At 41.1% G+C, this 144,179-nt stretch overlaps 3 protein-coding genes across 5 annotated transcripts in view; 2 read left to right on the top strand and 1 right to left on the bottom strand.

Moving 5' to 3' along the window:
- Positions 1 to 1,949, bottom strand: part of NMBR (neuromedin B receptor) — a 26,184-nt gene extending 24,235 nt beyond the window's left edge. The window contains exon 1 of the mRNA XM_029058165.1: positions 1,131 to 1,949. Within this exon, the coding sequence (XP_028913998.1) occupies positions 1,131 to 1,534 (404 nt within the window). The 5' untranslated portion in view covers positions 1,535 to 1,949. The remainder of the gene's footprint in view (positions 1 to 1,130) is intronic.
- A 34,802-nt stretch (positions 1,950 to 36,751) lies between these two features.
- Positions 36,752 to 38,797, top strand: GJE1 (gap junction protein epsilon 1). Its single transcript, XM_029052303.1, is given in 4 exon segments — positions 36,752 to 36,790; positions 37,589 to 37,771; positions 38,409 to 38,646; positions 38,649 to 38,797. Coding segments are annotated over 4 exon segments (609 nt in total).
- An 8,573-nt stretch (positions 38,798 to 47,370) lies between these two features.
- Positions 47,371 to 140,128, top strand: VTA1 (vesicle trafficking 1). 3 transcript variants are annotated; one of them, XM_029054737.2, is made up of 8 exons: positions 47,371 to 47,512; positions 82,708 to 82,802; positions 87,768 to 87,895; positions 88,541 to 88,616; positions 99,635 to 99,746; positions 116,610 to 116,777; positions 125,953 to 126,033; positions 137,820 to 140,128. In XM_029054737.2, exons 1-8 carry the CDS (start codon positions 47,395 to 47,397, stop codon positions 137,963 to 137,965), a joined length of 924 nt encoding a protein of 307 aa, XP_028910570.1. In that variant the 5' UTR covers positions 47,371 to 47,394; the 3' UTR covers positions 137,966 to 140,128. The 3 variants fall into 3 exon arrangements, with proteins under 3 accessions (XP_028910570.1, XP_028910578.1, XP_028910566.1); XM_029054745.2 differs by lacking the exon at positions 47,371 to 47,512 and adding an exon at positions 54,735 to 54,754; XM_029054733.2 differs by lacking the exon at positions 47,371 to 47,512 and adding an exon at positions 81,668 to 81,803.
- The last annotated feature ends 4,051 nt before the right edge of the window (positions 140,129 to 144,179 follow it).

Here is a 144,179-nt window from a genome sequence, read left to right as displayed (position 1 = left end):
TCCTTGTCTCTACTTCTCTCTTCCTCTGTGGCTCTCCCTGTCTCTACTTGTCTCTTTGTGGCTCTCTCTGTCTCTGCTCTCTTCCTCTGTCTCTACTTCTCTCTTTCTCTGTGGCTTTTTGTCTCTACTCTCTTCCTCTGTCTCTACTTCTCTCTTTCTCTGTGGCTTTCTCTGTCTCTACTTTTCTTTTCCTCTGTCTCTACTTCTCTTTTTCTCTGTGGCTTTCTCTGTCCCTACTTCTCTTTTTCTCTGTCTCTGCTTTTCTCTTCCTCTGTGGCTCTCCCTATCTCTACTTCTCTCTTCCTCTGTCTCTACTTCTCTCTTCCTCTATGTCTCTCTCTTCTTCTCTCTTCCTCTATGGCTCTCTCTGTCTCTACTTCTCTCTTCCTTTGTCTATATTTCTCTCTTGGCTCTCTCTGTCTCTACTCTATTTCTCTCTTGGCTCTCTCTACTCTCTTCCTCTTGGCTCTCTCTGTCTCTACTCTCTTCTTCTGAGGCTCTCTGTCTACTTTTCTTTTCCTCTGTGGCTGTCTGTCTCGAATTCCTTCTCCCTCTGTAGCGCTCTCTTTTTCTCTAATTCTCACTCTTCTCTCTCTCTCCCTCTGTTTCTCTCTGACTGGCACTCCTTCCCTCTCTCTACATCTCTCCTGCCTAGCCCCTAACTTTCTTTTTTAAAATCTCTGACTCCGCCAATCTTTTCCTATCTCAATCTATGTCTCTCTGTGTCTCCCCTCTCGCATTCCCTCGTGTCCTCTTCCCTCCCTGCCTCTTCCTCGCCCCCTCTCCCAGGCTCACCTGCCTGCACCCTCTTCTCCTCCCCTAGTGTCTCTGGCTCAGCTGCCTGCACCCTCCTCTCCTCCCCTAGTGTCTCTGGCTCAGCTGCCTGCACCCTCCTCTCCTCCCCTAGTGTCTCTGGCTCAGCTGCCTGCACCCTCCGCTCCTCCCCTAGTGTCTCTGGCTCACCTGCCTGCACCCTCCTCTCCTCCTCTAGTGTCTCTGGCTCAGCTGCCTGCACCCTCCGCTGCTCCCCTAGTGTCTCTGGCTCACCTGCTTGTATCCTCCTCTCCTCTCTCAGTGCCTCTGGCTCACCTGCCCGCACCCTCCCCTCCTCCCCCAGTGTCCCGGCTCACCTGTCCGCACTCAGGGCAGTGAGGGTGAAGACCGACACCCCCACGGAGGTGAGCTGGATGGCCGGAATCAGCTTGCAGCCCACTTTCCCGAACATCCACTCGTCGAAAAAGTAGCGAGAGGCGTCCACGGGCACGCAGGTGACCAGCAGCAGCAGGTCCCCGGCGGCCAGGCTGGAGATGAAGATGTTGGGCACGCTCCTCATGGCGCTGTTGGTGACGAAGATCTTCACCAGGGTGATGTTGCCCAGCAGCCCCACCGTGATGATGAGCAGGTAGAGGGATGGGATCACGCAGCGGATGACCAGCACCGCCGTGCCCCGCTCGGGCTCGGGCATCCCGGGGCCAGAGACGCTCTGGTTCCCGTCCAGCTGCGGGGACGGTCCCGAGGGTCGCTGCTTCTCCATGGGGGTCCTCCTTGGGAAAAAGAAAAAACCTTTCCAGCAGCTGGGAAGGGAGGCCAGAGACCCTGTGGCAACTTTCCCCTGCTCTTCCGTGCCCCGTTGCCTGGGGAGGGACGCAGCGCCTTGCGCAAGGTTCAGAAGAGCGGGCGCTTTGGGCACGTGGGTGCCAGTCCTGGAAGGCCGGGCTTATTGCCGTCCCAGCTTGGACCACTCGGGAGAGGATGCTCGGAGAGGCTTTATCCCGGGAAAAGCAGCCTCTGCGCAGGGCGCATCGCGGAGCTATCCAACGTGCGGCTGCTGAAAAACACCTTCTGCCAACTCTCTCTTTCCCCCTTGCCCGGGCTAACGGGGGCCACTTCTCCTATCCGCCCCCGGGACATCCCTATATGCGTTCTTCCCGACCCGCCTCCGCGGGGAGGAGCTGGCCAACTCCCTAGGGCGCAGCTGAAACGTCAGTCTCCACCAACCCTGGCATCTAAGAGGGCAAGGCCCTCCTCTGATAATGATAATAATGATGGCATTTGTTAAGCCCTTACTATGTGCCAAGCACTTGTTCTAAGCGCTGGAGAGGATAGAAGGTGATCAGGGTGTCCCAGGTGGGGCTCACAGTCTTCATCCCCAATTTCCAGATGAGGTCACTGAGGCCCAGAGAAGTGAAGTGACTGGCCGAAAGTCACACAGCTGGCAAGCGGCGGGGCCGGGATTAGAACCCATGATTTCTGACTCCCAGGCCCACGCTCTTTTCACTGAGGCACGCTGCTTCTCTAGGATCTCTCCTCCCCCCATCCCACCCTCAGGTTGCCCCCAACTCTACCCAGCCCTGATGCCAACACTCACTTGGAATCCTATGGCTAGACTGGAAGCCCCTTGTGGGCCGGGAGTGTCCCTCTTTATTGTTATGTTGGACGTTCCGAGGCCTCAGGATTGAATGAAAAATAATAATGATGGTATTTGTTAAGCGTTTTACTATGTGTTTAGAACAGTGCTTGGCACATAGTAAACACTTAACAAATACCAACATTATTATTATTATTACTATTATTAAACGTTTACTATGTGCCAATGCAGTGCTCTGCACACAGAAATGTCAATCAATGAGTTTGAATGAATAATAATAAGGATGGTATTTAAGAGTTTTACTATGTGTTTAAAGTAGTACTCTGTACACAGTAAGCGCTTAACGAATACCAACTTTGCACATAGTGAGCGCTCAATAAGTGGACTTGAATGAATAATAATAATTATGGTATTTGTTAAGCGTTTTACTATATGTTTAGAACAGTGCTTGGCACATAGTAAGCACTTAACAAATACCAACATTATTATTATTATTATTAAGCGTTTACTATGTGCCAATGCAGTGCTCTGCAGACTGTAAGACCTCAATAAATGCAATTGAATGAATAATAATAATTATGGTATTTGTTAAGCATCTTCTATGTGCCAGGGCAGTGCTCTGCACACAGTAAGCGCTAAATAAATTTAAGTGAATGAATAATAATAATTATGGTATTTGTTAAGCGTTTACTATGTGCCAGGGTAGTGTTCTGCACACAGTAAGCGCACAATAATAACGATGGCATTTGTTAAGCGCTTACTACGTGCAAAGCACTATTCTAAGCGCTGGAGGATACAAGGTGAGCAGGTGCCCCACGTGGGGCTCACAGTCTTCATCCCCATTTTAAAGATGGGGTAACTGAGGCCCAGTGAAGTGACTATCCCAAAGTCACAAAGCTGACAAGTGGCTGAGTGGGGATTTGAACCCATAACCTCTGATTTCCAAGCCCGTGCTCTTTCCACTGAGCCATGCTGTTTCTCATAAATGCGATTGAATGAATAATGTTAATTATGGTATTTGTTAAGCGTTTTACTGTGTGTTTAGAACAGTGCTTGGCACAAAGTAAGTGCTTAACAAATACCAACATTACATTGATTATTATTAAGCATTTACTTTGTGCCAGTGAAGTGCTCTGCAGACAGTAAGTGCTCAATATATGCGATTGAATGAATGATAATAACTATGGTATTTGTTAAGCATTTACTATGTTCTGGGACAGTGCTCTGCAGACAGTAAACTCTTAATAAATGCGATTGAATGCTATTTGTTGTCCGATTTACTGTGTGCCTATGCTCTGCACACAGTAAGTCCTCAATAAATACAACTGAATGAATAATAATAATTATGGTGTTAAGCGTTTACTATGTGCCAGTGCATTGCTCCACACACAGTAAGCGCTCAGTAGATACGACTGAATGAATGAATCCCTGTTCTAAGCGCTGGGGTAGATAGAAGATAATCAGGTTGTCCCACGTGGGACTCAGAGTCTTAATCCCCATTTTACAGAGGAAATAACTGAGGTGCAGAAAAGTTAAGTAGCTTGGTAATCAGGTTGTCCCACGTGGGACTCACAGTCTTAATCCCCATTTTACAGAGGAAGTAACTGAGGTGCAGAAAAGTTAAGTAGCTTGGTAATCAGGTTGTCCCACGTGGGGCTCACAGTCTCCATCCCTATTTTACAGATGAGGGAACTGAGACACAGAGAAGTTAACTGACTTGCCCAAGGTCACACAGCTGACAAGTGGCAGAGCAGGGATTAGAACCCACGACCTCTGACTCCCAATCCAGGGCTCTTTCCACTGAGCCATGCTGCTTCTTAATGATGATAATAATGATAGTATTTGTTGAGCATCTGCTATGTTCCTGGCACTGTACTAAGCACTGGGATGGATACAAGCACATCGGGTTGAACACAGTCCCTGTCCCACGTTAGGCTCACAGTCTCATTCCTCATTTTATAGATAAGATAATTGAGGTGCAGAGAAGTGAAGTGACTTGCCCAAGGCCACACAGCAGACAGGTGGTGGAGCCAGGGGTAGAACTCATGGCCTTCTAACTCCCAGGCCCGTGCTCTACTATGTGCCAAGCACTCTGCTAAGTGCTGGAGTAGATACAAGAAAACCAGTCCAGAACTGTCCTTTCAGCAGATCCTGCTCATCTGGCCAGAGGAGCCAGATCTATTAGCAGAGCCATTAAAAGTGTTGAAAAATCCTTTTGATGGATGGAAACTGCCCGGTTCCCAACCACAGAGACTTTTGCCTTTTAATTGTCTCCCTGTTAGCTTTGATTTGACTTAAAACCATTTTATGTTTCCGCTGAAATCGGGCTGAGTGATAATAGTGAAAGCTGATTACATTAAATCGGTCAGGCTCTAATGAGGAAACCAATACAGATGTGTCTTTAAAGAATGCAAATGCCAAACAAGACAATGAGGGCTCTCAACGTTGAAGATAGTGCATTCATCTCTGAGTTTCTTGTTCATGACCAAAATTAGGTTGCTTTAGATCTTAACCATTAATTCCAAACACGCATACATGTTTTCATAGTTTGAATAAGAGCAACAGCTGGAGTGTTTAGAAGATAGATGCAATGTTCCTGATTCAAGTGGAATTTGTGTAAGAAATCAGAATTTATTAAATAATTTATCACATTTTCCTCTTGGGAAATCCCGTTTTATTCTGTAGGCATCACTGACGCAAGCTCGATGCATGAACATCTTTGAAAAAGAAAAGAATTATCAGTTCAAAAGAACCATCAGAGGATGTGTCCCTAAGCACAGAACTAATCTTTTCTGCAACTTAATTTCATTTTTTATGGCAATGGAAGGAAGAACACGTTTCAAATTTCAATGGTATAATCCCAAATACTGGAAAAAGGATCACTGAATATACTGAATATAAAATAAACAGTTAAACAAATTACACCTATTTGGGATGGTAATGGTGAAGTCTCCCTGTCTGAAAAAATTGATTATAGCTCTTAGTGGTTTGCACAAAGCCACTTTCATGTTTTCCTTCCTGCCTGTCTTGTGCCCATTAGTCAGTCAATGGTATTTATTGAGCTCTTACTGGGTGCAGAGCACTGTACAAAAGTGCTTAGAAGTGACTAATATAACAGACACATGCCCTGCTCACAACAAGCTTACAGCCTAGAGGAGAAAGAATGTGAAATAACATTACAAATAGAAGTGTAAGATATATAGATATATATATATATATATATATATATGTGTGTGTTTGTGTGTGTGTGTCATTCACTTTCACTGTCCTTGAAAGCCCTCCTGCTGGCTCAGGAGATAAAACACAGTTCTGTGAATCGGGAGACCTGGGTTCGAGTTCCACAGCTCTAAGAAGGGGAAGGACTGCTGCAGGGGCTATCCCGTCATAGTAAAGATTTCTGAATGTATAGCCATAAGGTAGGAAGATGCAGCAAGGATCCTGAAAAATAGCTTATTTTTGAAGGATGTGAAGACCGTACCTGCTACCAATTTGGCAATGGCTTCATCTAAGGCTACAACACAAGGCCTCCCTGCAGTTTGACCAACAGCGGCTAGACATCTACAACACCATCTGCTTCTTCAGAGAAGTGGCTTGTCTCTGGCTGTAGTGAGGAGATTGAGGGGGCTATTTCGGAGTTTGGGTGGGGTCCATGCTTATTGCTCCAGCTCTTCGATCCATATGCCAGTGTTCTAGCCTAAGATCCTCCCTCTACTCTCTGTGCTCCTTGTGGGCAGGGATTGTCTACCAACTTTATTGTATTACTCTTCCAAGATCGCTGCTCTGAACACAGTAAGTGCTCAATAAAAGACAATGATTCATTCATATTTATTGAGCATTTACTATGTACAGAGCACTGAGTCCAGGCTGCAGTTCCTGTCCCTATCCCCAGATCATTACCTGGCTCACTTCTTTTGTGGTTTTTGCTAAGTGTTAGGTATGTGCCAGACACCTGCAATAAGCACGGAGGTAGATACAGGTTGGACATGGGGCTCACAGTCTTAATCCTCATTTTTACAGATGAGATAGCAAGCACAGAGAAATTAAGTGACTTGCCCCAGGTTACACAGCAGACAAATGGCAGGGTCAGGATTAAGCGCCAGGTCCTTCTGATTACCAGGCCTGTGCTCTATCCTCTAGGCCACACTGCTTCCACCTTGTTTTCACTGCCAGCAGCTGCAGCCCCCTACCCTTTTTTTTATTATTATTCAGGGCCACCCCCACCTAGTCTGAGACCCTGGACTATATGCCTGAAGGTAACTCATGTATTCATTCATTCATTCAATAGCATTTATTGAGCGCTTACTATATGCAGAGCACTGTACTAAATGCTTGGAATGTACAATTCAGCAACAGATAGAGACAATCCCTGCCCAGTGATGGGCTCACAGTCTAAACGGGGGAGACAGACAGGAAAGCAAAACAGAACAAAACAAAATGAGACAACATCATCAAGATAAATAGAATCAAGGAGATATACACCTCATTAACAAAATAAATAGGGTAATAAATAATATATTCAAATGAGCACAGTGCTGAGGGGAGGGAAAGGGGGAAGAGCAGAGGGTGGGTGGAAGGGAAGGGAAGGAGGAGCAGATGAAAAGGGCGCCTCAGTCTGGGAAGACCTCCTGGAGGAGATGAGCTCTCAGTAGGGCTTTGAAGTTGGGAAGAGAGTTAGTGTGGCAATGTGTTAACATGTACTTTTTGGGGTAGGCACACTGAGACAGCAGGTTGTTTAAGGGTACCAAGATGAATGCACACCTCCAGGTCTGGCTAAGCAGCCCTTGTTTCTTATTTCAAAGACTGAAGAAAGGAATAAATTGTACATTCCAAGTGCTTAGCACAGTGATCTGCACATAGTAAGCGCTTAATAAATACTATTGAATGAATGAATGAATGAATCGTCGTCCGTAGGCAAGAAGGGATTAGAGATTAATATAACAATAGAGAATAACATAATAACATAATAATAACAATTAGAGAATAATATAACAGGTGAGAGGAGGAAGAGGGAAGGAGTTTGTCTGAATTTTCCCTGGTAAATATATATGTATATATTTATATATGTATATATTTATTTATATTATATTTAAATATATAAATACATTTTTATATATTTATTTATATATTTTTTCATCCCTGAGAGCAAGAAGCAGCATGGCTCAGTGGAAAGAGCCTGGGCTTAGGAGTCAGAGGTCATGGGTTCAAATCCCGGCTCTGCCACTTGTCAGCTGTGTGACTGTGGGCAAGTCACTTCACTTCTCTGTGCTTCAGTTACCTCATCTGTAAAATGGGGATTTACTGTGAGCCTCACATGGGACAACCTGATTACCCTGTATCTCCCCTAGCACTCAGAACAGTGCTCTGCACATAGTAAGCGCTTAAGAAATACCAACATTATTAATATCTAGAAACAGTGTGGTCTACTGCAAAGAGCACAGGCCTCGGAGTCAGAGGACCTGAATTCTTATCCAAGCTCTTCCATATACCTGCTGCATGACCTTGGTCAAGTCACTTAGCCTCTCTGGGCTACTGTTCCCTCATCTGGAAAATGGGGATTCAATACCTTTTCTCCCTCCTATTTAGGTTGTGAGCCCCATGTGGGACCTGATGAGCTCGTGTCCACCCCTGTGCTTAGTACAGTGCTTGGCACACAGTAAGTCCTTACCAAATGCCACAATTATTATATCTTATTTTTTCCTACACCAAAGATAGAGTACTTTGGATTCAGCGGAGACTATTATGCTTATGAAACTTCAGTGGTCTCACTGGTATTATAAAAATGCACTCAGTCCTGCTAGAACGTATGTTTTAACTGTATGCTTTGGATAATTAGATTATGTTCTCCCAGCAATTAATGTCTGCCTAGGTACAATGCTATGTCACTTTGAAAGAATTGGCTGAGCCCATTCAGGGTGAGTCCTATAAATGTGAGCTTTCCTTATGTCAGAATTTGCAAAATGCAATGCTTGCGTTACAGGAGAACTGGGTGTTTGGCCACACTGTCAAGGAATCTTCTCTTCCAGTCTCTAACCCAAGGATTTTTGAGCTGAATAGAGGAGTGACATATTTCCCAGTAATGGCAAACAATAATTCCAGTCCCTTCCAAAGAACATTCATTCCAAAAAAGCCTTTGGGAAAACAATTGTAATCCTAATGAAACCCTCAGTAAATCCTTCCTATTGCTTCCCATTTTTCGTGTGACACACAATAGCATCACTTTCTGCAGGTGGAACTTTAGGATGTTTTGTAATCTTTCAGGAGCATGACATAATGCAAGAAGAAAAATAAACTATGTAAATTCCTCAACATATATAACTATAAATGTTTCTTTGTCAAAGTTTGAATGTAATTAGTTGAAAATCAGTACACATTTACATTCAAATCCAGCAAAGCAAATTATCGCAAGTCTACCATTCCAGGGTTTGAGAGAAATTAGTCCAGCAATAACAAAAATCATTTCGAGGACAAACACTTTCTGTTTTAAAGTGAAATTACCAACTTTAACATGAATTCTGTCTTCCTTCAGGCTGCAGTTGCTCTCTATGAGGATGAAGAGCTTCAAGTGCCTGTACAGATTCTTGCCTGCCAAGATGCATAAAGCTAGCTCTACACCCTGCAACATATCTAAAACCGCCTTTCCCTATTCCCACTACTTTCTTGCCCTCCAAACTTACCCCACGTCTTGCTGCTTACCCACTCCTCTCCATTCTATTTTTATTTTTCTAACTTAATTTTTACAATATCTTCAATATCACTGGAATTCACTCGGACTTGCTGCCCCTGCCATTTTTCTCCCTGCCTATGTCCCTGGTGGCACTCCACCTTCTGCATCTGCAGGGCCAGGAGGTTGGTGATGAACTGGAGTGGGATGGGAGGAGAACAGAGGACAGTAGCAGAAAAGTGTATGGGGGAAAGAGATAGGGGCTGCTCAGAACAACTTCTCTACCTCTTCTCCTCCTCTGCCTCCACTTCCTTTGCCTCCTGCACTCTCCACAACCTACTCTAGTCTAGTCCTAGCTTGCAACCCCAGAAAGTGGGGAATGCCAGTCAAATAAGTGACCAGGGTGACAGAGGATCAGCAAGATCTTTGTGGGAATTCATTCATTCATTCATTCAATCATACTTATTGAGCATTTCCTGTGTGCAGAGTACTGCACTAAGCACTTGGGAGAATATGATACAGCAATAAGCAGACACATTCCCCACCTACAATGAGATTACATTTTAGTGGAACTCAGAAACATGGAGCTGTTAAAGTACAAAGCATACATGAATAGTAATATAGAATAGTTGGGGTGAGGGTTGGGGAGAGAGGGAAACAAATTTAGGATGTGGGGAGGGGTCGGGAAAACTAACTTCTGGGAACTGGGACTAGATTCCAGCTATCCCAAGGCTGGGATTGGGGTATAGGAACAGAAGAGAGGAGAGTTTCCATCCCTGGTGAATTCCCAAAAGTGGAAAACCAAGAGAAAATCACTTACAAAGGAATTGATTACTTCTGGCATGACTTGGGATACCTAGAATCTAATTTTAGGTCCTTGGCTAATCCAGAAGTAGAATGACCAGCTTTGACATTTATCAGAAATTGGGGAAAATGTACTGCTGAAAATCATTTCCATTCTTTTGACTCCTGTCTCTCAACTTGTCTAACACTAACTTCAGGTTTCCAAGGTATTAAGAAAATCTAAAGTGACATCCTCTGCTAACTCAGCTGCATTTGATCTCCTCTAGGTTCACTCAATAAATAAGCAACACAGAAGCCAACCACCACCATAGCAACGGCAAATCACATAATCTCCATCTGGTGAAAGAGAGTTTCTTTGAACATCCACAACTAACTTCTTGCTTATCGTTCTCTCTCAGTGGCTGTGGGTTCTATTTTTACATCTTTAGAATCCACCCCTCCCTCTCCATCCAAACCACAGCAACACTGACTCAAGCACTTATCATATCCTACCTTGACTACTGCTCTCCCTCCTCCTGTAAGTCCCCTCTTCAGTCCATTCATCTGCCTAGGTTATTTTTCTGAAAAACTGTTCAGTCAATATCTCCCCATTCCTCAAAAACCTCAAATGGCTGCCCATCCACCTCCACATCAAACAGAGACTCCTTAACATGGACCTTAAGGCACTCCACCAGCTGTCTACCTTACCTCTCTGATCTCTACAATTCAACCTACACACTTTGGCCTCACCTAAGCCCTTGTATAGATACCCTTAAGTATTTAATATTCACGCCTCCCCAAACCCTCAACATTTATGTACATATCTTTATTGACAAATTGTACCTTGCAAGCACTTAGTACAGTGTTCTGCACACAGTAAGCGCTCAATAAGTACCATTGAACGAATGAACTCCCATTTCCTCGATCTGCAGTGTATTTTAATGTCTGTCTCCCCTTCCAGACTGTAAATGTTCCTGTGAGCAGGGAGTGTGTCTACCAATTCTATTGTACTGTACTCTCCTAAGCACTTAATACTGTGTTCTGAACAAACTAAGTATTCAATAAGTATCACTGATTTTAGAGAAAGGAAATGGTAGCTACTGATTCCCTGGCAGAACCCTGGGAGTGCATGACCTCTGTCCACCAAATGGCCCAATAGGTTGGCCACCTATCATTATTACAGTGAACACAAGGCAACATCATGCACACCTAAGAGAAGCAGCATGGCCTAGTGCAATATGCCCTTGCTTGTTGTGTGACCATAGGCAAGTTACTAAACTTCTCTCTGCCTCAGTTTCCTCATAGTTAAAATGGGGTTGAAATACCTGTTCTCTTTCCTACTTTGACTCTAAGCCTGTGGATTTTCTTGTATCTACCCAGTGCCTATTACATTGTTTGGCAAATAATGAGTGCTTAACAAATACCACAGTTTTTTAATGGTATTTGCTAAGAACTTTCTATGTGTCTAAGCACTGTAGTAGGTACAAGTTAATTAAGTTGAACAGAGTTCCTGTCCCACATAGGGCCCACAGACTAAGTAGGAGCCAGAATAGCTATTTAATTCTCAATGTCCAGTTGAGGCAACCAAGGCACAGAGAAGTTAAGTGACTTGCCCAAAGTCACACTGCAAACAATTGGCAGAGCCAAGATTGTAGCGCATGTCTTTCTGACTCCCAGGCCCATTCTTTTCCTACTAAACCACACTGCTTTCAGTTTATATTTTCCACCCACTGATACAGTGCCACAGAACCATGCCAATGTGTTTTATGACATCCAACTCTTTTATATTATACTTTTCCAAGAACTTAGTAAAGTGTTCTGCACACAGTGAGTGCTCAATAAATATGACTGATAAATGGAGCCTGATCTTCTCCTCTTCAACAGAGTGAAGCTGGCTCATTTTTACTAACACCATTCATGGTTTCTAAAGTACTCTTCATAAAATGGAAATTAAATTCCCTTCAAGTTCCCTATCAAATATCTATTATCCCTTAAAGACAATGCACAACCTACTGAGAAAATATAATCCTAGTTCATTAAAATTCAAGGAATTACGAGTAAATTATTTTCAAATAGTTCTACTTATGCTGTCTGCACCCAGGACACTAAAATGACTCATGACAGTATTAAAGAGCTTCTGAATGTTTATTTGCCACATCTGTCTCCCAATTTCCAGCCATAGTGCCATATTACCTGAGTTTTTGCTCTTATCATTAACATTTTTTGATTGTCCCTTTTCAGCTAACCAAATAGCAGCTTTTTGGTTACTTTTCTCATCAGTATCCTCCCATATTCCATAGGGTGAAGCTGGGTCAAGGCAAGCATAGTTTCAATGCTAGGAGATTGACTTTGTTCCAAGATTTTGCTTTTCAGGATATTTTCCTGCAATTTTATGTTAAATATGGTCCATAAGTGACACTGATGGAAGTTTTCGGAGTTGTGTGGCACATCTGTGGAAGTTCAGCACTCACAACTTCGAGAAAAGCTCAAAATTGAATAGGAGTTCCGTAGGTCTTCAGTTTGGCCTGAGGTCTAATAAAGTCTGGTTGGTATTCTCCAAAAGGGCATCCTATCATTCTTGATTCTATTTTCCACTTCATTGTATAGCAGTACTTCATAAGATATTGTGCTGCAATGCAGCTTCGGTGGTAGAATTCCATGGCAGCATTTAATTTTTCATAATCACAAAATAACTAATGTTAATACATTTTACCATTATATTTAAGAGCCATAAAACATAAAGAAGCATCATAATAAAATAAGCAAGACACCATCCCAGTCCCACAAGGAGCTCACTATTTAAATGGGGGAATACAGCTACATAAAACAATAAGAATAAATTATGAACAATAAACTACCTAGTAATAAATTACATATTACATATCATCTCTCTACACTCACTGCCTCCCAGATTACACCTTTTGCTTTTCCCAAACTCCCTTTCTAGCCATATCTCATTCTCAACTCTTCCTCCTTGCAACTTTTACTCACACTCTTCCCTTCCTGGAACTACCTCTCTTTTCCAACTAGTCATATGACATCTCTCCCCATATTCAAAGTCCTCTTGAAATTCTATTTCCCCAGTTAATACCCACCTTTTTTTAATGGTGTTTAAGTGCTTACTTTGTGCCAATCACTGTTCTAAGTAATAAGCAGCAGCAGCATGGCCTAGTGGAAAAATCACAAGCTTGTCCCTCTGAGGACGTGGGTTCTAAGCCCACTCTGCCACTTGTCTGCTGTGTAACCTTGGGCAAGTCACTTCACTTCTCTGTGCCTCAGTTACCTCATCTATAAAATGGGGATTAAGACTGTGAGCCCTAAATGGGACAGGGACTGTGTTTGACCAGATTACTTTGTATCTACCCCTGTGTTTAGTACAATGCCTGGCACACAGTAAATGCTTAACAAATACAATAGTTATTGCTATTATAGTTATTATAAGCACTGGAAAAATACAGCTAATCCGGTTGGACATTGTCCCTGTCCCACATGAGACTCACAGTCTAAGTGCTGAATCCCATTTTATAGTTGAGGAAAAAGAGGCACAGGGAAGTTAAATGACTTGCTCAAGATCACACAGAGGGTAAGGAGCAGAGATAGGCTTATAACCCAGGTCCTCTGATTCTCAGGCCCTTGCTCTTTGCACTAGGCTGCACTGCTTCCACAAGTCATGGTTCCAATTTCTCAAGTCATGTTAATAATTGATCAAGACAGTAGTAGATTAAGCAATCTAAAGAACATGAAAATAAGTCATTAAAACGTTATTTAGTTATGGTATGTTTTGTTTACTTACTATATGTTCAGCACAGTGCTCAATGCTGGGATCCATAAAAATATAACAGATTAGAGAGCATCTGTTCTGCACAGGGCTCACAGGCTTGGTGGGAATAGAGAGATAAGCACAGTTATAACGATGGATCGTATACAACAAGCAACTGAGTCAACAAACCAAGAAAACAAATGGCAAGACAAGTTATAGAAAGGTTCTTGGAAAGGGAAGTTCTTAGGCTCCCAATTGCTCCAAGTAAACAAGTTATTTACAGAGCACAGAGGTCTCCCCAGTGGTCAAAAGATAGAAAAGGCAGAATTCCAGGATATGGTGTCCAGCAGGTCTGGTGAGGCCCCTCAGGTGTGGGTGAAATTAGAGGTGGATGTCCTTAGGCTCCTCAATACCCTAGGAAACAGTCCCCAATTAGGAATGGCCACAGTCTTCCCAGAGTCCTAGAGGTTCAGGAGGCCTGCCCAGGATTGGGGAGTGGAGAGCAATAGAACAGTAGCCTAGTCCACGTATTTGGTGTTCTCAGGTTCATTGGAACTCAAGGTTATGTGGGTCTCATTTTGGACCCACCCCTGATTTTTGAAGGGGTGGGACTTCTCAGGTTCATTGGAACTCAAGGTTATGTAGGTCTCATTTCGGACCCACCCCTGACTTTTGAAGGGGTGGGACTTCAACCCCATGGCGTTGGGTGGAAGGGGAGGAGAGTTGTGGAGAGGAGAGTTGGCTGAAAGGTTTCCCTGGTGCAAGTTGGTCACAGTGTCTGTGTTATCTTTGGACTTGTCCCTCCATAGTGTCTGGATGACTGCAAACTAGTTCACAGTTATTGGCATGTCTTATTGGGTGCATGCCGGGGGTATCTGCCTTTAAGGATATTTTAGCTTCATACAGTAATTCCTAAATTTGATGATGCCTCTCACCTTCAAATTGGAAGAGCCTCCTGGAGGGTCAAAAGTGTATTTTACTGCTAGCAACCAGGTCCCTTGCTGCATTCTTTGGCAAGATGGGCCTATTCTATAGCTCTGCTTTTACCCCATTAGTGATGGAGAACAGATCACACAGGACACCCCCAATTCTGACATGACCAGGAATTTTCTAGGCAACTAGATTTATTGTGCAGTTGCCATTTCTGCTTCTACTAGTGCCCTTGTTTCTTTTAGAGCAAGCAGATACATAACAAATTGTTGAAAACTAAATTCCCAAAGGCATTTTGCCTCTAAATCAATTACTTAATGATCACATGTGAACAATACAATTATGGACAAAACAAACATAAACACTTATTCTTAACCCTAACATCATGACCTAACACTAAACCTGATCCTGACTCTAACTCTAACCTGATAACAGGTTTATTCTACTTCCTAAAAAAGTTGATGATTGGTATTTGTTGATGACTAAACTTTAGACATTTAATTGCCCCTTAAGAAGCTCCATTTCATTTAATACATCTCCCTGAATTTCCTCTATATCCAAAGATAATTCATTCATTAACCCCAGAATAAATCTTGACCAAAGTCACCAATTTACTTTGTTACCTTGAGGAGAACTTTCATAGAATTTCTAATTGACAAAAGGAAGAATTCTGGTCTTTCTAATCATCTTATTTTCTTTCATTCTGATATGTTCATTTCATTTCCAAAGTACATCGCTATGATTTGGAGGTGCAGCAAATAAAAAAGCAGAGAAAAATAAAAAACTTCAAAAGGTTTCCTAAAGCCCTTTTTTCCAAGATGAACAAAAGATCACTGGATAACCAGCTCAGTGCAATTAAAAATGTAGAGGCCATTTATTTTAATGTATAACTATCCAGAATCTTATTTCAATGGTGAGCCTCATGCTTAACCAAAGAAACACTAGAATTTGCTCCTCTGTGTTGTTTCTCTGCAGCAGGAAACTGGCAGAGCATCACCCGACGATGAATGTCTTTCAGAAGAAGAAAATGCAACAAGTTTTCAAATCCAGTGAATGAGACAAAGTTATGATCATTTGGGGACAAACTGGGTTCATTTTTCAGAATTTTTCAGTCATGATTCAACAAAGAGACACGCAAGTTTGAAATTCACTATACAGTAGGGATGGAATAAATCTCAGAAATCATTTAATGTGACTGCAGCACACCCCACAAGGGGGACAGCAAGCTCACCCAGTCATTAAGCTGACATCCTTATTACAGAGCTGTATAATAAATCTGCCTGCACAAAGGATTTGACAATTTAGCTTCCAATGGCTTTCAAGCGCCACCTACAGAGGATTGGTCACATTTCTCAGTAAAAGACCGAACAGGTTTTCCAAGCATTTAAGAGATCGGAGAATCACAACAGAATAGCTCAGTGTGTCACATTTTTGTGCAGATGGATTTATTGGTCCTATATAATTTTTTACTTAGATAAATTATGTAGTCAAATAATGTCATCCAACCAGTTTCAGTCAGGTTAAACTACTTAATTCCAAAAATCCTCTCAGAAATTCTAAAATTGCCTTACTCTAAGACTAGGATTGGTGATTAATGAGGAGCAGCATGGCTAATGGAAAGAACGTGGGCCTGGGAGTCAGAAGACCTGGATTCTAACGCTGGCTTTGGCAGTTGCTTGCTGTGCCACCTTGGGCAAGTCACCATGCTTCTTTGTGCCTTGGTTTCCTCATCTGGAAATGGGGATTCAATGCCTTTTCTCCCTCCTACCTAGAACTTGAGCCTCATTTGTGACAAGGACTGTGTCCTACTCAACTTGTCTCTACCCCAGTGCTTAGAACAGTGCTTAACACATAGTATAAGCTTAAGCGATATTAACAGTATTTCTAAACTTTATTAGAAAAAAGTTATCTTATTGGAACAACAGATTTGGATATTAATAAAAATCTGTTGATGTAGGAAGATTAATTTTCTCTGGAATCTCTTCTAACCTCTAACTAAATTATAATTTAGCATCACAAAAATTACGCCACTTCCTTTCTGAAAAGCATATTCATAAAAAATTTCACAAAAGGATCCCTTTCCTCAAACTGGATTTAAAAGCATATTTTTTTTCATTATTTACACGTGAAAGTTTCAGAAATTCTTAGAAACACATAAATCAGTGGTATGGATTGAATGCTTACTGTCTGCAGAAAACTGTACTTAGAGTTTGGGAGACACATTCCCTGGCCTCAGGGAGTTTACAATCTAGTGCGGAAACTATACAGAAATGTACCATCATGAATTGTGACTGGAAACTTCATTTAACCAGCCCCCTGTTTGCCTTAATGAAAAGTAATTATAGCTTTTAACAAGCGCAGCAGCATTTTTTGGATTGAACCACAAAGAAGCTGCTCATTAAGTCATTAGCAGCCCCACCTTGGCCTTCAGACACTCCAGGTCGTTTGGTTAAGTGACGAGTTCTCCATTTCTGATCCCCTAGGCTGGTGTACAACCAGTTGAATGGGGACAAAATTGTGTTTATTGTTATGTGTATATTATTATATGTATATTTATATATATTAATCACCCTTTTTATTACATAACTCTGGAATTGGAGATTTCCATAATCTCCCAAAGGCATAGTAATGGTATTTGTTGAGCAACTACCAAGCGCAGTGCACTGTACAAGATGCTTGGTAAACACAACAGAAGCACAAGGTCTGCTTCCCTAAGGAGATTATTCTCTCATGAGGGAGACAAACAGAAATATTCACAGACAGTAACAAATTTCAGGATTTTATTATTTTAGCACACTTTATGCCACCCAGAGCTCTCTCCTTCTGTAACTTAAGCCCATTTCTTCCTGTTCTCCTCTGTGGGACATAAAGAACTGGTTAGCATCCTGTTCATATAAAGACCCTTCATATACCTGAAGACAGTTATTAACAAGTCACTCAACCTTCCCTTCCCTAGTCTGAAAACCCCCAATTCCTTTAATCTTACCTTATAAGAACTACAGTCAATATTCCTACAACACAGGGAGGGGTTTTGGCATGATCCTGCATTAAGGAAAAATCATCTTTAGTATTCACCCCATGTCTTGTGTTGAACAGATGGCCGCAATCATTTCTTCTGACATAGTGTCGTTCTGTACCCAGGCAGATGCGCACTGTCAGAAAAACGTTCCTTAATTCTATCTAAAGCACATCATGAAAACACTTCTGGCAAAGCAAGCTGCCTAGCCTCACCCCATTAATCTTAATTAAAATTAATTTAATTTATAATTTATTTATCTGTGAACCCCTTCAAAACCTTTTAAAATGTAATGAACAAAATTGGACACAATAATCTCAAGAATCTGACCTATGGAAAGAATATTGGAAGGATTATTTCCTGACTCTTGTCCCTTTAGATTCATTCCATTAATTGCTTTTTGCTCTTTTTCACAGGCTTCTGCTCTGCCTCCCACACCCCAAATGCCACTTATAATCCCCTGAGTTGAGTTTAATGCCAAGGTTATACGCTTGTGAGATGGGGAGAATGCTGGTGCTGTCTATAGTGATGGGAAAGTCATGGGGAGAGCAGGTTCTGGATAGGAAGATGAGGAGTTCTATTTTGAGTGAGAACAATATAACAGAATTGGGTTGGGGGAGGGAATGTGTCTGTTTATTGTTGTACTGTATGCTCTCAAGCACTTAGTACAATGTTCTGCACACAGTAAATGTTCAATAAATATGAATGAATGAGCAAATGAATTGGTAAATGTCCCCTGACCACAAGAAGCTTACAGCCTAGAGGGAGAGATAGACATTCTTGTAAATAATGTATAATATATAATTTAAGGACATGTATATAAATGCTGTGGGGTTGAGGATAGGGTGAGTATCAGATATCCAAGAGTCATAGATCCAAATGCATAAATGACACAGAAGGGATAGGGAGCTAGAGAAAAAAAGACTTAATTGGGGATGGCCTCTTGGAGGGGATGTGATTTAAATAAGGCTTAGAAGGTGGGAAGAGTTATCATCTGGTAAATATGGAATGTGAGGGAGTTCCAGACCAGAGGTAGGAGATGGGCAAGAGGTTGGTGGTGAGATAGATGAGATCAAAGTACAGTGAATAAAATGGCACAAGAAGAGGTGTACAGCCTGAGCTGTAATAGGAAATAAAAGAGATAAAGTAGGAGGGAAACAGCATAGCCCAATGGATAGAACATGGACCTGGGAGTCAGAAGGACCTGGGTTCTAATCCCAGCTCTGCCACTTGTCTGCTCTATGACCTTGGGTACGTTACTCAACTTCTCTATACCTCAGTTACCTCATTTGTAAAAAGAAGATTAAGACTGTGAGCTCTATGTGGGACAGGGTCTATGTCCAACCTGATTATCTTCTATCTACCCCCACTGCTTAGTACAGCACCTGGAACATAGAAAGCACTTAAATACCATAAATAAAGGAGGGAGCAAGCTGATTAAATGCTTTAAAGCCAATGGTAAGGACTTTCTGTTTGATGCAAAGGTGGGTAGGCAACTAATGGAAGTTCTTGATGAGTGGGGAAACATGGACTGAACATTTTTTAGAAAAAGATCTGAACAACACAGCAGAGTTTGGACTGGACTGGGGAGAGACAGGAGGAAGGGAGTTCAGTGTGAGGAGGCTGGTTGCAGTTGTTAAGGAGGGATATGCTGTTGTAAAGGTAAAACCCAAAGGATTTGGAGACATTGAATATATGGATTGAATGAGAGAAATGAGTCAATGATAGTGCCAAGTTTATGGACTTATGAGATAGGAAGGAGAACGGTACTGTCAACAGTGATGAGAAAGGCAAGGGAAGAAGATAGTCTGGGAGCGGATATGAGAAGATTGTCTTGGGCATGTTCAGTTTGAAGTGTCTTGAAGAGATGTCTTGAAGGGAGATGTCTGAAGACTGCGAGGTCAGGGCTGGAGAGGTAGATTTGTGAGTCATCCATATAGCAGTGGTATTTGTAGCCGTGGGAGTGAATGAATTCTACAAGGGAGTGAGTGTAGATGGAGAGAGAAGGGGACCCAGAACTGAGCCTTGAGGAACTCCCACTTAGAGGATGGGAGGCAGAGCCTGCCAAAGAGGAGAAGGAGTAGTCAGAGAGATAGGAGTGAATGAATTCTACAAGGAAGTGAGTATAGATGGAGAGAGAAGGGGACCCAGAACTGCGCTTTGAGGAACTCCCACTTAGAGGATGGGAGGCAGAGCCTGCCAAAGAGAAGGAGAAGGAGTAGTCAGAGAGATAGGAGAACCAGGAAAGGACACTTTTGATGAAGTCTTGTTTGCAAAATGTTTCAATATTGAAGGCAGCTGAGATAGAGAGGAAGGTTAGGATGGAGTAGATGATATCAGATTTGATTTAAAAAATGGTCATTGGTGACAAAGAGAATGGTTTCCATGGAGGGAAGCAGGGGGAAACAAGACTGGATTGTACTCTCCCAAAAACTTAGTACAGTGCTCTGCGCACAGTAAGTGCTCAATAAATATAAATGAATGAATGAATTAGAAGTGGTTGGAGGTCAAGAAGTGAATTGGAGGCCAAGTGGAAGCAGTTGGGAGAAAACTCACTCAATGGTATAAGGGAGCTGGAGCAAAAACTAGAGAATGTTGTGGGGTCCAAATAGACTTTTTTTTCCAGAATAGGAGATATATGAGCATGTTTGAAAGCAATGGGGAAGAGGCTTTTGAAAAGCAAATGGTTGAAGATAGCATTCAGGGAGGGAAAAAGGAAAGGGGGGAAGTGTTTTGATAAGGTGCAAAGGGATGGAGTCAGAGGTGCAGGTTGAGAGGGTAGATTTTGAGAGGAGGTGGGAGAGCTCTTGAGATACAGCTGAGAAAGATAGGAGAATCAGAAAGGAGGCAGGGGAGATTTTAGGGAGATCACAGCTAATTATGTTAATTTCAATCAATAAAGTGCATGGCCTAGTCATTAAGGCAAAGAGATGGGCAAGGGGACAGGTGATTTGAGGACGGAGTTAATGGGTGGAATAGCTGGTACAGGCAAGGGATTCAAGGAGTCAATAAGCATGGCTTTGATCCCTATTCTGAAACAGCCATTCAATTTTATTTTTGCAAATATTGTGGTAGCAAGTAAAAATAATTCATATTAATTGAATTTTTGTCATAATCATGTTAAATTGATATTCCAAGTCTATTTATATTAACTAATAGGGGATATCAATGATGGGACTACATGGCTTCCAGTTCCTATTCCAAACTATTCTGCATACACTCTCATTTAACCAGTGAATCTGCTATGCCAGAAAACTCTCTGATTATTTTTAGTTTATGTGACTCACTAGAACATCGGATCATTATACATATCAAATTTAGTAATTTCACATATTGTGCCATATTTTTGAAACTGTATTTGTAATTCAAGTGCTTCATTTACATGAAAAATGTAATGATTCCTTATTAAAACAATGCTTATTGGATAGTAAGTATAAAGTGAATCTTGTAAGGATGTTTATTAAATGGACTTCTACTAACTGAGAATGAAGGGCATGTTTAATTGAGGTTGAGCCTGTTATGATTTTAAATGTTATTCATTTATAGAAAAAACATAAAATTAAAAAAAAAAATTGTTTGCTCCAAATGGGTTTTTCTATTTTCTTTTGTAATATGTATTTCAAAGAGAATAAATAATAAAAGCACTAATAACAGAAAATTGATATAACATGCTGGGTTAATTCAGTAGTCTAGTATTTATGTGCATGTAAGTCCAATTCCATAAGTAACTTTGAACAGGAGGGAGTTTGTGTATTTTGATAATGCTTCTTAAATTTGGTAATAAGAAAGATGCAATAATTCAGAAGCTATAATTCAGAGGTAAATATGTACTGATTGATATGCATTCTGTGAAATAACACTCATTTCCCCCATTAAACTATCTTTTAAACTAAACTATATTTTACAGGTTTTCATCTAACCACCTAGAGATACAAGTGATTCTACTTGACGCTTACCCAAACCATAGAAATTATTAAGGGAGAAACAAGAATAAAGGTGGAATAGAAGAATGAGAGGATAATAGCCCTCTAGACTATAAGATCCTTTGGGAGGGAACATGTCTACCAACTCTGTTGATTTGTACTCTCCAAAGTGCTTAGCAAAGTGTTCTGCACACATTAATCAATCAATAAATTCCATTTACTGATTGATAGTAATGTAGCAAGATGTTGTTAAATGACCTAAATTTCATTTATGCTCAATCTTTGATCTTGCAAACATTCTTTCCTTACAGGTTTTTACTCTTTGAAAGTTATTAGATTGTAGCTTCTTGAGGGCAGGGAGCATGTTTACAGTTCTATTGTATTATACCCTCCCAAATGCTTAGTATAGTACTATGCATACAGTTAAGTGTTAAATAAATATCTCTGGTTGTTTGATAAATAAAGAGCACAGGCCTTGGAGTCAGAGGACCTGGGTTCTAATCCTGTTTCTGCCACTTGTCTGCTTTGTGTCCTTGGGAAAATCACTGAACTCTTTGCCTCAGTTTCCTCATCTGTAAAATGGGGATTAAGATTCTGAGTTAATCTGTGTCCAACCTGATTATATCTATTGTGCTCTCCCAAGAGCTTAGTACAGTGTTCAGCACATAGTAAGTGCTCAATAAATACAATTGATTCATAGATCTACCCCACTGATTAGTACAGCACCTGGCACATAGTGAAAGCTTAATACTACAATTATCATTATTATTACTGACTGATTGAGAGCCATATGAATGTCAGGTATATTTCTATAGATACAAAGTTTTAAGAATTTAATATAAAAGTTATGGAACACAACAAAAATAACAATAGTGTGTTTGAAAATAATGGAGTATAAATAATGAAAAAATAATCTATTTCAAGATTATCACTACTATAATTAACAGTAGTATTTGTTAAGCACTTAATACATGACGGACACTGTGGTAGATATAAGATAATCAGTTTCTCCATGGGGCTCACAGTCTAAATAGAAGGGAAAATAGATATTGAATCCCCATTTTGCAGATGAGGGAACTGAGGCACAGATAAGTGAAGTGATTTGCTCAAGGATAAATGGCAGAGCTGGTATTAGAACCCAGGTCCTCTGACTCCCAGGCTATGTTCTTTCCTAGTTTATAAAAGATGTAATTCCAGAATTATGTATTTCATATATATATGAAAAGGAAGCAAAGATGCAGTACTTCAACCCCATAGCAGGTACGTACCATCTTTACATTGGCAGAGATTGTCTCTATCTGTTGCCAAACTGTACATTCCAAGCGCTTAGTACAGTGCTCTGCACATAGTAAGTGCTCATTAAATACTATTGAATGAATGAATTAGGTAAAAATTACTTATTATTCATATTAATGTCCATCTTCGCCTCTAGACTGTAAACCAATATTGGCAGGGAACATGTCTGCTAATTGTTGTATTATACTCTCCCAAGCACTTAATACAGTGCTATGCAAATAGTAAGTGCTCAATAAATATCAGTGATTGAGAAAAAAATTCAGCAAGCACTTCAAGGCAAGGGGGTAAATTGAGTAATTCAAGGTGAGAAGAATAGAATTGTAACACTTCATCACTGCTTCATCTTTTTATTCCCCAATGCTATAGGCAGAATATAACTGGGAAGTTGTCATAAGATACTCAACAGTCTCAAAGGCAGGAAAGATAGGATTCTTCCTTTCTCCACTCCTGCACTTCCAAGACATTTGAAAATAGATATTATTTGTTATTTACTTGATTCATTGCCAAGAGGAGCTGTTGATGCATCCGGTTGACTCCTTTACCCTCTGGGTTCACCTTACACTGCCCTCCCTTGCTTTTCCACCAATATTCCCCATCACCCTGCCACTCTCATTATCTCATGTTAGCTGGCAGTGTGCTTTAAAATCCTTTCTCAATTTATTTCTCATCTTCCCATTTCATAAATACCCCAACTCTCAACTGCTACAGTAATGCTTTTGAGGCTCCAAAGCACTTAGATACTCACAATTCCCTACCTCAGTATGTATATTTATGTACATAACTTACATTTCTTTTTACTTAACTCATGTAAATGTCAGCTTTTTCTTTTTCATCTTACTTGTATTTTATTTTAGTCTGTCTCCAGTGCTTGATTGTAAACTGGGAATCAGGAGGTCATATCTAATAATTTTATTGTTGAAAATGATATTTGTTAAATGCTTACTATGTGCCAAGCCCTGTTCTAAACACTGGACTAGATGCAAGCTTATCAGGTTGGAAACAGTCCTTGTCCCACATGGAGCTCACAATCTAAATAGGAGGGAGAACAGGTTTTGAATTCCCATTTTATAGATAAGGAAAATGAGGCACAGAGAATTTAAATGACTTGCCCAAGGTTACTAGCAAGCAATTAACAAACCTGGGATTAGAAACGAGGTCCTCTGACTCCCAGGCTCCTGTTCTTTCCACTTGGCCATGCTGCTTCTCTGTTGTACTCTCACAAGTGCTAAATACAATGTTCCGCAAACAGTAGTCACTCAGTAAATCCTATTTAATCTCCCCTCTCATTTTCAAAAAAAACATATGTTCTCACACTTTTTTCCCTTCCTAACCACAAGCTTCAGCTGCTTAATTTCCAATGGCTCTTTCCCTACTTCATTTAAAAATGTTTGAATCTTTTCCATTTAAAAATCCTGCAGCTTCCAGGTGTCATTTCTTATTTCTGCTCCTATTCCTGTTCAGCTATTCATATGGGCCACATGCACCCACTACCTTCATTTCCTCTCTGTCAACTCTCTTCTCAACTCTCTAAATAGCAATTAATCAATAACATTTATTGAGTCCTTTCTGTGTACAAATCACTGTAATAAGTAGTTGGGAGAGCACAGTATAATAGGGTTGATATTGTCCTGTCCTAAAGGAAGTACAATCTAGTAATATTTATGTAGATAGACATGAAAATAAATTACAAATTGGAAAAAGGGTAGAGGATAAGAATAAACATTGTAGATCTGGAGGGTTGGGTAAGTATTAAAATGCTTAAAGGGTACAGACCCAAGGGCATAGTAGGGGTGAATAGGTAGTAGGGGTGAATAGGTGGGGGTAAAAAGAGGGTAGTCAAAGAAGACCTGACAAACTTAACCAACTAGACTAACAACTAACTTCTCTTGACTAGTCATAAGAGTCAGAAGGACCGGGATTTTAATCCTAGCTCTACCACCTGTCCACTGTGTGAATATGAGCAAATCACTTTAATTTCTCTCTACCTCAGTTACCTCATCTACAAAATGGGAATTTAGACTAAGAGACCCATGTGGGATAGGGACTTTGTCCAACCTGATTAGCTTGTATGTTCTCTAACTCTTAGAACAGTTCTGGCCCATAGTCAGTGCATAACAAATACTATTTAAAAAAGACTTCTCGTAGGAAATATGACTTCAGTAAGGCTTTGAAGGTTAGGGACATTGTTGGTCTGTGGAATATAAAGGGAAAAGGAGTTCCAGGCCAGAGAGAGGACCCAAGCAAAGGTTTGGCCACAAGAGAGAGCACAGAGAGCAAATTGATTGCTAGAGGATCCAGGTTTGTGGGCTGAGTTGGAGTAGGTGATTGGCAAGGTAAGGTAGGAGAGGGGAGAATTGAGTGCCTTGAAGACAATAGTAAGAAGTTCCTGTTTAGTGCAGAGATGGATGAGCAGCCATTGGAAGTTTCTGAAGAGTGGGGAGGAATGTGCAAAATGGTTTATTAGAAAAATTATCCAGGCAGCAGAGTTAAGTGTAGACTGGAGTGGGGAGAGACTGGAGGCAGGGAGGTCAGTTTGGAGGTTGAGTAGTTAAGGTGGGATATGATAAATGCTTGGATAAGTGTGATACCAGTTTGGATGGAGAGGAAGAGGAGGATTCTAGAGATGGGGGGAAGGTAAAACCAAAAGCATTTGGTGGCAGACTGAATATGTGGGTTGAAAAAGCAGACTGAATATGTGGGTTGAATGAGGAGAATAATCAAGGATTATGCTAAAGGTTTAGAGCTTGTGAAATAGGGAAGATGGTGTTGCTTTCTACAATTACAGGAAAGTCAGGGGAGGTCAGATGAGGAGTTCTGTTTCGGACATGTTAAGTCTGAAGGTGCAGAGAGGTAGAGTTAGAAGTGGAGGAAGAGACTGAGAAGGAGCAGCCAGAGAGATAAGAAAGAGGAGAACCAGGGGAGGATAGTATCAGTGAAGCCAAGATTATATATCATTTCCAGGAGAGGGAGGTGATCCACAGTCTCGAAGATAGCTGAGAAGCCTAGGAGGATTAGGATGGAATAGAATATTGGATTTGGGAAGAACGAAGTCATTGGCGAGTTTAGAGAGGGCAGTTTCCATGGAATGAAAGGGGCAAAAACCAGATTACAAGAAGTCAAAGGGAGAATTGGAAGAGAGAAAACGGAGCTGGAAGGTGTAAACAACTCTCTCAAGGTATTTGGATAAGAGTGACAAGTGGGAGATGGGGCCATAACTTGGAGGTGCTCAGTGGATCAGGAAGAGGTTTTTTTGTTTGTTTGTTTTTTGATAAAGGATACATGAGCAGGTTTGAAAGCAGTGGGGAAGGAGCCATTGGAGAGTGAGCAATTAAAAAAAGGTGCCATGGAGAGGAGCAGGCAAATATTTTTATGAAGCACAGAGGAGGCCTCTACCCTCTTCGTTCCACCAGCTCTCCTCAAACTCTGAAATCTAACTTTCAACCCCTTCATTGCACTGAGATTGCTCTCTCCAAAATCACCACTGACCTTCTCTAATCGTTAAATCTAATAGCCAAATCTAAGGCAAATCCTCCTCAATTTCTCTGCTGCTTTTGACTCAGTGTACCACTCTCTCCTTTTCAAATCACTATCAGGATTCAGCTGTGCTACCACAGTACTATACCGGTTCGTTCATTCAATAGTATTTATTGAGCACTTACTATGTGCAGAGCACTGAACTAAGCACTTGGAATGTACAATTCCTCTCTGATAGCTCCTTCTCCGTTTAATTTACTGGCTTCTTTACTCTCATCTTCTTAGTCTGGGCATCTTCCCAGTAAGGTTCTGTTCTGGGTCCTCTACTCTTCTTGCTTAAGTGACTCCCCTTCTTGGAGCTAGCTCATCTGCTCACAAGGCTTCAGCTACCACCTCTAAGTAGTTGACTCACCAATCTATCTCTCTAGCCCTGACCCTTATCTCAGTCAGTCAAATTTATTGAGTGCTTACTGTGTGCATAGCATTACACTAAGGGCTTGGGAAAATGTGGTATAGCAGACACATTCCCTGCCCACAATGAGTTTACAGTCTAGAGGGGGAGGCAGACAGGAAGCAGTGTGGCTTAGTGGGTATAGCATGGGCCTGAGAGTCAGAAGGAACTGGGTTCTAATGATGACTCTGCCACATGTCTGCTGCGTGACCTTGACCGAGTCACTTAAATTACCTGGGCCTCAATTACCTCATCTGTAAAATGTGAATTAAGAGTGGGAGTCCCATGTGGGACAGGGACAGTCTCCAACCTGATTAAACTTGTATCTACCACAGCGCTTAGAACAGTGCTTGCCATATTAAGCTCTCCCATTTGTCAGCTGTGTGACTGTGGACAAGTCATTTCACTTCTCTGTGCCTCAGTTACCTCATCTGTAAAATGGGGATTAACTGTGAGCCTCACGTGGGACACCCTGATTCCTGTATCTACCCTAGCGCTTAGAACAGTGCTCTGCACATAGTAAGTGCTTAACAAATACCAACATTATTATTGTAAGCGCTTAAGAAGTACCATCATTATTATTAACATAAATAAATTATGGATATGAACATAAGTGCTGTGGGGTTGGGGACCAGTAAGGGAGACACAGAAGGGAGTGGGACTAGAAAGGCTGTCAGGGAAGTATTTTTGGAGAAGATGGGCCTTCAATAGGCTATGAAGGTAGGGAAAGTAACTGTCAGGTATGAAGAGGAAGGGCATTCCTGAACAGAGGTAGGATGTGGGCGAGAGGTCAGCAAAGAGATAGACAATATCAAGGTACAGTGAGTAGGTTGGCTTGGAGATGCAAAGTGAGGGGGATGAGTTGTAGAAGGAGAGTGGCGAGATGAGGTAGGAAGAGGCAGAAGCAGCATGGCTCAGTGGAAAGAGCGCGGGCTTGGGAGTCAGAGGTCATAGGTTTGAATCCCCGCTCTGTCACTTGTCAGCTGTGTGACTGTGGGTGTCACTTCACTTCTCTGTGCTTCAGTTACCTCATCTGTAAAATGGGGATTAACTGTGAGCCTCACATGGGACAACCGGATTACCCTGTATCTCCCCCAGTGCTTAGAACAGTGCTCTGCACATAGTAAGTGCTTAACAAATACCAACGAGTACTTTAAAGCCAATAATAAGGATATTCTGTTTGATGCAGGGGTGGATGGGCAACCACTGGAGGCTCTTGAAGAGTGGAGAAACATGGACTGAACTTTTTTGTAGAAAAATGATCCAGGCAGCAGAGTGCAGTATAGACTGGAGTGGAGAGAGACAGGAGGCAGGGTGGTCAGCAAGGAGGGATAGGACAAGTGCTTGGATTAACATGGTAGCATTTTGGATGAAGAGGAAAAGGGCAGATTTTACTGCTCTTGTAAAGTTTGAACTGACAGGATTTAATGATAGATTGAATATTCTCCACCCAAACTGCTATGACTCTGGTACAAACTCTGGTCTTGCCCCATCCAGATTGGTGCATTAGCCTCTTTATTGATCTCTCATCTTCCAACCTCTTCCCATATGTAATTTATACTACATGATGCTGCTCAGAGCTCTTCATTTTCCTACCCAAACCCTATCCTCTCCCTGACTCTGTTATCACTGTAGACAGCACCACCATCCTCCCCATCTCACAAAACTGTAACCTTGAAATTATCCTCAATTCAGCTCTCTCATTCAACGAACATATTCCATCTGTCACCATCTCCTGTAGGTTCAACCTTCTCAACAGCAATCGATCAGTGGTATTTACTTAATAATTGCTAGGTGCAGAGCACTGTACTTTGCGTTTGGGAGAGAACAAGCACTGATTCTGATACAACAGAATCAGAGAATTTGTTCCTAGCCCATAACAGTCTAGTTTACAGACTGCATCGTTAAAATCTGCCCTTTCCTCTCCATTCACTTATCCTAACCTACCTTGACTACTGCATCAGCCTCCTCTCTGACTTCCCTGCCTCCTGTCTCTCTCCACTCCAGTCCATACTTCACTCTGCTGCTTGGACCATTTTTCTCAAAAGCCATTAAGCCCATGTTTCCCCACTCTTCAAGCCTCTCCAGTGGTTCTTTAACATTGGCTTTAAAGCATTCAATCATGAGAAGCAGCATGGCTTAATGGAAAGAGCATGGATGTGGGAGTCAGAAAGCGTGGGTTCTAACCCCGGCCCTCCACGCATCAGCTGTGTGAGTTTGGGCAAGTCACTTCACTTCTCTGGGCCTCAGTTACCTCGACTGTAAAATGGGGATCAAGACTGTGAGCCCCATGTGGTACAACCTGATTACCTTGTATCTACCCCAGTGCTTAGAACAGTGCTTGGCACATAGTAAGCATTTAACAAATACCATAATTATGTATTATAATTATTATTATTACCTTGTCATCTATCTTACCTAGCTGATTTCCTACAACTCAGTCCACACATTTCACTCATCTAATGCCAACTACCTCAATCTCCTTGCCCATGTCCTGCCTCTAGTCTGGAACTTCCTCCCACTTCATCTCTGACAGACCAACACTTTCCCCATTTTTAAAGCCTTATTAAAATCTTATCTCCTCCAAGAGGGACTTCCCCACCTAAGTCCTGATTTCCCCTACTCCTTCTACCTTCTATGTCATCCTTGCACTTGGATTTCTACCCTTATTCCCTCCACCCTCAGGTCCACAGCACTTACGTACATAACCATAATTTATTTGAATCTCTGTCTCCCTCCTAGACAGTTAGTTTATAGACTAAATTGTCTACCAATTCTATTATATTGTACTCTTCCAAGTAGTCAGTAAAGTGATCTGTGCATGAGAAGCACATCTGTAATTTAATTTATTTGTATTGATGCCTATCTCCCCCACTCTAGACTGTAAGCCCGTTGTGGGCAGGGAATGTGACTGTTTATTGCTGTATTGTACTCTCCCAAGCATTTAGTACAGTGCTCTGCACACAGTAAGCCCTAATAAATGAATGACTGACTGAATGAATGAATAAGTGCTCAATAAATGTGATCGATTGAGTCCTTGGATCATCATGCTACAGCATCACTTGGCCCACACCCCTCCTCTTCTCAGAACCCTTCATTGGCTCCCTCCATCTCTTCACTTCAAACCAAAATTCCTCACAGTTTTAAGACTCTCCAGCACCTGGCTCCACCTTACTTAACTATTTTCTTTTCCCACAGTTTCACAAGTCACTATCTTTGTTCCTAACAAGCCAATCACCTTGCTGTACCTCTCTCTCAAGTCTCCTATTTCCATTCCTTCCTCAAGGTCTTCCCCCAGTTTTGAACTCCCTCCCGTCACCTGACAGTCCACCTCTCTTTCAGCATTCAAGTCCTTCCAAAATTCCATTTCCTCCTTTCCCTGATTATTTTCCCCTCTGAACCATCTCAGCCCTTCAGCCAACTCTGACACTCACATGTGTGTCTGCTCAATTCATTTATTTTGACCGATAACTAAATATTTTTTATATTTATCTCTCCATTAGAGTGTAAACTCCTTGATAGCGGGGGTTGTATCTCTTCATTATCTGGTACTTCCCACGTGCATTGAACCACTGCACTCCACCTTGGGCACTAAATAAATGTTACCTTTCTAGTGCTACCACTGAACCTGTTTTCTTCTTGCTCAAAACCCTCCAGCTCACCAACTCTAATGGGTTGTACTATTTTATCTTAATCTCTCTTCATCTCTTGGACACTGTTGACCAGTGAGTGTGAGCCACCCCCCTCAATCCCTTTCTCCCCCACCCTTTGATCACACACACACCTTTGATCATCAAAGAAGACTGCTAACCATCCCAGGGTCCACTTGGCAAGCCAGGGACCAAAGAACTGACTAAAGGGGGGTGTGGGAGGCCCCCTTACCCCGGCCCAAGGGCGACCTGGGATTACCCTGGAGGGAAGAGAAGCTGAGCTTCCAGCAATTCCCACTCAGCCCGGAGGCCTAGGGTCACACTTGTGGGAAGGGATTCCCTCTGCAAGCGGGTGCCTGAGGATTGAGCAAAGGAGAGGTTCATCCCTCTAGTCTCACCCACCAAAGATCTGAAACTACCCAGAGGGATTCATTCAATAGTATTTATTGAGCACTCACTGTGTGCAGAGCACTGTACTAAGTGCTTGGAATGTACAATTTGGCAACAGAGACAATCCCTGCCCAACAATGGGGTAAGAGTGGGATATAATAGGTGCTTGGATCAGCATTGTATTAGTTTGGATGGAGAGGAAAATGAGGAATTTAATGATGTTTTGAAGGTATAAAGGTCTGGTGGCAAATGGAATATGTGGGTTGAATGAGAAATGAGTTGAGGATAATGCTAAGGTTATGGGTTTATAAGTTAGAGAGGATGGTGATGCTGTCTAAGTGAAAGATAGGGGAAGGACAGGGCTTGGGTAGTAAGATGAGAAAATCTGTTTTGAACCTGTTAAATTTGAGGTGTCAGGAACAGGAGGACATTCAAGTAGAGATGTCCTAAAGGCAGAAAGAAATGTCAAATTGCAGAGAAGAGGAGAGGTGAGGACTGGAGTGGTAGATTTGGAAATCATCCCCATCAATAGTTGATAGTTGATAGTTGAAACCATGGAAGTGAATGATTTCTCCAAAGGAGTGAGAATAGATGAGGAATAATTGTGTTTATACACCTTAGTATTTATGCATGCTATTGACTTTGATTAATTCATACATTTATTCATCTATTTATCCTTTCATACTTTTGCCATCAACAAAAGGTTATACAGCAGACACACCACAAGGTCACACAGGAGACAAGGGGTAGAGCCAGGGTTAGAATAGAAAGAGACAGAAAGACCTGGGTTCTAATCCTAGCTCCACCACATGTCTGGAGTGTGACCTTGAGCAAGTCACTTCACTTCTCTGTGCCTCAGTTACCTCAACTGTAAAATGGGGATTAAGATTTTGAGCCCTATGCAGAACATGGTCTGCGTCCAAGCTGATCAGTGTGTATCTACCCCAGCGCTTAGTACAGTGCCTGGCACATAGTAAACACCTAAAAAGTACCATTAAATTAAAAAAAAACCCAAAAGCTAATAACAACAAAACACCTGCAGCACTAGCTGGTGATTTATTTCAGGCCTCCCCATTAGACTGAACCCAGAGTCCATGTCCTGGTCTCTTTTTCAACTTACTTGCCTAAGTACCATACCATACAGTGCTGAACACAGTAGGTGTTTAATGAATAATTCTCCTTATTGGCTGAATTTTTCAAAGAATATCAGCTTGTGAGGAAATGCCCTTTGTACATTTTTGGAAAAATGTTTGCAGAACATTGCAGATTACATGATGCATTCTGAAAGCTCATTCTTGTCCAGGCCAAAGCCTTCACTGCAGGAAGGGCAGAGGACAATTTCTTTTCATTTCCTGTGGGTAAGAAATCTCATGAGAGAAGAGTAAGCCCTGCTAATACCGAATGAATAGTCGTACCATCATCAAACCTGCCACTATTAGTTTATAGGCCAGGTGGTTGAAGATATTGGATTTGTGATACAGGTTTTTCTGTGAAGAATGACTCAGGGGTCTGTGCAGTTTTAATCATAAATCTGTGTTATTGCTGAAGCTTCATTCCAGCATCTGGTCTCCTCCCTGCCCGAGCTGGAAGTACAGTTGGAATTCTTGTAGATATGGCTTGATACGCCTCTGTAAAGGTTTCTTTAATAAGCTACTGCCATGAAAATTCCAGAGGTTGTAAGTCATTCTAGGTCTTCAAGACCTTGAAACGAAGAGAACCTTAGCAAGCTAGTGATTTTCTCCATGCTTATGGAGATATTTGTGTAAATTATGAATCCAGCTAGCTCTCCAGACTGCCATATCTCAAAGACATTTATTCAATAGGATCTTAAAATGCAGGCAGGTGGCAAAAAACCCATTGTCTCCTGACTCCCAGTCCTAAGCTCTTTCCAATGTGCCATGCACTTACTATAAATCAACTAAAAGAAAACAGAGGCCACCCAGGTTCCTGCATTGCTCTATTGTACTCTCCTAAGCACTCATTATAGTTCTCTGCGCGCAGTAAGTGCTCAATAAATATGACTGACTGATTGTGATTGATCGACTCAATCAATCAGTGGTATTTATCGAGTGATTACTCTGTGCAGACCACTGTACTAAGCACCAAGCACCTCATTCATTCATTCAATCGTACTTATTGAGCACTTACTGTGTGCAGAGCACTGTACTAAGAGCTGGGAATGTTCAATTTAGCGACAGATAGAGACAATCCCTGCCCAACCATGGTCTCACAGTCTAAAAGGGGGAGATAGACAACAAAACAAAACTTGGGAGAGTACAATATAACAAAGCCAATAGACACATTGATTTGACAGCATAAGGCAAAAAATAAACACATTCCCTGCATATGTTAACAGGAATCAAATATACCATGGCAAATTTAAGGTTTAAGAAACCAAGAAAAATGCCTGATTATGGTCTTTTGTCATTTAATTACTGCATTTAAATCCACACAGAAGTAATGAGAATCCTGGAGCTTAGGTTGGCTTGGTAAAGAGCCTTTTAAAGTTCTGAATCTGCATCCAGTGGGCATGGGACCCTTTGAGACAGATCTTTGGGGCTGCAAGCGTGTTCACTGGTGAAAAGGAACCCAAAGGTCTTGCTGAGGAGAGGGAGAGGAGAGCGAGGGAGAGAAGGGAGAGGGAGAGAAGGGAGGAGGAGAGGAGGAAGAGAGAGGGAGAGAAGGGGAAAGGAGAGGAGGGAGAGGGAGAAGGAGAGAGAGGGAGAAGAGGAGGGAAAGGGGGAGAGGGAGACAGAGGAAGAGGGAGACTGTGAGCCCATTGTTGGGCAGGGATTGTCTCTGTTGCTGAATTGTACACTCCAAAGCGCTTAGTACAGTGCTCTGCACACAGTAAGTGCTCAATAAATACGATTGAATGAATGAGGGGAGAGAGGGAGAGGAGGGAGAGAAAGAAGAGGGAGGAGAGAGAGGGAAAGGAGGGAGAAGGAGAGAAAGGAGAGGGAGGAGAGAGAAGGAAAGGAGGGAGAGAGAGTGGAGGGAGATGGAGAGAAAGGAGAGGGAGGACAGAGAGGGAAAGGAGGGAGAGAAAGGAGAGGGAGGAGAGAGAAGGAAAGGAGGGAGAGGGAGAGAAAGGAGAGGGAGGAGAGAGAAGGAAAGGAGGGAGAGGGAGGGAGTGGAGGGAGATGGAGAGAAAGGAAAGGGAGGAGAGAGGGGTAAAGGAGAGAGAGGGAGGAGAGAGAGGGAAAGGAGGGAGAGGGAGAGGAGGGAGAGGGAGAGAAAGGAGAGGGAAAGGAGGGAGAGGGAGACGGAAAGGAGGGAGAGGGAGGAAGAGAGGGAAAGGAGGGAGAGGAGGGAGAGAGAGAGAGGAGAGGGAAAGGAGGGAGAGGGAGGAGAGAGAGGGAAAGGAGGGAGAGGGAGAGGAGGGAGAGAAAGGAGAGGGAGGAGAGAGAGGGAAAGGAGGGAGAGGGAGAAGGAGAGAAAGGAGAGGGAGGAGAGAGAGAGGGAAAGAAGGGAGAGGGAGAAGGAGAGAAAGGAGAGGGAGGAGAGAGAGGGAAAGGAAGGAGAGGAAGAGAGGGAGAGGAGGGAGAGGGAGAGGGCAGTTCTCCAGGAGACAGGCGTGGGAATGGGATAATGGGGAGGGGAGCGGGACAGAGGCCATGTATTGAGGCGGGAGCTGGGAAGGAAGGGCCGGGGGGTGACGGTGGCAGGCAGAGCAGTTGCAGGAGGAGCAGAGTGAGCCCACCTCGCCCCTTCCTCCTCTTGGCCCCTCTCCCTGCCCGGCCAGGGTGGTGGGCCCCAGTGGGGCTGCAGGCCCCCTCCTCGCCAGGGGATGATAATGGAGGGTAGTGGGGGGCTGAAGGGGGCTAGTGGAAGGGCTCTTTGGCTAGCCCGGTACAGAGCCATGGGGCGCAGGGCTCAGGGTGCAGCGCCTGACCAGGAGGCAAGGCAGAAGGGAGGAATAATAGCAATAATAATAATAATGGTAACTGTTAAGCACTTACTAGGTGCCAAGCACCGTTCTAAGCGCTGGGGGAGATACAATGTAATCAGGTTGTCCCACGTGGGGCTCACAGTCTTTATCCCCATTTTTTTCAGATGAGGGAACTGAGGCCCAGAGAAGTGAAGTGACTTGCCCAAGGTCACACAGCAGATAAGTGGCAGAGTTGGGATTAGAACCCACGACCTCTGACTCCCAAGCCTGCGGCCTTTCCATCACGCCATGCTGCTTCTCTAACGGTAATAATAATAATGATGGTATTTGTTGAGCGTTTGCGTGGCTCAGTGGAAAGAGCCCGGGCTGGGGAGTCAGTGGTCGTGGGTTCAAATCCAGCCTCTGCCGCTTGTCAGCTGCGTGACTTTAGGTAAGTCACTTCACTGGGTCTCAGTTCCCTCATCTGGAAAATGGGGATGAAGACCGTGAACCCCACTGGGACAACCTGATCACCTTGTATCCGCCCCAGCACTTAGGACAGTGCTTCCCACATAGTAAACATTTAACAAATGCCATCATTAATAATATCGTTTAGACTGTGAGCCCGTTACTGGGCAGGGGTTGTCTCTGTTGCCAAATTGTACATTCCAAGTGCTTAGTACAGTGCTCTGCACATAGTAAGCGCTCAATAAATACTATTGAATGAATGAATGAATATGCCAAGCACTGTTCTAAGTGCTGGGGGAGATACAAGTTGATCAGGTTGTCCCACTTGGGGCTCATAGTCTTAACCCCCATTTTATAGATGAGATTACTGAGGCACAGAGAAATGAAGTGACTTGCCCAAGGTCACACAGCTGACAACTACCTTCATCATCATTATTATTATTATTATTATTACAAGCAAATTGGGGTGGACACAGTCCCCGTCCCACGTGGGGACCTCAGTCTTAATTCTCACTTTAAAGAGGAGGGAACTGAGGCCCAGAGAAGTCAAGTGACTTGTCCAAGGTCACACAGTAGACTTGTGGTGGAGCCGGGATTCTGATCCAAAGCGAGACGCAGAGCAAGGGCTGGGCCGGTCTCTGAAGACCATGTTGTTTCATTCATTAATGAATTGTTCAGTTGGGCAGGAATTGTCTCTATCCATTGCTGAATTGTACATTCCAAGCGCTTAGTACAGTGCTCTGCACGTAGTAAGCACTCAATAAATATAAATGAATGAATGAATTTATTGAGCACTTACTGTGTGCAATGGAAGATATCTTGTATCTGCTTGTATCCACTCCAGTGCTTAGTACAGTGCCTGATACATAGTAAACGCTTAACAAATACCATTATTATTATTATTATAAGCAAATTGGGGTGCACAGGGTCCCCATCCCACTTGGGGCTCTCAGTCTTGATCCTCACTTTACAGATGAGGGAACTGAGGCCCCTTCTAGACTGTGAGCCCATTGTTAGGTAGGGATTGTCTCTTGCCTAACTGTACTTTCCAAGTGCTCAGTACAGTGCTCTGCATACAATAAGTGCTCAGTAAATACGATTGAATCAATCAATGAAATGACTTGTCCAAGGTCACACAGCAGACTAGTGGCGGAGCCGGGATTCCTGTCCAGAGAGAGACGCAGAGCAAGGGCTGGGCCGGTCTCTGAAGACCCTGTGGTTTCATTCATTGATGAATCATTCAATCTTATTTATTGAGCGCTCACTGTGAGCAGAGGATGATTGCTTGTATCGCTTGTATCATTCTGCTCGTATCCACTCCAGCATTTAGTACAGTGCCTGGCACATAATAAGCGCTTAACAATCGTACTTATTGAGCGGTTACTGTGTGCAAAGGATGATGGCAGGTCCTCTACCATGCCAGGCCCATGGTGGCCTCCAGGGTGAGGTGGAAGAGGGGACAGCCATCATGCTGACTGGGCGCATTTAGGGGCTTATGAGGCAGGCCACGTGCCCTGGCTTTTTGTGGTGGCTTTTTTTTTTTTGTCCTGAGACAGGAAAGTTGATAGACAGACAGATGAATGTGCAGTGACAACTGTTTTCTGCTGCAAGGGTCAGGAGAGAACAACAGTTTGAGTCAGAAAGCCAGCAAATTGGCAAGGAAGGGTGGGTACTGATGCACAGTGGTTCTAGGATAGCACCTCCCAAGATATGTCTCTAAATTACATCAAGAATTTCTATGAAGGATGTGTGAGTATTTGAGGGATTGTCTCTATTTGTTGCCAAATTGTACTTTCCAAGCGCTTAGTACAGTGCTCTGCACACAGTAAGCGCTCAATAAATACGATTGAATGAAATAATGGAATACGATGGGTGGGCCGATCTGCAAATTTTACCGTATACACGAGTGAAGCTTTTTCATCTCCTGTGGAGAATCAGTTATCTTAGAGATCCCCAAATCGTCCCATTTATTAACCTATGTGCCTAAGTGTTTTTTAATTGAACACGGAGATAAAATGGATACATGAAGCTATTTTGTTTTCTCGTAGCATTAGAAACTGTTCCAATTCCATGACTTAAAAATAGAAGCAGTGGATTTCATTTGTTAATAAAATAATTTAAAGCATAATGTACTCTCATGAAATGAAGATGGAATGGCTGTGTTTGGAGAATTTAGAAGTTTGTTCTTGCTGATTTGGAAATGGAAATGGGAAATACTGGAGGTTTTTTTTAGGCTTTAGTTTGAAAAACAAAAAGTACAAATTGGACCTCCAATTTCATCTCCTGGGATCCCAGAGCTCATATCACAATAAAATAAAACCCAGGGAATGTCAATAATTTAAAATTTTTAAGTTATTTAAAACTGTGACTTTTTAAAAAAATTATCCTCTCTTCATATTACACTTTTTAAAGAGGGAAAGGGGTACTAAAAAAATATTTGAGTGGTAAACATTAAATATTTTGGTATGGCAACAATATTCTGCATAATAAATGTTTTTCTACTTTACATGTTGTCTGTCAAATTAAATCTTCCTGGAACTATCATAGCTCAGGCCACCTACAGTGATCGGTCAATTCCATACACTTTCCTTTGGATCAGTTCGAATGTTCTTCCTTGGGGTACTAGGCTTTGCGGTCTATGGGAATGAAGCCTTGCATTTCAGCTGTGACCCTGACAAGAGGGAAATCAATCTCTTCTGTTACAACCAGTTCAGGCCAATAACTCCTCAGGTAAATCTTTTTTTTTCCTTTTAAACCACAATGGGGCCAAGAAAGAACCAGGCTGTTGAAGCAGTTATGCATGTGATTTAAAATAAAGAAAATGCTCTTCTGAATTATCTAGATATTACTTAGCTTTTTAAAATATTTGGAGTTTAAGCAATTTTATCTAGTCTCCCTATAATTGTCTAAGGCAATCCTAATCTGGGCAAAGAGAAGAAAGTTGAAGCAATTTCTTGAAAAAGGATTGTGTAAATTATTTTATATTATAAATTTAGGACAAAGTTACATGCCAGTATAGTGTGTGTTTCTTTGAAAGACTGCCTGTTTCATGTCTTTTAAAATTAACTGAGGACTACAAATTAAAGTAAGCTCTTAACAAACACCATTATCATTATTAAATTTGATTGATTTGATTGCTTCTATCACAACAAATCTTTGAGTTGCTTTATGACATTTACTTAAAAGGCAGATCCAAATAACTCCTACTAACAACTAGGGATAGACGAAGATAGGAGTGGAATGACAAGAGAATGTTAAAAAAGTTAGTCAATGTAAAAAAATATTACCCTCTCCAGGGGAACTATGTTGAACAATATCAATGTCATTATGGGTGAGTTTAGACTGAGACTTGTTTCTGACATTTTAGGTATTCTGGGCTTTACAGCTAGTGATAGTTCCTGGAGCTGTGTTCTATCTTTATGCTGCATGTAAAAACATCGATCAAGAAAACATCCTTCAAAGGCCCATCTGCACGGTCTTTTATATCCTTTCTGTTCTGTTTAGGATTATCCTTGAGGTGGTAGCATTTTGGCTTCAAAGCCATCTCTTTGGTTTTCAAGTAATACCCCTTTATCAGTGTGACACTGGGTCACTTGACAAAAATTTAAGCTCACTAGATGTGTGGTACCAGAACACTTTGAAAAGACCATCTTCCTTATTGCCATGTACACTTTTACTGTGATTACTGTGTTACTGTGTGTGGCAGAGGTCTTTGAGATCTTATGTAGAAGGTTAGGCTTCTTAAGCAGACCATGAGAGAAAGTTCATTGATTATCACTACACTACGTCTCTCATTTCCTTTTGATTGTTAAAGGGAAATCACATTTTGAAAGAAAAATATACTTGGGTCCATAACTTTCTGGAGATACTTATCCTATGTGAATATCTTATGTCTTTCTAATGCCAATAATTTGTGATGTAGCAATTCCCCTGAATGAAAAGATAATGGACTGTCCAAGCTAGGATCTCATGTGAAATATGGACAAAATCCTGTTGTGGACCTCCTTGGGAAATGTATTTATTTTCATACCATACTGGACTGTGGGCTGATGAGGAAAGTGCTAACCATAGTTTTCCTTCCATTTAATCTTCATATTTTTTTCCCAGCCCAAGTGGCCTCCACAGCAGCTTCTCCAGTAAACAGTGTTTTGTGTGACTGAATCCACAATTTGCTATAAACAACCAGTTGTATTTATTGGGGTGCCTACTGAATGTTAAGTAGTTGGGAGAGTTCAACAGTAGCAAAATTCAAGGTTCCCCACCTTCAAGGAGCTTGCAATTTACAAGTATTGAAAGCAAGAAAAAGTAATAGTACTATTTACTGAGTACCCATTTGATGCAGTTCAAGTTCTAGGTACTTGGGAAGTACAGAATAACAAAGTGACACATTCCCTACCCCCAAAGAGCCTATACTCTACTGGGGAGCGAAACATGCAAATATTTACAAGAGTGATGAATTACATAAGTCCTCAAGTACATATAAAAGTACAAAATATGTAAGTAAGGAAAAATATGGATTTAGCAAGAAGTAGTGCAACTTTTTCAGGGTGAAATAGCTGAATAAGTAATTGAATGTGCGAACAAATGAATAAAAAAGTACAAACGTAAGTGTGCTAAGGAGAGAAACAAAATAAGAGTGGGGGTTGGATTGACATGATTGGTGTGTTGTGAATTAATCGGGGAAAACTTCTTGGAGAAGGTGGAATTTTAGAAACATGGAGAGAACAATGGTCTGTGGATTTGGAGAGGGAGGGAGTTCTAGCCTGGGAGAAAACATGAGAGTTCAGAAGCAGAAGAGTCAAGCATGAGGTTCACCGAGGGTGGGAACAACAAAGTTCCATCTGGGGTGGGGTATAGCGTATGAAGAGAACAGATATTTTGATGGAGAAAACTAATGGAGAGCCTTATGCTAGAGGAGATTGAAGATGGGCACCACTGAATTATTTTAAGGAGTGGAGAAATGTTTGCAATCAGTGCTTCATGAAGATGAGTCTTGCAGCAGCATGAAGGATGAACTGAAACATAGACAAGCAGGAGGTAGGGAGACCACTGAGGAGGCTGGAATACCTTTTTTTTTAATGGTATATTTTAGGCACTTACTATGTGACAGGCACTGTACTAAGTTTTGGGATCGATAGAAACTAATCAGGTTGGACATAGTCCATTGATTTATGCGTGCTCACAGTCTTAATCCTCATTTTGCAGATGAGGTGACTGAGGAATAGAGAAATTAAGTGACTTGCCCAAGGTCACACAGCAGACAGGAGCTGGGACTAGAATCCAGGTCCTCTAACTCCCAGGCCCATGTTCTTTCCACTAGGCCACACTGTTTCTGTCTAGTATCTAGTACCCATTAACTAGTATTTGTTAGCTAGGAAGTTATGGCATCTTTAAAAGCAAAGGAACTGTCTTCATAAACTAAGCCCTCTTCTTAGGTTTAAATCATGAATCATTAATTTTAATTTGTTTTGTCTGAATGTACAGCACAATTACATGTCTGTGTTAGAACTGGAGAGCCCTTATCTGCTCTATGGAAAGTTGAAATGGGGTAATAGAGAAGAGGGAAGAAATATTTTAAAGACATAATGAAACAAAATTGATTTGATGTAGCTGCAGAAGCTAGATCAGCCTGACCACACAATCGGAACTCACAGAGTCAGGATAACAGTCTAGAATCAGAAGCTTTGGGAGGATCACGACACCAAATGAGATAAACAGAAATGCTGTTGGGCACCGATGGTAACAAATGCTACAGTGCAACATTCACCCAGCATTTTGTGTTGAATGTCTAAAGTGTGCACAGCTTTGGACTCAGTTCTTAAAAGAGTTCAGTGAAAGTGAAAGACACAGTCTCTGGCCTTTAGAAATTTATAATCTAGTGAGGAAGATAGGAAAACACAGAATATATGCCTTCAGTTGGGAGCAGGAGGAAGCATATAGATATAGCCTGCAGGCAAAAGCATTAAAAATGAAGGCATGAATAAACAAACAACAACAAAATACACGGATAAATAAATAAATAAATAAATAAATAAATAAATAAATAAATAAATATGCAAGTCAGAACAAGCAGGTTGTGGGATGGGGCTCTCTCTCCTGGTGGGAGGTTGGAGAGAAGGGATCCTGTTTTCCATCTCCTCCACGTCACCTACCTCGGCACAGCCACTGGGAACTGTAACACTCCAGTGAAGTGAGAAATCAGTGCCACATGCTCTCCCTTCAGGCAGGGGCAGCTACAATGACCAATTTAAAGACTTAAAAATTGAAACATGAATCAGATTCAAATTTTCAAAATTAAACACTTTTCCTTTCTGCAGTGTGAAACCTAAGATAAATTGTGTTTTACCCATCCCCTTCAAACTGTGTTCAAGTTACCATACCAACATATTTGAATGGGAAGCTTCTGATAAACATTTTGTGACATTATGACTTTTCCCAAAGATGCTAATATTTCTCAGTGTTTTCAGTAAAGTGGTTTTGGGTAGCAAAACAATTAGATCATTTGCCTGGAATTTTCAACACAAGTTGGAAAACTCTCTTGATTCAGTGGCTGCTTAATAGCGTACGCATTTGTTAGTATCCACTTGAGCATTTTTTGTTATGCTCTTCAAATATCCATCCAACCATCTACTTACTTAGGAATGTGCCTTTCCAATTAAATTACTCATCTCAGGTATGATTTCAGTTTTATGTTCAAAAATAGATCTTGTTTCAGTGATTGTCGTGAAGAGCAATTTGAATGTTCACATTAAATACAGCCCTGCTTAACTTTTGCTGGGTCACGTTGGATAGAAGAACTCTGTTTCCTGTATGGAAAAATGACAATAAAGAATTTTAATTTGGTGAGTTTTCCCATTTTGTGATTTTCCAGTCACATAAGAGTTATCTACTCTTGCTACCAAATCACCAATGATCTTCCTTTGCTTTTCTGCTCAAATCATCCCTTTGTTCAAACTGCTATGATCGACTTCATACAACTAAATAGTTTATGGTTAAAGATCTTGCATTTCACTGTCGCCCATCCTTCTTCTACCTGTCTCCATACAGAGTAAGCTACCACCCAGGGGTAATGATTAATTATTATATTTTATGTAATGTATAGCAGATTGATGCCCTGGTTCCGGAGAGCATCCTCTACAAGAAAGCATATCAATCAATCAACTAATGGTATATTTTTGAGTGCTTACTTTATGCCCAGACACTCTACTAAGCACTTGGGACCTGTACGATACAACCGGCCTGTTAGGCATGTTTCCTGTCCACCAGGAGTTTATAATCTAGACGGGGAGACAGACGGTAAAATAAATTATGGATGTGAACATAAGCACTAAGGGGCTAAAGGCAGGGTGAATACCAAGCATGTATTTCCATTTCCAGTTTCCTCACATAAATAATGGCACTTTAATGTTGGTATTTGTTAAGTGCTTACTATGTGCAGAGCACTGTTCTAAGTGCTGGGGTAGTTACAGGGTAATCAGGCTGTACCACGTGAGGCTCACAGTTAATCCCCATTTTACAGATGAGGGAACTGAGGCACAGAGAAGTGAAGTGACTTGCCCACAGTCACACAGCTGCCAAGTGGCAGACCAGGGATTCGAACCCATGACCTCTGACTCCCAAGCCCGGGCTCTTTCTAGTGAGCCATGCTGCTTCTCTTTGAATTTTATATTTAGATTGGCTTATTCATAATAATATTGGCATGAATAATAATACTGCTTACTGTATGCCATGGACGGTACCAAATGCTGGTGTAGATTTAAAAAAAAATCAGATTAGACACAGTCCCTGTCTCACAGAGGGTTCACAATCTAAGTAGGAAGGAGTAGGATTTAATTCTCATTTTGTAAAAAAAGGTAACAGAGGCACAGAGTAGTTAAGTACTTTGTACAAGGTCACACAGCAGACAAGTGGCGGAGCCAGGATTAGAACCCGGGTCCTCTTGATTCCCAGGCCCTTGTTCTTCTCATGATGGCACACTGCTTCCTAGATATGAGGGCTGAATTCATTCGGTAGTATTTATTGAGCGCTTACTATGTGCAGAGCACTGGACTAAGCACTTGGAATGGACATTTCGGCAACAGATAGAGACAATCCCTGCCCAGTCACGGGCTTACAGCCTAATAGAAGGGGGAAGATGGACAGAATGAGTGGTGTCTCCTCCTGATATTCCAAATGTCCCCTACCTTTATTGGTTGTGATGTGCCACTTTTCTCCACTCAGATTTCTGATTATCTTCACACACAAATGAAAAATTCAAATTTGTTTACGCTACCTCAAAGAGTGTGCTGCCTAGTAAAATAATACTTTGCATATTTTAGTTTTCATAAATACTCATTCATGCCTATTATCATCAGTAGTAGTAACTAATAAGATTATGACTGATTTTTCTTGCCAATGCTTATCTCGCATCCATAAATCAAAATGATTCATATATATTTTTCAGACTAAATTCACATGAATTTAATAGTTTGATATGTTTAAAAATCAATTAATATGTGATTAAATAAAGTTTGAGGTGTTCAGTCAGAATGTTCCTAATTAAGATTTGCCTGAAATTGTGTGCCATTTCCTGCTAAACAATCCTAATTATTTTAATTCATTATAAATTACAAATTAGGCTCAAATTATGACTTTACAGATGCTACTAAATCAATCAGTTAATTTGGTTTCTTTTTATGTGGCTATTTTTGGAATGTTCAAGACTTTTTACAGTTAATAGCTGGTTTGGCTGCCCCAGACCCACGACGCAGTGTAGGGGAGGGAATCTGGTGAAATACCAATAAACTGTACTGATGGGAGTTCTGGGTTTTATTCCCGGCTCTCAAGGGCCTATTCAGTTGAGGCTGTCCCTAGCTCTGGGCTCACCTTCCAAATTACCTCTCTCTGCTTCTAGGAAAGCATACTGGGATAATAATTGTGGCATTTGGTAAGCGCTTACTATGTGCTAGGCACTGTACTAAGCGCTAGGGTAGATCCAAGCAAATCGGGTTGGACACAGTCACCTCCCATTAGTATAGTGGTCTGCACATAGTAAGTGCTCAATAAATACTACTGAATGAATGTGGGCCTCACGGTCTCAATCCCCATTTTACAGATGAGGGAACTGAGGCACAGAGATGTGAAGTGACTTGCCCAGGGTCACACAGCAGACAAGTGGCGGAGTCGGGATAAGAACCCATGACCTTCTCTGACTCCCGGGCCTGTGCTCCATCAACTACGCCGTGCAGCGTCTCTAAGCTTCTAAGCTTCTTTACTAGGCTACATACGACTCAGTAAAGTGACCTTGTTTTAATGGTACTTGTTAAGTGCTTACGCTGTGCCAGGCACTCTTCTAAACACTGAGGTAGATACCAGAAAATAATAATGTGGGTATTTGTTAAGCGCTTACTATGTGCAGAGCACTGTTCTAAGCGCCGGGGGAGATACAGGGTAATCAGGTTGTCCCACGTGGGGCTCACAGTCTTAATCCCCATTTTACAGATGAGGTCACTGAGGCACAGAGAAGTGAAGTGACTTGCCCACAGTCACACAGCTGACAAGTGGCTGAGGCGGGATACAAACCCATGACCTCGGACTCCCAAGCCCGGGCTCTTTCCACTAAGCCATGCTGCTTCAGGTTGGACATCATGCCCTGTCAGCAGATTGACTTCCACAGCCTTAGGCACCTCCAGAGTTAGAGCTTCGGCCTCTTTACAGTTGAGCCCCTTGAAGCTTGCCCAGTCCAAGCAGCGTGGCTCAGCAGAAAGAGCCCGGGCTTGGGAGTCAGAGGTCATGGGTTCTAATCGCGGCTCTGCCACTTGTCAGCTGTGTGACTGTGGGCAAATCACTTCACTTCTCTGGACCTCAGTTACCTCATCTGTAAAATGGGGATTAGGACTGTGAGCCCCATATGGGACAAGCTGATTACCTTGGATCCCCCCAGCGCTTAGAACAGTGCTTGGCACATAGTAACTGCTTAACAAATGCCATTATTATTAAATTCAGAGAAGCAGCATGGCTCAGTGGAAACAGCACGGGCTTGGGAGTCAGAGGTCATGGGGTTGAATTCTGGATCTGCCACTTGTCAGCTGTGTGACTGTGGGCAAGTCACTTCACTTCTCTGGGCCTCACTTACCTCATCTGTAAAATGGGGATTAAGACTGTGAGCCTCACGTGGGACAACCTGATTACCCAGCGTGGCTCAGTGGCAAGAGCCCGGGCTTGGGAGTCAGAGGTCATGAGTTCGAATCCTGCCTCCGCCGCTTGCCAGCTGTGTGACTTTGGGCAAGTCACTTAACTTCTCTGTGCCTCTGTTACCTCATCTGTAAAAAATGGGGATTAAAACTGTGAGCCACCAAATACCACCATTATTACCCCTGTATCTACCCCAGCACTTAGAACAATGGTCTGCACATAATCAGTGCTTAACAAATACCAACATTATTATTATTATTATTATTTATTCTACTTATCTTGATGGTGGTGTCTTGTTTTGTCTTGTTCTATTTTGCTCTGCTGTTTGCCTACCCCGTTTAGACTGTGAGCCTGTCATTGGACAGGGATTGTCTCTATCTGTTGCCCAATTGTTCATTCCAAGCGCTTAGTACAGTGCTCTGCACAGAGTAAGCACTCAATAAATGCTATTGAATGAATGAATGAATCCTTTCTGGATGGGCAGGGATTGCCTCTGTTGCCGAATTGTCCATTCCAAGAGCTTAGCACAGTGCTCTGCACAGAGTAAGTGTTCAATAAATACTATTGAATGAATGTCGTCCGCTCAACTGTTTATATTTACATTACCCTATTCATTTTGTTAATGAGATGTACATCACCTTGATTCTATTTATTTGCTATTGTTTTAATGAGATGTTCATCCCTCCGATTCTATTTATTGCTATTGTTTTTGTCTGCCTGTCTCCCCCGATTAGACTGTAAGCCCATCAAAGGGCAGGGACTGTCTCTATCTGTTACTGATTTGTCCATTCCAAGTGCTTAGTACAGTGCTCTGCACATAGTAAGCGCTCAAAGAATACTACTGAATGAATGAATGAATCTTTTCTGGCTGGGCAGAGTTTGTCTCTGGTGCTGAATTGGACATTCCAAGCACTTAGCACAGTGCTCTGCACAGAGTAAGTGCTCAATAAATACTGTTGATTGAATGAATGAATGAATGAATGAATGAATGAATCCCTTCTGGATGGGCAGGGATTGTCTCTGGTGCCGAATTGGACATTCCAGCGCTTAGCACAGTGCTCTGCACATAGTAAGTGCTCAATAAATACTATTGAATGAATGAATGAATGAATATATGAATCCTTTCTGGATGGGCAGGCTTTGTCTCTGGTGCTGAATTGGACATACCAAGCACTTAGCACAGTGCTCTGCACAGAGTAAGTGCTCAATAAATACTGTTGATTGATGGAATGAATGAATGAATGAATGAATGAATGAATGAATGAATGAATGAATGAATCCCTTCTGGATAGGCATGGATTGTCTCTGGTGCCGAATTAGACATTCCAGCGCTTAGCACAGTGCTCTGCACATAGTAAGCGCTCAATAAATATTATTGAATGAATGAATTAATGAATTAATTAATTAATTAATCCTTTCTGGATGGGCAGGGATGGTCTCTACCTGTGGCCCAATTGTCCATTCCAAACGCTTAGCCCAGTGCTCTGCACATAGTAAGCGCTCAATAAATATCATTGAATGAATGAATGAATCAATTAATTAATCCTTTCTGGATGGGCAGGGATGGTCTCTACCTGTGGCCCAATTGTCCATTCCAAACGCTTAGCCCAGTGCTCTACACATAGTAAGCGCTCAATAAATATCATTGAATGAATGAATGAATGAATGAATCAATCAATTAATTAATCCTTTGTGGATGGGCAGGGATGGTCTCTACCTGTGGCCCAACTGTCCATTCCAAGCGCTTAGCCCAGTGCTCTGCACATAGTAAGCGCCGTTGAATGCATGAATGGATGAATGAATGAGCGAATGCCTGAATGAATGATTCTGAATAAAGAGGCTCCCCGAGGAGGCTCGGGGGAAGTCTCTTCCCGCCCGTGCGCCCTAGGGGGCGCTGTGGGCACTAGGCGCGTTCTCGTTGCGTGCGCACGCGCGCGCTCCAGAGCCAACGCACGCACGCGCTCTCCCCCCCCCCCCGAGTGGCGCTGACGTCATCCCGCCCGGGCGCGCGCCCTGGCCCGGTCTCGAGGGGCCGGGGGCCCGGCGGGGGCGCGCCCGCTCTCGCGCTCTCTCGCGCGCGCACTCTCAATCTCCCGCGCGTGCGCCCGGCCGCGCGCGGCGCTGCTTCCGGCGGAAGCGGAAGTGTGGCGGCGGGCGAGGCGGCGGCGGCGGCGGCGGCCATGGCGGCCCCGTCGCTGTCCCCGCTCCCTCCGCTGCCCCCGCAGTTCAAGAGCCTCCAGCACCACCTGAGGACGGGCCAGGAGCACGACAAGCGGGAGCCCGTGGTGGCCTATTACTGTGAGTCCCGCCCGTCCGCCCGCCAACACCCTCCTTTCACCGCGCGGGACCGGCCCCTCCCCCTCCCCCTCCCCCCCTCCCCCCCCCCCCCCCCCACCCCGCCGCGGGCACGCACGCACTCAGTCCTAGTCATTCAGCCGATCGTATTCATCGAGTGCTTTATTCATTCACTCGATTGTATTTATTGAGCGCTTCATTCATTCATTCGATGGTATTCAGCGAGCACTTCATTCATTCATTCGATTGTGTTCATTGAGGGCTTCATTCCTTCATTGTATTCGTTGAGCGCTTCATTCATTCATTCGATTGTATTTATTGAGCGCTTCATTCCTTCATTGTATTCGTTGAGCGCTTCATTCATTCATTCGATTGTATTTATTGAGCGCTTGATTCCTTCACTGTATTCGTTGAGCGCTTCATTCATTCATTCGATTGTATTCGTTGAGCGCTTCATTCATTCATTCGATTGTGTTCATTGAGGGCTTCATTCATTCATTCTATTGTGTTCATTGAGCTCTTCATTCATTCATTTGATTGTCTTCATTGAGCACTTCATTCATTCGATTGTATTCAGTGAGCGCTTCATTCATTCATTCGATTGTATTCAGTAGTGCTTCATTCATTCATTCAGTTGTATTCAGTGAGCGCTTCATTAGTTCATTCGATTGTATTCAGTGAGCGCTTCATTCATTCATTCGATTGTATTCAGTGAGCGCTTCATTCATTCATTCGATTGTATTCAGTGAGCGCTTCATTCATTCATTCGATTGCATTCAGTGAGCGCTTCATTCATTCATTCGATTGTATTCAGTGAGCGCTTCATTCATTCAGCTGTATTCATTGAGCGCTTCATTCATTCATTCATTGTATTTATTGAGCCCTTCATTAATTCACTCTACTGTTCATTGAGCCTGTCATTCATTCATTCCTTCAATTGTATTTGTTGAGCGCTTTATTCATTCATTCAATTGTATTCAGTGAGCGCTTCATTCATTCATTCATTCGATTGTATTCATTGAGTACTTCATTAATTCAGTTGTATTCAATGAGCACTTCATTCATTCAATTGTGTTTATTGGGCACTTCATTCAGTTGTATTCATTGAGCACTCCATTCATTCATTCATTGTATTTGTTGAGCACTTCATTCATTCATTGTATTTATTGAGCCCTTCATTCATTCATTCTATTGTGTTCATTGTGTCTGTCATTCATTCATTCCTTCAATTGTATTTGTTGAGCACTTTATTCATTTATTCGGTTGTATTCAATGAACACTTCGTTCATTCATTCAGTTGTATTTATTGAGCGCTTCATTCAAGTGTATTCAGTGAGTGCTTCATTCGTTCATTCAATTGTATTTATTGAGTGCTTCATTCATTTATTCAATTGTATCCATTGAGTGCTTCATTCATTCATTTGTAGTCAATGAGCACTTCAATTATTGAACACTTCATTCAGCCGTATTCATTCAATTATTGAGCGCTTCATTCATTCAGTCAGTCATGCGTGGCTCACTGGAAAGAGCACGGGCTTTGGAGTCAGAGGTCATGGGTTCGAACCCCAGCTCTGCCACTTGTCAGCTGTGTGACTTTGGGCAAGTCACTTAACTTCTCGGTTCCTCAGTTACCTCATCTGTAAAATGGGGATTAAGACTGTGAGCCCCATGTGGGACAACCTGATTCCCCTGTGTCTACCCCAGCGCTTAGAACAGTGCAAACAAATACAGAACAAATACCAACATTATTATTATTATTGAGTGATTCATTCATTCAGTCATTCATTGAGTGCGTCATTCATTCACTCGTATTGATTGAGCACTTACCGTGTGCAGAGCACTGGGCTAAACGCTTGGAAAGGACACTAGATTCAGTGGCATTGATTGAGCACTTCATTCAGTCATTCAATCATATTCATTGAGTGTGTAATAATGTTGGTATTTGTTAAGCGCTTACTATGTGCCGAGCACTGTTCTAAGCGCTGGGGGAGATACAGGGTCATCGGGTCGTCCCACGTGAGGCTCACAGTTAATCCCCATTTTACAGATGAGGGAACTGAGGCACAGAGAAGTGAAGTGACTCGCCCACAGTCACACAGCTGACAAGTGGCAGAGCCTGGAGTCGAACTCATGACCTCTGACTCCGAAGCCCAGGCTGTACTGTGTGCAGAACGCTGGACTAAGCATTTGGAAAGTACAATTCATTCAGTGGTCTTCATTGAGCACTTCTTTCATTCAATCATATTGACTGACCACTTACTATGTGCAGAACGCTGGGCTAACGCTTAGAAAGGACAATTCATTCAGTGGTATTGGTTGAGCGCTTCAATCATTCTGTTGTATTGATTTAGCGCCTACTATGTGCAGAGCGCTGGGCTAAGCGCATGGGAAGGACAGTTTATTCAGTGGCATTGATTGAGCGCTTACTGTGTGCAGAATGCTGGGCTAAGCGCTTGAGAGAGTACATTCAGTCGAATTCATTGAGTGCTTCATTCATTCAGTTGTATTGATTGAGCCCTTACCATGTGCTGAACGCTGGACCAAGTGCTTGGAAAGGGCAGTTCATGCAGTGGTATTGGTTGAGCGCTTACTGTGTGCAGAGCACTGGACTAAGCGTGCTTGAGCGCTTACTATGTGCAGAGCACTGGACTAAGCACTTGGAAAGTACAATTCAACAACAGATAGAGACAATCCCTGCCCAACGGTGTTTGTTAAGCCCTTAGTATGTGCCAAGCACTGTTCTAAGCACTGGGGGAGATACAAAGTCATCAGGTTGATCCACATGGGGCTCACAGTCTTAATCCCCATTTTACAGGTGAGGGAACTGAGGCACAGAGAAGTGAAGTGACTTGCCCAAGATTGCACAGCAGACAAGTTCGTTAATTCATTCAGTCGTATTGATTGAGCGCTTACTGTGTGCAGAGCACTGGACTAAGCGCTTGCAGTGAATTCGGCAACAGAGATAATCCCTGCCCAGCGGTATTTGTTAAGCCAAGTGCCAAGCACTGTTCTAAGCGCCGGGGTAAATACAAGGTAATCAGATCGTCCCACTTGGGGTTCACAGTCTTAATCCCCATTTTACAGGTGAGGGAACTGAGACACAGAGAAGTGAAGTGGCTTGCCCAAGATCACCCCACAGACAAGTTCATGCATTCATTGTCATATTTATAGAGTGCTTACTGTGTGCAGAGCAATGTACAGAGAGGTTTTGGCTCTTAAAAGCAAATAATCAAATAATGTTATAATTTATAATGCTCATCAGGGGTCAGAGAACAATAAGGAAATCAGAAAATTACTACGCTTGGGATGTACAATTCAGCAATAAAGAGAGACAATCCCTGCCCACAGCGGGCTCACATCAGTCAGTCGGATTTATCGAGCGCTTACTGTGTGCAGAGCAATGTACTGAGTGCTTGGGAAAGCACAAAACAGCAATAAAGAGTGACTATTCCTGTCCACAGCAAGCTCACAGTCTAGAGCAATGTTATCTTTCCCCCATTCGTTCAGTCGTATTTGTTGAGCGCTTACTATGTGCGGAGCTCTGTACTAAGAGCTTGGAAAGAACAATTCAGCAACAGAGACAGTCTGTGCCCACAATGGGCTCACAGTCTAGAAGAGAGGAGGCAGATATCAAAACAAAAAGGCATCAGTTGCATCAATGTAAATAAATAGAATTATAAATATATATATAGACCCATCAGAACAAGTAAATAAGCGGTAACATAAATAGAATTATGGATACGTACTTATATATACACAAGTGCTGTGTGGCGGGGAGGGGGATAGAGCAAAGGGAGAGAGTTGGGGCAATGTGCAGATGTGCTCTGCACGTATTAAGGGCTGAGTAAATATCATTGATTTTTTTTAAGTGCTTACTCTGTGCCATACATTGTACTAGGTGATGAGCTGGATGCAAACCAGTCAGGTTGGACGTAGGCCCCATCCTGCATGGAGTTTACTGCCTAAGTTGAGAGGGAGAACAGCCCTGCGATGGGGAGCTGAGGAAAAAGAGGCCTTAGTCTGGGAAGTCCTCTTGGAGGAGGTGAGCCTTCAGTAGGGCTTTGAAAGAGGGAAGCGTGATTGGCGGATTTGAGGAGGGAGGGCATAGCCCAATTTCCATCCTGATTAGTCCTGAACATTGTTTCCCATCCACCATTGAAAAAAATCCAGAGGGTAGCTTCGAGTGTACAAGACAAGGCAGTACGATGGCCTAGTGGATGGAGCACGGGCCTGGGAGTCAAAAGATCATAGGTTCTAATCCTCTCTCTGCCTCTTGTCTGCTGGGTGACCTTGGGCAAGTCACTTCACTTCTCTGTGCCTCAGTTCCCTCATCTCTAAAATGGGGATTAAGACTGTGAGCCCCACGTGGGACAGGGACTGTGTCCACCCCAAGTTTCTTGTATCTGCCCCAGCACTTGCCTGGCACATAGTAAGCGCTTCACAAATATCATAATAACTATCATTATTACAGGGTAAGGCAGTGGAGAAGCAGTATGGCGTAGTGGATAGAGCACAGGCCCGGAGGATCAGTAGGTCACAGTTTCTAATCCTGGCTCTGCCACTTTTCTGCTGTGTGGCCTTGGACAAGTCACATTACTCCTTTATGAATTGGAGATTAAGACTGTGAGCCCTGTGCGGAACAGAGACTGAGCTCAACCCAATTATCTTGTATCTACCCCGGCGCTTAGAAAAGTGCCTGGAACACAGTAAGTGCTTAACACATACCATTATTTTGTTATTATTTATTACTACTTATCAATTTGGCTCTTAAAAGCAAATAATCAAATGTTACAATTTATAATACTCGTCAGGGGCCAGAAATAATAAGGAAGTCAGAAAATTACAAAGGACTAGGAATGTGACTTAATCATTCGAACCTATACAGCCCTTAGGGTCTGTTTCACTGGACAAATCCTTGTTAGAACAGATATCTTAGTAAATGTGGTGTTGGCTTGTTGGAGGAAAGGAATGTGTCTGCCAACTCTGTTGTAGTCTCTCTCAGGGGCTTTGTACAGTGCTCTGCACATAGAAAGTGCTTAGTAAATATCATTGATTTTTTTAAGTGCTTACTCTGTGCCATACGTTGTACTAGGTGATGAGCTGGATGCAAACCAGTCAGGTCGGACGTAGGCCCCATCCTGCGTGGAGTTTACAGCCTCAGTTGAGAGGGAGAACAGCCCTTGAATTCCCATTTTACAAATGGGTCCCCAGAGAACGTGTGACTTGACTGAGGATACAGACAAGTGGCAGAGACTTGCCCAGGATCGTCCAACAGATATGCGACGGAGTCGTGATTTGAGCCCATGTCCTCTGACTTCCAATCTGAGGTCCTTCTATTAGGCCATGCTGATAGTTGTTTTGTACATGTTCTATGCACATCTCAAAGTATATACCTTAAAAAAAAAAAAGGTTAATTATTTCGCAGTGCGGAAGCTTAAGTGATCCAAGATATTTAACGCTAATTAGTTTCATATGAAAATGACTTCACCATGCAGAGTAAAGGGAAAATAAGGAACCATAGTCCTTAAATAATTGCTTTAAAAGAGTTCATTAAATTGACCGTGAAAGTTGTAAGATTCTAATCTTCATTGCTAAGTAACTTATTTTGAAGAGAAAGTGGGTAACTGTAATCAAAGCCAAAGAATGATTTTCTGTGTATTTTTTTTTGAGTGGTGTTCTGAAGGAACACCTCCTATCTTTGTCTTCCCTTGTAGAAGCTGAGCAGGCTTATCTTAACCACAGTAGCATTGGGTTTTGCTTTTTTTTGAGCCCTAAACTAGGTGAAATCACTTCTGATAAACAGCAATTTAGACTGAATTGTAGGCAATTTTAATTTCTGCATTAGACATCAGCTCTAAGACACATTTTAGGAATATTTTCATGCAAAGCTATAAACGCATCAGCCTTTTCTTAAGGGTATTGTTTCCCCACTAATGTGCTAGAGAGCACTGTAAATTGCCATAGTGGCTGCCTTGGGGCTCCATGGGTGTCAATAGAGATTAATTTATGGAACTAATAAAATCAGCACAAGGTCTGGTTTCTTTCCTGGATCTCTTGTATGTAAAAATGATAATCACTGTCCAAGCTTGTTTTAAAACTTGACTCAAATCACTGTGGATGATATCCATTACAATATGCTTTTAAAATGAAGAATAAACAATAACAAGGTGTCTTCAAAATCAGTCAGTTAATGGTATTTCCTGAGTACTTACTATGTATAGAGCATTGTACTGAGCACTTGGGAGAGTAAAATTCAACTAAAGTGGCAGATTCGTTCCCTGCCCATAATGAACTACTGTCTAGAGGGAGAGGCAGACAAGTCTGCTAGCATTAATTAGATTTTAAATTTCATGCTAATGAACCTTAAAATTGTATTTATTGTGCACTTCTTGTAAGCAAAGCACTGTACTAAGCATTTGGGAAGAGAAATATAATAAAGTTGGTAGACACATTTCCTGTCCAGAACATCTAATTAAAAAAAATTATCAAAATCTATTGTATTTTTCATTCAAATGGTTACTGTCTCGATGTGAAACTGTCTTCATCTCATCATTGACCAACTCTGTTAGTGGAAATTGGAGGCATGAGGCATTTTTCATGCCGGATTGTCCAGAGTGACAGGAAAGTTCTCACAAAGTGCTGTAGACTCTAAAGTGAGAAGATTGAGACTGCAGAAAAAGCTGTTTAATACTGCATGGTCCGCAGAACATTCTAGCTGGAAGATTTTCTCCTTTCCACCCCTAGAGTCTGTCCTCTTTGAGCCGAGAGGAAGCAGTGTGATCTAGTGGAAAGAGCACGGGTCTGGGGATCAGAGGACCTGAGTTCTAATCCAGACTCTGGCACTCATCTGCTTGGGCAAATCACTCAAGTTCTCTATGCCTCAGTTACTCCATGTAAAATGGGGATACAGTCGTGAACTCCTTCCTAGTAAAAGTAGTGAGCCCTTGTGGGACCTGAATATCTTGTATCTAACCCGGTGCATAGTAAGCAGCTTGGCACATATTAAGTGCTTAACAAATACCGTAATCATTATTATTCTTAGGAGGGGTCATGGTCCCCGTTAGCTCCGATGCCCCACGAATGCTCAATGCTTTGCCTAAATCCCAGCAAGGTTTGGGGGCAAAAGACACCAGCAAATCATGAAAGTTCAGCCAAGTACAGGCCCCACACTTTTCAGTTTAGTTCTGGTCTTAAAATGTTAACTTCTCCATTGTTTTAGGTCACTGATGGTTTTGGCAAATGAAGGTAAGGTTATTTTAGGAAAAACTTGTTTCACGTGGTAGACAGTGACCAGCGATTAAAGATAGGGGAAGGATATGGCGAGGTAGGCCCATGCAGGGAAATGGGTTTTTTGCATCAAGGACAGCTTGAACAAACATTTGGAAATAAGATGCGGACTGAGCTTCAAAGGTTGCAAAGAGGGGAGCTCAGCAGGAATGAAGGATGCAGATTAGAGTGTACTGAGAACTAAGGGTTGATTAGGGGGAGCTGGCAATTGTAGATAAAATTTGATCGGACAGGTGATGGACAACCGTTGGAAGGATGTGAGCTGTTAAGAGATGTGGTTAAAGCTATGCTTCTGTAGTTTTAGGCAGTTTCACACCCAGATGCAAAAAGCACTATAAGGATCGCTTCTGAAGAGATCATAAGACAACTGCATAAAAGATTTCCATATAAAAAAGTTTACTAATTTCTTTCTTGGGAGTTTTATAGTTTTGAGGAGAATAAGTAGATCTAATGGGAATATAACCCACTACCCAATTATCGCTCAATTTTCAGGCTCAGACAGACCAGAAAATTGAAAAAGAAAGCTGCTATTCATAGCAAAGGGGGTGGGGTTTTGGGTTCCGTTTCCACCAATTGAGCAGTGAGCTTGAGCCAAGAGGCTCAGGCTCTGCTGTGGACTTCATGGTGCTGAGCAAATCTGATTATTTCAAGTTCTGCTCCCTGCACAAACCTCCCCCCCCCCCCCAAAGATGTGACTAGCTGTGAAGGCTGGAAAACCATTGGCGTGGGTGGGGCATCAATCATGGCAGGAAGAGTCCAAATAATCCACAAACTCTATGAATCCAGGACTGATAGTGGACAAAATTATAGTACCGTAGTAGCGAAATGTACCTTTTCAATTTTGTTTTATTGTACATAATTTGCATGTCATCCTTAAAAAACCGTTCATTTGGAGGGGTTTGCCAGCAGTGGGGGAGCTTGGAATGCAGTGAAATCAGGGGAATTAGAGAGAAAGATGTGAAGAAAGATTATGGAACAAAGTTTAGAAGAGCCTTAACCAAAATTTGGAAAAACTGATCAAAACCTGTATTTAAACACTAAGCCAAGGAAATAGCTGTAGTCCAATTTAGATCATGATTTTGGTGACGAAAAATTGAGTATTTTGAGGTCCAACAATTACTGTTTTAACTTGGCCTCAATTGTGACAGCAATTCAGAGTCCTTTCTACTTTTCTCCTAATTCTCTGTTCAAGCAGCATTCCTTGAGGATCAGACCTCATATGAGAAGCTTGAGATCCGGTGACAAAGAAGCTAGAATGTTCATGAACACACTATAGAGTGATTGCCAGGATTTCAAATATGCTTCAAAAAACAAGAACGACATCCTTTAGTTTCTGTTTCCCTCACATCACTGAAAAAAACGGATGCAAAGAAGTAATTGGTGATTGAATTTTTTAAAGTCATGATATTAAGGAAAGTAATGGAACGTTTATCATCATTAGTAGTAATAATAGTGGTATTTATTAAGACTTACGATGTCAAGCACTGTGAACCCAGGTCCTCTGACTCCCAAGCACGTGCCCATTCCAACAGGCCTTGGTGTTTCTTAATATCTTCTATAGCTAGAAGAGTGTTTTGTGGGAATGTGGGAGAAGCTCAGCCCCTCAATTCATTTACATGTACACTAAAGCCTAAAAGCATAAATACGAATTATGAAGAGCTTTTCTGAATTAGCAATTTTTTAAAAAATCTGTCCTTTGAGCTATTCACGTTTAAGTATTCGATCCTTTTTCAAATTTGAACACTAAAGAATCCCATTCTTTAAAATTCTCTATACAGATACTTTACATAAATTGAATACGTGTGGAGAGAGAGGAGGGAAAGAGGACCTGGGCCCACCTGTAATTACCACACCAAACTCAGCAACACCTCAGAGACTGGGTAGGAGGACAGGGCTGGTAACAGGCAGTGCCAGCACAGAGTCTTTTTATCTCCTTCCAAGGACAATAGGCAGACAGAGGAACACACAAAAATCGGATTCAGTAACAGATGAGGTTTTTAAGAATAATCAAAGGAACAGCAAGCTAAAGTCACCCCTTCCCTACTTCAGGGGCCAGGTACCAGCTTTCTACTTGCTCTCCATCATTTACCTGTGCCCTGCTCATTCCAGCCTGACCTGGACATCTGGGTTGAGACCTTCATAACTTTTAGAACATGGAAATTTGCGAAAGTAAGCCTTCAGCATGTTGTTCTCCATAGCACCCACTCATCACCTCATCCCCATCATCTCCCACTGCAGCCCCAAACCACACTTCCCCAACATTGCCTGTCATCAACTCACTCTTATTCAACTTACCTTTATCCCTCTCATCCTTCCCTTGGCACCGTGCAACCCTATTTGTGAAACCTCTGCTACATTGAGGCAAAAATTTCCCTTTGACCTCAACTTGTTCCTCACCATTACTGAGATCTGGTTCTCTCTGGATGATATTGTGTTCCCTGATGCCCTCACCAAGGTGTCCTCACTTTCTCCCACTCTCCCCCAACTCGCTGAAACAATCAGTGGCTTCTTACCCACTGCCTTCAAACATGCCCACATCTCCACCATCCTAAAATAGCCTCCCTTGTTCCCACAGCTCCTGCCAGTTATCTCCCTATCTCAATCCTACCCTTTCTCTCCAAACTCTTTGAGTGAGTTGTCTACACTCACTGCCTCAAATGCCTCTCCTCCAACTCTCTCCTGAACCCCCTCCAATCTGGCTTCCACCCCCTTCACTCCACTGAAACCACCATCTCAAAGATCACCAATGACCCCCTTGCCAAATGCAACAGCTCCTACTCCATCCTGATCCTTCTCGACTGTTCAGCTGCCTTTGACATTGTGGACCATCCCCTTCTCCTCAGTACGTCTTCCAACCTTGGCTTTACTGACTCCGATCCCTCCTGGTTCTCCTCTTATCTCTCTTGACTGTTCATTCTCAGTCTCCTTCACGGGCTCCTCCTCCCGCTCCCATACTCTATCGGTAGGGGCCCTAATGGAGACCAAAAACCAAACCTTCTATTCTCTATCTGTACTCACTCCCTTGGAGAACTCATTTGCTCCCATGGCTTCAACTATTATCTCTATGTGGATGACACCCAAATCCATGTCTCCTCCCCAGTTCTCTCTCCCTCCCTCAGGCTCACGCCTCTTTCTGCCGTCAGGGCATCTCTACTTGGATGGCCTCCCACCACCTTAAACTCAGCATGTCCAAGACAGAGCTCCTTATCTTCCCTCCCAAGCCCTGTCCTCTCCTGAACTTTCCCGTCACTGTGAACAACACTACCATCCTTCCCATCTCACAAGCCCGGAACCTTGATGTCATCCTTGAATCCACTCACTTATTCACCCCACATATCCAGTGTGTCACCAATTCCTGCTGGTCACACCTTCACAACATCGCCAAGATCTGCCCTTTCCTCTCCATCCAAACCACTACCACGTTAGTACAATCACTCATCCTATCCTGATGAGATTACTGCATCAGCCTCCTTTTTGACCTCCCAACCTCCTGCGTCTCCCCACTTCAGTACATACTTACTCTTCTGCCCAAATTATCTTTCTACAGAAACGTTCAGGGCATGTCACCCCCCTCCTCAAAATTCTCCAGGGGTTGTTGTGGCACAGTTGCCTATCAACCTCCATATCAAACAAAAACTCCTCACTGTTGGCTTCAAAGCTCTCCATCACCTTGCCCCTTCTTACCTCACCTCCCTTCTCTCCTACGTCCCAGCCCACACACACTACTCCTCTGGTGCTAACCTTCTCACTGTACCTCCGTTTTGCCTATCTTACTATCGACCCCTGGCCCACATCCTACCTCTGGCCTGGAATGGATTGGCTTCAAATCCACCAATCACTCTCCCCCCCACCCCACCTTCAAAGCCTTACTGAAGGTGCACCTCCTCCAAGAGGCCTTACCAGATTAAGCCCCCTTTTCCTCAGCTCCCCTTCCCTTTTGCATCCTCTCAACGCTCTCTCTTTGCTCTTCCCCCCACTCTCTGCCCCACAGCACTTATGTCTATATATATGTATGTCTATAATTCTGTTTATATTGATCCCTCTTTACTTGTTTTGATGTCTCTCTCCACCCCTGTAGACTGTTACCCCGTTGTTGGCAAGCATTGTCTTTATCTGTTGCCAAATTGTGCTTTCCAATTGCTTAGTACAGTGCTCTGCACACATTAAGCACTCAGTAAATACGATTGAATGAATGAATGGTGTTGAATGCTTACCGTGTGCAGAGCACTCTAGTAGATGCTTGGGAGAGCATAGTACAACTGAGTTGGTAAATACGGTAAATTCTTCTGCGCACAAGAAATTTACAGGCAGAGGCACCCACTATAATTTAATAATAGGAATAATAACTGTGGTATTTAAGCACTTACTATGGGTCAGGCACCGTTTTAAACACTGAGGTAGATACAAGATAAGTGGGTTGAACACAGTTCCATAAGGAACTCACAGTCTTTATCCCCATTTTACAGATGGAGGGAACTGAGGCACATGCAAATGAAGTGGCTTGCCCAGGGTTACACAGCAGACAAGTGTACAATGTAGAAATTAGTATAATTTCTAAGTTCAGGCATTTACTGCTATCCATTTCCTCTCCTCCCTCCCGTCTCACACCTGTTATGTACAGGAGTGTTTGGGTGAGTACAGTATAGTGGGCAGTCATGATCCTTGCCTTCAAGAAGCTTACAGTGTAGCAGGGGAGACTAATTGCAGATAGAATGGGGAAGGAATAGTGTTTTTTTGTGCATACATATATAAATATATTCACAAAACCACTATTCCTTCCCCATATATATGTGTATATATAAACACACAAACGCATATACTGTCATTCAATCGTATTGTAAATGAGTCTGTGCTTGTGTGTGTCTTAAGGGTATGAAGGATATATACAGAAATTCCAAGTGGGGTTGTCAGATACCTAAGTGCCTCGTTGGCTCTGAAGTGGTACTGGCAGGGAATATAACATGAGGAGAATGGAGTTAAGTAAGATGCTCCTTCAGAATGGTTTCGAGTGTGGGACTTTGAAGCTGTGGTCTGGCAGATTTGAAGTGGGAGGGAGTTTTCACTAGGACAAAATCCTGAGCAAGAAGAAATCAGAGGTGGGAGAGGTGAGAATGAGATGTGTGAGTAGGTTAAATTGAGAGGAATGGAGAGCACGGGCTGGATGTAATCGGAGAAGAGACTGGATAAATAGGATGACTGTGGGGTGTAGAGAAATGGAAAGTTTTTGAGGGGTGAAGAATAACTTAGAAAATGATTCAGGCATGGTTCAGAGCAAGGTGATTGGAGACCAGAGTCTGGAGGCAATGTAAGTGGGCCAATGCAGTAACCAAACCAGGATATGACAGGACTGGCATTGTGGCCATTTAAGTAGAGAGGAAGGGGAGGAATCTGGGAATGAGAAGCAGCATAGCCTATTGAAAAGAGGATGAGCCTGGAGTCAGGAAACTTGGTTTTTAATCATGGCTCTGCCACACACCCTGTATGATATTGGACAAGTCGCTTAATTACTTTGTGCTTTAGTTTCCTCATCTGCAAAATGGGAGTCCGTCCCCTCTTAAGACTCTAAGGTCCTTGTGGGCAGGGAACATATCTCCCAACTCTGTTACTCTCCCAAGTCCTTAGTACTTAATAAAGATCACTGATGTGAAGGAAAACCTGACAGATTTAGTAACAGTCTGTATATGGACATTGAAAGGGAGAGAGGAGTCAAGGATAATGCCATTTCTAACCTCATCAATTCCAAATACACCACACCTCCACACACCCCTAACCTGGCCATCTCATCCCACATCCTCCCACCCAGCAAAACTGGACACAGGGGTACCGGGTGAGAGAATGTGGATGGCTCACCATAAATTGTCAGCACACATTTCCTCTTTTAGCCATTGGTGTCAAAATAGTGCTCATCCAAATGGCCCGGGGCCGTGAAAAATGCTCTACGGTACTTTCATGGACCGAGTGTGCCAGGGATGCTCTCCCAAGGACATTTACTCCTGAATGCCATCTCACTGTTGGCAGCAGAAACTTTGAACAGAAGGAAAACTACAGCTCTGGGTACAGTAGACGCTTATTAGCAAACTACATTGGTTATTGCAGTATGGAGACTCTCCGCTTCTAGAGTGTTTTTTCAGAATTCTAAATGAAATTTGTACATTATCAGAAAATGTACAGTCTTGATGATGTACAGACTGGTTATCGTGGTTCATTGCTGCTTCTCCTTATTCTTGGATAGTGCACCGTGATTTAGCACTTCCCACATTCAGGCTGTGAGCCCCATGTGAGACAGGGACTCCGTCCGGGCCGACCTAATTAACGTGTGTCTGCCCCAGCAGTTAGAACACTCTGTAACACGTAGTAAGCACGCAACAAATACCATAATTATTCCACCAAGAGTAGGCAGGTGAAAGGAATATAAGTGGAACTTGAATCTGTTAATTTTGCTATGTGTTCAGAGTTGTTAGGAGTTTAAAAACCATTGACTAGAATTAGATTTAGGATTACCTCTGCATCACTATTTCTTAGGTACTGTCACCACCCAAAGATTTCCTTAGGGCCACATAGAGCCAGACATAGGTGGAGACAGCGGTAGATGGAGCAAAACAGAGAAACTGAGGCACTAATACAAATGACTGCAAGGGTTTCTGCTAGTTTTTATTAGCTCTGTGATAAGGAGGGGGAAGTTGCCAGAATATTGCTCTGGCTATATTCGACCACTGTAAAATTTTCCAAGTTGAGGTCCATTACCAGAGGAAATTGGGAGTTTACTTTTGATTGGTTTGAAAAGATGTTATTCATTTAACAAGTAGTGCCATTTCAGCATCATTACTTTCATTATTACTGTTTTATGCCTATATCTCTCAGGCCATGAAAGGCAATGAAAGAAAAGAATTGTGTAGTATTTTTAGGATCTTTCAATAATAGACATTATTCAGGAAGTACTTAAAGTGAATCATAGTCGTCAACCTTCATATTATTTGTCATAATAATACCCTAGCCTTAATTTTCCTGTGTGCTCATTTGTTTTCCCATCTGGCCACTTTTCAACTATGCTTGATAACAGGATACGCAAAGTGTAACTAGTGTATAGTTTTTCCTTTTCAGAGTGTTGTAAGTAAAATGTGTTGACACCTTGTTTCCAGAATCAGTAATTTGAAGTAGCAGTGTGCTGTTAAATGAAGCAGAAGAATCAACAATATTGACAGTTGAAAAACTCATGCCAGTACAAAAGTTTAATGAAACTTTCAAGTGAGAAAATGAAATGTAACCTAAAGATTAATTTTTATCAGAATTATCATTCTTCAAGAAATCAATACACCTAAGCATGTTTCTTGAACCATGACAATAAACAATTGTCATATTAGTGATTTGAAAGATATAATTTTTACGGTGTGAACCAGTGTGACTTTAAGGTAGGTGCTTAATCTCTCCACACCGTATATCCTTTACTGAGCTTTTCCTATTTGCATTACCTTGAGTTGCTTTAAATTATGTCCTCTAATTTGATATTTCCCGTGCCTTTCTGGAGGAGAATTATCTCTCCCTTGGTTGTCACAGACCAGGCTGGTCCTTTTTTTCAGTGGCATTTAGGTGCTTACCGTGTGTCTAAACTCTGGGGTTAGGTAAAAGTTAATAAGGTTGGACACAGTCTCGGACCCTCACAGGGCTTAAAGTCTAAGTAGGCGGGAGAATAGGTATTTAAACTCCATTTTACAGTTAAAGAAATTGACGCACAGAGAAGTTAAGTGACTTGCCCAGGGTTACACAGCAAGCAGTTGGCAGAGCCAGGCTTAGAACCCAAGACCTCTGACCCCAGGCCTGTGCACTTTCCACTAGATCACAATGAACTGTTGACTTCCAGAAATCCCCAGCATCATTTGAAGATCTATCACTGTGTTTTTACAGGCTCTTTTCACGTAAAGTTTCCTTTAGGCCATTTGGAATGGGATATAGTAAAACTGACTTGCTAATGCTTTTTTTTTGTATTTATTTTAATGCTATAGCTCAAGTTTTGAACCTTTTTAAACATAAATTTAATTGGGTTAATATTCTAGTATAAATTATAGTGGTTAAAAAAACCCTCAAAGTGTTCTAATTCTAGTAGTTTTTTTGGACTAATTCCAAAGTACTTCTTTGCATACATGGAGACAAAAATCTTGGCATTTCAGGTTTATTCTGATAACTGTGGCAATTCTTTACCATTCTGTGAAAGACCTTTTCCATTGATAATGCTGTGCTGACAGTTTTCTTTTGTACTCAAACGGGATCTTTTCATTTCTATCAGTTTCTATTTGTGGGCAGGGAATGTGTTTGTCAACTCTGTTGTATTGTACTTTCCCAAACACTTAGTACAGTGCCTACACATAGCTCAATAAATTCCATTGATGATGACTGATGAGGGTTTCTCTGTCCTCTATGTTAAAAAATACTAGCACTCCATAGTAGCTCCACACTTTCTTTGAGAAATGACTATTCTTGGAACTTAGACATGGATTCTTTCACATACAAGATTTCTTGCCTCTCTAGTATTCTAGTACATTTCCCTTCAGAAACCTTGTAAACAATATAGCACAAATCATTTTTCTGGATTGGTTGGGTCAGATCAGGGATGACTAGGGAGGGGGTGCATAGGAGGGAAATGCTGCTCTTCTTCATTCCCTTTACCCAGCCCTGTCATTCTCCCCCATGACATTGTGGGTCCTAGATGGCATGGGTATAAGGGACAACCATGGAGGAGAGCGGCTTTTTGCTTTTTTTGTGGGTTTTTTCTTGTAACAGAGTTGCACATTTGGATCTTGGAATGGGGTTTGGGTGGCAGAGTAAGTATGGGTGGACCAAGAGGGCCGGGGGTGATGGACAAACTAAGATGAAATGTAAGAAAAAATCAAGCGTGCATTGCCTCTGTATCACGTCATCCACCCCTGAGACTTCAGCCAACAGACCTTACTTCCCTCCAACTGCTCTTTGGCAGTTTTCAGTTATTAATGGGACACATTTATTGCGTTCTCTATTCTTTTTGGAAGTTTTGAATGATGTGAACACCTACATAATAGTTTTTGAATGGAGCAAATAATTTATTTTTATTTCCTGGCCTACTCCAGGAGTCAGTCGATCTATCAGTAGTATTTATGGGGTGTCTACTGTCTGGAGGGCACTCCAAATGGTTGGAAGTATACAGGTGAGGTAAAAGACATAATCCCAACCCTTAAGGAGTTTACAAACTAGCAACAGTTACAGTCAACAAAGTATTTACAATTAGAAAACATAGATGAAAAAATGGATATCATTAAGAGTGTTAATCTGTATTTTCAAAATACTATGGAAGGTAGTGAAAATATACGTTTCACTGAGATGATAGTTGGGAGGATATGATCTGAGGAGAAGAAAATTAGTCAGGGAGTGCCTCTTAGAGGAGGAAGGATTTCAGGGGGACTTTAAAACTGGGCATAGTTGGGGAAGTAATGGGTTTAATGGAAGAGAGAATTCCAGGCATCAAGAAGGTGACTATGGGGCCAAACTCAGAGAGGTGAGAAAAAGAGACTGCTTGGCAAGAGGGAGAGGAGTATAGCAGGTAAAGAGGGCAGATACTGTAATCTAATTGGGAGAAGGCAAAAGTAATAATAATAATAATGTTGGTATTTGTTAAGCGCTTACTATGTGCAGAGCACTGTTCTAAGCGCTGGGGTAGACATAGGGGAATCAGGTTGTCCCACATGGGGCTCACAGTCTTAGTCCCCATTTTACAGATGAGGTAACTGAAGCACAGAGAAGTTAAGTGACTTGCCCACAGTCACACAGCTGACAAGTGGCCGAGCGGGGATTCGAACTCATGACCTCTGACTCCAAAGCCCATGCTCTTTCCACTGAGCCACGCTCAGAGTATTGGAAAGATGGGTTGGATGTGATACTTATGGAGGAAGAATTGGTAGCATTCACCAGTGAACCTAATGGGAAGGTAAAAGTCTATATTACTAGTATTATTCTTAAAGAGTCATAGGTGATGGTTGCAGGCTTGCAGATGAGAGAATTGAAGTTCCAGAAAAGTTAAGTGACTTCCCCAGGGTCACACAACAGAAAGGCGGTGGAGCCAGAATGAGAACCCAGGTCCTCTGACTCCTAGGCAGGTGGTCTTTCCAGTAGACCACACTGCTTCCCTGATCAGTGTCCTTGGGAAAGTCAAATTTGGGTGCCATCTTAGTAGTTTTCCAAGTGGCAGACGTGATGGTAAGATTAGGAAACACCAGTTTTAGCATTGTGTATCACTGGGTGATGCTTAGGGTCCCCTCTTTGTCCAAGTCCTAGGGATGTAGCTGTATTTACTCTAGGGCCCGCTTTAATCTGGCTCTAGGCTTAGAGGACAGCCTATATATTATAAATATATGTATATATAAATTATTTATATTAATGTCTGTCCCTCTAGACTGTAAGCTTGTGAGCAGGGAACATGTCTCTCAGCTCTGTTGTACGCTTCTAAATGTTTAGTATGGTGCTCTACACATAGTGGTCAATTAATACCATTATTGATTGATTGATCCCATGTGACCTGTAGGCTGTCTGATATTGTCCAGTTAGTGAGCTCTACAACGCTCATAGAAATAACCCTGACATCTCCCTCTTCCCAAATTTCCTCTTCCTCCTGTCCTCCTCCCTCTGTGTGGTTTTGCTCTTACTGCTGTTGCCAGTTCTCTCTCTAGACCTTGCCCTCCCAAGTCACATAGCTGGGGTTCAGGTTTGTTAAGTCTTGCCACCTCCCTCTCAGTCTCCTTATCCAGTGTCATGAATGGCCATTGCCAGAGTTCAGGGGCATGGCCTAGTGGTTAGAGCGTGGGCCTGAGAGTCAGAAGGATCTGGGTTCCAATCCCGGCTCGGTCACTTGTATGCTGTTCAAGTCACTTAACTTCTCTGCGCTTCACTTCCCTCCTTCTACTGGACCTCGCTGATGCTTCTGAACATAATGCAGAGCCTACTGGAGCAGGGGCAGGCTTGGGAGTCCAAGGCCCTGGGTTCTAATCCCACTTGTATCACGTACCTGCTGTGTGACTTTAGTCATGTCATTTAACTTCTCTGGACCTCACTTCCCTCATCTGCACAATGGAAGTTCAATACCTGTCCTCCCTCCTACTTTGACTGTGAGCCTCATGTGGGACTTGATTAGCTTGTGTCTATTCCAGCGTTTAGTACAGTGTTTTGCACATAGTAAGCACTTAAATACCATAATTATTGTTTTTATTATATTAGATGTCTAGAAATACCACATAAGACCATGGGTGTTGGAACCACAATCATAAAATTTAAAGTGTGGTGGATAAACCTTCCCAACAACTTATACCTTATCAACTCTATTGAACTCTCACAAATGCTTAGTGCAGTGCTCGGCACACAGAGAGTGCTCAATAAATAGGATGGATTGATTTGCTTTATAATTTTTAAGATCATAAATTGACTTTTGACTTAAAGCATCACACTGTTCACCACAGAGTTAGTTAATTATTAAGAACACATTGAGGGTAAACCGATCAACCTTGGCATTAGCCATTATGGTAGCTTTCTTATGCCAGTAACGGCATGTGTATTATGTGTTTGAAGTATTCATAAAGCATAAGAGAAAAGCTAAATGGAAATGTTCGCTTCGAGAAATTAAAATGTATTTCAGAAGTGTACATTTCTTTGAAGTTTTAGTCCCTGCTGTTTCAACTACATGAATTTAAGAAATATCCTCTAGAGGGCAACATTGTCAAATGAATCCTGTTTGGATTCTAATTAGTTTTTAAGCTGTTGAAGTAATTTTTCAAATGGTCTTGTATCATTATTTTATTATGTGATGAATGTAGGATGTAAAGCAGCATTTTATTTCAGTAAAGTTGAAGAGAATTTTCCTCATTTTGTTTTTAGGAGTGTAACGAGACAAGAGATTTGAGAACCATACCACATCTTTTCTTGGGTTCCTTCCCCTTCCTTGCGGGACATTGGAAAAAGGCTTACCACTAATTCCAATTTCACTGTAAAAATATGGAAATATGTAAAGGAAATCTGTGCCTCAGCCATGAAGTTTTCTGCAGTGGTTAATTGTCTGGGAAGGAGAATGGAGAGAATTGATTATTTTTATTTACTCATGGGAGAGAAACCCAGGTGACTCTTTTGAAGAAAACAATCCTAAACTTATCTTTCTTTTTGAGAGAAGATGAAATGAGCATTTAAAGAAATTCAAGTGCTGAAGGTATTGTAGATATATTCAAGGAGCTTGTCTGTGGTTTGGGAGGTTGAAAAACCTTAAATAGGAATGAATTGGGATGCCCCACAAAATTAAATATAGTTTTTAAACACTTTCCTTTTGACTTAATAAATTATAATTGTTACTAATTTTGTATCCTGTTTTTGACCCTTTTAGTATACGATATTTGTCATTCCTTTTGGTAAATTATACTATTTGGTGTGATAATAGAAATCAATACGTTACCTATTTCTGGGGTTTTTTGGTTGACTGTCAAACACTAATGAATTTCTAGTATTGCGCAGAAACAACATTGCAATTTGATAGTTTGTAGATCATTTTTAACTACTTAAGGGAGTAATGGCACTTGAGCTCTCACTTGAGCTGATACTTTTGATAATAAATATGTTCATCAAAATTATAAAACATTTGTGTGCTTTCTCCATGTGAGACCCTTTATGGGTGCTCCGTTTCTCTCAAGACAATGATGCTCACCAAAATTATCAAACATATGTTTCCTTTCTCCTTGTGAGACCATTTATTAGGTGCTATGTTTTTCTCAAATAAGACAATAAGAGCCTTAGATGTCTTCAACAAAGATGTGGGAAACAGAACACATAGAATAATACATGTGCGCAAATGTAATTTTTTTATGATATTTGTTAAGCGCTTACTATATGCCAACCACTGTACTAAGCGCTGGGGAAGATACATGGTAATCAGGTTGTCCCAAGAGGGATTCACAGTCTTAATCCCCATTTTACAGATGAGGTAACTGAAGCACAGAGAAGTTAAGTGGCTTGCCCAAGGTCACACAGCATCCAAGTGGCAGAACCAGGATTAGAACGCACGTCTTGTGAGTCCCAAGCCTGTTCTCTTTCCGCTGGACCACGCTGCTTTGGGAAGTACAAAATATAGAAGTGACATATTCCGTGCCCACAAAGAGTTTACACTAATGGAAGAGACAACATTTAAAAAAAATTGCAACTGGAGTGTGAGGATGTATATAGATAATTCATATTTGCTAGGTAAGACACTTGGCTAGATATACCACTGCTCTATGTTCAAGGTCTTGGTTTTTCAAATAAATTAATTTAAGAAATATCCTCTAGAGGGCAATATTATAAAATAATGCCGTGACTGGTTTCTGATGGGATTTTAGTTCAAATAATTTAACAAATTGATATTGCCCATTATTTTATGACTTATGACAAATGTATGTTTTATTCACCCCTAAAATGGGGTTTTCATTTTTTTCAAAATTCTCCATTAAGGCAAATGAATACTGGGAACGTTTAATGTCCAGTGCCCCATGTGTGCAGGAGCATTTGCACAAAAAATTATCTCAGATAACATGCATCTTGTATTTAGAGACAAAGCTCGCATTGTAACCTGAGCTTCTTCTAATTTTTTAAGGCTCAATTTCCGATGTTCTTCTCCCCTATACCCCTGCCCCTAGACTGAAGGCTCCTTTCGAACCATCAGTCATTCAATTGATTGTATTGAGTAATTACTGAGTGCAGAGCACTGTACTAAAAGCTTGGAAAGTACAATTTGGCAACAGATAAAGACAGTCCCTACCCACAAACGGGCTCACAGTCTAGAAGAGGGGAGACAAACAACAAAACTAAACTAGTAGACAAGCATCAATAACATCAAAATAAATAAGTAGAATTGTAGATCTATACACATCATTAATAAAATAAATGGAGTAATAAATACGTACATGTCTACCCACTCTGTTGTATTGAACCCTCCCAAACACATAGTACAGTATTCTGCACACAGTTAGTACTCAGTAAATACCATTGATTGAATGACTGACTGAATGAGTGGGATAGGTGGGGGGTTTTTGTATTCATTCTTTTAATCATATTTATTGAGTGCTTTCTGTGGGCAGAGCACTGTACTCAGTGCTTGGGACAATTCATTACAACAGTAAGCAGTGATGCTCCATGCTCATAATGAGCTTAGAGTCTAGAGACGGCAATACAAATAAATAAAATTAGCGATACGTACATAAGTACTGTGGGGCTGGGGAGGGGGAAGAACAAAGGGAGCAAATCAGGGTGACATAGAAGGGAGTAGGAGAAAAATGCCCCAGTTTGTGCCCCAACTGCCTCATATCAAATTGAACTTAGTCCAAAGTATTTAGTTCTTTTGCAAACACTTAATCATTTAGTCAGTTTAAATATGTATAAATGATATGTCTAAATTATTCATTTATATTAATTTCGGTCTCCTCCCTCTTGAGTGTAAGGTCACTGTGGGCAAGGATTGTATCTACCAACTCTGTTGTACTCGCCCAAGCGCTTTAGAACAGTGGTCTGCGCAAAGTAAGCCCTCAGTAAATACAGTTGATTAATTGATTCACCAACTGAGAATCATAAAAGCAAGGCCTTACACATCATGAATCTCAGGAGAAAATATTTTCAAAATATATTTCTTGATTTGAATGTGTTGTTTACTACTGTGTTATTTCTCCCAGTATTACTTCAAGCTTGGCCCAGTTGAACAAGTCTTTTGTCATTTAGTTTAGTATTCATTCTGGGGCTAATTTTAATCATGCTTCTCTTGCAACAAGTGACTTATCCTGAGATGCCTGCAGTCAACATCTTTTTTTCTTTGAAAAAAACCGGTTAATGAAGTTATAGTTAGCTACATCTCAGTAACAGTTCAACACATTCTTACATTTAACAACCCAGGCTGAAGCATAATTCTTATATGCTTATATGGTACTTTTAAACTTGTTCTCATAGAGATGCAAACCATTTGTTAAGCTATAGAGTGATGGAAAAGCCACAATTTAATCTTGAAGTCTTTCAGCCCTGGAGACATTCCAATCTTTCAATTAAAGTACGGCTACATAATGATATCCTTGTAATGAAAAGACCGTACATGCAGTGAAGAAATCTGAGCAACAAAATTCCTTGCTACCCACTGCATTTGAATTTAGGTACCAGTCATTTGTATTGAGAGGCTGCCTAGGAAAAGTTAGGGAAGGATTTTTGTTTGCATGTACCTTGGGGAAACTTGTAATAATGGGGAAAGAAAAATACAGTACATTCAAATTCCACCTCGGTGATTTAAAAAAATATTGTAAGCAATAATGAAAATATTTAGAAAATAATAAATTGGATTAAAAAAACCCACATGTGATTGCATAAATTGGGATTGTGGTAGTATTCTGTAATCTCTTGGAAAAATTCATCTTCTGACCATAACTAGTAATGACAGCAGTACCAAAGACATGTATTAGGCACTTAAAATGTGTGAAGCATTGCAGATAAAAGCTAGAGAGAAATTTAGATACAATTTGAACACAATCTCTGGCCCGAAGAACACTCATAGTCTAGAGCAGGGAACCACAGAATATAAGTATAACATTGTTCTGCTATCTCTTTTGTACTTTCCTTAGGGCTTAGTACAGTGCTCTCTACAGAATAAGTTCTCGATAAGTGCTACCGATCTATTGGGAAAGCAGCTTGGTGTAGTGGATAGTGATTTCCAGCCCTGGAAGTCAGAAGGAACTGGGTTCTAATCCTAGCTCCATTTGTCTGCTATGTGACCTTGGGCAAGACACTTCTCTGTGCCTCATATGTAAAATGGGGATTACAAGTGTGAACACTGTGTGGGACAGAGACTGTGTCCAACCTGGTTAGCTTGTCACTACCCCGGCGCTTAATACAATGCCTGGCAGATAGAAATTGCCTAACAAATACCGTAAAAAAAAAAAGGATCACGACACATTCAACAAAAGTAACTAATGGGCAAAAACAAGAGTTGCAGTATGAAACTAGTTACAGAGGTTAGCCTTCTCACTCTTTGTTACTCGAGGTAGGGTTAATGTTAGCGTAAATTGTCGCAACCATCCTATTTGTTTAATTTTGTAAAGGTTGGAATGGAGTTGTGTTGGTGAGCAACATGGACAATTCCAAGACTTTTGTAACCTCATTCCCTTCATTCTCCTTTTTTTTTTCTTACAGCATTTTAACAAGCTGTAATAAATAGGCAGGACATTAGAGATGCTCAATCAATGTTAAGCAACAAAAGATAAACACCTTTCTTAGAGTTCCTAAATTACTCAAGTAGCAAGTTGTACCTTTAGTCTGGATCCAATGTAAAGTTGTAAAATGTTGTTAAAGTGACTATTGGCAGTCTTCACAGATTCATGGGAGACCAAAGGTAAAAATCACAAGGTGTGCTGGATACTCCGCTTAACATCATTCATTCATTCAATCGAATTCTTTGAGTGCTTACCGTGTGCAGAGCGCTTACTGTGTGCAGAGCACTGTACTAAGTGCTTGGAAAGTACAATTCAGCTACAAATAGAGACAGGCCCTAACCAACACTGGGCTCACAGTCTAGAAAGGGGGAGACAGACAAAACAACAAAACAAATCGAGTAGATGGGAATCAATAGCATCAATATAAATAAATAGAATTATATGTATATGCACATCATTAATATAAATAGAGTAATAAATATGTACCTAAATACCCAAGTGGTGTGGGGCGGGAGGGGGCTAGAGCAGAGGGAGGGAGTCGGGGTGATAGGGAGGGGAGGAGAAGAGGAAAAAGGGGCTCAGTCTGGGAAGGCCTCCTGGAGGAAGTGAGCTCTCAGTAGGGCTTTGAAGGGGGGAAAGTGTGCTAGTTTGGTGGATGTGAGAAGGGAGGGCATTCCAGGCCAGAGGTAGGACGTGGGCCAGGGGTTGGAGGGAGGGACAAGCGAGAACGAAGCACATTGAGGAGATGAGCGGCCGCAGAGGAGCGGAATGAACTGGCTGGGCTGTAGAAGGAGAGAAGGGAGGTGAGGTAAGAGGGGCCAAGGTGATGGAGAGCTTTAATGGCATCATATGCACCATTAGAGGAATATCATTTGAGGTCACCCAAATCTAGGATATTTCTCTGGTTGGACCCCATAGTCAGTCACCCAGCTACCAATTTGTTTCAGAGCCACTGTGTCCCTTCCCAGTTCCCCATATTACCCCCCTCTACTTATTGGAGCGCCATTGCATTCTTTTCTCTGTTCTCCATGAACTCGCATACCACTTTGCAGCCATGGAACTTAGCATGATTAGCCTAGGAAGAGGAGGCTGGGCTCTGAAAAATAAAAATCCCAGACATGATATGGCATTTTTACGTGAAAGAGGACAAGCAGCTGAAAACTAAGCTCTATGGTATAAAACTAATGATTAGCCACCTTTCCTTTTTTTGTTCAAATGGCATTCGGTAAGGGCTTACTATGTGTCAGGCACCATACTAAACCCTGGGGCAGATACAAACTGTTCAGGTTGGAGAAGCAGCATGGCTCAGTGGAAAGAGCATGGGCTTGGGAGTCAGAGGTCATGGGTTCGAATGCCAGCTCTGCCACTTGTCAGCTGTGTGACTGTGGGCAAGTCACTTAATTTCTCTGTGTCTCAGTTACCTCATCTGTAAAATAAGGATGAAGACTGTGAGCCTCACGTGGGACAACCTGATTACCTTTTATTTACCCCAGCGCTTAGAACAGTGCTCTGCATATAGTAAGCGCTTAAATACCAACATTATTATTATTATTATTATTATTAAGTGGCCAATTCAGAATTAGAACCCACGTCTTTCTGACTTCCAGGTCCATGCTCTACCCACTAGACTATGCTGCTGGTGTGTTTTCCTTCTGCATGAATCAATGACTGGTATTTACTGAGCTCTTAATGTATGCAGAGCAGTGTACCAAGCTCTTGGGAGAATATATTTACAACATAGTTGGTAGATGTGTTCCCTGCTCACAAGGAGAATCCACTCATATTCTGACCGTGGCCTGATTCAGACACTTTGGACCCTCACTGATCCAGAACTGTGCCTCTGAGACTGGCCCCCTGATGTTTGCAGTTGTGAAGTCACATTTTAAAGTTTGGTGCCCTCAGTTTACATGGTGCTAAGTGAATTGTCCAAATAATTGAAATAGTAGAGTTCTAATTTTATGCTGCTTAGCTCCCATTCAGTTGATTTGGCATCGCTTATATTCTTTGCTAATTTTCTGTGTACTTTAATACAGAAAGCACATTAACTCTGGGACTAAAAATCATTGTCTTAACCCTCTTTTCCCCCCATTTCCCTCTGCTCCTCCCCCTCTCCCTTCCCATCCCCTCAGCACTGTACTCGTCTGCTCAACTGTATATATTTTCATTACCCTATTTATTTTGTTAATGAAATGTACATTGCCTCGATTCTATTTAGTTGCCATTGTTTTTACGAGATGTTCTTCCCCTTGACTCTATTTATTGCCATTGTTCTTGTCTGTCCATCTCCCCCGATTAGACCAGAAGCCCGTCAAAGGGCAGCGACTGTCTCTATCTGTTGCCGACTTGTTCATTCCAAGCGCTTAGTACAGTGCTCTGCACATAGTAAGCGCTCAATAAATACTATTCAATGAATGAATGAATGAATGTAAGAAAATTAGCACAGACAAATTTTAAAATGTATACTGTTTTTATATGCACAGTATAATAAAATAACTACATAGACTGTACCTTGGGAAACCTTTTAGGGCATGTTACTTGAATATCCAATGCAAATAAGTTGAAAAGGACCATTATTTTCTGTTTTTCTTAGTTTGGAAAAGTTTTAATAGCTACATTTTAAAAGTTTGATGAAGCTTTTCTTTAATAAAATGGCCTATTTTAGTTGTTGAAATCATAAATGCTGTAAAACTATAACAGCCCAGATGGTTTGTGTGTTTTGGCTGAGTTTCTAAATGATCTTGTAAGTTCGTAAAGGGAAGAATTGAATATTAAATTATTTTCAGGATCTTTGCCACTAATACTTAAACTATTCTGGCTCTGTCAGTTATGAGAACAAAACTTGTTTTAAAGAATGTTAATGCAACATGTGAATATTCAGCTGGAAACTTGTTGGTGAAATTTTCTTACAGTCTAATGGAAGAAAAAGAAAGTTTTCTGAACCCTGATTTTTTATTTTTTTTTTTTTTGGTAAGTGAAGTCATACCAGTACAATTCTAATAACATTTACCATTTCCATGAAAAATCAAGATCATCCTTAATTTTCTTGGAAATTCTCAAAAGAATGAATATTTTAAAAATAATGAAAATAGCTCTTTTAATATTGTTAAAAAGTGTGCTACTTATCTGCATAAGTAAAAATAATATGAATCTATAATAATAATAATAATGTTGGTATTTGTTAAGCGCTTACTAGGTGCCGAGCACTGTTCTAAGCGCTGGGGTAGACACAGGGGAATCAGATTGTCCCACGTGGGGCTCACAGTCTTAATCCTCATTTTACAGATGAGGTAACTGAGGCACCGAGAAGTTAAGTGACTTGCCCAAAGTCACACAGCTGACAAGTGGCCGAGCGGGGATTCGAACCCATGACCTCTGACTCCAAAGCCCGTGCTCTTTCCACTGAGCCAATAAACTCTACGTACAGGAAGTCAGTTACTTTAATTTTGTATATTCATCCTAGAGTCTTTAAGAAATGACTTCAGATTTGTTTCCATATATTTTAATTTAGAACTCCAGTTTTTGAAGTCATGTTGGTTAAGTACATATTTAAGAAAACAATCAAAACTGCAAGATAACGTCATGGGCTAACGTGAAAGTATTATCGGCTACATTGGTGATTGCAAATTTTTATAAATTAAAATTAATCATGCCTTAAAATGAACTTCCTGGGAAAACACACACTCTCAGGACTGTGTCTCACCAGATTTTCTCGTATCTGTCCCAGTGCACGGCACAGTGCTTGGCACAGAGTGAGCACCTAACAAATGCTAAAATTATTATTACAAACCACTCAGACCAACTTAGCCCTCACTGATTGAGGATTGAGTACTGCTGCAATACCATGAAACATTTTGCTGCTGTCATCAACGTCCTAGAAGCACAATTTCCCAACTTGTGATAACACAGGGGCCTGAAGCAATGGGGTTTCAGGACTAGGTATAAGATGATCCTCTAGACTGTAAACTCGACCTCTAGACTTTAAACACTTTGTGAGTAGTGAATATGTCTGTTATGCTATTATATTGCAACCTCCCAAGCGCCTAGTACAGTGCTCTGCACAAAGTAAGTGCTCAATAATTACGATTGACTGGCATCCATGAAACCTTTCCTGTTTAAGCCCTTTTTCCCTCACAGTTCATTCTCCCTTCTGAGTTGTCTCTGTATCACTCTGTCTGTGACCTTTGGACATTAGATATTTGCCTCACTACCAACCCCACACCACTTAGGTACATATCTATAAATTATTTATTATAAATGACATTCCTGTTAATGTCTGTCTCCCCCTCTAGACTGTAAGCTCACAATTGGCAGGGAACAGGTCTGCTAATTCTGTTATATTGTACTCTCCCAAGTGCTTAGAACAGTGCTCTGCACAGAGTCAGCTTTTAATTAATACTATTGATTGATTAGCTTCCAGGTTCTTGGGTTTGAAACCTGACTTGGGTGATAATTCAGTTTCTGGATGACCACGCCACTCAGTTCACAACTTTAGTAGGACACAATCCCATTAACAGTGGGCTGCAGATTGTGAGACCATGGTCAAACACACAGCAATTGAAGAAAAGTCCACTGAATATATGAAATGCAGAAAAACAAATGTCTCCTGCAGTTCTCTTTGCTTTTCCAATCGTTTTGTATTTTAGGAATGATTTTCCAACATTATTTCTCAAGTGAATCAGTCACTCAAGATTTATTAAGCATCTACTACATGCATAACTAGCCTAGCATACTCAGCATGTGGGAGTGTACAAAGAAGAAATCTTTTAAAGAAGATGCAGTCTCTCACAAATTGCTCACAGCCTAGCAAAAAACAATTTACAAATAAGGATGAAGTGGTGAAATGAAGTATATAAACCAATATGTATAAAAGTGCAATAGGAACAAGTGAGTAGAGAATTTGGTGTTCAAGTGTGGAGATATTGTACTCTCTCAAGTGCTCAGTACCGTGCTATGCACACAATGTTCACTAAATACAGTTGACTGACAAATATGATTGAAAGTGAGAAGAAGAAAAACTAATCTGGGAAAGCCTCTTTGAGAAGTTGGAACTTCAGAAGAACTTTGAAGTTGGGTAGAAGAATAATAATAATTATGGCATTTTTTAAGCGCTTACTATGAGCCCAAGCACTGTTCTAAGCACAGGGATAGATACAAGGTAATGAGGTTGTCCCATATGGGAGTCTCAGTCTTAATCCCCATTTTACAGATGAGATAGCTGAGGTACTGAGAAGTTAAGAGGCTTGCCCAAGATCATACAGCAGACTAGTGGCAGAGCTGGGATTCATTCATTCATTTGTATTTACTGAGCGCTTACTGTGTGCAGAGCGCTGTACTAAGCACTTGGGAAGTACAGTTCGGCAACAGAGACAATCCCTACCCAATGGGTTCACAGTCATAGAATCCATGTCCTCTTACTTCTAAGCCCTTGCTCTTTCCACCAAACCACACTGCTTCTCTGTGATCTGGTGGATTTGAAGTGGGAGGGAGTTAAAGACAACAGGAGGACTCTAAGCCTGGAGTTGGAGGTGAGGGAATACAGATTGAGGTAATGTGGAGAGGTCAACTAGAGATTTAATGCAAAGTGGGCTTTAGAAGAAGAAAGCACAAATAAAATGGAGAGAGTTAATCGAGTGCCTTAAATCTAATGAATGGTCAGGAGTTTCTATTTGATGTGAACATGAATGGATAACCATTGCAAGTTTTGAGAACAAATGCTAAATGGCATTTTAGAATGATGACCGTAGCAATAGAACAAAAGATTTGACTTGATGGGCTGGAGGTAGGTAGGTCAGTCCTCAGTCAATCTGGATTTTGATTAGTGGACCAAGATGGTGAGTGACCGTTTTGTAAACTCTTCCCTGAGACTGTAAACTCCTTTTGGGCAGGGATCGTATCTAACAACTTTGTTGTATTGTACTTTCCCAAGTTCCTTGTATGATGCTCTGCATAAAGTAAGCTTGCAGTTAATACCATTGATTGATCATATCATCGGTCATCGTTTTGGGAATTGGAAATTAACAATTGCTTTAAAGTCATAGGGCAACGTATTCCACAGTGCACCCATATTTTTGAGGAACATAGTCCACTCGGATCTTGGAGGTATGCCTTATATATGAGAGGGACAAATCATAAAAAAAATTAGGTGTTCTAAAGCATTTTAATTAGAAATATGAAAATTAAAGGGTAATAAATCCTTTTCCTGAAATTTTTACCCATGACAAAGAGCTGTTTCTTGTAGCACTCTTAATATTCTCCTATGTCATCCTGTTCAGCTAATGTGCAAGGAGTGCTTGGATTTATGAGACAATTCTTTCCCTAAAGGAGGGTTTTGATTTGAAATGCATTATCCCGTAGCAGTTTTATAAATTTGGGCTACATCCCTCAGCCATTAAGCAAATAACATTGTTTCACAAAAATGATCGCTGGAGAAACCAGAATAACTCATGGTCTAGTGGAAAGAGTTTGGGCATTGGAGTCAAAGGACCTGAGTTCTTATCCTTGCTCCACCACTTGCCTGCTGTGTGATCTCGGGCGGGTCACTTCACTTCTCTGTATCTCAGCTGCAAAATGAGGACTCAAGACCTGATCTCCCTCCTACTTAGACTGTGAGCCCCATGTGAGACAGGCACTCTGACCTGATTAACTTATATTTACTCCAGTACTTAGAACAATTTTTGACACGTAGGAAGCATTTAACAAATACCATATGAAAAAACAAAAGAATTTCTAATGTACTACTCTGACACCAGAAGTATGTTAACATCAAGTGTGTGGGACAAGTTTGTGCCTACCTCACATCACCAATGCTGAACTAATGTATAAAGTCAAAGCAGGCTTAATATATAAAGCTGGTATGCCCCTCACCCCCGCCTCAGCCATGAAATGTGGGACCGGACTTTGGACTCAGGTGGTTGGCAGGGAAGACAGAGTGCAGGTGGGACTGCACAGACCACTTGTACTTGAATTCCTTGCATAGGTTCTTGGAATTTTTGTTATGGAGCTGAGGCTTATCTATTACTTTTGATGGGAAAAATCCATCCTCATAATATAAAAATCCATCATCATAATAAATATAACTGTGCATGGTAGATCGGAATGCAGTAGATCAAGGAGCACCTGGTCTAGTCTAATGTATGGTGTTTCTTAAGATCTTTTCCAGCTCTTTGTGGCTTTGAAGAATTTATCAACCTCATTAGATGTCTCATTTGAAGTTGCATGCATTAATATCCCCAACCAGTACTTATTGAACACCTTACCCTGTGTGTGATGAGATTAGACACTGACATGATTTAATCTCTTCTGTTTCAAATAGATTATGTCATTAGCTATCATCTGACCTGTACTGTTTTACTGAATTCAAAGCTCTCCCTTAGATTTTTGAGGCTAGGGACAATGACTTTTATTGCATACTAATAATATTCTGTATAATGGTGTGTGCCCAGTCATTCAGTAAATACTAATGGAGAAATTAACATAATTTTGAAGTGCTATCATTATAAATGACCAAAGTTATCTTAATTTGTGGATTGCAAGCCCTAGTAATTTATTAATTCGAGCAATCTAAAATAATACATCTTGGCAACACTTGAAAAACTGAATGGTTGAAAGGTTGAAAGATCAGCTTTCATTTTAAATAAATTTCTCTGAAAACAGAACATTTGCCTTTCTCTTTGTAAGAGCTGCAATATTGGTTACAGTTACAATGTTCTTGACTTTTAAAAGTAACTAATATTTAGTAAAAGCTTTCATTTATATCCCATACACCAAATGCAGATGTTTTAAATAAGGTTCAGATGAAATGTTTTAAATTTTGGACTAAATTTTCATAACTTCTGTGAAAATTGCCTAAGCAGATAGATTTTTATTTTGTAATTTTTTACAAAAAACTTTTAAAATGGAGCCCTAGATGGTACTGTGTTTTCAAGGAAATTTTTAGTCCCTTAACTAGATGCATTTGACAAAACAGTATGGCTTAATGGAAAGAGCACAGGTTTGGGAGTCAGAAGATGTGGGTTCTAATCCCACCTCCACCACTTGTCTGCTGGGCAAGCCCCTTAATTTCCTTGCCTTGGTTGCCCCATCTGTAAAATGGAGATTAGGACTGTCCACGTAGGACATCCTGTTTACCTTGTATCTACCCAGTGCTTAGAACAGTGCTTGACACATAGTAAACGCTTAACAAATACCATAATTATTATGTTGGTTTTGTTTAGAATAAGGGTTACTTGGACATGCTTGAAAATAGTGGGCAAGGAACCATTGGAAAGTGAACAGTTGAATATGGTGGTCAGTAAGTGAAGGGAGGTGGCAATTGCTTTGATTAGGTGAGAAGGGATGGGGTCAAAAGTACAGGTAGACTGGATAAAATTTTATTGAATGTGGGAAATGTCTTGATACTACTGGGAATGATGGGAGAGTTGAAGGGGGGCTGGAAGAAGACGGGACGTTAGAGAAGCAAGGGAAATTTTAGGGAGTCTATGCCTGATGATTTCATTTTTCTCAGTGAAATAAGTGGTCAGGTCATTAAGGGCAAGAGCTGTGGGCAGGTTGCGGGGAGATGACAAGGGATTTGAGGAGTGAGTTAAAAGTTTGAAACAACTGTCACTGGCATTAAGCACAGGAGTCAATAAGGATGGAGAAATATTGTTGCCAGGCTTGCCAGAGAGAAGGGAGAGCAGAATTAAAATTTGTTAGGATGAATTTAAGATGAGCAAAGTAGGTCAGGTGTCTGGATTTCCACCACCAGTGCTCCACAGCTCATGTGACAGAGTGGAGGGAATGTAGTATGGAGGTGATTTATGGCTTTGCGTGGATGATATGAATTCTGCAGAGGGACAGGGGAGTATGAAAATTGAGTTCATTTGAGAAGCTGGTGTGAATTTGTGTGTTGAGAGAAGGTAGGTTGGGCATGAAAACTTAATAAAATTGGAAGGGGTCAAAATCTATAGGTCTCAAGGAACAGAACATATTTATGGGATGGGAAGTATGGGAAAGAAGACAGGTCAGTTTGTGGTCAGAGAGGAGTAAAATAAAAATAAAATTTTGGTATTTGTTAAGTGCTTACTATGTGCAAAGCACTGTTCTAAGCGCCGGGGGATACAAGGTGATCAGGTTGTCCCACGTGGGGCTCACAGTTTTAATCTCCATTTGACAGATGAGGTAACTGAGACAAAGAGAAGTTAAGTGACTTGCCCAAGGTCTCACAGCTGACTGGCGGCGGAGCCGGGATTAGAACCCGTGACCTCTGACTCCAAGACTGCGCTCTTTCCACTGAGCCACGCTGCTTCCCGTAGGTGAAGTTACAATAATAATGGCATTTGTTAAGCACTTACTATGTGTCAAACACATAGTTAAGATGCAACATAGCTTAGTGGATAGAGCACAGGCCTGCTAGTCAAAAACCTGGTTTCCAGTCCTGGCTCAGCCACTTGTCTGCTGTGTGACCTTGGACAACTTCTCTGTGCCTCAGTTAAGACTGGGATTAAGACTGTTAGCCCCATATGGAACATGGACTATGTCATAATCAGCTTTTACCTACACCAGCGCTTGTTTCAATGCCTGGCACATTATTAGCATATAACACATACCATTCAAAAAGTGTTCTAAGTGCTGGGGTGATATAAGTTAATCAGGTTGGACAGTCCCTGTACCACTTGAACAGTTTAAATAGGTGGGAGAACAGATCCCACTTTACAGATGAGGAAACTGAGGCAGAGAAGTTCAGTGATTTGCCCAAGGTCACACAGCAAGCAGTTGACAGAGCCAGGACTAGTACTCAGGTCCTCTGATTCCCATGCCCACGCTCTTTTCACTGGGCCATGCTACTTTCTCAGTTAGAATTGGTACAGATTAGAAATTGTACAGCAAGTAGAGATGTTGAGATCGATCTCGTGGTCAAGTCGGTGAGTGGGTGAGGTGGGGTGGAGCAGGATGCCGGTGGAGTTGGAGGGAAAGAAAACGGGCAGCATAAAGATGATCAGGAACAGTCAGTGGATGTTGAAGTCCCCTAAGGATCATTATAAGTAGGGACAGAGAAGGAAGGAAATTGAGAGGTGTAAGAATGGTTTAGAAAGTTAGAGGTGGTGTAAATAATGGTAATGAGTAACTAAAGTGGCAGATGATGTGGTCTACAAAGGTAGGAAAAGAAAAGGATGGGAGATGGGATTGTGCAGTAGTGACTTTAGGGGATAAGAAGGCTAACTCTTCTCCCATTTCCCAGTGAGAATTGGGGAGTGGGACATGATGAGGCCCCCCTGATAGTTTGGGGAGTGGGCTAAAATGAAATGTGTGGCTAGGTGAACTTTAGAAATTATTTGTCAGTCTCTTTTGGTCTCAGTCATCCTTCCCAGACCTGAATTAATTGGTTTTCTTGATGAGTTCATTTAAGCTTAAAATGGTTTTCACAAAAAATCTACAGTTTCATTTTTCTTGGCACTTAGACTGCTGTGTGCTCTGTATCCAGTCTCTCCAGTTTTTTCTGATGAAAATTATAATGGAATTTGGGGCCTTTTCACGTATATCAGGATGAAAATTTACTTAGATTTTTAGGCCCCCTAAATACTGAATATCATATAGTTATTTTAAGCCTTATGTAAAGTAGATTGGTGATTGTCAGTGTTATTATTCTAGTACTATATTGGAAAATGTTCATGTTTTAAATATCAAATGCATAATGTGCATTCTTAGCTGGGAAAGGAAGGAAGGAGGGAGGGAAAGGAAGGAAAAGAAAGAAGACAGAAAAGCAGAGTTCACTTTTGGAAGTTCTCCTCCAAACACCCAACCCAGAGTACCAGGTAGGAGGGTTAGCGAGTGAAGCCCAGCAAAGACTGTGTGTCTCCTGCAATTCCATCTCCTGCTCTTTATTGGACAGAACGGCCGCTCTTGAGCTTCTCCAAGAGGTTTCTAGCAGAATGGTATCCCTGCAGCACTAGTAGTCATGACAACTCCTGTCTGGAGCAGTAGCCAGATTCCCATCTGCCTTATGTCAATCTCATACCATATTAACACATTGGGCAGCGTATTTGTTCATTACTTCCAGGAACAGTGGAACAAGCAACGAAAAGCAACAGGAAACAAGCAGGCTCCGAATTACTGGGTGATAAAAGCAAAACAGATACAAAATGAAAAGGGCTATAACTGAAGCATAGAAAAAAAGTGAAAGCCAAGACCTTAAGTTATCTGTAAATGTTTGCGGGTTTCAGCTAGTTACAGTTTGTTGTGATTCTGAACTTAAGGCTCTCAATTCCTTCTTTCGGTTTTCCACAAGCTATCTTATCCCTTCTGTGGATGCCAACTTTTCTTGTAGGGCATGAGGTGGGTTGAACAGAGTGTTCAGAATTGGATGGCAATGGGGAGAGAGAAGAGGAAGAATAAAGACACTTGCAAAATTTATCTCCACTCCCCATGACTCCTCTAAAATTTAAATCCATTTTAAATCTTCCTGCAACCCTGCTTGGATTATGTCATCATTGTCCCCAGTCATTTAAATCACCACCTTTGGAAACCTTCAAGTTAAATTTTAGTTAAGACGTTTATGAAAATTCCACATTGGGACCTGATTATCCTGACAGTTTAGTAATTTCACTTTAAGAAATGACATTCTCTGAAATACTTGAGTGATACGTTTTGATTAATTTAGATTTTTTACTATAAAAATGAAAATGCACATTGCTCACAATGTTTTCTTCTCTTTTGTAGGTCGCTTATATGCTATGCAAACAGGGATGAAGCTTGACAGTAAAACTCCAGAATGCCGCAAGTTTTTATCAAAACTTATGGATCAGCTAGAAGCTGTAAGTTCAAAACTGGTGCCTCATTTCAGTCGATATTTAAAATGCTACTTGGATTTAAACAAATTTACTGTGAATCATTTGAAGGTATTTTATGTCTTTGAGCCAGAATGGGAAGAAATAATCAACTGTGTCCTCTAGAACTATGATACTTTAAACTTTTTTTCCTTCTGGGCTCCCTGGAGGAGAGAAAAAAAAATATTTAGATACTCTGCAAAGCTTCTCTTATCCTGAAAGCAGTCTTATTTCTAAAAATATTACAAAAGGCAAAAAGTTCACTGTAGCTAGAATTTAAGTTCATTTTCTAACTAAAAAGAAATTAATGTTAATTAATGTTATTCATGCTTTCCAAAAATAAAATCTGAACAAACTTAACTAGACACTAGATCCATTCTAAAACATTATTTTTAAACAATATTTCAAGTTTTCTCTCATGAACTTTGGGATCCATAATGGGAATGAACACACACTACTTTTTCTGCTTTTTTCAAGGTAGTAGAAACCAGGTTCTCACGCTAGAAAGAAGAGAAAGCCCTGGAAAATCGTTGTTATCTCAGGTGCAGGGTTGCAAGGAATGTGGAGGATAGAGCTGGAGAAAAGTGAATGGCTCAGTTATTCCTCCAAAGAAAACAGGTGCAAGCAATCTATCAGTGACATTTGAATGCTTACTGTGTGTAGAGTACTAATTTTAAGCACTTGGGACAGTAGTCAGTCTGCCAGTGGTATTTATGAGCACTTTCATTCATTCATTCAATAGTATTTATTGAGCGCTTACTATGTGCAGAGCACTGTTCTAAGCGCTTGGAATGAACAAGTCGGCAACAGATAGAGACAGTCCCTGCCGTTTGACGTGCTTACAGTCTAAATACAGTCTAATCTAAGTGGTCTGCACACTTACTGTGTGCAGAGCACTGTACTAAACGCTTGGGAGAGTACAGTAAAATAAAGACATATTTCCTGCCCACAACGAGCTTGCAGTCTAGAGGGGGAGAACAGTGTAACAGAATTGGTAGAAATATTCCCTTCCCACAAGGAGCTTGCAGTCTAGAAAGGGAGACAGTCATTAAAATAAATTATGGATCTGTACAGAGGGGCTGAGGATGGAGTAAATAAAGGGTACAGATCCAAGTGCAAGGGTGATGCAGAAAGGAGAGAGATTAGGGAAGATGAGGGCTGAGTCGAGGAAGGCTCCTTGGAAGAGATGTGATTTTAATAAGTCTTTGAGGTGGGGAGAGTGATTGTCCGAAATGAAGTGGGAGGGGCAGCACATGGACGAGGGGTTGGTGGTGAGATAGACGAGTTAGAGCAATAAAGAAACCTAAAGGAAAAAGAAAATGAGTGGTCAGGCCATGACTCTTTCCTCTTTTCCATGCTTAGCAGTAGTTGCCAATAGAGGCAGTCCTGACTTAGTTGACATAGTTGATGAGTTGATTCCTGTACAGGTTGCTGCTTCCTAACTCTGGTCTGGATTGACCCCCTCCCTCCTGTCCGGGTCGTGAGCAGGACCAAAGAACAGTGACAGGGAGAACCAGGAAGGATGGGGACTTGCTGGGAGAAAGCAGTAAAGCAGGGTTGAATGGGCTGCTACTTCTCTCAGAGCACCCACAGTCTAGGAAGGAGAGTCCTGTTCTTCCAGGCCTCCTGTCACTGATCATCAGAGCAGTGGTGATGTCTATCAGTCACCTCTCCCTAGCCCAAGATTGAAACTTTTTTTAAAAATTCAGCCTAAGGCCTAGGTCTGCTTCCAGGCAGGGCCCTTTATGACTGTGCTGGTTGAAAAGTAATAGATTAAAATAAGGACAAATGCAGGCAGCTGCTCTTTGAACTTAATAAATGCCAAGTCTAACTGAAAGTGAAGTTTTATATTTCTTCAGTAAGGGAACTTTACTAATGACTAATGCCTTTTCTGGTAAAATAAGAAAAAAGAGCATCATTTTAATTTAAGATTATACATTTTAATGTAGAAATCTAATGTCAAAAGATACACTTCCAAAAGAAAACTACAAACAGTTTGGTACTGTCTTTATAATGAACCAACAGCCCGGTTTATGTGGTGGACAGAGCTAAGGATTGTGTGAGTAGTATGAAAACTTGGTGTGGACTGTGCTTTTGGCTTGCGTCTGTATGCTTTTTGCTTGACTGCCAGGCTTTCAGTGTTGCAGATGGCTAGCCGATGAGATTTCATTTTATGCATATACACCCTCTGAAAAAACAGTAATATTCTAGGATTCAAAGCTTCCTTTCAAAGTCTTTTGGCACTATAGAAACTGTAAGCTAGTGCCATGTGTAGTTATTTCTGTTTTTTGTTCGATAGGGATAGCCGAAGATTTCCTTAAATCTAAACAGTAAGTCTATTCAGGAGACATAAATCCACCTGTTGTAGCTGTAGCAGTGTTATTTATTTTAGTGATTTTATTAGGAAACCTAAGGCTTCCTGCAACATCTTTGAAAAGAGGTCTTTGAATTACTCTGCAGTGCTCAAACTATGCATTTCAACACATCTTTAGGCCTCTGAGCCATTTGAGGTAAAACTAAAATTCCTTTTTCACTAAGCCTTGCCTAAAATTAAGGCTAAAGAAAATGCTTTCTTTATATGTAGAAAAACCACATATTTACCAGTAGGTTGTAATGATAATTTGACATGTACGTTGTAAGTTCAAAGCGCAGGTAACTAATGCTGTTTGATATCTTGAAGTTTTCATACATTTTGCTTCTGAAGTCATTAAGAAACAAGCTCTTGTGTATGTACAAAAAGGCTTTCTGTCTGCACATGGAATCGGTATAAGGGCCCGGCAGAAAGCATGAGACAGAGGGCAATGGAGAGAGAAAATGAAATGTGTTAGTAGGCTAATTACTGTGCTCAAACGGAAGGGAGGAGAGGCAGCCATGTGGCCCGAAAGGTCTGAGATTTAAGTCCAAATCCCAAGAAAGGTAAATAAACTAAATTAGTGAGAAAACACTTCAGAGGACAAAATCATATCTGAATAAAAACCTTGTTACAGAGGAAAAGCCCTTAAGACAACCGTGGCCACCCGTGACTGTGAACTGGAAACTGTCTCCGGTGTGGATCAGGGCCTAGAAACTGCTATGTCTGCAGACTGCAGACCAGAAACTGCCGTGACGAGGGACTAGAGGCTGAAAAAGGCTGCCACTCGAGTCCAATTCGAAAAATGGACTTGAATCTATCACCACTGTAGATGAGGGACTGAGAACTGCCGCCACTCGGGACTGGGGTCTGGATGCTACCGCTACTTGGAATTGGGGACTGGAAACAGCCACCGCTGAGGACTGCGGGTGCCATCACAGAACCAGGAGCTGGAAACTGCCTCCTCTCAGGACCGGGTACTGAAAGCTGCTGCCGCTTGGAACCAAAGACGGAAAACTGCCGCCACTCGAGGTCAGGGACTGAAAACTTCCTCCACTGAGGACTGGAGACTGGAAACTGCTGCCATTTGGAACCGAGACTGGAAGCTACTCCCGCTCGAGGCTGGAAGCTACCCTTCTGGGGACCAGTCAGTCAGACAGTTGTATTTATTGAGCCCTTACTGTGTACAGAGCACTGTACAAAGCACTTGGGAGAATACAATGCAATGAAAAACAGATTTGTTCCCTGCCCACAAAGAGGTTACAGTCTAAAGAGGGAGACAGACATTAATATAAATAAATTACAGATATGAACATAAGTGCTAAGGACTGGTAGGGGGAATGAATAAAGGGAGCGAGTCTGGATGATGCAGAAGGGAATGGGAGAAGAGGAAAAGAGGGCTTGGTTAGGGAAGACCTCTTGGAGGAGATGGGTTCTCATTAGGCCTGTCTCTCCCAATCAGACTGTAAGCCCGTCAGTGGGCAGGGATTGTCTCTATCTGTTGCCAAATTGTACATTCCAAGCACGTAGTACAGTGCTCTGCACATAGTAAGTGCTCAATAAATACTATTGAGTGAATTGAATGAAATTAAGTCTTTGAACTGGGGGAGAGTTATTGTCTATCGGATATGAGGAGGGAGGGCGTTTGAGGCCGGGAGAAAGACTTGGGTGAGATGTCGGCTGCAAGATGGACAAGATCGAGGTACAGTGAGAAGGTTAGCATTAGAGGAGTGAAGTGTTCGTGCTGGGATGTAGGATCAGCAACTGTAAGTTGTGGTCTCCAGGATCAGAGACTGGAAACGGCCTCCATTTGAGTCGAGGACTGGAAACTATCACCAGTCTGAACCGGGGACCTGGAAACTGCTGCCACCTCAGACCAAGACTGGAAACTGGTGTCACTCAGAACCAGGATTTGAAACTGTTACCTTCAGGACTGGAAACTGAAAACTATCACCACTTTGAACAGGAGACTAAAAGCTACTCACATTCAGGACCAGGGACTGAGGACGGTAAGCTGGCCAGGACCAGAAATTGGAAGTCTGTTAGAGCCATCAGACTAGAAACTACCACCACTTGGAGCTGGTAACTGGAAACTGCTACCTCTCAGAGCCAGAGACTCTCAGCTATGGCCCCCCAAGACTGGAGTGTGGAAGCTGCTGCCCCCCCAGACTGGAGCCTGGAACCTGCTGCCATTTGGGACTTGTGACCTCTGAGCACTGGAGCGTAGAAACTGGCAATTACTCCCACTTGGAACCTGGCCTGGAAGCTATCCCCAATAGGGACCGGGGACTGTAACCCTCTGTCGTCCCTCTTCTATCCCCTCATCACCTTCCTCTCGTACCTGCCTAAATTCCTCAAAAGGTTGAATACACTTGCTGTCTCCACTTCCACTTCTCCACTTCCCTTCTTGACTCACTACAGTCTGATTTCTGCCTCTTCATTCCACTGTAACCTCTCTGTCCAATGTCTCAGTGATCTACTCGTTCTGTCTTAATCCTCTTTGACTTCTAGTCTGCCTTGGACAATCTAAACCACTGTTATCCCAGAAACACTATCTAACTGCTTTAAATGGACTTAAAATAGTTATGTTTGCTTAATTTCAGCTTAAGAAGCAATTGGGCGACAATGAAGCTATCACTCAGGAAATAGTTGGTTGTGCCCATTTGGAGACTTACGCTCTGAAGATGTTTCTGTATGCAGACAATGAAGATCGAGCTGGAAGATTTCATAAGTAAGTGATGATCAAAGAAAAGTTACTCTTTCTATTTTCTTTTCTAAATTTGATTTTTTTCTTTTCTCTTTGGGAGACAAGTATCCTTCATATTAGTGAACAGTTATTTCATATGTTTAAATGGATTCATCCCCAATACAGTATATATCACTTTTATTAACATTTCTAAATCATTGTCAAATGATAAGGGTCCTTTCTGGTTCTAAAACTACTGGTATTGAATTGCAAACCTTGGCTTAAATGATCTTTTCTAAAGTAAAATGCCATACCTAATAATTTTTACAGCTGATTTTAGTTTTTGTGATACAATCAAATTTTGATAGGAATTTGAAACCTGTATAAGAAATGTGTTATGCCCTGGAAAAATATATTTTACTTGACATTTGAATCTGTTTATTTTACTTTCCCAAGCACCTAGTACTGTGTTATGCACACAGTAAGCCATCAGTAAATGACATTGATTGATTAATTATCATATGTAAATTTGAACTCTCTGTTATCTCTACTCTCATTTTTAGAAAGGTGGAAGGCCTATATTTCAAAATTATTTTAATCAACTCAAATTTTAATATAGTTTTTGACATATCATATACTTTATCATTAACTTGTCAAGTTAAAAGCCAAATTAATGTTTGTTTCTTGCAGAAATATGATCAAGTCTTTCTATACTGCAAGTCTTCTAATAGATGTCTTAACAGTTTTTGGGGAACTCAGTGATGAAGTAAGTGTATGCATATACAAAAAGTACGTTATTGCCTTGCCTTTTGGATTTGTTATTCTGTTACTTCATCTCTGTGTGTGTTGTAAGGTAATGTGCCTCTTACATAGGATTCAGAGGCATTAGTTCTGGGATGCTGATAAAAATATTTAGTCACATGAAGGAAGTCCCATGTTCAGGTTAGAAGTTAACCATAATAATCTATAGGTGTAGTGGTAAATTATGGCACTCTACTGGTTTATAATTGATTATAAATATTTGTAAGTCTTATGTGTTCACTTCGGGAGTACAGTCTTCAAAATAGAGTATCCTGCTCATATTTTAGGGCTTTCAATTTTATTTGTATTTCATTTACTTTTACATTTACATTGACCTAATTTTCTTGGAGTAACTGAAAATGTATTTAATGTCATTTTTGGCGCTGCGGAGTGCGTTGTCAAACGTTGTTGCATAAAATTGATTGAAAGGCAAATGGAGATTAATCTCAGTTCTTGTGGAGTGAAAGGATATATTCCAATTCCTCCGTGATTTCCCCAAGTCAAAATATATACTGTCCACTCTGTAGACTGGCATCTAGGTTCATATTTTGGCCTGAACTTCAATCATGAAAACAGGCGAAGTGCAAAAGCCTCTTATAAAAACAAAGTAAAATGAAACAAAAAACAAGAGTTGAGATGTCTCCATCCATTTGCTTCCACATTTTCCTGTTTCCACCTGTAGCTCCAAGGAGTTAAAAGGAAGGAAAACAGTGTTAAGTGAGAGGAAGAAGATAATGAAACAAAACAGTGGAGAAAGGAAAAAGAAAGGTCAGGATAAAGAAAAGTGGAGAAGTGAGAGGAAAAATATTTGAGGGAAATGAAGAAAGAAAGTTATTGTGGGTACAAATCTATAGTGATTACTTGAACCCTAGTCAAAAGGAATCTGAGGGTCTTTTTAGTTAACTCTTCATTTCTGGTTTCCTCGTACTGAATTTTACAGACACAAAATTAAGATTCAGAAAGGTGAAATGAAAATGCCATTTGTCTTCAAAACTTTGTTAAAGGATTTTAGAAATTACATACTTCCCAAATGTGACACCATTTTTGCATAAAATAGTAAAATTCTAATATTTGCCATATTAGGATAGCAAATGATTGATTTTTCTCTGTATTTTTTTCAAAGAAATATAATTAATTGAACATTTTCTATGAAAGAATGTTCTATCAGTTGGTTTATGCTCACACAGCAGATTTTTGAAAATTTTGAAAACTTTCAAAGCTGAAGACAAATTCTTGACAGTTTCTCAAGATGATGGTAAATTGTATTTTAAATAGTTTGCTTAAGTTCATATCCAAAATTCAACCAGTGCTGGCTTATTTCAGGAAGCAATCATGAACACCAGTTGTCTGATTCACAGTGGTGTGCAGTTTGGAATATGGGTACCAGTATGAACTATGACTAAGGCCCTCATAAACCTTTAAACGACACACAGTTGCCCCTCCCCTTCATCATCAGGCCTCACATTTTGCCATGTTGTAGGCAATGGGAAGAGACTGTGAAAACATGTCTTCCGAACCTGTAGAAAGTTAGGAAATCCAAGTCTGTGGCTCCAGTGACTGTTGGACTCCGAACAGAACAGAAAATTATCGTGCAAGTAATATTTATCGATTGCCTATTTAGTGCAGTTCACTGTACTAGATGCTTGGGAAATAGAGAATAAAGAATTGACAGGTTCCCTAAATGGGTGTAAGCATAAAAGTATTTACAGTTGGGGTGGTCAAAATAAATAGTCGATAAACATATGTATGAAATTTTGAGAGTGAGTATAAATAAGTTTGAGCTTTGAGCTTCTTTTCAATCCTGATTTTTCACACATCTCAGTTGAGTAGAGATGTGAATTTATTAACCCCTATTGATCTAGTCACTCTAAATATGGTCTTTTGATGTTTTATGCACAAATCAGTGAAAGCATATTAACTGAGCTAATATTAGCTGGTGGACTGAACATGACACTGGTAATCAGAAGGCTCAGGTTCTATTTCCAGTTCTGCCTTTCACCTACTCCATGTACTTAGGCAAATCACCATACTTCTTTAGGCTTAAATTTTACTCTTATGAAAATGGAGATGAGACACCTTCCTCTCCCAGTGTCTTAGTTGGCTAACCTTGAGAAGGGCAAGTTGGGACTAATCTCATTGGTTTGTCTCTGCACCAACACTTAGTCCAGTTGACTGGCACGTGGTGAACGTTCATTTTAGGCTGATTTTGCAGAAACCTTAGCTAAAAGGATTGTACATCCAAAATGTTATGATAAGATAGGATGTTGAATTATTTGATTTCTAAAAGAATACATTGTGATTTTAATTATTTAAATTTTTTGTTAGATTTTTTATGAAGAGTAAAACTATTTTGCCTATACCTGATTCTCTTAGTCGTTTGTATTTATTGAGCACTTACTGTGTACAGAGTGCTGTACTAAGTACTTGCGAGAGTATAATATAATCTATTCACAATATAATCTTTTAAAGGATAGCACAAATGAATTTCAGTGCTTTTCTATTTTGTCACTTTGCGAAAAGTTTACTCTGGTGCAAACACCTCCATTCCAGTTATCATCAACCTTCATGTATTTTGATGGTCTTAAGTTGAGCACTTAAAGCCGATTTCAATTTAGCATTAGCTAATGGCAGATCTACTCATCATTAGTAACAGTACATCTGTAGGTGTGTCCTGCCCACGAGGAATTTACCCTTTAATGAAGAAGACAAACATGTAAATATTTACAGTGCTATTTAAATAAATAAATGGAGTGGCCATATGCAGGAGTGTTAAGGAGAGCGTGGATAAATTCATAAATACTAAAGGTAGCTAAAAGGATGATACAGCTTCGGGTGCTGGGAGATGTGCACATATAATTCAAAATATTTTACCATTGGTATATATACATATTAAATTCTTCTTTGACATATGAAGTCCACTCTGTCATGGGTGCAGCCTCTGGCAACGGAATCGAATGGACCTCAAAATCAGCAGACACTACTATTCACTAACCCATATGCCATCAAAGAGATTGACACTTAGTCACTTAGTAAGGGTCGGGGAAGGCCTTTTCCATTTTCTTGTGAAAACTGAGGAATAGGAGAAACGTCAACAAACAAACCAGTCTGTCACCTAGTAAGTGCCATTAAGAAAAAAAAAATTATAGGTGCCATCATATAATTAGAAAAACTAGAGCTTGAAAACAGTAGGAAGGGCATGTTAGGAACTAAAGAATTATGCCTCTTGAGAAGTTCTTGTTCTTGGGTCAGGGCAGTGAGAGAATCCATGAAAAAGGGAAGTGGCTGATCCTGCTTACTTGCCCACCTGTGGCCTGGATCCAGTTTGTGTAGTATTATTGAGAGAATTTACTTCTGATGTTCAAATTATTGGCAAAGCAGTAGGACTACACTAATGAATGTTTCCATTGTAGGAGTGAACAAATGGGAGTGATTGAAGTGAAATATGTGAAGTCCACACACACTGTAGTAGTCGTCTACTCCTCCAGGTAGTCTGGGTCAGGGAAACCACGATTGTCCAGAAGCCTATCATGATTAAGGTCATGGAAGTTGAAGAAAACAAACATACAAAATGAGATCTAACCAATGTGATCACTCAAATGAAACAAGTTACTGGTGAAAAATGAGAGATATTTATTTTTTGAGGCCCACCACTGGCTCTAATGGCTATCTATTTTCCATAATTTTCCATCAAAGTCAATTATTTTCATCGATCCAGTACAAATTTCTGGGAAAACAAGAACCCAAAGGCCATAGGTGAAAGTTGAAAGTATTATTGCAGTTTCTGTTTCCCAGAAACAGACATCAGATTACCCAAAAGAAGGTCAGAGTTTCAAAAATATTGACATCTCACAAACTTCCTCTTACCTTGTTTTTTTCATATCCGATGTCTTGTTTCCAAGAAGAGGAAACTGGAAAATCTGCCAATAGGGAGAGTTAAAACTTCTATTTATCATTTGCAGAAGATTCTTACTAAGCACTAGGAGTTCAAATGATGATGGTTATAGTATTCAGCACTTACTATGTGCCAAGCACTGTCCTAAGCACTGGAGTAGATACAAGATAATCAGTTTGAACACAGTAACTGTTCTTCATGGGGCCCACAGTCTAAGTCGGAGGGAATCGAACAGGGAGTTATTGTTACTCTCCCCACCCCCACAAAAATAGTGCACAGCTTGAAATTAAAAGAAGGTAATGTTGTTTTCCCTGTTCTAATGAAGAATCAGTTTATACTTATGAAAAGAGCACATTTCATGTTGTTATCTTTTTTATTTCAGTAAGAAACTACTAATGAAGTGACTGGACCAATTTTTTGAATAATCTCTAAATGTCACACTCTGTGCATTATTTTAAAATCATCATACTGGCAGCAACCCTGGGAGGCTATTTAGTTCCTGCCCAATCCAATAGAAGTCAAGTCTTGCCCCAAGGGAAGAGAAGGCATTCCAGAGGGCCAGACTGCAAGGCTCCTGAGCTCCCTCCCTTCTCTAGAATTATTACGTTCCCAAGGGCAACTGGATCACTAGAATCATCCCGATCTTCCTGTTCGATGCCGCTGTAGCAAGTCCTGGTCCCTGCAGCATTGAAGGGCAGGTAGACGCTGACCCTCCTCACTGTTAGACTCATTAATCAGCATTTACTGAGTACCCATTGCAATAATAATAATAGTAATTAATGGTATTTCTTAAGTGCTTACTATGTGCAAGACACTGCACTAACCCTGGGGTGATACAAGCAAATAGGGTTGGATGTAGGCTAAGGGTCTCAATCCCCATTTTAGAGATAAGGTAACTGAGGCACAGAGAAGTGAAGTGACTTGTCCAAGGTCACACAGTAGACAAGTGGTATAGCCGGGATTAGAACCCTTGACCTTCTCACTCCCAAGCCTGTGCTCATGGGTTCTAGTTCTGCTCCACCACTTGTCTACTGTGTGGCCTTGGGAAAGTCACATAGCTTCCCTGTGCCTCAGTTACCTCATCTGTAAAATGGTGATTAAGACTTTGAGTCCCATGTGGGACATGGTCTGTGTCCAGCCTGATTCGCTTGAATCCACCCCAGCGCTTAGTATAGTGCCGGCACACAGTAAGCGTTTAACAAATACAGTAATTATTATTATCCACTACACCATGCTGCTTCTGTGCACAGTTATACTGGTGGGGCTGTTTGTCGGATTTAGTCCTTTTGCTATCTGAAGAGACTGAGGATTGTCCATTCCAGGCAACAGTGAACAGTTTTTAAAATAATTTTGAATTCATTTAAAACATCTTGTCTTCTGTTTCTTTCTTTGGTACTCTGTCTTTACTTGTGTGTCAGGCCTCCCTCCCATCCTGCTTTTAGGATTAGGATCCTTATGTGGGACTGAACCCATCTGTCCATATTCTATTTAAGAGCCATCCATACATTTCAAGGTGTAGTAAGGATTCTTATGACATAAACCTCAAGCTTCTGAAGGGCAGAGTCAGTCAATAGCAGTTTGCTTCGTGATGCACTTTGCACAGCATCCTATCAGAAAGAGAGTTAGTAATAGTTTTTGGATGAGTAATAATGATTTGTTGGCTTGACTGTTAAGATTCTTGAAGACAGGAATCATGTCCAAGTACTAAATCCTTAATAATAGTATTGATTGGTTCCATTCATTTAATCAGTCAATCATATTGAGTGCTTACTATGTGCAGAGCACACTACTAAGCATTGGGAAAATACTTGAGCTTATTGTGGGCCCTATTCATTCATTCAATTGTATTTATTGAGCTCTTACTGTGTGCAGAGCACTGTACTAAGCACTTGGAATGTACAATTCAGCAGCAGAGACGATCCTTGCCCATCAGTGGGCTCACAGTCTAAAAGGGGGAGATAGACAACAAAATGTTTTAAAACAAGTAGTCAGGCATCAGTAACATCAAGATAAATAGAATCATAGACATATGCACCTCATTATGCATATAAATAGAGTAATAACACATACACAAATGCTGTGGGGAGGGGAAGGGGGTAGAGCAGAGGGAGGGAGTAAGGAGATTGGGGAGGGAAAGAAGGGCATGTGGGACAACCTGATTACCTTGTATCCTCCCCTGTGCTTAGAACAATGCTTGGCACATAGTTAGCGCTTAACAAATATCATCATTATTATTATTATGTAGAGCATTGTATTAAGTGCCTGAGAGAGTACAATACAACGAAGTTGGTAGACATGTTCCTTACCCACAACGAGCTTACAGTCTAAAAGAAGAGGCAGACATTTATGTAAATAAATTACGGATATGTACATGAGAACTGTGGGGTTGAGGGAGAGGTGAATAAAGAGGGCAAATCCAAGTGCAAGAGTGAGGCTGAAGGGAGTGGAAGAAGAGGAAATGAGGACTTTGTCATGGAAGGCCTCTTGGAGGAAATGTGCCTTCGATAAGGCTGTGAAGGTGGGGAAAAGTAATTGTCCGTGGGTCATGAAAAGGGAGGGTATTCCAGGTCAGAGGCAGGATGTGGGTGAGAGGTCAGAGGCGAGATAGATGATATCGAGGTACAGTGAGTAAGTTTGCATTAGAGGAGGCAAGTATGTGGGTTGGGTTGTAATAGAGCAGTGAGTTAAGGTAGGAGGAGGCAAGTGATAATAATAATAATTGTAGTATTTGTTAAGCACTTACTATGTGCCAGGCATGGTACTAAACACTGGGGTTGATACAAGCAAATTGGCTTGCACACAATCCCTGTCCCACATGGGGCTCACCGTCTCAATCCCCATTGTACAGATGAGGTAACTGAGGCACCGAGAAGTGAAGTAACTTGCCCAAGGCCCCACAGCAGCCAAGTGGTGAAACTGGGATTAGAACCCATGATTTTCTGCCTCCCAGGCTCATTCTTTATCCACTATGCCATGCTGCTCCTCAAGGTGATAGAGTACTATAAAGCTATGGTAAGGAGTTTGTATTTGATCTAGAGGTGGATGGGCAACCACTTGAGGTTCTGGAGGAATGGGGAACAATGAACTTAATGTTTTTGTAGAAAAGTGACCCAGGCAGCAGAGTGAGGGTGGACTGGAGTGGGGAGAGACAGGAGGCAGTGAGGTCAGCAAGGAGGCTGATACAGTCATCAAGGCCGGATAGAATAAGTGCTTGGATTAATGTTAGTAGCAGTTTGGATGAAGAGGAAAGAGTGGATTTTAGCAATGTTGTGAAGGTTGAACCAGCCGGATTTCATGACAGACTGAATATGTGGGTTGAATGAGAGAGATGATTTGAAAATAACACCAAGGTTACGGGCTTGTGAGACAGGAAGGGTGGTTGTGCTTTTTACAGTGATGGGAAGATCATGGGAAGCACAGAGTTCGGGTGGGAAGAAAAGGAGTTCTTTTTTTGGACATGTTAAGTGAGAGATTTCGGTGGGGCATCCAAGTAGAGATGTCTTGAAGGCAGGAGAAAATGCAAGACTGCAGAGGAGAGATCAGGGCTGGAGATATAGACTTGAGAATTATCCACATAGAGATGGTAGTTAAAGCCAAGGGAGCGAATGAGTCTTCCAAAGGAGTAGGTGTGGATGGCTAATAGAAGGGGACCCAGAATTGAACCTTGAGGGACTCCCACAGTTAGGAAGCGGGAGGCAGGGGAGGAGCCCACGAATAAATTGGAGAATGAGTGGCCAGAGAGATCGGAGGAGAACCAGGAGAGGACAGTGTCCGTGAAGTCGAAGTTGGATATTGGTTCCAGGAGAAGGGGTTGGTCGACAGTGTTCAAAGCAGTTGAGAGGTACAGGAGGATTAGGATGGAGTAAAGACCATTGGATTTGGCAAGGAGATCATTTGTGACCTTTCAAGAGGTGGTTTCTGTGTAGTGAAGTGGACAAAAAACAGATTGGAGGGGGTCAAGGAGAGAATTGGAGGAGACGAACTTTTAGCTCTCCCTTTTTAATCCTTTCCCAGATTTTCATGTCCCCTAAAGCAAATGAAGAACTTTCTTTTTCTGTACACCAACAAACTGGTGTCAGAGATCTATGAGGAATCCAGTGATCCTCTTTTGCCCAACTTAGAGCTAATGAACAATTAGAGTAGGATTCTTGATTCTGCAGCTAATGCTATTTCATTGTTTTTCAAAATAGTCTAGAAAAAGTGAATGTTTCATAGTATTTAAATTCTTATGAATTGTGAATGCCTAATTTTTTAAGCCTTGAAGTAAGATAGTTTTCTCAAGATTGGACAGTGTGAGAAGAGGAAAATTGGTGAGTAGAATTGTAGCTCAGTGGAAAGAGCCCGGGCTTGGGAGTCAGAAGTCATGGGTTCGAATCCTGGCTCTGCCACTTCTCAGCTGTGTGGCTGTGGACAAGTCACTTAATTTCTCTGTGCCTCAGGACCTCATCTGTAAAATGGGGATTAAGACTGTGAGCCTCATGTGGGATAACCTGATTACCCTGTATCTACCCCAGTGCTTAGAACAGTGCTCTGTACATGGTAAGTGCTTAATAAATAACATTATCATTATTATTATTATTATTGGAATCGGAGAATAATAATTGGGAGAGAGTCCATGTGTCCCCACACCTCCTATGACTGTCCACCTCCGTATCAAACAGAAACTCCTTACTATTGGCCTTAAATCACTGAGCCAGCCCACGCTACCCTACCTCACTAATCTCCTACCATATCTAAGTCTGCACATTTCCGTAGTCTAGCACCAGCTTATTCACTGTGCCCCGATCTCATGTATCTTGCCACCAGCCCCTTTCTCCTCCTAGCCTGGAACTTCCCTCCCCTCCATATATGCCACACCACCACTCTCTCCCCTTCGAAGCCTTAACGTTACATCTTCCCAAGAGGTCTTCCCCCATTAAGCCCTCTTTTCCCCAGCTTATTCTCCCTTCTGTGTCATCAAATTACTTCAGACTGTGACTTTTGGACATTTGATGTTCCCCCATTCCCAACCCCACAGGACTTATGTACATATCTTTAAATTATATTTTGTAAATTTCTTCTTCATATTAATATCTGCCTCCCTCTTTAGTCTGAAATCTCGATATGGAACGTGTCTGCTAATTCTGTTGCATTGTACTCTCCCAAGCGCTTAGTATAGTACTCTGCAAATAATAACTGTTCAGTAAATGGTATTGATTGATTGGAAGAGAGGCTAAAGACCTGTGAAAACTTGATAACTGATCAAAATCCAGGGAACCTCTATGAGGCTGTTCTCTCTCTTCCCACAGGATATGTAAATTAGCAGGACAACCAGATCACTAATAATCCACAACTGATTAGCAACCACTTGTCAGCTGTGTGACTGTGGGCAAGTAACTTCTCTGTGCCTCAGTACCTCATCTTTAAAATGGGGATTAACTGTGAGCCTCACGTGGGACAACCTGATTACCCTGTATCTACCAGTGCTTAGAACAGTGCTCTGCACATAGTAAGTGCTTAACAAATACCAACATTATTATTATTAGTAGTAGTAAGGCAAATAGAAGATCTCAGATAGGATGAAGAGTTAGAATTAGTGGGCCTCATACAAGCTTCAACCTTTGTTGCTAAGCAGAAGTAAAATTGGTGTGTCCAGTATGTTTAAAAAAAAAGAGTTGCTTTCACATTTCTTGACCGTTTGCTTCTGTTCAAGAGTTAAAGGTTGAAAAGCATTTTTATCTTAAAAATTGTTTAATCACTGAACCATCTTATGAATTTCATACTACCTATCACATTGTTTAATTCCATTTCCTCTGCATTTGGCTTCTGAAATTAAGCACTTCCTTTTAGAGTTCCTGAACCCACTAAATTGTCTTCTATCTTTGTATGTGGTCATGAAATTCTTTGTATTTTTCCACCCCAAGCCATATCCCAGTGTTTACTTGAGATGGAGATTAACCAGCCAAGTTTAAACTTGAGGGGGTTTTTTTAAGGCTAAAAGATCATTCAAGGGAATCAAAATTCTGATCAAGTTCTAATAGTCAGGAATGTAGCTATACTGAAGATTTTGTACCTTCTCTTTTTCAGGCTGTGAAAGTAGGGACACTTGCAACTGCTGAGTAGAATATGCTTTGATTGATGGTCCAAGTCTCTGGATTTCCTGTGGTGCCACACATAAAACTAGAATAAACCCAGAGCCTTGATTCAGACCCATCTCCCATTCTTACCCTCTTCCCAACCCATGCACTTGTGTAGCAGTCAGTTGAACAACCAACCAGTCGATGGTAATTATTGAACACTTCCAATACAACAGCCTTGGAAGATACGTTCCTTGCCCACAACAAGTTTAGTCTTAGAGGGGGAGACCACTTCCCTGAAAGCCCTCCTATCCTCAAGGGAGAATGATAGTGAAGGAAGATTGCACTGGTGGTGTATATCCTTGAGGCACCAAATTCATAGTGAGTTGCAGTGTACCAGTCATTTACTATTTAAAGTGTTCAAGCCATCAGCCCTTAATGGAAGTGTCTCCTTGCCCTTTAATGGGAAAATACAATTCTCTTCTCTTCCAACTACCTGAAATGTGTTTTTTTTCCTTTGTAGCTCGTCATGGTTTTTACACTCTGTTCAGATTGAAGGTACTATTCCCATACTTCTAAATTGTCTATTTAATTCTGCAGCACAGCTGCACATTATCTGATCTTTTTCCTCCAACTCACATAAGTTGCATATGTACCGGGGTTGTTGGAGCAGGATTCCTTGAGCTTTGTCCCTTCGGACCATGTCACTGGTAGCCACACAGGAGATGAAGGTAAAGATAAATACTGATTATCTGAATTAGGTGACTGCCTGGTAGTGTATTGGTTTAATGTTGCAGAGGACTTCTGGGAAAAATATTCCAGAACTACTGGGAAATCTGTGACTGAGCAGGAATAGGGGACATCAGCCAAGCCTCTATCTCCTCATGATCATATGTGGAAAAGCAAAATTGTCAATGCTTGTTTTTGTTTAAATTCCCTAAAATTTACAGAAAATCAAATGATTTCTTTGACTAGAAAGCAATATTGGAAACGCTGTTATTTTTAGTGAGACATACTCTATTTGTCTTTCTTCAGAATGTTAAACACAGAAAATATGCCAGGTGGAAGGCAACCTATATTCATAACTGTCTAAAGAATGGAGAGACTCCTCAAGCTGGACCTATTGGAATGGAAGGAGAAGGTTCCGGTATGTATTTATGTGTTCCAAATGAATCACACAGTTAACCCTCAATCATTTAAGATGTTTATCCAAGATTGCTTAAGGCCCCAGCCATACTCTGCTACTCCATCAGAACTGGAAGCCATTTCAGAAGGATTTATCAAAGCCCACAGACTTTAGGGAATCAGTAATTGATCAGGAAAATTCTCCAGGTGAATGGCAAGAAAAAACCTAATAAAGAAAAATGAATGTGCTCTAATATGAACTACCGTTTTCACAGTTTGGTCATCTCTTCTAAGGAAATGACTATCAGTCAATGATATTTATTAAGCACTTACTGTGTGCAGACCACTGTACTAAGCACTTGGGAGAGTAAAATACAGCTGAGTTGGTAGACTTTAATGATCAACATTTTAATACATAAATTTGAATATTAATTGATTGTGTTTACTGAGAATTTAGTGTAAATGTAAAGAGCATTTTATTAAGCTCTTGGAAGAGAACAAATTAGCAGAGTTGGTAGGTATGTTTCCTACTCACAAGGAACTTCCAGACTAGAGGGGAGTCATTCATGTAAGTGCTGTGGGGCTGAGGATGGGGTGTTTAAAGGTCAAAGGGTGATCAGTGTTTAAAGGTCAAAGCGATGCAGAAGGGAGAAGGAGTTGCCAAAAAAGAGAACTTAATTGGAGAAGTCCTCTTGGAGGAGATGTAACCTCAGACTGTAGACTGTAAGCTCATTGTGGGCAGGGAATGTGCCCACCAATACTGTTATATTGTACTCGCCCAAGCACTTAGTACAGTGCTGTGCATACAGTAAGTGCTCGGTAAATATGTGATTTATTGATTCATATGGCCTTGAAGGTGGGGAGAGTAGTCTGGCATATATGGGGGGGGGGATCCAGGCCAGAGGGTAAACATGAGAAAGGGGTCGGTGGTGATATAGATGAGCCAGAGGCACATTGAGCAAGCTGGCGCTAGAAGAGAGGTGGGGGTTCAGGGAATGGGAGATTTGAGATGGGATTTAAATACCCGAAACAGCTGGTGGGAGCAATGGGCATGGGAGTCACTTAGGATGGAGAATAATAATAATAATAATAATGTTGGTATTTGTTAAGCGCTTACTATGTGCCGAGCACTGTTCTAAGCGCTGGGGTAGACATAGGGGAATCAGGTTGTCCCACGTGGGGCTCACAGTCTTAATCCCCATTTTACAGATGAGGGAACTGAGGCACAGAGAAGTTAAGTGACTCGCCCACAGTCACACAGCTGACAAGTGGCAGAGCTGGGATTCGAACTCATGAGCCCTGACTCCAAAGCCCGTGCTCTTTCCACTGAGCCACGCTGCTTCTCTAGCCACGCTGCTTATCGTCAAGAAGAGGAGGGGGCAGAAGTATAGCTGGTGAAAATGAATTTTAAGATAGATGAGATCAGCCAGGTGTCTGGATCTCTGCCAGCAACACTCAGCAGTTCGATCACAAGAGTGGAGAAAGCGGATTAAGGAAGTGATCATGATTGTGGGTTAATTGTACGAGATTGCTAGAGGGACAGGGGAGAGAGGGAGCTGGGTTCAGTGGAAAGGAGGTGTTGAGGGCTTCGATTTTTGCCCCAAGAGAAGGTAGTTTTGGTATGGAGATCAAATGGAGCTGATCGCTTTAGAATATTGGTTGGGGTCAAAAGATTGGAGATTCTGTTAGGGAGCAGGACAGATTTGCGGGGAATGGTTGGGTGAGGTTGTGGTTTGATAAATGGATTACCAAGCCTCCAATAGAAGTGCTTACTTAGACTATGAGCTCCACGAGGGACAGGGACTGTGTCCAACCTAATTATATTGATATCTACCCAGCTCTTAGTACAGTGCCTAGCACATAGTAAGCACCTAACAAATATCCTTTAAAAAAATACTCCTTAGCCAATCCCTCTTTTGTGGGTTACTCCAATTCTAGAGCATGTCAGGGGACAGTTGTATATGGTGGACTCCCCAGGGGAAAATATTTATGGAAGTCCAGGATGTAAGTCTGGTAGTTAGGATTTCAAACTAGAGGAATTTCATAGTTCCCTTATCTCTAGACTGTAAGCTCATTGTGGGAAGGGAATGTGTCTGTTTATTGTTGTTGTACTGTACTCTCCCAAGCACTTAGTACAGCGCTCTGCACACAGTAAGCACTCACTAAATGCAATTCAATGAATTAATGTCTAAGTTATCATTGTTTAAATTGTCCTCATATTTTGACTGTAAGCTCGTTGAAGGCAGGAATGTTTCTGCCAACTCTTTTGTACTCTCCCAAGTGCGTAGTACAATGCTGTGCACACAGTAAGCGCTCAAGAAATACTACTGATGATAATGATGCAGTACCTACACCTCTCTACTTGCACCTCTCTGTCCATCTCTATTTCCCATAGAATTTACAACCTGCAGCATTGTATCCCACTGCTTTTTCTTTCCTCCACTACATCTTATAGATATTAATTACATCAAGGCCCACATTAAATGCCTCGCATTCCATTCATCCCTTTAATGTTATAGGTTTTGAACATTAGTGTAAAAACAATTATATATTTTGGCTTGGATTTTACAAATTTCCATATTTGCTGCATTTCATGTTGATGGTCAGTCTAATTGGCCCTCATTTTAATTTCCTTCGGACCTCTCCAGCATACTCCCTTGGGTCGATCCACCTGTTTTCCAGGGAGTATAGGCTTCAAGTTTTTCCCCAGTTATTAGTTGTATGCTCATTTTTTTTTTTTTACTCACTGATGATCCACTCTGCCTGAGTCATTTTTTGGGTGCCATCTGTAATTTTGCTTGTGTCAATTTTCAGGGCAGAGCTGATGTTTTCACATTGATTTTTTTTTTCAATCTGGAGTGCCTTAAACATGACCCTGGGCAGATCACCTAACTTCTTTGAACCTCAAGTTCATCATCTATAAAATAGGGATTAAATTCTTGTTCTTCCTTCCACCTAGACTGTGACCCCCAATGTAGGACAGGGACTATATCCAATCTGATTATCTTACATCTACCACAGAATTTAGCATAGTGATTAGCATACAGTCAGCCTTTAATAAATTCCACAATTATTTTCACGTATCTTCCCCTCCCCACTTTCCTGATTGCAGCTACCAGAAAAAAGAAGGTTGATAGTCTGAGTCTCTGGATGTCATTATGTTTATCAAAATATCATTAAATGCCCATCTGGTGAAATGTACTCTATGCCAAGCATGTTAAATATATCTAGTCCCTTCTTGCTGTGATTTTACAGTCTAAGACAACCCATACAGATGATATGAAAATTATAATAATTGGATTTATACATCTGCACAATGTTAAACACATTTACTGACTATATTTGTACATGGAGTAGTAAAACTAAGAGTGTCCTGTGGTGAGTGAATGATGAAGGGAAAATCACTTTAACATTATCAAAATTTATTTAGCACTACTGATGCCACCATCCTAGGCTCTATAGGGAATTAACCACAAAGGGTAAGGTCTGATCCCTGCCCTCTAGGAACTTATCTATTAGGAAATCCATCAATCATATTTATTAAGCTTCCCTTGCAATGCATTTTGTGTGCTCTCAAAGTGTGCTGACTGCGTTGTAGTAGGAGAGTAGCAAGGTAAAATAGGTCGAGGCAAGATGATTGCTTTAAAGCCAGTGGTCAGGAGTTTTTGTTTGTTGCAGAGGTGTATGGGCAACCACTGGAGGTTCTTGAGGACTGGGAGAACATGGACTGCATGTTTTTGTAGAAAAATGACCCAGAAAGGAGAGTGAAATGCAGACTGAAGTGGGGAGAGGCAGAAGGCAGCAAGGAGGTTGTTATAGTAATCAAGGCAGGATAGGATAAGTGCTTGGATTAATGTGATATCAGTTTGGATGGAAAGTGTGGATTTTAATGATGTCATGAAGGTAGAACCGGCAGGATTTAATGAAGTGGGTTAAATGAGAAAGATAAATCGACAGTGCCAAGGTTATTGGCTTGTGAGAGAGGAAAGATGATGGGACTGTCTACAGCGACGGAAAAGTCAGGGGAAGGACAGGGTTTGGTGGCAAGATAAGGAGTTCTATTGAGGTGTCAGCAGGACATCCAAGTAGAGATGTCTTGAAGGCAGGAGAAAACATGAGACTACAGAGGAGAAGAGGGATCAGGATTGGAGATGTATAAGTGGGCATCCTCCGCATAGTGATGGTAGTTGAAGCCATGGAAGCAATTCAGTTTTCCAAAGGAGTAGGTGTAGTTGGAAAATAGGAACCCAGAACTGAACCTTGAGGTACTCCCAGAGTTAGGAGATGGGAGGCAGAGAAGGAGCCCACAGTAGAGACTGAGAATGAGCAGCCAAAGTGATAGGAAGAGAATCAGGAGAGATCAGTGCCAGCGAAGTCAGTATTGGGTAAATGTTTCCAGAAGGGAATGGTTGACAGTGTCGAAGGCAGCTGAGAGGTCCAGAAAGAGTAGGATGGAGTAGAGGCCATTGGATTTGGCAAAAAGGAGATCATCTGTGACCTTTGAGAGGGCAGTTCCTTTGGAGTGAAGGGGACAGAAGCCAGGTTGGAGGGGTCAAGGAGAGAATTGGAGGAGAGGAACTTGAGACAGTGGGTGTAGACAACTCGCTCAAGGAGTTTGGAGAGGAATGATAAGATTGAGTTAGGGCATTAGCTGGAGGGAGCTGTGGGGTCAAGGGAGGGGTTTTTTAGGATAGTTGAGGCAAGAGCATGTTTGAAAGCAGAGGGTAAGAATCCATTGGAGAGGAAACAGTTGATGATGGCAGTCGAGAAAGGAAAGGAGGGGGCAGGTGCTTTGATAAGGTGCAAAGGGATGGGACAGGATGCACAGTTTGAGGAGGTGGATTATGAGAGAAAGCAGGAGATCTCCTCTTAAGATACTGCTGGGAAAGATGGAAGAGTTGAAGAAGTTGAGGAAAATTGACAGTCATAAGATCATTAAATTAGACAACAAGTTCAAGTGCCAGAAACATAAGTTGAAAATACAAGTGAAGAAATATGTACATTCAAGTTTTTTAGAAAAAGGGACATGGGTGCTGTTAAAGAGGATGACATCATATATATATATGTATATGTATATGTATATGCATATTACTGCCTGTCGTCCCCTCTAGCCTTTAAGCTTGTTGTTGGCAGGAACATGTCTATTCAGCTCTGTTGTATTGTAATAATAATAAAAATAATGTTGATATTTAAGCACTTACCAGGTGCAGAGCACTATTCTAAGCGTTGGGGTAGGTACAGGGTAATCAGGTTGTCCCAGGTGAGGCTCACAGTTAATCCCCATTTTACAGATGAGGTAACTGAGGCACACAGAAGTGAAGTGATTTGCCCATAGTCACACAGCTGGCAAGTGGCAGAGCCGGAATTCGAACCCATGACCTCTGATTCCCAAGCCCGAGCTCTTTCCACAGAACCACGCAGCTTCTCCCAAGTACTTAGTACAGTGCTGTGCATACACTAAGTGCTCAATAAGTGCCATCGATGATGATGACATGAACAGAATGATGTTTGGGGAACACAGGGAGGACAGAGGAAGGGGGGAAATAATGGAGAGAGGAAGTGGTTTTGACAAAACAATCAATCAACCATATTTATTAACCACTTACCGTGTCCAAAACATTGTACTAAGTGCTTGGAAGAATGCAGTGTAACACATTTCCTGCCCAAAGGCATTCCGGATGGAAACAATTGTGTTTGCAATGGCAGGTTCATAAGAACGTCTTGGGTTGGAAAGAGTGAACATGTTTTCTTGTTAGAGCCTGGAGAGGCTGGAGGTAGTTTTAGAAAGAGTGGTGGCAAGAGGGCTTTCAGGGACATTGGGAAGGGGATAAAATGGAGGTCACAGAAGGGAGGTGACTGAGGGAGAGATTTTTATAAGTGCTAGCTTGTAAATAGTCGCATTAAGTTCCTGAATCCTTCAGAATATACAGAGGTTAAATAGTTGGGGTGAATTCTGTTTCGGAAATCAGGAAAATTGGAAGAAGCTCAATTATATTGAAGATGAAAAGTTTTTTAAATAATTGCCTATACATCCTATAAATTCTTTTCTTCCTTACCTGCCACCAAGGTAAATTGATTTTATAAGTTAAAACTATAGAAATCAATGCATTTTTCTTCCTTTAAAAATGAATGGGATGGGAAATTAAATAAACAAAATTAGTGCAATTAAACTTGAAAAAGGCAACTGTTCAAGTCAGGAAATTCCAAAGATAAGGAAGGCTTCCTACAACAGTCCTAAAGGCAGAACGTAGCACACATGTATTGTTTCCTATTTCAGTCTTGTAGTTTTCAAATATTAGTTTATATTGTTATCTTCATACTATTGAAATGGGATACAGATTACATTATACTTGGATATTGTGTGACCTCGAATTGTTCTAAGTTCGAATCCTAGTGTTCAGGCACTCTCATTTTAGTATTTTAAAACTATAACGAAAGGCTCAGCTTCCAAATCAAGAGGGAGTAGAGCTACAGTTGGGGCTAAACAAAGGGTGTCCAGTATACCTGCTTGGGATCACCCCAAGTATCAGGGAAGAGAACATACATGTTCACCAAACCCTGAACTAGGATTACTAGAACCTGAACCCGATGGTGAAAAGAGGGGAAGAAAGGAAGTAGATGCTGTAGGACCTAGCTTGGGGAGCTCCAGACTACCTCAGGAGCTTTGCCAAGGCCCTCACTGTCCCTTCCTTAAATATTCACTCCAGGTTGCCAAAAACCTCAGGTGTCTGGCCAGGGATTTGTCCCTGAAGTGTTTGGAGCCACTTTAGCAATCTTCAATCTGTCAGAACTTCCTCAGTCATTCTTCTTCCAGCTCTTCCATGCATTCACCCCACTCCAGAGATCAGGGTCACTCTTCTTCCAGCCCTTCCATGTATTCACCCCACTCCAGAGATCAGGTCCCTTAGTACAGTACTCTCTGCACACAGGAAGCGCTCAGTAAATATCATTGAGTGATTGATTGATTCACTATCGTGGCTGACTGTCTCATAAGATATGTTTTCCCAAAGTCTTAAATGCAATTTGTTAGGTCCATTCTAGGACCAACCCTCACATTGATGGGTCTTATAGGTACAGTAAAGATTAGTGCCTATAAATCCCTCCCTCCCCACTGTACCTCTCCTCTCAGTCTCCTCCCTCGTTCTTGATGGCTCTTCTCTCTTCTTGGTGTCTCTTCTATCCCTTGTACTCTAAACTCAACCCCTCCTCCCCACCTCCCACCTCTGCACCATTTCCTATCCAGAAAGATGAAGGGTCAAGGGAGAAAAGGAGCTGCATGACCGCCCCAGTAAACACGCCCACAGCAACCGCTGGGGCCTCGTTCTGTCCGCGTTTCCATTCGCTTTCCATTCCCACAGCCGTTGCCGCGATGGTGGGGTTTTAAATGGCAACTAGGTGGGGTAATAAATGGCAAGCGACTGAGATCCCAGTGGCAGGAGACTGGCATCCAACCTGTCACAGGCTGGGGGAAAGCATGTCTTAGGTGAGAGGTTATTGGCAGGTACCGGTGGGCCCGGAGGCCACTGTAGCCACATTTGGAGTAATCACAGGGGCCGAGGCGAGGGTGGCCAACACGACCCTCGGGACTGCTACAGCTGCTACTGGCCCCCTCTGTCACGACTCCGTCAGGGCTTACAGTACAACGAGCAAGCATGCAGGCGACGACACAACACAATGAAGTTCAAGTTTTACATTTCGGACCCATTTAAAACCCAAGCAACTGCAGCCTAGAGCCAATGTTGTACTATAGCACCAGAACCCAACACGTGGTTGCCAGGGTTGGTAGCTGCTGCAGTCTTTTCCCACTTTAGCCAGCCATTTTTCAGGATTCCTACCTCACAGAACACTCTTCACCACGGTTGGCTTATGTCCCAGTGGCCAAAACTGGGACTGGAGCCCAGGTGTCATGATCCCCAAGGCAGCACTCTTACTCCTGGACCTAGAGTAGGGCTACTAGACAGTGGACAAAACTGTTTGTTTGAGGTTGTAATATGCAATGTGCCTATCCTTTGGCTTTTTTTTTTTAATTTGGGTAGTGGAAAACCAGTAATTTCGTGCAAAATAATGAAAAGAGACAGGTAGGTATCCTTCAAAATGAAAATATTTAAGCACAGTAGTATGGGTTTTTTTTTTTTGTTTGTTGCCTCGTAATATATAAGGAAAACACATAAAGTGTACCCTAAATACCAAACAGGTATTAATGCAATTTCCTTGTTTAGAGGAGTGTGTGATCTTCCCTCCTGGGACTAATGTATCATTGGGCAGCTGTGCCAGAGGCCTCAGACTTGCAGGGAGCCACATTCTTAGGATAGAAAGCCCGTCTGCATTGTCTTACTGTCCATCAAACCTCAGGTTTCTAGGATGCCCATTAGGAAAATATCCCAGTCTCCCTCCTTACCTCCATGGAGGAGAAGAGTAGGGAAGGGCTAAACACTAACGATAACAGTAACACTAATGATGATGATAATAATCAGTTAAGTTCTTATTGTGTACAAAGCACTGTGCTAAAGCAGACAGGTGGATACAATACAACCAGATCAGACACAATCTAAATAGCACTATTTAATTCTGTGTTGCCATGAATTATCACAATTTACATCAAATATCTTATAGTATAGTCAGACTAATAGATCCCATAGATATTTGCAAGCTTTTTAATTCACTTTCTTCCGTTCTGGTTTTTCCTCCTTCCCAAATTGCTATTGACTCTTTGGGAGAACCCGTAGTATAACTGTTTTTCAGGACCTAGGATAATGTATCCTCATGTATGCCTGCTAAATCGCTATCAGTAAAAGACGGCTATGAAAGTATTCCCCCCTCCCCAAATTGTAGCAGTATTGAGTAGTTCAAACTAAAAAGTACTATAAATGAATCCTTAAATTTTCTCAGAACCTAATCGTTATATTCAAACAGTTCCAGTATTACTTTTACTTTAGATTTACGTGCCTACCTACTTTCAGTGGTACAAAACATTACTTTATGTAGCTAAATAATAGTCCAAAGTACTTTCTAAAAGAGGATAATAATAATAATGATGATGGTATTTAAGCGCTCACTCTGTGCCAAGCACTTTTCTAAGCTCTGTGGTAGATAGGAGGTAATCAGATTGTCCCACAAGGAGCTAACAGTCTTAATCCTCATTTTACAGGTGAGGTAACTGAGGTACAGAGAAGTTTAGTGGTTTGCCCAAGATCACACAACTGACAAGTGGCGGAGCCGGGATTAGAACCCACCGTCCTCTGACTTCCAAGCCCGTGCTCTTTCCACTAAGCCATGCTCCTCCTCTGTGTTGATTCATTCATTCAATATTATTTATTGAGTGCTTACTATATGCAGAGCATTGTACTAAGTGCTTGGAATGTACAATTCAGCAACAGATAGAGACAATCCCTGCCCAATGACGAGTTTGCTGTCTATTCAGTGAGGACATTGACACTGTGCAAGATGTGGCATACATGCCGTAACATTTTGGGCATTTTAGAGGCAAAAATCATATGCAGGTAGACTTACTTCAGAGTATTTGAAACAAACCACAATATGGTTTCTGCTTTGCCCATCCTTGAAAGAAATGCAACAAAACTATATAGTTAGATTTTTTTCTCCCATTCCTTTCTCCTCTCTCACGTCTTTGTTGACTTAAGGAAAAAAGTTCATCTTAATTTGAATGAAACTAATCTCAGGAAAGTTTCTCAATGAGCCCTCATTTTCTCAAATGTTATTACCTACTCAATTTTGAAAGCACTTAAAATAAATTTTTTCTGCATTTATGACAGTGGAGATCTTGTCAATATACTCTAAAACAAGTTATAACTATAGGATTATAATTTAAAGAGCCCTATAAAATTAATTTAGGGTGCTTTAGTATCACACAAAGAAATTGAAATTCACATTATTATTTTTTATTGATCAGATTTTTAAAGTTCCATTTTTGTGCCAAGATGTAGATGAAATGTATGCATTTTTAAGATTTGTCATTGGTTACAGCATCATAATACTAATTAGTTTAACGATTCTTTTAGCATATAAAGTATGGTATTATGAGATTCAGAATTAATCTTCCCCCCATTTGTACATTTTTAATTAGAGAATCCTGCTGTCCTTGTACACAGGGAATGTGAACAGCCAACTCTAAGTCTGTACTATAGTGCTCTTTACACAGTAAGAACTCAAATACCATTGATTGATTGATTGATTGATTATACAAAAATTGGTGTAGAATAATAGTGCGAAATATAAACCGGATTAGTTCGTTGGCCAAGCTATTTATAGTAATGTTCAGAGAAACCCATGTAAGTAGTCCTTGTTAAAAACAGGCTGCTTTCTTTCCATTGTTAACAAATACTAATATCTTAGAAGAAAATAAAGCGTATCTGATGTATACATAAAGCCATCAGGTGTCACTACTGCTCAACATAAATATATCCTGTAGACTTTTATCTGGTAAATAGTGGAAAGATCGAGTATAATAGGTGATTTTATATTTTGTTATACATTCATCTGTGTATATGTTCGTGTTTACTTGAAAAATAATTTAGCTTGGACGTACAATCTAGTGCAACACACCGGCCACCTCTTACATGCTAGGTATATTATTAGATGCTGTGTAGCTTTATATTGTTTTGAAAAACACAGTCCAGCTCAGAACAGCCTGTTTTAGGAAGAAAATCAGAGGGTTTAGGGAATGAAAGAATGGAAACTGTATAGACCATTTAGTACTCTGCAGTCCATTATTGTTATCATGCACCAAATAGAATCAAATGGTTTAAAGGAAGCATTGTGCTTCTTTATGTACCGAATTTTACTGCCCGGGAGATATTGGCACTGGCATATCTGCCCCATCAATAAATATAAAAGCCTGTAATACTTGTCAAACTAATATTGTTGGCAGTGTTAAAAGAAGTGAAAAGAGTCCTGGTATTATAAAAACACAGGAACATGGAGGCAAAGTGGTAACGTGCTCTAGTTCATAATCAGAATCAGATTGTCCCACGTGAGGCCCACAGTTAATCCCCATTTTACAGATGAGGTAACTGAGGCACAGAGAAGTTAAGTGACTTGCCCACAGTCAAACAGCTGACAAGTGGCAGAGCTGAGATTCAAACCCAAGACCTCTGTCTCCCAAGCCCGGGCTTTTTCTACTGAGCCACGCTCCTTCCCAAAATCAGTCCCTTGGTTGATAATGAGTTATTATTTCTTGGAAAGACCTCTTGTGCTCTCAAAAAAAAGGGCTAATTGGAATATAGTAATTGATGGATTACTGTGTGCAGGGTACTGTACTAAGCACTTGAGAGAGTACATTATACAAGAGTTAGCAGACACGTTCTCTGCCCACCACAAATTTACAGTCTAGAGGACGAGCTTACTGGGAGAAATTGGTTACTTTGGTTTGTAAGTAATGCAAGTGCTTAACAAAAACCATAATTATCATTACTATATTTTTACTCTTGACTCTCCACAATCTAGTTTCTGACTAGGTCACTCCACTGAGACTGCTCCGTCCCAGGTCACCAAAGTCCTTCCTGCTAAATTTAACAGACTATACTCCATCTTAATCCTTCTAAATGTTGGTAATTAGGCTGTGTTTTGTGTCACCTTCTAGTCTCAATTTACACTCACTCTTTTGGGGAGTTCTTGATCTGCTCCCACGAACTACCACCTCTATGCAGATGGCCTCCAAATCTACCCAGCTAACTCCAACTTCTCTCCCTTTCTGCAATCTCACATTTCCTCTTCCCTCTAGGACATCTCTAACTGGACATTGGTCGCCACCTTCTCTTCTCTTCCAAATCTTTCTACTCAACCTGATTTTCCCATCGACCTCTCTGTCTCTTAAACTTGTGATACTGCCATTATTCTGGACTAATTCTATTGTACTCTCCCAAATGCTTAGCACATAGTAGATGCTTAATAAACATTACTGAATGATTGGAGCAGAAAAAAGAGACAGCCTTAGTTTGCCACCACCTCTCTCTCCCCTCTGTTTCCTTCTCCATTGTATCCAGCATCTCTGTTCCAGGCTATTCATTCATTCAATCATATTTATTGAGCACTGGAATACTAAATACTTGGGATAGTGCAATATAACAATAAACAGACACATTCCCTGCCCATAACTAGTTTACAGTCTTGGGGTGGAGGGGAGAGGGAGAGACAGACATTAATATAAAAAAAAAATAATTGGAATTAATAGAATCATATTTTGGATATAGATTAGCACTTGGGTTCATGCAAATACAATAAAGTATACAATACAGTAATATTCCAGGTAGGTTGAATTGTTCAAAATTATAACTTTTCAGTCTGTGACTTTCCATTTTTCTTGGTTTTTTGCAATACTAGAACAAATTTATTGTGGGATCAGGTACATATTCCTCCTTTACCACTGGTTCCTCTTTCTTTTGCAATAAACACTAACAGGAGGGAGATGGGGCGATAACAGAAGGGACCCATGGGGCAAGGAAGGGTTTTTTTATGAAAAGGGAGACACGAGCATGTTTGAAAGCAAAGGGGAAGAAGCCATTGGAGAGTGAACAGTTGTAGATGGCAGTCAGGGAGAGAAGAAAAGGAAGGGCAAATGCTTTGATGAGGTGCACAGGGATGGAGTTGGATATGCAGGTGGAGGGGGTGGGTTTTGAGAGAAGGCAGGAGATCCTTTGAGATACTGCTGTGAGAGATACAGGAGTTAAAGAAAGGGCAGGAGGTGGGAGGGCCTGGAGAGGAGCAAGGGAGATGTTAAGGAGATCATGCCTGGTAGATTCAATTTTCTCAATAAAGTTGATAGTCATGTCATTAGAGACAAGAAATACGAGAGATGGGGGTACAGGGGTTTGAGGAGGAAGTTAAACGTCTGGAACAACTGGCAAGGGCAATGAGTATGGGTGTCAATCAGGATGAAGAGATAATTTTGCCGGGCAGAGGAGAAGGCAGAGTTAAAGTGTGCAGTATTGAACTTGAGGTGGGTGAGTTTGACCTGATACCTAGATTTCCACCAGCATTGTTCTGCAGCTGTTGCACAAGAGCAAAAGAAGTAGATGGTGGAGTTGATCAAGGTCTGTGGGTTAGTGGTACTAGATTGACAAAGGGATGAGGTAAAAAGAGGTGTTAAGTAGAGAGGGTGGTGATTAGAGTGTCAATTTGGTCTTCAGGGGAATGTAGTTTGGGTGTGGAGGCTAAAATAGGGCATGATGACTTGAGAAAATTGGAAGGGGTACAAAGATTGGAGATCTCTGTTGGAGAACAGAACAGATTTGAGGGGACGAGATAAGGAGGAGAGAAGGCTTGAGTGGTTCTCATTAGCTACCTGAGTCAAGGGGCTGGGCCAGATTATTTTTCAGAAACCCTTCCCCATGCACTATTTAATTAATTTGTGACGTTTATTAACTGCACACTGTATGCAGATCACTATACTAAGGGCTTGGGAAAGTATAGTACAATAGAGTTGGTAGATGTGCTTTCTGCTCACAACGAGTTTAACGTCTACAGGATTATTTGGTTCTCTTTTATGTTGCCTGATTCCACATATTTAAAGTAGAAGATTAGAGAGGCTCTGTCTTCTCTAAGGTCCAGATAGTGAGTGTGTACAGATATACTTATCTCAGAAATAGTAATTTTGGGCTTCTTTGGAGGGAAGGCTAGGAATCTTTGCAGAGAAGCAAGTGTTGAAACAGGCCATGGAAAGAAGATGCTGTCATTATTCTTAATCACCTGTCTCTCAAAATTTAGAATGTATTGATGTCAAATGAGATGAAAGGTTAGGATGCAGAATTTAGCCTCTGGTACAAAATAAAGTTAAAAAAAATAGCATATATGTATTAACACCAGAAAGCAATGTGGCCTAGTGGAAAGACCATGGGCCTGAGAATCAGAGGACCTAGTTTATAATCCCAACACCACCATTTCCTTGTTGTGTGCCTTGGACAAATCACTATTGTGCTTCAGTTTACCTCATCTGGAAGATGGGGATTAAAACTGAGCCTATATGGGACAGGGACTACATCCAAACTGATTATCTCGGGTCTTCCCAGCACTTAGCGTTGCCTGGCACAAGGTAAATTCTTAATAAATACCATTTAGCAAACAAAAAATAAACCCACAGCGTTTCTCCCCTGCTAAATTGTAAACTCTCCTTCAGAGCAGTAATTTTGTAGCTGTTGCACTCTCCCAAGTATTTTATACAGTGGTCCTGCACACAGTAGATGGTAAGTAAATGTAATTGATTGAATACAGTACATTTTATACTGTAAATGAGGAATCAACAATTTGAACCTGGAAGCTTACAGGAGGCTTGATTTCTCTTCCTTTGCTCTTCTGTCTCTCATCTCTCTCTCCTCCACCTCCCTCGTGCCATTGTCATGTTTGTCTCTAATCTTTCTGATTTCCCTTTGTTGCTGCCTCCCTCTCTGTGTTGTTCCCTATGCCTCTTTCATTGTCTACCCACTTTTCTCTCTCCCTATCCCTTTTTCCAAGTTAATCCAAGCCTTAGGAAACATGTGAACCATTTTGATCTTGAAGGGTCTTTTTCAGAGAAGAACCAACCAGTCAGGGACAGCTCTGTCAGAAGCAGGAATAAGCCCAGGCTCTAAGGGTGCAAGATGTAGGGCGCCGAGGTGTTGCTCTGCAGTTATTGTTCTGGCACTCGCAAGACATACCCCCCAGTGAATCAAATCTCAACAAAGTCACAAATGGAATAGTCATTTGTTGCCTTGCGACCCAAAGAAACAAACACAAATGTTTACTCTTAGGAAAAACAAACTCCAAATATTATTTTTGTCTTATGAGAATATTCAAAAATTTACTTGAAAGAAAGAAACAATAAAAATGGGTACTCAAAACTGCTCCCATCAAGGCTTTCACATAAAGGACACCTAGCCGTCGTAAAATGTAAACCATCTAAGGTTTAAATATCAAAAAACGTTCTTTCTAATCATGTGCCAGCAGCAGTATTACCATAAGACACCCTGCTGAAAAGGCCAGCAAAAAGAGGAAAATTGTGGGAAAATGATTTCTTAGAAACCTGGAGGTTCCATTTTTGTTCCTAGATTCTCTATTAGCTTTATGTGATTATGGCTTACTCACTAACCTCCTTCTGCTTTAGTTTCTTCCTTTCTGAAATGAAAATAACTGCCTTGCTTCAGCAAAACTGGCCTTAATTGGCATGTTTTTGATAGAAAACCAATAGTTCACATATGGGGAGGAAAAAAGAAAGTGAAACAAACTGTAAATTTTAATAGTTGAAGTGGTATTCTTTGCAACCTCCAGGCACTTCAATGAAGATTGTTATTTAGCTGCAAGGACCAAACGAATCTTAATTATTCAAGTATTTTTTTCCTGTTTCTGAAGTTAATTTTTCTGATTCCATGATGGAAAAGGGGGGGCGGTTAAATAGTTTCAAAATGTACTGTAAACATTTTGAAACTACAAGATATGGATGAATTAGAGATCGGAGAGCTCTTTGAGAAGGATCATCAGTCATTCCTATTTTATTTGTTTTTCACTCTATATATAACAGCACACTGATCTTTTCCTCTATAGAATGAGACATTTTGGACTACTAGTTGAATTTTTAATTTATTTCATTTTGAGTGTTGAGCCAAGTGCTTGGCAATAATCAGTTTTTTTCAAATTGAAAGATCTTGAAACATATTTGAGAGATCTCTGCCTAATAAATATAATCAGTTCTCATCCCTGATTATAGTTTATAAAGATAAACTTTGTAGATTTTTTTTCTTTTTGGATTCTAAAACCATAATTTGGGTGTATTCTGTAATTGCTTACTTCAGGCATTTAAATATATTGAATCAGACAGGGGTTGGCTGAGTGTTCTGTTTACTTTTCCTCTTTGAGATTTTATGGATCTAAATGATTTTTCATGGTTTGCTGCCTGTATAGTAGCTGATCATAGTGTCAGTTTATGGAAGAGCAGTATTACTGGTCTCAATTTCCCTTTACATCAGAGATTGTCACCTTTTAATTTAAAGCCTTTCCTTCCTTGTACTTGTTTTTAACTTGTTTTTATTTTAATTACAAGGTTGGTTTCCTTACAATTTTTAGTAACTTAAAAAAAACCTTGAGGCAGTTCTTGTAATTAAATGAGAAATGTCTTATTCTAACCTCCAAAAACTGTATTAAATATTTTATTCATTCTGGAAAACAGAAAATTAACCAGGTGTACTTTCTACTGAACTGACAGGTCTGGATCAAGAAAGAACTTCTCCTGATAGCCTGCTTTAACAGCATGGCACTAATAAAAAAAGGAAGAATAATCAGCAATGTTCCTGTTATTTTACTCTCTCAGTGATTACAGGGCAAAACCGATTTATTTCCTCAGCCTGAATAGAGCACTGATGAATTCAAGGTGGCTTATTTCAGGGCATTTAAGGCATTAAGTGAAGCTTGATTTTATGTTCAGTTTTCAAAAAAAAAAACTATGATTCTGTTGGATTGATAATAAAAAAGCTGTTATTTTTTATAATCCCCAAATTGTTGTTTTTGGAAAGTGCTTTAAAAAATTTCAAGTACATAGGCAGAGTTTCCAGGAAAGTGTTTTGTTTTTTTAAAAGAAGTGGGCTTATAGAAAAACAAAAAAACACAGACAAGCCTGGGTAGAGGTGATGTTTCATTCTAGAATGTAAGCTCACTTTTGACAGGGATTGTGTCTGCCAACTCTGTTATATTGTACTTTCCCAACTCTTAGTTCAGTGCTCTGCGTGGAGTTAGCAGTCAGCAAATATGGTCGATTGATTTTTGAAGGCAAAGCCTATAATTGTTATCACCAAATATACTCTGCACTGATTTTAATTTGGGGTACCTTCAGTAGGTTTCATAATGAAACTTTAGTGTTATTAGCATATCAATTAAAATGCATATGCATTTATTTTTATTTCAGATGGTGAAAGTGAAGACGTGGGCACAGCTTCTCTACCTACTCAGCCTCAGCCATCATCTTCTTCATACGATCCAGGCAGTATGCCATCAAGTCATTTCACTGGCATACAGATTCCTCCAGGTGCACATGCTCCAGCAAATACTCCAGCTGAAGTGCCTCACAACACAGGTACAAAATTAAAATGCCCCGAAGAACATATCTGTATTTGTTGAAAGGTAATGGAATCGAGTTTTAGTCTGATTTATGGGTTAATGCATTAAATACTTAATTACAAGTAATACAAGAAAGTAGAATGGGTGAGAAAGCCAAAAGTCACTTTGGGATGCAGCCTGTACACTGTTTAGGATTGAAAAAATAGGAAAATTGAAACATCCTGCATCATCCTATAAATTTAACAATGTATCATGAACAAAATGCCCCTCCCCCCCCGACCCCATCTCTTCAGATTTTATTAAAATATTGACCCTTGTTCCCTTGGTGACAGTCTTCACTTGCTCACTCTACAATGGCTTCCACCCCACTGCTTTCAAATAAACCCATGAATCCCCTATCCTAAAATAACTCTTCCTTGTCCCCACTGTACCCTCCAGTTATTGCCTCCCACCCTTCCTTTCCAAACTCTTTGAGCAAATTTTCTATACTCATTCATTCATTCATTCATCCAACTGTATTTAGTGAGCACTTACTTTGTGCAGAGCACTATACTAGATGCTTGGAAAGTACAATTCAGCAACAGAGACAATCCGTACCCAGCAATGGGCTCACAGTCTAGTGTGGGGAGACAGCAGAACAAAACAAATAGGCATCAATAGCATAATAATAATAATGATGGTATTTCTTAAGCGCTGACTATGTGCCAAGCACTGTTCTAAGCACTGGGGTACATACAAGGTAATCAGGTTGTCCCACGTGGGGCTCACAGTCTTAATTCCCATTTTACAGTTGCGGTAACTGAGGCCCAGGGAAGTTAAGAAACTTGCCCAAAGTCACACAGCTGATAAGTGTCAGAATTAGAACTCACAGCTGATAAGTGTACCAAGCCCACAGTCTTTCCACTAAGCCCAACTGTTTCTCTGCCTCATCTCCTCCAATTCTCTCCTTGATCCTTGCAATCTGGCCTCTGCCCTCTCTAAGCTCACCAATGACATCCTTCTTGCCAAATCTAGCAGACTCTATTCCCTCTTAATCATCCTAAATCTCACATCTGCCTTTTGACAACGTGGACCTAAACCTTCTCCCGGAAACCCTCTCTAACCTTGGTTTCACTGACGGTGTCCTCTCCTTGGTCTCCTCTTATCTTTTGTTAATGAGGTGTACATCCCCTTGATTCTATTTATCGTGATTATGTTATCTTGTTTTTGTCCGTCTGTCTCCCCCGATTAAACTGTGAGCCCGTCATTGGGCAGGGATTGTCTCTATCTGTTGCCGAATTTTATATTCCAGGTGCTTAGTACAGTGCTCTGCACATAGTAAGCGCTCCTTAAATACTATTGAATGAATGTTGGCCACTCCCCTTCCATTTGTTTCACCAGCTCATCCTCTGCCTTCCACCCACTAAGTGTTGGCATTCTTCAGGGCTCAGTTCCGGGTCAGCTTCCATTGTCCATCTACACCCACTCCCTTGGAGAACTCATTCGCTCCCACAGCTTCAGCTACCATCTCTCCAAGAGGATGACTCCCAAATCCGCCTCTTCAGGCCCGACATCTCTCCTTTTCGGCAATCTACTCTCTACTTGGATGTCTCATTGACACCTCAAAATTAACGTGTCCATAATAGACCTCCCCATCTTTCCACCTAAACCCTTTCCTCCCTGCCGTTTTTCCTGCATTGTATCAATGCCACCTCTCTTATTCAACCCACGTGCTCAAGCTGTCACCAAATCCGATCAGTTCTACCTACACAACATCTCTAGACTCTACTCCTTTCTTTCCAGCCGAACTGCTACCACACTGTTCCAGGGACTTATATCTCACTCTCTCGGTGTCTTCACTGAACTCCTGGCTTCTAGGTCTCCTCCGGTTCCCTCCAGTCCACGCTTTACTCCGCCGGCAGGATCATTTTTCTATAAAATTTTTCTGTGCACATCTCCCCACTCCTCAAAACCCTTCAATAGTGGCCCATCCATCTCTTCATTATAATAATAATGATAATGATGGCATTTGTTAAGTGTTTACTATATGCCAAGCACAGTTCTAAGTGCTGGGGCAGATAACAAGATAACCAGTTTACCCCATGTGGGGTTCACAATCTTAATCCCCATTTTATAGCTGAGGCAACTGAGGCCCAGAGAAGTTAAGTGGCTTGCCCGAGGTCACACAGCACCAAGTGGCCGAGTCGGGATTAGAATCCATGTCCTCTGACTCCTAAGCCCGTCTTCTCTCTACTAAGCCATGCTGCTCCTCATTAAACGGACACTCGGGGGAGCGGAACAGAGGTGGCCGCTCCACCTCTTCTGGTCGGGCCCTGGGGGCTGTGGCCTCTTACGCCCTGCCCAGACAGCCTAGGCGCCCCTGGCCTCGGCCGTTGTGGGGGAGGGGCTGCGGGGCCCAGAGGGGGAAGGGTGTTGGTTCTAATCCCCGCTCTGCCACTGGTCTGCTGGATGACCTTAATAATAATAATGTTGGTATTTGTTAAGCGCTTACCATGTGCCGAGCACTGTTCTAAGCGCTGGGGGAGATACAGGGTAATCAGGTTGTCCCACGTGAGGCTCACAGTTAATCCCCATTTTACAGATGAGGGAACTGAGGCACAGAGAAGTTAAGTGACTTGCTCACAGTCACACAGCTGACAAGTGGCAGAGCCGGGAGTCGAACTCATGACCTCTGACTCCGAAGCCCAGGACCTTGGGCAAGTCACTTCACTGGGCCTCAGTTCCCTCATCTTCCCCCCTTCTAGACTGTGAGCCTGTTACGAATACGGATTGTCTCTGTTGCCGAATTGTACTTTCCAAGCGCTTAGTACAGTGCTCTGCACACAGTAAGGGCTCAATAAATACAATTGAATGAATGAATGAATACTCCTTAGCATTGGCTTTATGGCACTGTACCTCCCCCTCCTACCTAGAAGCAGTGTGGCCTAGTGGAAAGAGCACAGGCCTGGAAATCAGAGGACATGGGTCCTAATCCCAGCTCTGCCACATGTCTGCTGAGTGACCTAGGGCAAGCCGCTTAACCTATCTTTGCCTCAGTTACCTCATCTGTAAAATGGGGATTAAGATTGTGAGCCCCACATGGGTCAACCTGATTACCATGTATCTACCCCAGCACTTAGAATGGTGCTTGGCACATAGTAAATGCTTAACAAATACCACACAAGTACAAATCCCACAGCACAGAAGTATGTCTTTGTACTCTTCTCCTTTCCTTATCTGTAATATGTTTTAACATCTGTCTCTTTCACTGGATTGTAAACTCCTTGACGACAGTGGTTGTATCTACAAACAACCGTAATATGTTGTACTCTCCCAAGTCCTTAGCTACAATATGCACTCAATAAATGCCATCGATGGACTGATGTATTCCCTGTTTACTCCTGAGAATGGACAACCCCTATACTTCCCTTGCACACAAGTATACCTTCTTATAATAATAATTATATTTGTAAAGTGCTTACATTGTGGTGAGTGCTGAAGTTGGTACTCGCTTATCACATGGGCTTTAGTCTGTCTTATCTCCGGCTAAGCCCCAGGCAGTTTAACAAGGTAATCCAAGGTAACACAGCAGGCAAGTGGCAGATCTGGTGCTTCATAGACTCCAGGTTTCCTGAGCCGTTGTCCCATGTACCTTCCACTTGGTCACAGAGTTTTCCCAACACTCTGCAACCACATGAGTGCTTATTCTAATAATTGTGTAAATATTATTTTGAATTCTGGCCGGATCCTTTGCCACTTGCTTCATCTCTAGAGTTACAAATAAATCAGAGTTAAAAGCTGTGATACATAAAAATAACTGCTGTAAACATCAAACAAAAAGCAGATATGTGTCAGGGCTATAAAGTTGTTTAAAGGTAGCCATTCAAGATGGGTTCCAAAAATATATGAGTCTGCAGATATTTTCACCAGCCCCATAATGCTTAGTGGTGTTTCTTCCACTCCTAGTAATGTCCACATTTTCACACTGCTACTGGTATCACCACTCTGAGGGAATGCAAGTGTGTGCTTGTGGCCAAGCTTTGCCTAAGAATTCATCTACTAAGAAGCAGCGTAGCGTAGTGAAAAGAGCTGGGGCCTGGGAGTCTCACCTGAATTCTGATCCTGGCTCTGCCACTTGTGTGCTGTATGACCTTGGGCAAGTCACTTCACTTCTCTGGGCCTCAGTTACCTCATCTGTAAAATGGGGATTAAGACTGTGAGCCCCATGTGGGGACAGGGACTGTGGCCAATCTGATTAGCTTTTATCTACCTCTTCCCTAGCGCTTAGTACAGTGCCGGCATGTTATAAGAACTTAACAAATTGTTATCTATAACAGTATAATTTTTCTCAGAAAACTAAACCCAAAGATAATTGAGCAGTGATAGCTCATACTCAGTTTCACTTAACCTGACTTCATTTTAGCATCTTTCTTATAGACTATTGACATAAGTCCATTTTCATGGCTACTTCTGAAATAGAAAATTGTCTGTAGCCTCTTTAAATTATTGGAGGAATGATAATGATGATATTTGTTAAGTGCTGACTATGTGCAAAGCACCGTTCTAAGCGCGGGGGGGATACCAGGTGATCAGGTTGCCCTATGTGGGGCTCACAGTCTTAATCCCAATTTTACAGAAGAGGTAACTGAGGCACAGAGAAGTGAAGTGACTTGCCCAAAATCACACAGCTGATAAGCGATGGAGCCGGGTTTAGAACTCATGACCTCTGACTCCCAAGCCCGTGCTCTTTCCACTGAGCCATGTAGGAACTGATTTGCTTGGGCAGGTTTAGACTTGGTCAGCTCATCAATTAGAAATTCCTTTTAGGATGCCAATATTGCAGGAAATATACCCCAGATTTTGAAGCTTCTTGGCATTGTAAACAATTTTGACTTAATTTTGTGGATACACTCCCATGCCCCTTTGAAAATGCTATTTTTCATAAAAGGTATGGTGACTTTTCATTAGCGAAAGAAGCATTTTTGTTTTTCTCCTTTGGCCTCTAGCAAAAAGTCCGTTACAAGCATGTACTTTCTTCATGGGAATTTACAGCAACAAAAAGGAGAGTGAATTTTGATTTTTTTTTCCCCCCACTTGAGTAAAAAACTGTGTCATAATTGACAAAAATGTGAAGTGACTGTTTATAAGTAGAGCAGATGTTTCCCCTCTTTCTCATTTTAAGAATGATTTACTTTCTCTCATATAAAAGTTCAGGATGCATTTTTATCAAAGGGAAATCCTTGAGATATCTGAAAAGAATAGAGTAGTAATATAAGGTTTCTTCTTCCATCACAAATAAAAAAATGTTTGTGGGGATCAAGAGATGTTAGACTACTTAAACAACTTTGCCACTCTAGTTAGTACTACAGGCCTACCTTAGAGCTATCAGGAACTTAACGAGTTCTATTTCGTATAAATGTTTATCTTTTATGGAAAAAAAAAATGCTTTGGCACTTGCTACTTTCTGAAAAAAGCTTAAGAAGGAAGTTCTCAACAGATTTAGCTTTATATGATACAATAAATTTGTCAGCACAGACCACCTGCAACTGTAACCAAAGGCTATGCTTGAGAAGGGGAACATAAATCAAGTAGTGACCCCAGATAACATGCCTTCCCACTGATTGGCAGATTACTGTTTGGCACTGAGAGAGGCTTTAATTTTGCAGGGATTTTGAGGGTTTGTTTTTTTTTATTTTGAGTCAAAGAGAAAACGGGTAAAGTGAATGCTCATCATTTTTTTTTCATACCACTCTTTAAAAGATCTTTGTGTTTTTTTAATGGTATTTATTAAGCACTTACTATGTGCCCAGCACTGAACTAAGCACTGGGGAAGACAAACTAATCCAGTTGGAAACAGTCCATGTCCCAAGTGAGACTCACAGTCTTATTTCCCATTTTACATGAGGAAACTGAGGCACAGAGAAGCTAAGTATGGTATTTACCAAAGTTGTGTAAAAATCTAGTAGACTGCTATGAAGATAACAGTTATTACTTTTTAGCCACAGAATCACAGATCTATATTATAGCACTTATGTTTTAAAAGATGTAACTCTCCCATTTTGTTAAATTTGCCAAATTAATGCATTTTCTGATCAATAGCATTCTGAGTTTGTGAAAGTTGAAAGTTAATAATAATAATAATGTTGGCATTTGTTAAGCGCTTACTATGTGCAGAGCACTGTTCTAAGCACTGGGGGAGGCATGGGGGAATCAGGTTGTCCCACATGGGTTTCACAATCTTAATCCCCATTTTACAGATGAGGTAACTGAGGCCCAGAGAAGTTAAGTGACTTGCCCACAGTCACACAGCTGACAAGTGGCAGAGCTGGGATTCGAACTCATAACCTCTGACTCCAAAGCCCATGCTCTTTCCACTGAGCCACGCTGCTTCTCTATCAGGACAGTATGGAGCATATAATGCTGTCAGTTTAAAAGGAATGAAACCAATTTCTCACAAGTTTATATTCAAAAATTTTGAACTATTTTTACATTTTGTTGTTTGGAGTTGAAATCTTTATTTCACCTCTGGTGTTCCCATCTCCCCACTGCCTTGTGGGAAAGCCTTTAATGAAGAGTTGAATTCAAAGTGGGGAAGAAATCAGAGATGTTTGATAAATGTCAAAGAGTAGGGAGCACATGAAAGCAAGGTTCCACTAAGTATGTTAAAAATGGCATATCAGGTTTTGGCTCTTGTGGAGCCCCTTAAATATAGAACTTTGCCCTGCATAGGCATTGACTACTAATTATTTTTGATTGCATAAGCAGAATGAGATGAGAGATTTTTAATTTCCTCTTGATTGGAAGACACAACAGGCTTTCCTTATTGCTAGAAAACCCATGTTGTCAGAAGGAATGTCTGTTTTCAGGGGTTGAGCCTACCGCTTAACTGTCAGGCAACACATGAAGATACCTAGAAACAAACAAAATTCCAGCATTTGCAGTGAACAGGTTGGGGGTTGAGGTTATCCCTTGGGCACACCCACCTCAGTCCCTCTGTGATGGCACTTACTACCTTCTGGAACAGTTTGACCTAGAGAGTACTGGAATGGCGATCTAAGTCAGTACCCATGGAATGTTGTTATTCTCTTAATTGCAGCCAGTCAGCCATATTTATTGAGTGCTTACTGTGTGCAGAACACTCAACCAAGAGCTTGGGAGAGTGCAATATAATAGATGCATTCCCTGCCTGCAGCGAGCTTACATTGTATCAGGAGAGACAGACATAAATATAAATTACAGATATTCATTCTTTCGTATTTATTGAACACTTACTCTGTGCACACAGCACTGCACTAAGCACTTGGGGAAGTACAGTACAAATGTGTACATAAGTACTGGGGCTTCGGAGGGGGGATGAATAAAGGGAGCAAGTCAGGGCGATGCAGAAGGGAGTTGAAGAGAAGGAAAAGAGGGTTTAGTCGGGGAAGGCCTCTTGCAGGAAGTGTTGCGGTAGGGAAACTTCTGCTGCAAGACATCTGAGAGTTGGCAGCTAGCCATGCTCATCTTTTCTGTAGAGTGATTACCAGCACAAAATCTACAGCCACATACAGAGATCTTACATTCTGAATCTTGTTCCTGGCCCCAGGTTCATATTTAGTGAACTATACATAGATATATCAGTAACTTGCTTTAGGTTCTTGGGGAGATAGTCACCAGCTATTTTCCATATCCAGAGAGGAACAAGTCAAGAAGATGAGCTTGCCTTTCTCAGAGATTTTTAATAAAGCTGGAGGAGGCTCCTGAAGAATCTGTAGCATCGCCAACCTTCGAATTGTTTAAGAATGACAACCTTTTCACATACAACACTTAAGCCTGTTCCTGCCTGGAATCAGCACTAGTACAGTATTGTGTGGTTCACTGAGTCTCTCTCAGAATTGTGGAGCTGTTGATAGCAATCTAGTACATTCCACCTTTGCCAGCAAGGGTTTGGGAACAAGCTTCATGGGTAATAGGCAGCCTAGTTTGAGGTAACTAGCCAAAAAAGAAGAGAACTCAGTGTGGAAAACAATGAGGAATAACTGGTCTGTGGACATTTCAAATCAACAGAATGAACACTGACCATGCTTGACCTTCTTTAACTTATCATCTCCATGGATCTTGGTTTGCTTTCCCAATCTATGCTGAGCTCTGTAATTTACCTTTTCCTTATTCCAATCCTTACTATGGCACCAGCCCATAAAACTACCTTCACCTGTTGGTTTGCATCCACCCTGTCCATGTTCTTTTCCATAACCTCCAGCCTTGACCCACCAGGGCAGTTTGGGATGAAGGCAAGTAGAAAGTTTTGGAACTTCCAAATGCTAATATGATGATATTCATTAAGGGCTTACTATGTGCCAAGCCTGGGGTAGATATTAAATAATAGATCAGACACAGCCCCTCGCCCACCCAGTTCTTACAGTCTAAGAGTAAGATAAAACCTGTACTTTTCCCCATTTTGCAGTTGAGGAAAGTGAGGCTCTGAGAAGTTGGGCAGTCTTCTCAAGGTCACACAGCAGGCAAGGGGTGGAGTCTCCTGACTCCCAGACCCGTGTGTCCATTACGCTGGTTGTAGTCAATAATTGGAAAAAAAATCAAGTCAGGTGGTGCTTTTTATGGCCTGATGAGCAATATTCTGAGAAGCATTTTAGCGTATTTTTATGTAGAGAAAGAATATTACTTAATCAGTCAGGTGTTTGCGGCCAATAACTCCCTCCCTTCAAAGTCTTCCTAAAAGTCAGCTCCTTTGAGTCATTCATTAATCTCCCAACTTCCTGGTCAGAACACACCATTACCTGCCTAGGCATATATGGAATATAAGTTTATTTTTTATTTAATTTTTAAATGCTTGCAGTTGATTTTTATTCATATTACCCATCTCATACCTATTCACTTTGTACATGGCAAGGTATCCTATTGTTACTATTAATTACAACTTCCCCAAAAGCTGGGACCATGTCATTATTTCACTTGTATTTTGCAGATGGTAGATTCTGCACAAAGTAGGTGTTCCATAAATGTTGTTGAGGATAGCAATATGCCCTCACTACAAATTTTCCTGGAATGTCTTTGCATTGATGCTGTTAATTACACATAGAAAATTAAGTCATTAGGGTCACCAGGGAATGATTAAGTAATGTTATATAATTCTTGGGTGAGCACATAATTGTTTTCTAAGTATATAATTAAAGGGTGTAACAGTTTAATGTGCACTTGTGTTCCTGATTTTTCAGGTGTAGCAAGCAGTACCATCCAACCTACTCCACAGAATATTCCTCCTGTTGATCCGTCTCTTTTCAATGCTATATCCCTAGGTAAGACCAATTAGCTAACTCCATTTTAATTCACCAGATGTATTTGCTTTGTTTTCTGTCTTTACCGGAAAGAGGAAAGAAAACTAGAAACAAGAAGATCGATTGTAGCTCACAGTTTATTTTTTCTCCAGTATTTCAAGATTGTCCAAATCCACCTATTTCTAATTTGATTGTAAAATTCCTTATTCAGCAGCAGGACTACCTTGCACTCATAAGTGCATAAAAGAAAATCAGCTGGTGTGGTAGGACTGGAGCCTGCCTTGTACAGAACATTCCCAAGTTTCGGGTGTTTGTCTTGCCGTCCAAAAAATTGTGAGGTCCCCATAAAGTCTGTTTTTCTGCCAGATAATGCACAGTATATAATTTGATTGGGACAGCCAGCATGGAAGATGCTGGGAAACAGGGAAAGGTAAGCAGCCAAGTCTACCCCTTCTTTGCTATTGCGTTTTCCTCCATTGCCAATGGGTTCTCTCCTGAACCAGAGGTACTGCTGTTGTAGCAGTGGTATTTATTAGGCACTTATTGGGAGCAGAGCACTGAGGAAGATTATGCAAGTGAAAATAAGATATGGACCCAGTCCCATGAGGGGTTGACATTCTGGCTGGTTCATAAAGATGTCTGGAGTAAAAGATATTGTGGCCTCCTGAGGGACAGGGACCATGTCTAATTCCTACATGTCTGTTCTTTCCCAGCACTTAGTACGATGCTCTGTACAAAGCAAGCACTTAATAAATACTATTACTACTATTAAAGGAGAAGCATGCAGGGAAGCAGATCTCAAGATCCCCAGCAGAAAAGGTGGAGCCGTTGCAGAAACTCTAGTCTGTAATTCGTTTTTTTTTTTATATTAATGTCTGTCTCTCCCCCTCCCCCCCACCCCAAGACTGTAAACTAGTTGTGGGCAGGGAATGTGTCTGTTTATTGTTATATTGCACCATCCCAAGTATTTAGTATTCCAGTGCTCAATAAATATGATTGAATGAATGAATAGCCTGGAACAGAGATGCTGGATACAGTGGAGAAGGAAACAGAGGGGAGAGAGAGAGGAGGTGGCAAACTAAGGCTGTCTCTTTTCTCTGCTCCAGTCATTCAGTAATGTTTATTAAGTATCTACTATGTGCTAAGCATTTGGGAGAGTACAATAGAATTAGTCCAGAATAATGGCAGTATTACAAGTTTAAGAGACAGAGAGGTCGATGGGAAAATCAGGTTGAGTAGAAAGATTTGGAAGAGAAGAGAAGGTGGCGACCAATGTCCAGTTAGAGATGTCCTAGAGGGAAGAGGAAATGTGAGATTGCAGAAAGGGAGAGAAGTTGGAGTTAGCTGGGTAGATTTGGAGGCCATCTGCATAGAGGTGGTAGTTCGTGGGAGCAGATCAAGAACTCCCCAAAAGAGTGAGTGTAAATTGAGACTAGAAGGTGACACAAAACACAGCCAACATTTTACCAACATAATTACCAACATTTAGAAGGATTAAGATGGAGTATAGTCTGTTAAATTTAGCAGGAAGGACTTTGGTGACCTTGGACGGAGCAGTCTCAGTGGAGTGACCTAGTCAGAAACTAGATTGTGGAGAGTCAAGAGTAAAAATATAGTAATGATAATTATGGTTTTTGTTAAGTACTTGCATTACTTACAAACCAAAGTAACCAATTTCTTCCAGTAAGCTCGTCCTCTAGACTGTAAATTTGTTGTGGGCAGAGAACGTGTCTGCTAACTCTTGTAAATGTACTCTCTCAAGTGCTTAGTACAGTACCCTGCACACAGTAAGCCATCAATAAATATGATTGATCAGCACATTTTATAAATGACTTCCTTCATCATTTTTTCTTATCAGAGTCCTGGGATTACAGTGCTAATACTGTGTTTCATTTCTGATATAGTATGTAATAGTAATAATATTTATTAAGGGTTCATTGTGTGCACAGTACTACCAAGTACTGGGAAAAAGTATGTAGCTGGGAATTAGACACAGTCCCTGACCCTTAGGGGATTCACTGTCTAAAAATAAAAAGAGGGAGAGGGGACTGGCAATGGATACGAAAAGGAGACCTGAAACAGAATGCTAAAACAGCATAAAGACAGAAAAAGAGGTCAGTAGGGTACCGTGGCTAGAGGAAGACAGTTTCAGGCCGCTTGTGTCCCAGAGTCTACAGTCATAACTGCGGCCAGAGTGACTGATACAGAAGTGGCTGCTGCAGTCTTGCCAAGGTTTTGAAGGGGTTGGTCCAGCCTGTACCTGCTTTTCTGTGCCCCGCCGAAGTGGTAGGGGCTGGTGATCAGGATGGAGGTTCCTTGGTGAGGCAGAGACAAGCAGTGTGGAATATCAGGGAGGTAGCATGGTGGTTAGGTAAAAGAGGACGCCGGAGGCTCCGAGAGCCATGATAGAGAGACGACATGTACCTGGAAGAGACTGGGGCATAAGCAGCAGTCGCTTAAGTTCATTCAAGTGGCCTACAATGCACAGGGCATTCCGGGAGCAGGCTAAGAGACCTGCCTTAGAGAGGCAGTAGGCACCAGGAGGATTGCGTCACTCAATCGTATTTATTGAGCACTAATTGCCTGCAGAGCACTGTCCTAAGCACTTGGGAAAGTACTATACAGTAAGCTGGTCGACATGACCCCTGCCCACAATGAGCTTACAGTCATCACCTGAGAAGGGGGAGAGAATGGTGAGTGGGGGCTACAACAGCCCCTGGCTGGGTGGCACAGGGCCAGAGCCCAGAGGAATGGCGGGAAGGAGGGTGGCCCTTGCTGGGACCCATGCTGTCTTATCAATTTATTGAGCACTTACTCTGTGCAGAGCACAAGAGTTGGCAGACACATTCCCTGCCCACAATAAATTTACATTCTAGAGGGTGAGACAGACATTAATATGAATAAATAAGTAATGTATAATTTCAAGATAGGTACACAAGTGCTGAGGGGTTGAGGGTGGGGGGAATGTCAAATGCCCAAAGGTCCCAGATCCAACGAAGCTGGTGGCAATGTCCAGGACGCAGTTAGCAGCAGCCAAGTCCACACAGACAGCCTGCAGTGAACACCTTTGCTCATGCCAGTCAATTAAAATATTGTGATTAGTTGTTAAGCACTTACTTTGTGCCAAGCACTATTCTGAGCCCTGGGGTAGATGTAAGAATTAGGTCAGTCACAGTCCCTATCCCAGTTGGGGCTTGCCATCTAAGTAGGAGGGAGAGAAGATCTTGAATTCCCATTTAACAGATGAGGAAAGAGCCACAAAAAAGTTAAGTGGCATGCCTAAGCATCTCATAGCAGGCAAGTGGCAACGCCAAGACTAGAACCCAGGTCCTCTGACTCTCATGCTTGTGCTCTTTCCAGCAGTTCAGACTGATTACTGATGTTCTTTTGCAGTTGTTTTAGCTAAATTACAGTTGTCCTTTGTTAGTATTCGTTCATTCAGTGCAGAGCACTGTAGTAAGCGCTTGGAATGTACAATTCGGCAACAGATAAGAGACGATCCCTGCCCAACAACGGGCTCATAGTAGTGTATCCTGGCAAAAGGTAGTGAAAAGTGAATCCAGGTAAATATAGCTAATATACATAACAGACGTAGTGTTAGCTTACAGAAAAAGCAGAATATGTTTCAGAGCTATTTCATATCTTAGCCACCTTCTTTTTAAATTAAACTGAGGTAACAATAATAATAATAATTCTGGTATTTAAGCACTTCCTCTGTGTCAGATATACCAAATATACGGGAATAGATTTGGTATAGTCAGGTTGATCAGAGTTCCTGTTCCATATGGGGCTGAGAGTCTAAGAGGGAGAGTAGGTATTTAAAACCAGTTTTACAGTTAAAGAGCAGGTTTTCAGTTCCCATTTCACAGATGAGACGACTGAGCCACTGAAAAGTTATGTGACTTGCATAAGGTTACACAGCAGGTAAGTGGAAGAGTTAAGATTAGAACCCAGGTCCCCTGGTTTCCACGCCCATGCTCTTTTCTCTGGGTCATTGAAGATGATCCTGAAGTATCCAGCCCAAGGTTCATCTGCCTGATCCTGATAATCTGGATCAATCCTGATAGACTATCCTGATAGAATATTCCATTATTAGTTATCCTAGAAGAGTGGTTTTGATAGAGAGACTATCTTGGTCCACCTCAGAAAATATGCCCAAAATTTTGGGATTGTAGCATGAAGTGAAAGATATTTTTGAAGTAGAAAGCGTAAAGAAGATTATACTTTGTATAATTGCCATTAGCCGTTATACGACCAAGAGTGGTCATTGATTTCTGTGTTTTAAATCCATGACTTCTCACGCCCACATCAGTCTTCTATTCAGAAGAGGAAAAAAGAAAATTCAATTTAGAGTTAAGGACAGGAGATTCAAGTGTGTAACAAGCACAGATATATATTTTTTTAAACAATGGTGAGTGGCTCATCAGAGCATTAAAACCCCTTTTGGTGCTCATATATCTGGCACAGATCCCCAGCTGACACATTCAAACTAACAATGATGGAGTTTCCTGTCCAGGATGACAGATAAGTCTTGGTCCTGGGATTTCAGGACTGAGAACTGTGCAAAGGAATTGATTCTAGTCATAGTGTTCCTACTGGGGTATATAGTGCAGCCCACTGCACAAGGCACACAAAGATTTCTTTGTTGTTTTTTTTTAAAGAAGGACTCATTTAAGAATGAAGTAAATCATGCCATGTTACTGATGCTGCATCAGAGTGCCACAATCCAGCAGGCAGTTGCCTTAATAGCTACTGTGGTAGTCACCACCTCCATTAGCCAGCTGCTTTTCAGGATTCCTGCTGAGTTATAGTGATAATAATAATTGTGTCATTAAGTGCCGGGGTAGATACAAAATAAGTAGATTAGACACAGTCCCTGTTCCATATAGGGCTCATAGTCAAACGGAGAGGAGAGCAGATATTTTGCTCCAATTTTACAGGTGAGGTAACTGAGCCACAGAGAAGTTATGTGCCTTGCCCAAGGTCACACAAGAGGCAGAGTGGAGATTGGAATCCAGGTCCCTTAACCCCCAGACCCAGGCTCTATCAACTCATCCTTGCAGAATGCCCTCGGTTGTTCTTCAGTCTAAAGCCATCATCACTGAGTGCATCGCCCCAGCATCCATTCCCATACTTGCAGAGTCGGGATGAGAATTCAGATCTCCCGATTCCCAGAGTTAGAGTCTTTCAGTGATTTCAAACAAAGGGAGCATTTACTTATGCTTAAGTAAGTTCTGGTGAACCAAAGTTTCATTTTCTTAAATATTCTAATTTTAGAAAAGAGGAAGTTAGAGGGGTTAAAGTAATTTATGAAAACTTCCCAGAATTGCAAGGCAAAGATAAGAACTTCGTTTTCCATACTTCTATACTTACATCTTTCAAGATGCTAATCTTGTACTTATCTGCCAGCTGGAAGCTACAGTTGAGGTGGTCTAATGGTAACAGATGGAATTGATTTCCTCAGTATTTGAGATGTGTGCAGTTTTGCTTCCTGAAAATGTGCTAGGGGGTAGTTAAAACTTTTATTCAGTTGTCAAATGTAGAAAGTTTGACATTCTGTGTTACCATCTTAGTGGTCCAGGATGAAATATTGTTTCACATTAATAAATCGACGTTGTGTTATTAATTTTTCCGTTCACTCCTAAAGGGTAAATTAATAGCTAGTTCAAAGTAAATGTAGGCATTCAATAAAATAAAAAGACACTTAAAAGCTATTATAATTGAAAAAGAAATAATGTAAGTCTGGGACCCAGGGGAACTCTGTTGTATTGTACTCTTCCAAGCACTTAGTTCAGTGCTGCCCATACGGTAAGCACTCAGTAAATAGGATGGATTAATGAATGATCGATTCACTCAGTCACTTCAATCTTACCAAGTCCTGTCGGTTTAACCTTCAAAACATAACTAAAATCCCCCCCTTTCCTGTCCATTCAGACTGCTACCATGTTAATCCAATCCCACCTTGACTACTTCATCAGCCTCATTGCTGACCTCCCTGCCTCCTGTCTTTCCCCTCTGTAGTCCGTACTTTACTCTGCTGTCCAGAGTAAAACCATTCAGTCCATGTTTCCCCACTCCTCAAGAACCTCCAGTGGTTGCCCATCTACCTCCTTATCAAACAGAAACTCCTTAGCATAGGATTTAAAGCACTCAATCACCTTGCCTCCTCCTACTTTGTCTTCCTGTTCCTACTACAGCGCAGCCTGTTCACTTCACTCCTCTACTGCCACCTTACTGGACATGATCTGTCTCGCCGTTGACCTCTTGCCCAAATCCTGTCTCTGGCCTGGAACTTCCCCCTCTTCATATCTGGCAGACGATTACACTCCCCACCTTCAGACTCATTCAAAGTACATCTCCTCCAAGATGCCTTCCCCGACAAGCCCTCATTTCCTCTTCTCCCACGCCCTTCACTGTTGCCTTTGCACTTGAATTTGCACCCTTTATTCATCAATGCCTCAGCCCCACGACACTTACATACATATCTGTTATTTATACTAATGTCTCTATCCCTTTCTAGACTATAAACTCATTATAGGCAGGGAACGTGTGTACTAACCCGGTCCTATTATACTCTCTCAAGCCCTTAGTACAGTCCTATGCAAACAGGAAGCACTCAGTAAATACAGTAGATTGGTTGGAGGGGTGGGAGAGCCAGTGGCTGAATGAATGAATGAATGAATGAATGAATGAATGAATGAATGAATGAATGAATGAATTCAGTCAGTCATTCAGTCAGTCAGTCAGGTGTCCCAGCTCTGCCACTTAAACTTTCTAGCTTCAGTTTCCTCACCTGTAAAATAGATCCCTAATAATAATGTATGCCTCTTCTTACCTCACAGGATTGTTGCGAGAGCGAAAATATATGTGAAAGCACTATTAATAAGCAAAGTGCATAAGTAGGAAGATTTGCAGACTACCTATTGAAAAAGATAAGCTTTAGCTTCTTTAGTATTCCATTATGTTTTAAGATATGTCACTTAAGAACAACACTAAGTTCTTTATTCACGGTCTAGTTGTAAAAAAAGATCCTAAATCATTTAGACGTTGAAAACCACCCGTATGTTTTTAATAGCATTCACAAAGAGATTCACATTCAGTTGCACACACCATCTTTCAAATGATTTTGAATTGGTATATTAAAACTGATTACTAGGGGAAGCAGGGAAACTATTGGATTTAAAAGGTAGAGGATAGAGCATGGGCTTGGGAGTCCGAAGGTCAAAAGGTTCTAATCCCGGCTCTGCCACTTGTCTGCTCTGTGACCTTGGGCAATTCACTTCACTTCTCTGTGCCTAAGTTACCGCTTCTGTAAAAATGGGGAGCGAGACTGTGAGTCCCATGTAGCACAGGGACTGTGTCCAGCCCAATTTGCTTGTTTCCACCCTAGTGCTTAGAACGTTGCCTGGCATATAGTAAGCACTTAACAAACACCATAATAATTATTATTCCTATGCTACTCGATTGGTCCATTAATATGACAAATGGATAGATTAACATTCATTCAGTGGTATTTATTGAGCGCTTGCTCTATGCAGAGCACTGTACTAAGCGCTTGGAAAGTACAATTTGGCAACAAATAGAGACAGTCCCTACCCAACAACAGTTTTACAGTCTAGAAGGGGAGAGAAATACAACAAAACAGAACAAGTAGATGGGCATCAGTAGCATCAAAATAGATAAATAAAGATATGCTACCACCTTAGCATAGTATTAGACGTTATGAAATGAATAATAGAGGTGGCAGAAATTTCAAATGGTCATCTAGTCCATTCCCCCGCTTTCAGGCTGCTGGTCTCCAGAGATGAGGATTCCAGTGATTGCTCTCGCAATTAAGGAACACTTTTGTTTGCTAATCAAACCCATTTTCCTATGATCTGCTCTTGAAAAGGGAACCACTCCTTAAAATAATCTCACATATGCTTGATGATACCCATTTAAACTGTGCCAGATTACTAGTTAAACCCAAAATAGTGACTCTGAGCTGGAGTCAGGTTTTACAGTGCCTAGTCTACATTTCCGAGGTTAATCAGAAGCATGAGCAAAAAAAGTAGAAACTTTTGATCAACCTAGCAAAGTGAAGCTGAAAAAAGCAGGGGGGTGAAACGAAGAGGAAGGAGGAAAAGATCCTGACGATTCAGTGTAAAGATGGTGTGACCCCAGGTGGTTTGTGCGCAGGTGCTATTCTTGTTCAGTCTGCCGTTGAACCTAATGTCCTGCCTTTCTCTGTACCAAATCCACCCTGCTTCCTGCCAGGAAAATCCTCTGCTAAAGATACTGAAAGCACTGCCAAAAGATTCAGGAATGATGCAACATGGTACACCTATTCATAAAAATCCAAAAAACAAATGTTGTGAATGGACAGTGATACTTTTGTGGTTTACTTTGTGTGATATAGCAGGTGGCTCTCTCCCCAGAGACAAAGTGGTTATGTTTTATAATAGCTCACTTCAACTTCTGCAGTCATTTAAACTCTGAACTACCTGAGGGTTCTGTTTAAATTGGATCCCAGTCCTCCAAAGCTGTGGATCCCAGGGAAGCAGGGGAAGGGGAGAATTTCTGTGTGTCTCTCTCTTTGTGTATGAGAGCAGAGGTGCAGGGCAATAAGCAAAGGTGACTAAGTGGTCCAGCCCGAAGCCAATTGCCAGGACCTGGAAACAGTCCTTCAGGCCATCTTGCTCCACCTTTGGAGTTTGTTCTGCATGTTCTTCAGCGGTCCAGTTTTCCCCAGAACCAAGGCTTGGCACCATCCAATCCTAACCTTCTGGATTGGGTTCCATAGCCCTTAACAATAACTATGCTACATGTTAGAGCTAACTATGTGCCAATCACTGTTCTAAGCGCTAGCATAGGTACAAGTCAATCAGGTTGGACACAGTCCCTGACCCACGTGGGGCTAACAGTGTAATAGGACGGGACTAGGATTTATTCCCCATTTTGCAGTTGAGGTCATTGAGGCACAGAGAAAATAAGTGACTTGTCCAAGGTCGCACAGCAGATATGTGGCAGAGCGGGGATTAGAACCCAGGTCCTCTGACTCCCAGGCCTGTAGTCTTTCCACTAAGCCATGCTGCTTCTCTCAGCAATTGCTTTTCTCTTAACAGCCAGAGTGGACATGAGCCAGGCCAGTTTGGACATGGCAGTAACTCCCCAGAGCTTTCCTTGCTCCCCTGGCCCATACATGAATGATCTAGTGTGTGACGTGATCTGCACCTATTTATGGTTCCAAAATAGGATGAACAAAACAAAATCAAATTAACATTATTTTTGAACCATTGATTCCTTCCTTTCCCGCAGTGACTCTTTTGTCCATATTGAACCACCCATATTCTCAAGCTGTTGTTTAAGTACCTTTGAGTGTGCATGGTGGAAGTTAATTTTGACTTAAAAATTAATCTTTAATATATAAAAAATTTAAAATATAATATCTAAACAAATATTATTTTTGGATCATAGAAGCTTTCAGAATAGGCATAGTGCAATTTTTTTCTTTTTTTATCGATTTTATGACTTCTAAATTGTATAACCAAAATAGTTTGTGTTTTTTTTTAAAAAAAAGATACTGAATTATAAGTATTTTGGTCCTTCCATATTTTATAAATGTCCTCAAATAACAAAACTGAAGAGCAGTATTTACCTTTTTTGGAGGGTAAGTTTGACCTAAATTTGTGAAAGAGTTTTATGTCACTGAGCTAACAGGATAGTATCTGAAGTCAGGGTAGTGATAAATACAGAGATATGTCAGCAAAACACTGCTAGGACTGGTACTGTAAAAATAAGATTAGATTGGTGAATTTGGGCTTCCTTCCAGTAAATCAGTTAATTTCAGACCAGTGCCTTGGTTGTTTTCTAAAGAATGACTTACTCATTTCTCTTGGCATTGCAGTACTCTTCACAGAATGTGCTCAAAGCACTAAGTGTTTAGGGTGATTTGGGGCTTGATTTTTTTCAAAGGTGTCTCACTCAGTTTGATAACATTACACACCCTAGGTGATTTGGGTCTCTTGAAATATAACACGTAGCTTGCAAATGTTGGATAAATGTTCAAACAAATCCCTGGTTGATTTGGTTTTGAACTGAATTGCTGAATAGTGATTTTTCAGGTATAACAGGTGACTGGGGCCAAGATATTAAAAATGTAAAGCCTATAATAAAATAATTGTTAATCATAGAGGTGTGGAGTTGACAGCAGTGAGAGTTTTCTTGAAGATGATTAGAAAAGATGCAAACTTAATGGCCATAAGGTTGCCAAGTTTTCTTCTTTACATTAAAAAAAGATGTAAATCTAGCAGTGATAATCAAGTAGTTGGTCATATGTGCCCCTGCATATGTGTTTTTGGATTAAACCATGAAATCAATTTTTTATTTTAATTTACTACCAAGTTATTAGAAGATCTGCCCAAGACATACGTGGCTACAACTGTAGGATGTAGATATTTTGAAAGTATTATTGTTCAACTACTGGTTTGAAATAGTTGCTTGGTGTTTCTTTAAGGTTTTATGAAAACAGCTCTGATAAGGGAAAGTGATTACACAGGGGTTTCAGTGTGGTTTAACTCAGTGCCTGAAAATTCTGTGGTAATTCTGCTGCAGAGAGCACTTTATATTCTTGAATGAAAAAATGAACTAATAAATTCTGGACGCAAGAGAACAGGAGAGAATGACAGCCACGTAATTTTTTATCTAGTGTATAAGCATACTTTTTTTTACATTAAGCTTATTTTGCAAAACATATTTTTCATTTCCTCAAAATTATGGAACCACACCTAGAGAGAAAAATGGCAAAGTGATCAAAATATTGGTCATATTTCATTTAAGCTAAAGCATGTAGAGATAATTAAAAGCTAAAAATTCAGCTAGGATCTGAAAACACTCTAGGTCAACATGAAATGCAACACTTTATAAAAATCACTCTGCTTAAATCCTGAATTTCTCATGCTGTTCTTAAAGAAATAAAATTAAATCATGGCATATTATGGATGGAAACAAGTTGGAACCTGTTCAATATATAGTACATATGTTAGTGTTGTCACATATGGGGTAGACTTAGACTTAAAGTACATGCGAAGGAATATTCCAAACCCAATTTTGATTACATAAGAAAGATAATCCCTTCATTTTTATAGTTGCAGAAGATTTCAATCAACTTAATAAAAATCCTTTAAAACTTAAAAACTAGCACTCGTGTTCAAATAATCTGTTTAGTGATATCCTTTTTTTAATCAACATCTTGCAAAATTGTTTTTGATGTAGAATTTTATAATATTTTAAGTATAATAAAGAATTGTAATGAGAAAGAAATCTCAGTAATTCTACAGAAAACAATCCACAGAGTAAAATTGAAACGGAAGAGTAAATCAAGTTATTTCTTATGAGGAAAGATAATATTTTACTATTTGCACATAATATCTAATATATGGAAAGGCTTATTTCTGTATTTTGGTTTCTAGTAGTAGAATTATACTCTAGTGTAAATATGGAGGCTGAATGGTTTATTCTGTGTGAATTGTTCCATGCAAAGAGCTCAACAATTCTAGCACAAACATAGAAGCTACTGTCCTAATTTACAACAGGATATAATGCTGTTGAAGTTAATTCTATGCCATCCTCACGAAGAGAGCCTTATACTCTTAAAAGATACTCTGCGTAGCAGAAATATCTATGTGTTCGAATTTAATTTTTATTAAACACATCATAAGAACCTGTTATCTGTATAAAACTCTGGTGACAACTTTATTATACTGCATAGTTGCATTACAATGCTGTGAATTGTAATTCAATGTATCATCTTTATTCTGTTTTTGTAGGGGATGTCCGCCTAACGCCAGAGGACTTTGCCCGAGCTCAAAAATACTGCAAATTTGCAGGGAGTGCCTTGCAGTATGAAGATGTAAGCACTGCTGTGCAGAATCTACAGAAAGCCCTCAAGTTACTGACTACAGGCAGAGAATGAAGCCTTTGTCCTTGCATTTTTGGCCTAAAGAACTAAACAGTCCATTACTCCATCTTCAGCATTTTAGGAACACAGTCATAAGAAAGGCTTCAGTTCCACTGAACGTGACAATGAAATCTGTGTCTGGGTATCAGAGTCCTGTTGCCGTATTAATAAGCAGCCTCAACCAGTTTTCATTTTCCACTTAGTGGAATCAGTAATGTTTGGGAAGGGTGATTGTTAGTGAGATGTTCAAAATGCATATTGGAGTCAGCATAGAACAATGAGAATGAGTGCTTAACTAAAATGTATTTATCTTGAAAGGGTAATGATGATTCAGTTTTCATACTGGGCTAGAGAATATAGTCATCTTTGGAAGGCACTGGCTTTACTGCCTAATTTAAATAGTAACTTTGACAAAGGTTGTCAAAAGCAGTCATTTTTACATTAGAAACCATACTCAAGCTGTTATTTAAGATTCTGAGGAAAGCTAGGATGGATAAGTCATCAGTAGTAGAATCCGTGGAAGATCATTTTAAAAAACTCAATTCGTTTCAATGTTGAATGAGAATAAATTAAAGCTAGTTCATTTTTCAAGAAGGGGATAATAGAAAACTAAATGGAATCAATGTTCTGTTTAAAAGAGTAATTTTGGTTTTCAGCGGCTTGATACACAACTTGAAATTCTGGGCGAAATGTGTGGTTTTTGGGGGGGGGGTTTTGGTTTTTTTCCCCTGACTTTGCTTAGACAGTTTAACTTTATATACCTGGGGAATGAGAAAAGGGCATTGTTACTAATGTCTGGGAACTTAGCACTTTGAATAAGATGCTCTTTTACTTAAGCCGGATTCTGAAGATTTTTCTATTACACAAAACTTCCTGTTTGAATGATGTAGTAGATTGGCTTTGTTGTTGGGAATTGTGGCATAATCAATTGTGATACCTGCATCCATACTATATAAAAAATAAAAGCAAAATGCTCCTTTAACTAGAAGTACCTGTTACATGAACAAAATATCAGTTTTCTAACACCTAGTTAATTAGCCATTTTTAGCCAAAGTAGGCTTGCTGCATTAAAATTATAAATTAAATGATTCATCACTGTGTAATTGGTACCTAAAAGTAGGAGATTCTACCTGAAAACTTGTGATGTACCTGACATGTCCTGTAAAGACTGCATGATTTCCCTCCAACCTGTTTGAAAGAGTGAGTGAATCATTTACCAAACATCCGTAAGCATTTTCATGGAGTAAGTCTTGAGAAAACAAGTCAGTTCCTACTTTTTCCTGTGTAGTTATAATCCCAGTGTCTACAAAGTTTGTGTAGGGTTCATTTTGCACATTTAGAATAAACAATTCCAAGGCATTACCCAAAACTTCCTGTGATTCCAGCCTTAGGTTTCTACTTGTTAGAGTTTTACAAACATCACTGATGTTTCAAGTTCCATAAAAAAGCTACTCAAATCTTCCCCCAAATTTAATTGTTCCCTATTCAGCAGCCTCTTTAAACATACTGGTGCTTAGATAACCACAGACTGCTGGAGAAACCCTCTAGAATTATTTGCTGCATTAGGAAGATTGAAAATGCTGTTATGCGTTGCAAGATATAGTCATGAGGCAATTAGTAACTTGAAAAAGTCAGTTTTCAAAAAATACCAAATAGTGCGTGAATCTTAACTCCCTCAAACATTATAGAATGGTATGATGCTCTAAAAATTGACATGGCTGTCATTTTGTAAGATGCTACTGACCAAACAGGAAGGTGACTTGTAAAGGGAGAACTGTAGTTAGTTCAGTCCTGCTAAGTGTGAAGAAAGTTAAGTACTTTACCTCTGTAAAGTAGGTTATGCAAAGTTATCCCAGAATGCAGTAAAATTAATTGCTGTAATGTCCAGCAGTGCACAGGAGATTCATTCATTCCAAAAGAAACTGAAGCAAGCTATGTTTCAATATTAACACAGTTCTTTTTAAGGAATTCTTAAGAGGTTTGGAAAAATATGCTAGTGAATCCTGGCAGGCAAAAACTTAAATAAACAATACTAGTGATACCCATTTTTAAGGTTACTTTGTATTCCTAATTCTGGCCTCCGTAATCCTAAGTAAAATGTTGACATCTATTGATTGTAACAAAAAACTATAATTATAAAGTGTACATTTTATTAAAATAAGTGCATCGAGGAAAAAAGTTCTATTGGAATGCAGTTTGCACAAGCACATATCTACAGATTTATTCTCCAGACTGTAAGTTTATTGTGGGTAGGGAACATTCTGTTAACTCTGCTGTATTGTATGCTCCCAAGCACTTAGCACAGTGCTCTGCACATAGAAAGCAGTCAGTAAATACCATTGATGGTTAATAATTTTGCTAACCATACAGAAGTGAGAAGTGAAGTGAAATATTGTATTTCTTTAAAGGCACAATGTCAGTAGACCAACAATTTAAAAAAATATATTTTTCATCCACATCATTTTAAAATTTCAGGTTCATCCTTTGGCGAGCATCAATCACTGCTCGTAGTGCAACTAAGACAACCCATCAATGTCTTTCACACCCAGAGATGGGGCTCCATTTCCTTCATATTTCCTGTCAGACCTTTCAAGAAACCAAGTCCACATCCTACCTCAGGAACTGGTTTCAGGAGCCCAATTCCCTTGGGCCCCTAACAATTGTGGGACCACCCTGAAATAGAAGCTTTCTCCTCTTACAAACAATGGCTATTTTTACCATAACGGACAAATGGATAACCAAGGGTATATGAGAGATTGGGCCCCTTCACAGCTGCCTTCACTCACCTAAGGAGACAAAATTATTTTCACCAAGAAGAGAGTAGGTGTGGGTCTTAAAAAAGAGGTACAGAGGAAAGTTTAGCTTCCCCGTAGGTGGGTGGGACTCTCATAAAGGGTTTAGTGCTCTTAATTGCTCTTAATGCTGTCTGACTCATTAACCAGTTAACAATAGGGGATTTGCTACTAGTTCTTTTTGTCTCCTTCATCCCTGATTTAAAAATCATTGGGTTGATGTGCAGACAGGATGATTTTTCTTCTGTAAACACTGTAATTTATGGTATTCTTCCCAAGTAGCCCGATTTGACATCGCCAGATTGACAGCTGATGCCCAGAGATGCTGGGTTTAGCACCAGCTGCCTGGAACCTGGAGACTGTCCTAAATCACCCATGGCAATAACATTGTAGAAGGAAGCGTGAGGAGCTGGGAATTGCAAAGTCCACAAATGCAGTCTGTCGAGTAGAAGAGCAACGGGCTCTCTTGAAGTCTTCATGGTAGGAAATAGTTTTCTCTGCTGACATTTGCCTGGAGTTCAGTATATGTGTGGTGTTATGTAGATTTATGGCAAAAATAAATTTCCCATTGGAAAATTCCTTTCAAACACTGCTGGTCCCAAGCACCTATAGCCCCTATGCGGTTTTCTTCATTGAACAGTATTACTGTTCTAAAGAGAGCATAAACTATTCAAAGAGAGTTCCTCTACAAACAAAGCAATATGGGAAATACAGGTGAAATACAAATTTGAACCGACTAAACCTTGTGGATTTATTCCATTGATGATTATTTGTTAGGTTTATATGAACCTTGTTTTGGTGACTAGGGTAGGCTAATAATGATAATGGCATATATTGAGGGCTTACTAGGTACTGAGTGTCACAGTAGTTGGTTTTTTTAATATTACGTAGGTGTTTACTATGTTCCAGGCACTTAACTAGGTGCAGGGGTCCTTAAATCTTAATCCCCATTTTACAAACGAGGTACCTGAGGCACAGAGAAGTTAAGTTACTTGCTCAAGATCACACAGCCAGGATTAGAGCCCAGGTCCTCTGACTCCCAGGCCTTTACTTTATCCACTAGCTTCCCTAGAACCCAGGATTAGATGTAGTTTATGTCCCACTCAGTCTATTTTTCCCCATTTTACAGATGAAGAAACTAAAGACCAGAAAGGTTAACTGACCTCTAAGGGCACACAGCAGGACAGGGGCAAACCGGAGTCTTCTGTTTCCAGAAACATGCTCATTCCACTAGGCCACACTGTATTGCATTGCTTTTATTTTCAACTACTAAATAGGAAATTTTGTTTGCTTTTAGGAAGTGAATTGCTATGCATTATCCTAATTTTAGTAATGAGGCACTACAATTGATCTGAGTACAGTTTTTCAAATGAGGTGGATTTTTGCCCTCAGAATTGATGTTTTGCCTCTGACTCAGGCATGCAATTAGAAATTTATGTGAAGTTATATAGTTATATATACATATATATAGTTATGTAGTTGTGAGAAGCAGTTTGGCTTTATGGGAAGAGCATGATCTTGGGAGTCAGAGATGATGGGTTCTAATCCCAGCTCCGCCACTTGTCAGCTATGTGACTTTGGGCAAGTCACTTTAGTTCTCAGTGCCTCAGTTACCTCATCTGTAAAATGGGGATTAAGGCTGTGACCCCCATGTGGGACAACCTGATAACCTTGCATCTAACCCCGTGTTTAGAACAGTGCTTGGCACATAGTAAGTGCTTAACAAATACCATTATTATTATTATTATATATGCTCCTCAAAAGCAGAGACATTGTCTACTTTGTATATCCTCAGTAAATCTAATGCTGATGATTAAGTGGACATGGTAAAGCATTGTTTACCTAAGATTTTGTTCAATTCCTTATAATTCACAGTATGAAAAATACGGTTTTCCCCAAATAATTATTTTTACTGGCCCAGGGCTGATTGGATGAGACAATGCAGAAAGCAGGAAAGTGTCTCATTACTGAGCATGGTTTGTTTGAAAGCTGGAGATGTTGGATATATTTCTCCCCTTCCAAACTGTAAGCTCATTGTAGACAGGGAATGTGTCTGTTGTATTACAGCGTGGTTCAGTGGAAAGAGCACAGGCTTGGGAGTCAGAGGTCATGGGTTTGAATCCCAGCTCTGCCACTTGTCAGTTGTGTGACTGTAGGCAAGTCACTTAACTTCTTTGTGCCTCAGTTACCTCATCTGTAAAATGGGGGTGAAGACTGAGCCTCACGTGGGATGACCTGATTACCCTTTATCTACCCCAGAGCTTAGAACAGTGCTCTGCACAGAGTAAGCACTTAACAAGTACCAACATTATTATTATTATTATTGTATTGTACTCTATAAATGCTTAGTACAGTGCCCTGCACTCAGTAAGCACTCAATAAATATAATTGATTAGGGGAGATTCACTAAGTGTAATGGGGTGAAGGCATCTGATTTTGGAAATGCTCACAGTGCCATTATACATTCAAATCATTTCAGTTACTGGCAAGATATTTTAAAACAACTGAATACTGCAGCACCAGTTGACTCCCCATAGTTGGAAAGAGTGAATGCTCTACCCAAAATACCTCTTCTTTTTTTTATGGTACTTAAGTACTTTGTGCCAGGTACTATACTAAATGTTGGAGTAGATACAAGGTAATCAGGTTGGACACAGTACCCGTCCCACATGGTCCTCACAGTCTTAATCCCCATTTTACAGATGAAGTAACTGAGGCACAGAGAAATGAAGTGACTTGCCCAAGGTCACACAGTGGACAAGTGGCAGAGTCAGGATTAGAACCCAGGTCCTCTGACACTCAGGCCTGTGCTTTTTCCACTAGGCCATGCTGTTTCTCTACTTACTACCCAAGTAGTAACTTGGGACCTCAGGAGATTTGGATTGTTTGCATTTAAAACCTTATTTGAAAAAAAAAAATTCTACCTGACAGATGTAGGTACCATTTGAACAAATGCCACCTCCTGACATGAGAGCATTTGCTTATACAGACTAAGCATCAATAGTGGTGCAGATAGATGGGTGAAGGGATAGATTGTTGTGAAGCGTTCTGGAAAACCTGGTCCTCTGATCATTCTCAATTTGGACATTTGGGAGATAAGATCCCATGACTCTATTACATTCATTTCTCAGTGAAGAAAATGTTTAGACTTGAAGAATACATTTAGACTTACCTCATTATGTAAATTTGCAGTATTGTTTGGTGGCTTAAAATACCCGTCCTTCCAGTCTGGGAAACTTCCTCAGGTCTGGATTCCCTTTCCACTTAATCCTTTAAAATAGGATGGCAAACAGGAACAGAAGATTTACAAGCCCACTTTTTGTTTTACCAACTTGCCATTTGCCTGGGCATAGAGCATAAAGTCAACCTGCAGTCCCATTTTTACCTGTTACCTTAGGAAATAGCTGCTGGGTTAGTAATAATAATAAATGTTGGTG

The sequence above is a fragment of the Ornithorhynchus anatinus genome, chromosome 2, assembly GCF_004115215.2.
Source record: "Ornithorhynchus anatinus isolate Pmale09 chromosome 2, mOrnAna1.pri.v4, whole genome shotgun sequence".
In the NCBI taxonomy this organism is placed as follows: domain Eukaryota; kingdom Metazoa; phylum Chordata; class Mammalia; order Monotremata; family Ornithorhynchidae; genus Ornithorhynchus; species Ornithorhynchus anatinus.
This window is presented reverse-complemented; position numbering and strand designations above follow the sequence as displayed.

Excerpts from the sequence above, each read along its gene's own strand:
- VTA1 (XM_029054733.2), top strand. The coding sequence starts at position 81,683 with ATGTGCATTCTTAGCTGGGAAAGGAAGGAAGGAGGGAGGGAAAGGAAG. Across the intron at positions 87,896-88,540 it reads CGAGCTGGAAGATTTCATAA|AAATATGATCAAGTCTTTCT; the intron begins GTAAGTGATGAT and ends TGTTTCTTGCAG. Across the intron at positions 126,034-137,819 it reads TTTCAATGCTATATCCCTAG|GGGATGTCCGCCTAACGCCA; the intron begins GTAAGACCAATT and ends CTGTTTTTGTAG.